Below are 126783 nucleotides of genomic sequence, written 5' to 3'. Positions count from 1 at the left end.
ATCCCCAGCCCATTTATTTTCTTTTTGATTCAAATCATGATCCCATGCAATTTTCAGTTTGCTATTGTTTATTAAAATTTCCTGAGTTGTATGTGAGCAATTAGAAGTTCTGCTCAGTGAGCAGAGCTCAGAACTACTATTGATATTCTTCATAAATATGAACAAAGACCTATTTGCTTCACAGAATCTGACTCACATGGAAAATTAGAGAATGCACCTGTTTGTTTACCATCAGGAAACAAATGGTTCAGAAAGGCAGCCCGTGGAGAGCATGGCCACTCTCTGGGCTCTCTGGCTGTCTGTGCTTGTGTTTTCCCAGCACCATCATCTCATCTCTACAGGCCGCAGTGCAAATCGGCAGTGTGCTCATGACCACTTATGTCGGTTTCCATGTGAGATGCTCCCCTGGAGGCGAGGTCACTCCTGGAGGCCAGTGTTGCTCTGTCGTCCAGATGACAGCCAGGCCTGGCTCAACTAATGTGCATGCGTTGCTTACCTCTGCTTCCTCATCTGACAGACAGACAGACATCTGACTCTGAGTTTCCATACAGATCACGATGTTTCTGGATCAAAGCTGAAAGGGTCAAAGTTAAAGTGTAGTGTGGGCACCATCGTGAAACTGAAAGCAGAGGCCGGATGCCCCTTTGGTGTCTAAAAGCGCAGGCTGGAGTACAGACAAAACAGAGACCCGTGTTTGCTGCAGTGCTTAGGGAGACGCAAGGCTTTCTGGTCTCTGGCTTCAACAGGTTTCTCTTCAGGCTTCTTGTCTCATAGAACCCAGAATTTTGTGACAGATTTGGCTTCTCTGGACTTTTACTTAGGTGAGAGGGCACCATGCACTTAGTCTCAGCAATGTGTGTGCCCATTGTACTTGGTTTCTATAAAGGAGGACACCTGGCTTCTGTCCTTAGTGAGGTCACCATACCTCATCCAAGGCCACACAGGAAGGAATTGAATGATGCATCAGTCCCACCTCTAATTGGGATCCACGTCCAGCCTCTGAGGCCTATTCTGTATGCTTTCATTCACATACACGGCTAGCTCTGTACCCACCACCCAGACCACAGGCACCCCAGCATCTAGCGCTTGACCTACGGCTTCTGGAATTGTCTGTATCTCATGTTATCTGCCCTAAAGCACACACTGCTTCCAGTCTAAGGCAGAGTTCCAGGTATTTCTAAAGCACCCATTCACCTATAAATCCTTAGAACTCTCCCCTACATTCCAGAAGAAATGTTTTATTCTTTCCCATAAGAGCTTCTTTATAATTCTAACTTTCCTGTCCCTGCCTAGAAAAAGTTTGGTGATATATAGGGCAGTGTACGCTTTGACGATGATTGAACAGATTGAGTCCCCCTCATAATACAAATATTGTTACTTATGTAAATTTTAGCAAGCGTGTTGAAGTGTTGAAAGAAGGGCTCTGTTTTATGCAAACTATAATCACAGTATTTCCTAGAAATGTTAATAAAAACAGCAATTAAATACTTTCAAACAGAGAGGATAAAGAGAAGAGCTCTACTGTGTGATTAGACATGCTATAAGCAAGAACCCCAAGAATGGTTCTAGGTGACTCTGGGGGGGGGGTGAAGAGTACAGACTCACATGGTGTGTTCTTTGCACACTCCCTGCTTCTCAAAATAAAAACCCAAACCAAAGCAACAAACCCCAAATGTGGCACGGAAATTTACCATTGTCGTTTGAAATTAAAAATTCTAATTTAGGCTAAAGAGAGATCGCTACTTTTCCTGCGGACCTGGGTTAGAGTCCCAACACCCATATGGCAGCACAGCCTGTCCATGATGTAAGTTTGGGGGATCTGACACTCTCTTCTGGTCTCCATAGGAACTGCACACTTACGGTGCTCCTATAACCATGCACACAAACACTCTCACACCCATAAAACAATACAAAAAGATTTTAGTTCCTGTGTTTGTTTGATACCGTCTACAGTATGTTTTTAAAGATAATTTTAAGAAGCTATAAAACTCAGTTCTCTGTGTGGAACTGGATATGACTTCTGTGACCGCAGCGTGAACTTCTGTGGGTTTGATAACAACTGGTTTCACCTGTTTCTGAGATCCCTAGCCTGTTAAAAACATGGTGTCCGCTGGAAACCCAAGAAGGCTGCTGTTGATTTGAAACAGACTTGTTGCCAAGGAATCGCTGGTATTTTTCTGAACTCCACATAATAGGGTATTTGTGTGTGTGTGTGTGTGTGTGTGTGTGTGTGTGTTTTCTTTTCTCTTGTTTTGATTGTTCTGGAATCTAGGGCTTAATGTGGAGTTAACAAGACCCAAGTAATGCCCTGAAAGACCTCTGCTGGCTTCCGGGGTTAAGCAGGACACTCCCCCTTTCTCCCACCCTCTCTCCCTCCTCTTCCTCCTTCCTTCCTCCTTTGACAAGATCAGGAGGGAAGTGATGTCTAAGTATGTGTGTGCAAGAAGCCAACCTCAGAAACTGCACCAGGAGGTCAAGCAGCCACTCACAACACGAGCTGGTGTGCAGATAACTCGGCACTCTGCAGCAGGCTTCAGAGCGTAGGTGATGTGCGCAGAGAGCCATCTTGAAGTGACGTGAATCATTGCTCCCACGGTTTGTGCTCTTTGGAATCCTTTCTCGCTGGACATGTGAAACCATGTAGGAACTGCCCACATGTTTGCCTCTGGTTTGTCTTAGTCATTTTTGCATTCTGATTCCTAACCTGCCATTGAGCACTTTTCCTGGAGTGGATAGGGCTTAATATTATGAAAATATTCAAGACGGCATTCTATCACGGGCTGCAGGAAGATACTCCAAAACTGTCTTCTGTTTAGAAAATCAATGCTTGGAACAGGTGCCCACTAAATATGGACTAGAAGGTACCCGATGAGTATCGAGGGACTTGTTCCTTGTAAGTAAATTGCTTTTGAAAAGGTTAGTTTTCATGGACAGAGAACCTTATAATTCCATTTTCATGAATTATCTCATGTAATTTTTTATAGTGTCCCCAGGAGGCAGCATTGTGTAACAAACTCTTTATGCCTTAGTAGCTAAAAATAACACATCTCAGGTCTTGGTTTGTCAGTTTCTGGGCTCACCTGGGTATTCTGTTGGGGGGGGGGTCTTATGAGATTACAATTAGACTGTGGCTGGGACTGTTCTTGTCTGAAGCAGAATGGGCTTGGCTGGCACTGGCTGCCACAGCACCCACACACAGCATCTCCAAGAGCATGAGTCTCTCAGCTTCATGGCTAGGTTACCAGAAAACCAACCAACATGGCTCACCTTGTTTGGAGATTCAAGAATACTATATTCGGTGCAGTGGCTGAACATAGCCCCGATGCAGGGGCAGTGTCTCTACCAATAGATGACTGGCACCATCCTTTCTGACAAGCAGCCAGTAGGGAGCAGAGTCCTAGAGAAGTGGGTCAGCCACAGGAAGCCATCATTAGTGTCTCATTTCACAGGTAAAGAAACTTTAGGATGAGTTATAATGACTCTTTGCCTAAAGTCAAGGAAATCTGTACTCCCTCTGGTCTTCAGACTGTTGTGATTTTGTGCAAGGAGGGGCTCTCAAACCTGAGGAGCCATTTTCTTCAGGGATGTGGTGTGCTCATAAAAACAGAAGAGATACATTAAAACAACTAAAAGTAGAGCTATGGGGCTGGAAGGATGGCTGTGATTAAGAATACTGACTGCTCTTCCGGAGGACCCAAGCTCCATTCCCAGCACCCACATGGCAGTTCACAACTTGATGACAATTTTGGAATTTTGGTTTCTTTAAAAAACATGGAAATATTATAAGAATATTTTTTATTTTAATGCCAAGTGTGGGATATGAGAGTGCTTCGGATTGTCCACAGCCTCGTGCTCTAGCAGGGCCGTGGTTCTGCCAGCTGTATATAGCTCCTGTGGTTGATATGTGGAATTCTGGGAACTTTTGAGAGGGCTTGTAAATGCTAGAGCCCGGGAGGACTGGGTGTTGTGGCTTGACTGATGTAGGTCAAAGTTTGTTAAGTAGTCATGTGCAAAGAAGAAGCAATAAGAAGAAATTAGATATCCTGACAGCAGAGATTATACTTCTGGCAAGTAACTCAACCTCCCTAATTAGCCAGAAGTAGTCTAATGGCCACATCACTCCCCTTTCCCCTGTATCCTTTTTCCTCTCCTATCTGGTGTTCAGGGGTTGAAATGGAAGAAGATGGGTGGAGGGTGGAAGAAAGAAAAGCCCACAAAGTAGCAAAATGACTCGCTACACAACCTTCTGTAATGTCATTTCCAGGGGGTCTGACACCCTCACACAGACATACATGGAGGCAGAACTACAATGTATATAACATTAAAAAACAAAAAAATAAAAATAAGTAGAGACAAGAACTGGAGTGGAACTCGCGGTGTGTTCACATCACAGGAAGCAGCACCGAGGCTTCGCTCCCTCGGTGCTGTGACCGCTTGCACTTGACACAGAAGTGCATCCTCACAGGGGCCCTTGTCTCCTGGTAGCAAATGAAATTTGGAAAGATGAAAAACTCGTTCTGAATCTCACAGCCCTAAGTCACCAAGCCGGCTTGAGTGTAAGCTTCGCAGGTAGGATTCCTGAGAACCACTTGGAAATGAGAAAAGAATTAATAGACGGTACTAGGAAGAAGTTCACAGAGGGCTCAGGGCCAAAGCCTTGGAAAGGGAAGGTCACAGGCTGGCGTGAAGGTGGGCTGTACCATTACCATAGAGAATTGAGCGGACTCCGAGGCTCCGATGCTGGGTCAGCCCTGACTCGTCTAAGCAGGATCAAGGGCCTGCACTGAGCACCAACCCTCTTTCCGGTACATAGTACAAGGGAAATGGCTGCAGTCAGTGAAGGTGCCACACCCTACCGGTGGGACATAGCTTATGTCTGGGCAGCAGTCACAGCCTTGGACCTCTGGGCAACAGTAGCCCCTGACTCTCAGACTGGCTCAAACAGAACACCAAGGCAAGTGGCTCTTACAACCTGCTCATGGATTCCTAGGGCAGGCTGGGGTGTTTTAATGACCCTGAACTGAATTTACTTACAGTATTGAATTTATGGTTGGGAGTCACTACAACATGAGGACCTGTATCAAAGGGCCGCAGCAGTAGGAAGAATGTTTAAACTGTCAATAATTCAGGGACAGCCCCTTATAGAGGGTGTTGGTGGGATGCTGTGGGCAAACAAGAAAGTCACAATGGAGTCACCTTCAAAGTCATCTTCAAAGCTGTGCAAATAAAGCAGAGGATGCAGGCCTTTCCCAGACCCATCCTCGAATCTGTGCCTGGTCCAGCCTCAGCTTCTTAAACTGCGGGGAGGCAGAGCAGCAGAACACACAGACTCAGAAGTCAGTGGGCAAGCAGAAAATACACAAAGAAAACACAGACTGTAGAGCTTTAATTAGAAGAACACACATTGGCTACTCGGTGCTCACTAAGGCCTGATAAGTCTCCGAGCTTCCAAACGCACAGAGGAGGAAATAGAGGGTTTGTGGGTGAGAAGAAGAAACAGGAAAGAGAAGGAAGGGAGGACAGGAGAGGGCACACTTATCAGGAAACTTTCTAAAATGCTTCCAGAACACCCTCTGTCTGCACCCGACTCCCTGGAGTGCTCTTTCGTTGGTTCCGGATCTACCTTCCCATCCTCTCTGACAGCCTGAGACCCAGAGGCTGGCACACTGTTCCTGGGAGTCACACTCTGGCCATGTGGCCCCTGCTCGCTCATGAAAAGAGTTGAAAAATAAGACACCACACCAGGCAGAAGCCTCCCTCAAAGAGAGGGGCTTGCACTACGTGACATCCTGACCGGGAAGAGGTCAGAGCCCAGGCTGTGGAGAATCTGGATAAACCTGAATGTGGCCACAAAGGGACATTGTTTTCCTTGAAGAGAAAAGATTGCAGGGCTTGGCTGCCTGACTCAAGACTGCCCCCAAATAATATTTGTCAAATTAGAGCCTGTAGAAAAAAAAAAAAAAGCCAGCAGCAGTATATTTTCCCAGGAGTGGCAGCTGATTGTTTAGAGACCTTCACACAGAGCGGGGACATGCACACCTGCAAATTCAGAGGCCAGAGATGAGGACTGACTGATCCTGACAGGCTGGCAGAGACAAGCACACCCAGGTGTGCTGCACCTGAGCAGGAGCTGCACAGGAGCAGTATTTGGTTCTGCAGCTGCAAAATACACACACACACACACACACACACACACACACACACACACACACACACACACACACACACACACATCTCCTTGGAAACTTGGAGATGCTTGAGTAACAAATCTCAGTTCGCAGAAGGCTGGACAGATCATCCCTGCTGGGAACTGCATACTAGTCTTTCTGGGTTGTTCCCTGCTGCTGGGGTCCCCTGAATACCCACAGGGCATTGCAGATGTAGGGCAAAGTGTTTGTGCCCAGCTGTGATTGAGCCGCCAGGCCTGGCTCTTTGTATGTCCTGGGAGGGCAAAGCTTGATGAATCCCAGTGTTCCCCCCTTTCCTCTCCCAACCTCTCCCCTCCCTTCCCCACTTCGTCTCCCCTTCCCAGCTCTTGAGACACTTGCTTGAGAGGCCAAGCAAGGCAGGTGGAACTTATTTTACTTTTCTTTGGATCAGAGCCTTGTAAAGGGAACTTCAGATCTCCCAGAAAAATAAACAAAAAAAAAAACAAAACAAAAAAACCAAACAAACAAACAAACAAAAAAACCCCTAAAACATGCAACCCTAGTTCTTCAAGATCCTTTGGGCTCCCAGATTCCAGCCTGGGGAATGCCACCAGTCTGGGTCCCGGGGTGCTCTCCTGCTCAGCCCAGTATATGTCTGCCTGCCTGGAAGGTCCTCACCTTGGGAGCCTAAGTGAGATGAGAGGGCTGGTGGTGAAAGCCAAGCCAGAGGCCTCTTGCAAGTTTGCAACTAGAAAGTGCTTCTAGGGGTCCACAGATCTGCCCAGTGGTAAGTGGTGGGAGAACAGAAGCTGAACCGAGTTAGGTGTGGGGAAGGTGCAGTTACATTTGTACATTTGTAGCAAAGGTTGAACAATGAGCAGTTTGACAGCCTGCTAATTTCTTTTAAGGTGGCCAGACAGCCCTTGGAATGCCACAGTGTTCTCTTTACTGTGGATTGTCTGAGCAATCCCAACCCCCTGAACACACACACACACACACACACACACACACACACACACACACACACACACAAGCACACGCCCTTGCTCTACACGGTTGCACAGAAAGTGCATTTCCTAGCTTTACCTGCAGAGGGCATGCTTGTTCCAAATGTCTAAGTATGCACTCCTCGCCTTGCACTGGCATCTTCCAGGTTAGTCTCTGTCTCTCTTTTCCGAGCGGTTTCTGTTTCCTGCCCCTCTCAGGGCAGCACGGGGTATCCTTCACTGGTCCTAACAGGTCAGACTCTCCAGAAGGAAGTTTCTGTCCTGGTCATAGCACAGCCTGTGCGGAGGAGACTGTTCTTCATCCCTTTTTACCTTTAAGAACTTAACATTTAACATTGCTGAAGTCTCAAACGTAAAGCAGAGGAACAGAGAGAGGCTGTGTGTGTGTGCGTGTGTGCGTGTGTGTGTGTGTGTGTGTGTGTGTGTGTGTGTAAGACCTCCTGTGTGCCTTTGCCCCATGCTGTGGTAAGAGCAGGGCTGTAGTAGGAAACTAAGAACTGAACAGCCTCTTGCTGTTCTTATGAGCCTCTCAGAATGGTTCTTGGCAATTAAAGGTTCATATACCGAGTGTCACACTGCTGGGAAGGAGCGGTTGGCTAGGATGTCACAGGCAGGGCGGACGGGAGGTGTGCGGTGTGAGCAGCAGAGAGCCTTGCTTGGATGTTTAAGGCACAGATGGAAATCGGGACACAGAGAGACAGAGGCAGAGAAACAGAGAGAGATCGTGTGCTAAACCATAAGAACAACGCTAGATGTAAAAGATCTCCTGTTCCATGACGACCGGTGTAGTGAGGATGACTTTGAGAAGGATGAAGTGGCCGTGACCAAGACTGAAAAACTGAAAAGGAGAGTAAAGGGCTTAATTTGGGAGATATCTGAAAAGCAACCAGAACACCGGATAAAGCCGTTCTCTGCCTGCAGAGGGCCAGGCTGGAAGTGGAAAGTGAGTTTGTTGGGATACTGCTGTGGGGCTGGAAGGACTTTCAAGACCACAGAGACTGACAGGGAACTTGAGGAACCCGGGCTCCAGTGCAGTGGTTCCCAGTCTGTGGCTCTCAACACTTTAGGAGTTTCGCTGGCTATCCTGCCTATCGGATGTTTACATTATAGTTCATAACAGCAGCAACATCACAATTCTGAAGTAGCATTCATGGTTGGGGTCACCACGACATAAGGAACCATGTTTACGGGTCCCAGCATTAGGCGGCTGGGAACCACTATGCTAGACAGTTGGTTTACACACCCACTATTTGTGGTTCAGAAGGAGCTGTTTGGATATAGTGTAAGCGTCACTCTTAAAACTGACATGGAGAAACATTAATGCAAGCAGAAGAGCAAATCCAAAACTGCCTTCTGTCTGGGGAGAGAGGCTGGGTAGTCTACCCCCAGAGCCATTAGCATGCAGAAAAACTGGAATTGTACAAGTCCAAGCCACGTGGGCCAAGGGGCTGTGCTGACAAAGTTGGTCTTCTCCCATCCTCTGCTCAAAATGAGCAGGCAGGCAGTAAGGGAGAGACATTACTTACCCAGCATGGATGAGGCAGGTAGCGTGGTAAACGCTCACATAGAGCCCATGGAAGGTGTGTGCACCAACTCTGACACGTCTTCTTGATGTGCTAACGGTAGTCATGGGGGAGGAGCACAAGTCCCTTGTCTAATTCCGGAGCTGCGTCTCTCTCTGTCTAGGGCTACTGTGGCCCGTGCCACAGCATCCCACCTCCTCCCCCACAGAGGACAGAGCCACCTCAGCGTTGTGCAGCTCTCAGCGCCTCTCCACTGGACGTCTCCCATGATCTATTCCTGTTTGTTAGCCATGCCCTACATGGGCAAGGCTGCCAGATTTGGCAAAAGGGGAAAATAGATGCTCCTTTAAATTAAGATTTTGGTAGGGGGAGTATTGTATGACCCATACTTACTTAAGTGTTGCCTCTGTAGCCGGAGCCAGAATCATGTAGGTAGCTAATGAAAGGTATGTGTGTAAGAGGGAAATGATGTGTGTTGGAAGGTATGGTAGACATAGAACATACATTTCTCCATCCCAGACGTTCATATGTAGATTTTAAAACTATATAATGAATCTCAATTGAGGCACACACACACACACACACACACACATACACACACACACACACACACACACACATACACACACACACACACCTGTCGACTTTCCCAGAAGAAGCCTGGATTAAGCCAAGTCACTTGGACTGTGCTTGGAGTCTCTTGTCTGGGCTCTTGGGTCTGTTCCTCTCACTACTGTCCGGCATGAACCAGCTTTAGCTTTTCTCTACCAGATGGCCATGTTCATTCCTACAGCCATCTTCCTCCCTGCACTTTCCCTTTGCATGGTCAAATCGCCCTGTGGAGGGGCAGCTTCCATGGTCCTTGAGTCTCTTTCTCCAGCAGTCCTAAGAGGAGCAGTCTCACGGGACTTGACCATGCCCCATGCCCTCTGTCTCCTACCTCCTTAGTGATGGACTTAGGTGAGGGTCTGAGCTTATCTTGTGCACTTTTAAGTGCCACTTGAGACATTGTTGCGGATGCATGCTGAGTGTATATTTACCAGGGTTCTGCATCAGCTGCAGAGTGCTTGTAAAGCACCAGACCAGGGATGCCTCCATCCCAACACTTCCTGGCCACAGCTGTCCCCTCCCAACTGTCCTGTCTTTCAAGCAGCTTCTAAGTCAGCTCTTTCAACGAAGGTTGGCTTGAATGATGCTTCAATGGGAAGCTGATTAGAACCTGACCCTGGAGGCTTTAAAAAGTAACACCCTCTGATTTGCTGACCCTCCTAGCGACATTCTGGCTGGTGTGAGCTGGGCAAGGCGGGCTGCCAGCTCCAGGACTGGTGTGCCGCCAGCTGTGCCTTCAAAGAACTCCCTCTTCAAGGCTTCTTCCTCTTCCAGATGTTACAGCTGCCTCTGGGAATTGTGTGGCCAGCCGGGGTCCCTCTGCAAGTATGGTGCTGTCTAACTCCTGCCCCCTTTCTTCTCCTTGCATAGGAAGGCAGCCTTTGTTGTAGCATTGGCCCCAGAGCTCTACAGGATAAACCTGGCAGTGGGATTCTCAACCAGACACAGTGGAAGTAGCTCTTTTAAAAGCCTACCTTCAAAGAACAATGCTAGGCCGGGTAGACAGGCCCCCAGTGAAGAGACTGGAAATCATGGTCAGAAAGGAGACTAGCATGTGGTGGGGAAAGGGTTCTCCTGGGCTAGAAGTTGTCTTTCAGTCCTCCTGCTTTAGTGCCTGGCAGGCAGGACCTGGCACATGTGCCAGGAGCCAGGAGCTGTGGGCGTGGCTAAAATAATGATCCCAGTGGGTGAGACAGTGCTGGACTTGGCAGCCTAGCACAGTGGCTCAGAGCACGTACTTGGTGTCAGAGGGCCTGGCGTGGCCAGTGCTGGGCTCCTGTGTTTTGTGCTCTCAGAGCCTGTTCTGGGGGGGCCCTGGTGCTTACTGCTGTTTATCATACACTCATGGGAGGTGGAGGAAGAGAGGGGTGCAGAGAAAAGAGCAGCTTCTTGGAGAAGGTGGAGTGCAGGGCCTTCAAAGAGGAGGTGGCATTTGCTTTGCACCCTGAGAGACGAGTGGGGGTTCAGTAGACAGGTTCAGGGGAAGCTGAGGAACTGGGTGTGTGGTCAGAGACAAGAAGACAGTGCAGCTGTTGGCGAGGACACATACTTGCAGGGGGGAGGAGTGGTGGTCGGCACTGGGTCCAAATGGGTGAGGAGGGCCTTGAACTCCTGGAATAGGCCATCCCTTCACCCTGTCACTTCATTGCTCCCATAAGCTGAAGAAGGAAGTAAAGAGCTTTAAGGACTTAAAACTATAAACGTAGTCCACCCAAGCTCAATGAACCAGTTGGCAGAGCTGGTATTTGAGGAGGGTCTCTGACTCTGGAGCTCTGTCACATTGCACAAGCCCACGTGCACAGTTAGATGGGACTGCAGAAATCAGAACCTACTCCCCAAGAGCTAAAGGGCAGCTGACACTGACCTCGCTGAACTGATATCAAGATTTAGTCTGGGGTTAGTTTCAGACAACAAACCCGTTTGGCTGTATCCAGATGGCTTGGGTCCCAGTAAGTATGACCGTCTGACCGCCTAATGCTCTGAGCATAAAAATCACCATGGCAACCACTGTTATCTTTGCTTTTGTGTTGGCTTGGCTAAGATACACCCCACACTGGCTGGGTAATTTTTGCTTTAGCCAAGGGCTTTGTTCCCTTAAGGGCCCATCATGTGCCACTTAGTGTGGGCTCCAGGCCTGGGGAAGAGTCCAAGTGCCAATAATCAGCAGGACGAGAGCTCTACCCTCTACCTGGGTGAGATCCAGGCTGAGCAAGGAGATGGTTGTTAAATGCTGGTCTGACAGGAGTGGTGGCAGTCAGCAGGGGAAGCATTAGGAGGTGGCACTCTCTATTGTTAACAGTCCCTCTGTCTCCTAGCAGGCCTCCGTATCCGAATCCTGGACTCCTGGCAGTGGTCAGTGCCCTCATGGCCGGCTCTCTGGAGCTCTGCCGGTGAACAAGGCCTGCAAGTTCTCCTATCTGGCTCCTCAGAGCCTCTTATTAGCTCTCTCTTGGTTGCTCTGGAATTGGTATTAGCAAGGCTGCCTGACCCCTTCTGTATCTGCTACCTGGATTAGCTGAGTGGCTGGCCTCCCCGGGACTGTGCCTGAGAGAAGGCACTTGTTACTCCTTGGGAGCTGGAACAGCCAGCTGACTGCTTAGGAACTGGGCATTAGCATCTGCTGCACCATCAGGTGGGATTCGTGCCAGCAGACAGGGTCACCAGTGGACAGGCAGGCTGCACAGCAGCAGAGCCACCTACTGCAGGAGTTTTAGCTGTCCAGCAGTGGCTACCAATGGATGTAAGCTAATGCGTTTGGAAGCACGGGGATGGGGATTAAAAACTGGGCAGTAATGGTCGCAGCTGCCAAGTTTACCTCTTTATAAGCCATCAAGTCAACAGTTGCTCTAGCTACTGTTTCTGCTACCAGCCCACCCTGCATAAGAAGGAAGGGGAAAGAGGTGAAGGGTGGAGGGAGGAGGGAGAGGGGTGCACCCACCCTTTACTGGGCCTCATGCTGTAAGCAGGTAGCAGGGAAGAAGGTCTTTCAAGGGGTGTCTGGACCAGTCACTGCCACCTATTTGGATCAACCATCCTCTTAGCACCAATCACAGCCATTAATGCTTCTGTTTTGGACCAATCACAGCCTTGCTTCTTAGCACCAATCGCCTCTGTCCCTTCACTCTGGGAAGTGCTGTCTCTTATGGCTCATCTAGGGCTGCAGTTATAGAAAGGCAGACACAAACTGAAACTGCCCTGGCAGGAGCTGCCTTCAGGAGCCAGGTGAGCTGCTGAAATCTTTATGATGGTTTGAAGAGGTCGTGGAGAACTCGTTAGCTGGTGTTGGTATAAGGTAGTAGCTCCGACCATTACACATTATGTTAATCCTTAAGTTGCTTAAGCCACCCCAGGAAAGACGTGAGAACCCAACACCTGCTGATAGACTGCAACTGTTGCTCTCCCAACACCACTGCTTACCAACAGGATCGTGAGCTGCACATACTTGCCCTATCAACGTAAGAACCACTGACAGCAGCTTCCAGACATTCTGAGTGGATTCTTCAGCTGTTCTGGAGTTTTTTGGGAGACACTTGCTGGCCAAGGCCGGTAGTCACTCTGTCCCTAGAGCATCCTGTAAAGTAGGTGAGGAGAGAAGACCTGGGGTGGGCAGGCAGACAACGGGCAGAGGGAATTCCTGCCTCCATCGCTTTTCTCAACACCAGGAGTTGCGACACCACCTCAGGACCTGTAGTACACATCACAGGGCACCTGCCCCTCACTAACATCCCAGCACCTCAACATTTACTCTTATTTCTTGTCTTTCCCTTTGCTCCAACATGTAGTTAGGTTGCTGATTGGCCTTGCCTTTCCTCCTCCATCCCTACCCCCTCCACCATGAGTAAGTCCCATGAAAGGACTACATCTGTTCCATTCCCCCTTGCAGCCAGCATGAGGATGGGGTAAGGGGCTTTTTCTCTCTGCATCGCTGGTCCTCCCTCTGTTCTTGGCTCTTTCCATTTGCCCTGGACCCCTGACCGTCCTTCACTCCGTTTCCCTCAGCCATCTCACCCATAGAGAGGTCCAGTTAGTCTACTTGCGATCTTTGCCTTCGTGTCTTAACGCCATCTCAGATCCCCAGGTGTCAAGACAAGTGGCATTTTATGGAATTTCCGTACTTTGAGTCATGTCAAATTCAAGAGATTCTGGTGACAGAGACATTTTCTGAGATGGACTTTCTCCCCACAGAATGGGAACCTTACAGTAGAAGTGTTAGCTTGATTTCTAACTTTATTATACAGAAGGAAAGGCCCTTCTTGAACAGAATGCAGCTGTCTGCAGTTTTTCTGAGTCCTGTAGTCCATATTCCTAGGAGAGAGTAGCCCAGTGAACCATTTTAGACACTATTGAATCCACTTTAGCACTAGGAAAACAACAACAACATCAAATTAGCCAAAAATTTTGTATTTTTGAGCACATACATACTTTTACATCTTAGTAGAGCATAATGCTTATTTATGGTGGAGGGAACAGCGATAGAGAAGCAAAAGCAAGACAGCCACAAAGCTACCGATTAGGGCAGCAGTCATTTGTATCTCTGATGAAGAAACCATGCTGAATTATGGCTAGTGGACTTCAGTTTAAAAATGTCAGAAAGTAGAGCTCAAGTCCCTGTATGCAAGTTATTGTGAAGACTGAATGCGCCTCTATTCAGGATGGGACAAAGCCTTCAGAGTGTGGACTGAGTTACAGATAACCCATTTCAGAAGGGCTGCTCTCAGTGGCCTGCCAGCCCATCCCCCAGAGGTTTCATATTACAGAAAAGACTGCAACTAGCAAGGAACCCTACTGTTAACCCTACTACAGTTGGCCTGTGGGGGCAAGGGGTGGGAAAGCCTTCAGGAGGATCCTGCATGCTGCTCTTCTCTGTGAGACTCACCACTACTCAACATAGCACTGTCATCTTCTCCCTACCCACCCTCCTTCTCTTTGCTTTCTTAACTACGCACACAAGTTCGCCTCTGAGCTAAGTATGTGAAGAAACCAGTGCACATCACCCAATTTGCCAAAAACATTTCAGATAGGTACTATCACATGGTGTGTGAAACTCAGAATCTACTGATTAGAAAGATACCAGAATATGACCAAAAAATGGGTTTGAAACTCAGTTCTGACTTTGTGCAGAATCCCTCCCCCATTCTAATGGTGATATTGGCAATAAGACACACCAATAACATAAACTTGCCTTTTCTGAGACCACCCTTTAAAAGTAACAGTTGCTCTACCTTCTGAACATCTAATACTGCTAAAGATGGAGAGAAAAGTAAGCATGGCTCAAAACTACCAGGGAAGATGGATTCCCATGACCCATCTCCCAGAGCACAAGTTTCAGTCGCCAGGCAGAGGCAAACTGTAGTGAGAATATTCTTCACTGTAAGTAAGGAAAGAAAGAAAGCAGGATCAGTTTTGCCAATTTTATTGAACCAATAAAATTCCTACTAATAACAATGAAATAAATTCTGCAGGTATAAACGTGATACAGTTTAACAAAACCCATTGTTCTGTACCTATAAATAGATTTTCAAAATGTCATAGAAAGTGCAGTTATGAATTGTTAACATGTTAATACACAGCTCCTTTATTTCAGGTGTGTTTGTCTTGATTTACTAACAGTTCCTTCTTTATCTGTTCAAATAATATTACCCATCCCTCAAAAAACAAAAGGACAGCCGCAGAACAAGAGAGGCATTAAACCACTAGAGTATTACACGAGCTGGCCCATTTGGGTCAGCTTTAGTCAAACTGCCAAACCAGCAATGTAACAAGAAAATCAAGCCTACTTATACATAGAAGAAGCTCTCATGGGTTCTGTCATCTCCATAACTGCTGATGCATGTGGAGGGCATTATGGGGAACCACCACAGCCTACATTTACAGCAGGGTCTGCTTCGATAGAACAAGGGTGAAGTGGCTGTTGATAAAGCTTGCTATTTTAAGAGTTGGATCTACAAAGAGGAGGCTGCCACCTGACAGTGAACTTGTGGACCCTAAACTGCATCAATAGTCTACTGGAGAAAAGCTTATCCTAACTTAACCCATACACAATAAGAGACTGGGGTGTGTGTGTGTGTGTGTGTGTGTGTGTGTGTGTGTGTGTGTGTGTGTGTGTAGCAGTCTTCAAGATCATCCACCTTACATGAATCCAAAGTCATGTGCTTCATAAGAAAATTTACAGCAAGAAAGCACGGGACTAGGAAGGGGATTCATCACAGCTTCTGATTACATTGGATAGAAAGTACCAAGGAACACAAGGGTAAGTCCGTATAATACTGATGAGTTAGGAACTAGAACAGGTGTTTCACAGCATGCTACATACATCACTCACAACTTAAGGAGACGATGTCTATATGGAAAGTCATGAAGTTGGTATCTGATTGGTGCAGTTCAGCTATAGTCTTCATGTGTACATTCATTATGCAGCTGCCCTGCACGATCAGGATTCAGAAGGGCTTTCAATTTCAAGTTCAACTCCTAGTTCATAAGTTAAAGGCTACATCCAGTTCTTCCATGACGAGGAACATCTCTTTCAGGTTTGCAGGAGCTAAGCCAAGTGGCAAGTCCATGTTTCCAAGGTGACCTGACAGGGCTCTCTCATTTACCTTGACCAGACTGTGTGAGTGCCTATTCAATTAGTATAAAGAAGATGCCCAAGTGGCCTGGGATTTGCTTTAAATGTCCATCTTGTTTTGGGTAAAAAGAATAAATGTGATGAGGAAGAAAAGATCCTGCTTCCTCTTTTGCAGAGACATCCAGTGCAAATGAAATGTCTGCACCAGCTGTAAAGTCATCCGGATCACCATCCTTGGTGGTCAGGGTACCATTAAACTCAGGCTCTATTCTGGGAAGCCAGTGAGAATCAGGAAAGGGATAGTCTCTGCTTTAAAACGGAAAAATCCTCGGCCCCCAGCTGATATACTTCCTTCCTTCTACCTTTTGTCCTGTTACAGACTGGGAGAGCCAGTTAAAGTTTGGAAAGATCAATTAAGAAATCAGTTTTTTTTCTGGATATAAAGTGTACATTTAACTCAGTGGTACCTGTGAGCAACATTTTAACACTAAAGACCATACACTCTCTCTAACATTCTTTCTGTTAAAAATGATACATTCATTTAAGAGGTTACTTTGAGTAAGAAATAGACAATTTTAGCAAATTTTTTACATACCAAAATTCTATTTATCATATTTCCATTTGTAACATTTGGGGTCCTATGAACTATAAAGTGGGGTGCTTGTTCTATAAGCTACTTTACAGCACAGGCTGGGTTATCTCAAGGCTTTCCATACGCATTCAGAGCAGACACTCCTCTATCCTTTGGATTATGGATGTCATGGTGGTGCAGTCCTAATTTAGTTAAAGCTAAATGAACACCTCATGATGTGTCCCTTTCAGTGGCCAAGTCACTGCCCAAGTAAGCCCCTGCTTCACTCTTGGGTCTGAAAAGGCATTAATTGGGCACTGCCAGGTTGGGGTGTTCCTGCTTGAGATGGACACATCTGAAGACCATCTGGGATCTCAGATCCACACTCCCAAACAGGGCAGGTCAGCCAACCAGCGACATGTGAACGTGTATCTCTTGTTGGGAGCCTGGCTGGAGGGGAGAAGCTGCATTCCTGCCTCTGTACACATTCTCTTCCTTAATGACACTATTTGGACATACGCAAGGCGGAACTGAGACTCACAGGTAAGCTTTCTCCCATTGGGAACAAGGAGGGTTGGCGTTAGAAGCTTAATCAAGTCAAATGTGGATGTACCCAGTCTTGTGGGATTTTTATTTACATTATACATCAAATAGGCTAATATGATCCAATCTGACCTTCTAAACACCTTATACTAGATGTCCTCTATGAAAAATATGTTTTAAGGCCCAAACACCACAATAAAACCGTTGTCTAAAACACTGCCCCACTTGTCTGCCAGGACTGTCCTGTCCCACTGAAGAATGACAGGTTAATCTGGACTGAGGGGGATTTAACTCTACATTCAAGCGACTGGGTCTATCACCAGCATTCACCATGTAACACAGACCAGGTTAGGCTAGCAATCCAATCATTCTGAGTTCCTTCTAAATGTTAAATTCTGCATGGTACAAATAGTTCGATTTCTGTATCATGTATAAATATAAAGGTTTCTACTTTAATAGAAGGCAAACATTTTATGATTTATTTAAAATATGGATAGCATTACTGAACAGCAGAGAATGAACCCATGAGAAGGCTGGGGGCTCTGAAGTTATAGGCTCTTTGGGGATGAGGTAGAGGACAGCAAGATATTTTGGCAGCCGGGAAGATGGTATGAATGGGTGTGGACAGGACACATCTGGTGCTGTGATATATCGGGAAAGGCAGCAGAGGTGGACGGTGGAGACTGGAGTGGAGGAAAGGCAGGCTTTCAGCGGTGGTGGGAAATGTACTCAGAAAAAGACACAGACTGATGATCGTTAGCAGGAGGCTGGTGATGTTCAATTGTGAAAGGCATTAAGACCCAGACAGACTTGGGGAGGGGAGAAGTGTGAGCGGTGGCTGAGGCACTTGGAGGAAGAGGAAGGCAGGAAAGGGTGGACACAGGCCAGTGGGAGCTTCCACCTTTATAGCAGATGCATTTGCCAAGGACAGCCAGAGCCTCAGCTCTGGGTTCCAAGTGTCCTTCCTCACACTCAGCCTGGACTCACACACTCAGTGTGATGCACACACTCAGCCTGGACTCAACACACTCAGCCTGATACACACACTCAGCCTGGACTCAACACACTCAGCCTGATACACACACTCAGCCTGGACTCAACACACTCAGCCTGATACACACACTCAGCCTGGACTCAACACACTCAGCCTGATACACACACTCAGCCTGGACTCAACACACTCAGCCTGATACACACACTCAGCCTGGACTCAACACTCAGTCTGATACACACACTCAGCCTGGACTCAACATACTCAGCCTGATACACACACTCAGCCTGGACTCAACACTCAGTCTGATACACACACTCAGCCTGGACTCACACACTCAGCCTGGACTCACACACTCAGCCTGATATACACACTCAGCCTGGACTCACACACTCAGCCTGATATACACACTCAGCCTGGACTCACACACTCAGCCTGATATACACACTCAGCCTGGACTCACACACTCAGCCTGGACTCACACACTCAGCCTCACACCTGCACTCCAGATCATTTCACGTCAGCCTTTTCTGTTCTTAGTCTTCCTAAGCAGGTGGTGTTCTGACAGGAGTAAGCTAGGAGTGAGATGGGCTGCAGATATGTACATGGGGTTAAAGCTCTGCGGCCTGACAGGATGCATTCATGCAGTGGCCTGCCCTCAGTCTGCATCTGAGTCTCCACAGAGAGGACAGAGTGACAGCCACTGAGAATTGGCTCCTGTTACATGTGCACATACAGAGCCCTCTCCACAGAGGAGTTGCCTTTATGCTCCCTGGGGAGTTACCATTAAGAATGCTTATTTGGATCATCTTGCAAGTTTTTTTTCATTCCATGCAAGACGGTCCTTTTCACAGAGAACTAGAGTGGTGATTTAGAGTTGTTCTTCAGACACAACACAAAGTAAGACCCTCATTTACCTGTCACATGCACCATTCTTATGGTACACATGGGATTTGTTCTTTTTTCTTACCTTTGAGTTTAAAGGAGCCTTTCTCATATACGCATGCACTAGCCATGGGAAATAATGACTTCTGAGTAATAATCTATAGCTGTTTGCTGATAAATTTACTTTGGTATGGCCTAAAGGTCTAGAATTTTTGGGTTAGCGAAACTTTCTGAGGTGGGGAGGAAGTACTTCCCTGGATGATATCCATTAGATCTTCAAGAGACATAACACAAACAAAATAGGGCTCTGGCTCAAATTTTACATGACATTTATATAAATCTTATTTGGTTTTTTTTCTCTTTTAAAAATAGCCCTGTACAGCTGTGCTATTATTGGGTTTAACACTGGGTCAAAAGGCCAAGGTTCTGTGTCAGCTGCCCTCTGAGTTACAGAGCATCCTAAGGGTGGCGAATTATTCCTTGGACTGAGATAAGGTACTTATTTTTAAAAGTAGTCTCATCTCAAATGCATTTCCTCCTCTGAGTATCAGAGTCTGCCTGAGGAAGCCTGGCCTGAGAAACCACGTCTCAGGTCGCCAGGGGCATTCCAACCACTCCCACAGATAAGTGGGCACACCCACTTTCACATGTAAGGGGAATTACATATTTCTCTCTTTCTCTCTTTTTTAAATAGCTTTTGAAACAGGGCATCACTATGTAGCTCAGGCTGGCCTTGAACTTATTATGTAGCCCAGGCTGGCCTCAAAACTACCATCTTCTTGCCTCAGGCTTCTAAGTACTGGGATTACAGGTATGTGCCTTTAAGCCTGACTTCCTTGATGTTTTTGATAGTGATCTGAGAAATTAAGGATTAGCATAGATGCTGGCAAATGTGAAGTTCCAAACCGAACTATCCAAATCAGGAACCATCGGGGTTTTCAGGCTGATTTTAACACAGGAGCAAGGAGTTAAGGGCTTCACAATCAGACGTGCTTTTCACACACACTTGCACGCTTATGTTTGGCACAGTGTGAGCCCGAGTGCAGCTCAGTTTATAATAGGCTCTGTTATACCGACTGAGTCAGGTAGCTCCTTTTAAAAATATTACATTTATGTATAAAAAGCTACACTATAAATTACTACATTGTAAATTCAATACTCTGAAAAAAAAATGCCACCCTGGAAAACCGCATTAGAATTTCAAGTTTACACTGGATAAAGAGGGTTGACAGCAAATTCTCACAAACAGCATACACACAGGGAACGCTGTGTCCGATGAAGCACGGAGGTGGGGCCACCTTCACACATCAACTTTTTGAGGCTGGTTCACTGAGGGTCATGAACATTGACCCTCAAAAACATTGCTGTGTTTTCATGCACTTAGTTTCCTGATTATTGACTGGTCCTGATGAACTAAAAGGAAGCTTTGCTAGGACAGAAACCTATTGAAGGCACTAACGATTTCCACAGCCCAATCTCTAACATTTCTGGGGCAACACAAAACCAAAACCAAGAAGTACGTGGTCACCGTACTTAACCCTTGTTTTCCCTTTTGGTCTAAAGCTTATTCAGGGTTCCGTGAGAATTCCTCCTCTTAGTACATAAAAACTATTTCTATCTGCCATTCAGTTCACCTGCACAAAAGATGGGGCTATGAAGTAAAACTGTTGTCTATTACTTATTTTTAAAAAGCATTAATAAACTCCATCCTAAATGAAAAGTCTTAGCATGGGACACCTCCCCTGGGCTTCAACAGTCTTCTAAATACTTCCTTGTAGTTCAGACAATCTGGAGAGGAAGGTGAACACAGTCCACGCACCCAACAGAACGCAAGAAAGCTGCCTGGCTCAGGTTCTCTGAGCCGTCTCTTTAAAGAAACCACCTTGTCTTCAAAACCCTTTTCTTCACATGGAGTATTTTAAAGATCCTGGAGTCTGAAACTACCCCTGATGACAGGTCCACAGCCATCTTTTTTCTCCTCTCTGGAACAACATCTCAAGGGAAGGGAGCTAACTCACATCCAGAAAACAGGTGGCAGACAGAAGGGGAACACGGCCTAACAGAACACTGGCCACGGGCCTTTCATCAGAGAAGTCACCCACATAACAAGGAGACCCCAAGTGAGCTCTGTGGGAGCTCCCTGGATGACTTACTATGACAGACAGGGTGGTCTGGATTAGCAGGGATGTGTGATCCAAGTCACCTTTCATCAAGCAAAGGTGCTTCCCGAGTCCTCAGTCGCTTGGGCAGCTCTCTAGGCACTTTGCTGGTTCATTAACATAATGCAAATTAAAGCTATAAATACATAAGGTTGTGCTCTCTGAAGATAGTCTAATCAAACAACATAAATTAATGAAAAAATGTGAGTTTTTGGCTGTTTTTTTTTTTCTCCCCTATGACAACGCTGTGTTTTTGTTTTGTTTTAACCTAGTCGCCCAAACAGATTTTTCTGGGGGAAAGAATGCTTTGGCATGGTGAAACCACTGTTCAGCCCCAGCATGGGGAAACTGAAAAACACCCAGCACAGTAAAGCACTGTGAAGGCCATTTCTTTCTGCCTGTTTAAAGGACACTTCTGCAGTGACATGATAGAGGAGCTGAGCTGACTTCTAAACAAGACTGTACTGTTTTCTTGGTGCTTGATCACATTAATGGCACAGAAACACAATTTTTACCTTTGAATAACCAATTACTTAAGCTATTATAAGAGAAAATCATGTGAAATTATTTTCAGAAGTGTAACAGAAAAAAAAAATGGGTTAACTAACCATCCTTAACTCTCAGAAAAGGAGAATGTGCACAGAAACATTTGGTCACGTGTGAGCTTGTCTGTGCCCGGTGTGGAGCAGGACAGTGGGCACCAGCCACGGAGGAGACGGAGAGCCACCGCCCTGGACTGGGACAGGGCTCCGTCCACTGCCACACAGACAGCCGTGTGGAAAAACGGGGCCTCTGTTTGAGAAGACAAAGTAGCTGAACTTGGCATTTCAGTAGCATGCTAGAGAATTCATCATAATTAATTTCACATTAAATTATGGATGATGTCTGTATCACATTTCACGTTATTGCCAACAGCAGTGTGAGAAAGTCAGATAAGTGAAAGAGAACAGTGCCGGATGCTCTCGTGGGGACACAGGCTGTGCCCGAGGAGCTTGGTTCAGCAGCATGTACTTTTCCCCAGACTCAGGGAGGACACCATTTCTTCGCTGAATGTTGCTATCTGAAAAACAACTGCTTGAACGGATTGTAAGTACTTTTCCTTATTTTTTTTTAAGTAAAGAAAAATAATACACATACATATGAACTTCAAAGTACTGAAGTGAAGTATTAACAAACCAGTTCATGATTTATGGTCAGATTCAAAAATCCAACTCTAACAACGTAAAGTAGTACTCGTCAGGGTTACTTTTGCAATCATTAGCAATGTTAAGCATCGAGAAATATAAAACACACCATTGCACATGACAGCCAGAAAAAAACCTAAAAAACAAACAAACAAACAAACAAAAAAAAAACCAAAACCAGAACAACCCTAACAACAGGAACAAAACAAAAGTAAAATCAAAAAGAAAAACAACAACCCTGACAGCTATACTTTGACACTAGAGAACTGAGTAACTGCTGAGGCGCGTCACAAACAAGTTCTGATGGGAGTCCCGGGTAGGAGGCCTTGGTGCGTGCTGACACCTTCCTGCTTCAGGTCAGATGCCGAGTAATGGCCCGCAGAGCGTAAAGCAGCTCAGCCTGCATCCGCGCTTCCATCAGAAGCAGATTCACGTGCACCTGAAAACCAAACAGTTTGGCTTAGTTACTATGCAACACAAGAGAAGTAACCAAGAAGGTTCTCAGGTACCACATTTAGACAGTATCCAGATATTGCACACAGATGTAATCACTCAAACCTGCAAACATCCTAGATCTAACAAGCTCCATTTGGTTCCTTGAGTCATCTGATCTCTCTAGACACCCACCATGTGCACAGACTCTCGTAAAATCATAGGGCGACTCTTTGGAAAATCACACCAGTGCACATTATAGTAGGAAAGCTGATGTACATACATTCACATTTTCTAACCTGACGACAAGGAAATGTATAGTGCTGAGTTATCTTGATATCTTCCTATACCTTGAACATGTCATTGGGCATATTCTCCTGATGAGAATATACAATCTCTAGAAAGAAAGGAAAATCTATTGAGAATAAAAGCAGCCCAAAGATGCATCAAGGCTAAAGATAAAGTGGGTAATCTGCCTGGTGTATGACTTACTCTATGACTAAAAATTATTAGAAATGGAGCCATAGAATACTTTGCCAAGACCATACAGATCATTGGGGACCATTAGGATCCCAGAATGATTTACCTCCAGCTTGGACAGTGGAGTAAAAAGGACTCTTAGATTTAATACTGAAGGCCTAAGACCTTAAGTCAGATTTGATGGTATAATGTTGATAAAGGCTCTTAACACTATATTTTAATTTAAGTAGTGATTTACATATAGTCCATCTACAGATATTCTTACGTAACGATGTATTTGCCTTACAGGTCTTCACAATAATGGCAAAATAATAAACTAAATGAGAAACATTTGTTCTAATAGTAACCTGGTAGCTAACAAGAGTTTCTATATGGCAGTGCATTCTAGGCTGGGCATGGTTCTCCAAAGCACCGTTTCTTAGTGGGCTTTTATAGTCAAAATGGTAGATTTACTGGTATTTAGATCCAATCTTCCAAAGGCTTATGCTGAAGTTAATGTTATACACTGTGCTGCCTATCTTTATGTCAGCTTAACATCTGGAAGGAAGGAATCTTGCAGGAGAACGTGTCTGTAGGGCATCTTGGTTGCCAACAGACGAGAGGCAGCACAGCATGCTGGGGGGGAGCCACCCTTGGGTGGATGGTCTTGGGTGCTCTAAGCAAGCAGGCTGAGTGAGCCAGTATGCAGGGCCTTCTGTGGCCTGAGTCAATTCTTTCTTCCGGGTTCCTGCCCTGTCCCTCCTCAGTGATGGAGTGTGATCTGAGAGGTGTAGGCTGAAAAAAGCTCCTCGTTCCCCAAGGTGCTTTTGGTCATGGTGTTTTATTACAGCAGTGGAAACCTTGACTAAGACATATGTCATGCTAGCTTGAGCACACATCTGAACTTTAGTCAACAGTCAATATCCTGAGATTAAGAAAACATGAAAAACAATAGCTAGTTCAGTTGTACCAACTTATTAACATGGCCTGCCCTGGTTCTTGATTTGAAGCTGTCATGTGTCTCTGAGGTCTGCTTGGTAATGACACTGACCTTCTCTGAGTGGGTGAACTGCCGCCAGTAGCTGTCATACATGCGCTTTGTGGTCCTCTCAGGGTAGCAGGTCACTGTCTTGATGTAAACCTTCAGGCTCCGTTCGAGTAACTGGTTAACTTCTCCGTAGTCATAGTCATCATACCTGTGAGTGACAGCACTGTGTAAAACCCAGGCTTCACTGCTCAGACCCTGCTCTTCAGTGGTGTCATAGCAAAGCTCATTACGTAAGCCATAGGAAGCATTTACCGGGTGCCTGGCATCTCATAAACCCTTCTCTGGGAGTCTGTAGTCAACAGGAGGGTTAAAAATCCACCCCTAGTCTCATAGAGCTTAAACTCTATTAAGGTATTAAAAAAAAAAAGTACAAAGCAAACTCATAGTTTGTAGGTGGTGATATTACTTAAAGAAAAATGTATTTGTAGCTGGGGAGGACAGGTCTGTGATTTTAAACAGGGTAGGCAGGCATTCTCAGAGAGAAGCACTTTAGAAAATACTAGAAGGTAGTGAATGAGCAAGAATAAGGCCAGTCTGTAGGGGTTCCAGTTGGGTGTTCCAGGCAGAGGGTGAGAACCTGAACCTAATACGTCAGTGCGCATCAGGTGAAACTTCAGACTGATGGAGCAGAAAAAATAGCCTTTATCTAAAACCAAAAATCAGAATACTCCAAAATTCAAAGCCATGTGATCACGTTCGAGGTTTAAGGGCATTTTTTTATTTTTCTTTTGCAACCACGGAGACCAAACCCAGGCCATGAACATAAAGGTTCCAGCTCCAACTTCCAGATGCTTTGTAGGTTAGGGATGCTAACTCTGTAGTGTTCTTTATATAATATGCTGCATTAGGAGCTGATTTGTCAGGAACTGTCTGTCTGCCTACCTGTCAACCTACCTACCTACCTACCATTCACTTTTGTGATCACGGACACATACAGTGTGTGCATGTGTCGAAGTCAGAGACCAGAACTCAGCACTGTTCTTCAGATTCTGGCCATCTTAGTTTGGACTTCTTGCTGGGACCTGGGGCCTGCCAATTAGGTAAGGCTTGCTAGCCAGTGAGCCCTAGGAATCCTGTCCCTACCCACCAAAGCTAGGGTTACAAGTGTGGACTTATGTATAGGTGCTGGGGACTGAACTCAGGCCCACTGTTCACACAGTGTTTACCAACTGAGCCATCTCCCTAAGCCCCAGATTCATAACACTTTAAATGAAGAAAATTAGTTCTTAAACCAGGTAGCATTTACCCCAGAAAGGTATAGTTCCCAAACAGGCTATAAATAAAACAGATGACTAAATACCTGATTCCAAACATACAGTGAACATAGTTAAACAGAGCTCTGCGCAGCGTGGTAGTGTCCACACCCTCGTGGGTGGCCATTGTGCTGTAGGTGAGATTGTAGACCATTCGAAACTTCTCATCCAGGAGATGGCCAATGTCAGAGTAAAGCCTGTTCACCAGTGAGAACCCGTGGTTTTCCCACGTGTAGTCCTGGATGCAGAAAAAGTGTCCACTTACAAAATGGGCATACTCTGTTAAACCCTATGTTTTTAATTTCTGAAATAAAATAAAACTATTGAAAGCAGTTTTCGGGAGGCATCTCTAGCTCAGTTCCAGGTCAGCAGCTTTACCAAGGATGCTTCTTGTCAAGTTGTATGTGCAGAGCCGGGAGCTGTCTCACACACGGTTCAAGTTTGGCATGTCTGTGATAAACTCTGGCCCGGCACTATGCACACCAGAAGTCCTTAACTATTCCTATGTCACCAAACTCACTCAGGCAAGAAGGAGTCTAAATTTAACTCCCCTCCCATAGACTGCTACACTACTACCAGCACAAACCACGGCTACAGTCACATCGCAAATGCACTAGTATGAATGTTATCGTATTGATCTCTTCCCTGCCCTCCAAAAACAGGCACATGTAACTATCCTGCATAATGCAGGCAAACTAAACTAAGCATCCAGGTTCCTTGTGACTTCCTGGGGGTAAACATGCTGAAATAATTATCTTCTATCAGGACATCAAATAGAATGAGTTGAAAAGTAGGTTAGATAAAACGTTTTGCAGACACTATCAAAATGCCTACTAGCTACTTTAGAAGACACTTTATTTATATTTTTAACAGTTCTTCCTTGAAAGGGCAGAACTTTCTAGTTTCTCTAAGTTGAAAGCACTGTGTACCTGGGCTCGGAATGTTGGCAAATGTTCTTCTCCTCGCCTGGCGAAGTCTTCATACCCAAAGCCTGGGTCTTCGATGTATCGAGAGACATCGGCTGTTACGATCATGTCATCTTCAAAATCTAGGGGACAATAAAGGCACTCAGGACATGTACAATGCCAAGACACGGAGCCTGAACTTCAGTGCTGACTACACGGCTCATACTCACAAAACGCCTATGCATGAAGTTCTACGTATAATTTCTTTACCCGATATTAGGTATTAAGATTTTAATTATAGTTATGAAGATGAAAACCCCAACCACACTGAAATATTTGAACAGTAGTAAAAAAGATCAATGTGTCAAATTTACTATTTTTGAAACAGAAGCTCAGGCTCGGGAATGTAAGATTTAAAGCTTGTTTGATCTCTCCAAGGGGAAATGAGGACATGGGGCAAGAGAAGGGACAAGAAAGATGAAGGCTACATTTGAAGATGCATCTTTTAAAATTACATCTGATTCTCAACAGCAAAAGTCCCTTCACTCTAGTTCACTGTCAGCCTCCAGGAGGCAAGCCAGTGGAGAGATGAGGCATGGCATCCTGAGAGGAGAGGCCTCCTGGGTGCCTGGCTAGTCGCTCAGTGCACACCTCAGCCTGAGCATGCCTGTGGGAGTGCTACTCCTGTGCTGTCAAGGGAGCTGATGAGACTGTCTTCTGAGCATCACCTGGGGGGCAAGGAATCCAAGGAGGCAATGCTGCCACAGCAGAGTCTCCATGCCCAAAGGCTTAAACCCTCAACCGAGAAACTGCAAATACTTAGTGCACATTATTTTAAGCTGAAGAAAATTTCCTTCTAGTTCCTTGTTTTTTTAGAGTAATGTGTCTTTGCTATTACTTCCGCCCACCTGATTTCAACTATAACAGTGACTAAACAAGCTTTGCCTCTATTCCATAAATGAGCATATCATTCTCAAAATAAAAAATTAGTTCCTATGTAAGAAATAGGTTCTTTGTAAATAACTTAATTAATATCAAATTAATTCAGTCTTTGATCAGTAATAGTAATTACTGGATAAAGTGAGCAGAAATACTATAGTATAATTTTAAAAAACTGTAATTTTAGCTGAGTAAAACGTTTAAAAGTTTGACAACTATTTAAGTTCTTCTGGAAGAGCATGTGTGAATATTCTAATAAGATGAAGTCCCCTTAAATCTTCAGGCTATAGCCACTGACTAGTGGGGACGCATAGAACAGCCAGGAAGAGGGAAGTCCTGCGCCACAGAATGTGAGCAGAAGCACTGAGCTCTCAGCCTGCACTGCTCAGGCAGAAAAGAACCTGACATCTGCTGAGTACTTCCTGTCTGCCAGGTGATGCTGTGCTCAGAACAGACACTTTTCTTTATTTCATCATAGGAAAAAGAAAAATTCACTTAAGAAATAAGTAACAGTCAGTCAGCCTTTATCAGAAGCTTTTCTTTTTCTTGTTCTTTTTTCCTTCTCAAGTGCGGGGCATCAGTCCCAGGGCCTTGTGCATACTAGGCAAGTATTCCACCCAGGAGCATGGTCCCCAGTGCCATGCAAAGCTTTTAAGTGGTTTTTCTCTGTGGGAAACTGTGGATTATCTGTAATCCAAGCTCACCGCAGTGCAGACTCCAATTAGGTCTCCATGAACATGCTAATGGCATTTATGAAGCATCAGCTCCTAACTTAGAGGTCAAGCTCTCTTTTATCCACCCCATCACACCATAACCAAAATGACAGAACGTTTAAAAATGAAATCACAGTCAGACAAGCCTCCTAGGAAAACTAGAGGTTTGTGAGTTGCAAAGTAAAAGCCAACTAAGAATGTCGGTGGCACTGAACTGTCGGTTTTCTGGCCCGTGTCCTGTGCTGCTGGGCTCACTCACAGACGCCGACAGTAGACGTGACTGTCACAGCGCTGCCTCTACCTTGGATTCCAGTTTTGTTTTGCTCACTTATAATTTTAAACTTTCAATTTCAGTAACTAACATATAAAAGCGGATCCCAGAAAAAAACCTTAAAACGTAGAAAGAACAGTTGGTAAGACCCGTTTTTTAAGTAATCTGTCCGTGAAAGGGATGTCTGACCGTCCCTCCACTCGTGTTTACCACACTGTGTTCCTCCGATGTCCATGTGGGAAAGCTGGGCTACAGGACCTGTAGGTGCTGGGGTTCCCTGAAAGTTACCGCAGGACCTTGCTGTGTCCTCCTGCATTTGTGCTGCCACAGGCCCAAAGCAATGGGGCCAGCAAGTCGTAGGCTGATGTCTCACAGGCCACCCATCACATGGCTAAAACCTAATACAGCTGTTCAGCATCAGCTGTGTCTCAGGATCTGTGAGACTCACAGGGAACTGACTGGCACTATTCTTTCTAGAGTTATCTTGAAGAGTTAAAATCACTACTCAGGTGATCAACAACTTCAAACATCAAATAAGCAAATATTTAAGTTTGTACTTAAAGAAAACAACATTTTAGACACAATTTACAACTTTCTGGGCTTTTGTTGTTGTTGTTTTGTTTTTTATGACAGGGTCTCTCTAAAAAAAAATATATAAATATTATATATATATGTGTGTGTGTGTGTGTGTGTGTGTGTGTGTGTGTGTGTATAGTTAGTAATGTGAGACATGAAACACTCCAGTGTAGTACTGGAGTAACCTTCTGGTAAAGATTATATAATACAATAAACACAAAAATAAAAATTTAAAAAAATCAAGTGTTTATTTTCTTCAGGATTAAAAGGTTCTTTAGAATTCTTTCTAAAAGAGTCTTTCCCTACGTGGAATCTGGGAGCTTTGTCATACTGATACTTTTTTTTTTAAATAGGAAAAAACTGATTTCTACTTCCATTTTAAAGTTGGCAAATCTAAATAAAAAAAAAAAAACCCAATTAACCACTGTACAGGGTCATTTTTCTATACTAACTTTCTACAGCTAGCAAACTTGGGACTGGGATGGTTAACTGGTTAATGGTAAAATACTTATAAAATGGAACGACTGATACACAACATATCTGTATTTATTTACATCCGATTATAGAGGTTGATAATAGTTGAGGGCACCTGTTGCTGTGTCAGAGGGCCAGGGTTCAATCCCAGCACCCACATGACAGCTCACAAGCACTCACACTCCAGTTCCTGGGGACCCAGTGTCTTCTGACATCCTCCAGGAGCAGGGACACATATTAGACATATAGACACCCAGACAAAACACTAAGACACATAAAATAAGTCTTAAAAATAGAGTTTCAAGAGCTATGTGACTTAAATGACATCTTTGAGGGGTTTACATGTGTTCACATGCTGCTTAAATAAGACTTACTACAAACTGCTTGGTGCCTTTAGAAGAAAACTAAAACATCACCTTACTATTCCAAAACTCCTTAAGAGTATAAGAAAATGCAATTTTACATTTATTTATATAACTGTTTTTGTGTGTATAGGTATATGCATGCCATGAAGTGTATGTGGAGGTAGCGGAAAACTTGTGAAAGTAAGTTCTTGCCTTTTACAATGTGGAGCTCAGGATCAAACTGTCTGGTCTAGTGGCAAGTAACATTCTGCTGACCTCAGCAATTAACGGCTGTAAATATGCATCCAGGACAGGGAAAGGACAAGCCTCAGGTCAGTCTCATAGAGATGGCCACGTGCTGTGTAACAACACTTCAGTCCAAGACTCTCAATGATCCTGGATCTAGGAAATTCCTACTGCCTGTGACACTAGGCCAACCCAGAGCAGTCTTGGGCATTTCACATTTTCTGACAGCCCGGTGGACAGACAGTGGGCACCGCCTGACAAACATACCACAATGCAACACAAAGACAGAGCCACTGGTCTATGTATGCGCTACGTATGCACAGCACTTACCAAACGTGCAACTGTAGAGCAGCAGGCCATGTGCTGCAGCCACAGACACACACTCTTGTTCAGAAGTTACACCACAGTCTATGTGGGTGCACTGCATAGTGTTTGCACAACGGCAGGTTTCTGAGAACAGAGCCCAGTGTTGGTGAAGCAGGAGTGCAAAGGATAGAGATGGCAGCACTCCCCCATGCGTGTGTCTGTGTGGGAAAGCTCAGGCCGGTCCTCATATCTGAACAACTGAGCAAGAGAAAGGGCAAACACACCTGAGTGAGGAAATGAATGGAAAGTCTCTCCAGGGACCACAAAGAGACTTTCTTTCTTTTCCTTCTCAAAACGCGTGCTCCTTTCTTCTCGAGTGGTCTCCTCATCTTCCCTGTCATCCTGAAGCCTTTTCATTCGTTCCATTAAGACTTCCAGCTCACCTAGAGAATCCACAATCTGGAGGAACAGAAAACAGCATTGGTGCTCTGACACTACACACGGCTCCCGGGAGCCCCTACCTCACAACTGCACTGAGCACACACAGAGGACACTGGTCAGACGACATGACTAACCAGCAGGGATATCTCAAATGTGGCTAGGGTGGACAAGACAGAGCTAGAAGGTAGGTGAGTGACTGAGGGCGAGGCGTGGGGGAAGAGGAGCTGGGATGGGAAGCTGTGGAGTTGCTTTTTATACTGTGGTAAGACCCTAAAATTTATTGTCAGTACCACACTCACAACTATTTGCTTAACCCATTTAATGGGCAAGTTGGGTCATGGATTATTTACATTTTATTGAAACGATTTTTAAAAATATCCTAAATTTTTATTAACTCACAGCAATTAGATAACATACTCAAATATTTTCAAATGTATTAGATTGCTTCAGTTATAAATATATATTTATAAACATAACACATGTGTATGTGTTAAAATATAGAATTCTAGTGTTTGGTATATAACAACTGTAATTTACTGAAAATTGAAGTCGTTTCAAACTTTCTCCTTTCCACCCCCCAAGATACGGCGTTTTCCTCAGTCACACAGTACCCTGCAGATCAATACACCATTTTGAGATCTGTTGCGTAAGGGCCTGGCATTACAGTCCTGTTTTTATTATTTCTAACAATATCACTTTGCTTAAGGTGCCAAGAAATGTATAGAAAATCCAAAGAAATCCAGCCAAATGTATACTAAGAAATTAAGACTACAAAGTTACCTGGGCAGCGAAGATACTTAAAGGGACATTTAGGAAGAAAAAAAAAGTTACTTTAATGATAAATTTCAGCATTATTTTCTTCACCATCAGTGGAAAAGTGAACTCTGTAAATACAGTATCTGTATTTGAAAAAGAAAGCTTAGAGTCTTCCTGGATATACTGTCTTTAACGTTCACATGGAGACTACAAGTAGGGATGCTAGGGACCCCAGGGTAATGACAACTTATAGGTTTGGAGTAGATGGCAAAGGTATTGTACAATAACACCCTAGAGTTTTTTTTTAAGTTGGAACTTTAGGTATTGATGAAACTTTTATAGTACTAAGGGAATCTTAAAAGTACATAATACCTATTTGGTCACAGTGAACTCTCTCTAGACAGTAACAGCCAGAAGATTACAAGAGAAACAGTTCAGAAAACAAACCCCAAAGTTGCTGCCCGCCAGGGAGGCATTTTCAATGCTGTTGTCATTGGCCAGGTCACACACACAGAAGCTGCTCACTGAGATCAGTCTGAACCCATTGGCGATTCCTGGGTCTCTCTCTGGATTGATGCCACTACCAAAAACAAAGCTGGCCAAAGCATGGTAGTGAGCCAACAGGACCACGGCGTGCACCAGCTCAGGCAGGGACCAATTATTTTCTCCAGTCTTCACAAGTTTCTGAAATGAGAACATGAGCCAAGGTCAACATGGAAGCCACAGTCTCACATGCTCACTTGTAGCAAAGCAAACTAAAATTCTTTGAAAATGCTGCACTCATTAAAGATAGACCTTTGATCACATAATGTAACATGCAAGCTACCAAAGCCTCACAACCTAATTCTGCTGTGGCATTGGCCATGACAAATACTGTATTATGCAATGATTCTTCTGCTTCTAGAGCACTTTTAAAACACTATTTTAGTGAGATGTTAAGAGAATCAGGAAACATCAAAGCTGGAGGATCTCAGATGGTCTCCAGTATAGCAATTCATCTTCAGGTGTTTTGGACACTGTCCCACAGTCACGTGAAAATCTGGTTTAACTGGGTAGTTGTTTGACTTCCCTCTAGATAGCATCTGGTAGAGACTGCTGCCTCCCCACGCTACAGGACCAAATATGACAGTTCCCTGGAATAAGAACATGGGACATGTCAGTGCACCTTTTCATATGCTATTTTATTTGGCAGATAGCTGAATAACACAGCCAGAATTAAGTCCATTAAAAACAACAAAGCTTTGTAATGCCCAGTCTTGGCTGTCAACTTGACTATATCTAAAGTCAACAATTAGAGAGATTCTCTTGATTGGACTACCTGAAGACTTATCTTAAAATTGGGCAGGTCCTGAATTATAGGAACATAGAAGAAAGCTAGCTGAAAAGGTCAAGTATATGCACATATATCCTCCCTCTGTCTGCTCTTGAAGTGTGGATATAGCAGCCGTTCAAGCTCTGTCTTGACTTCCTAGCAATCATTGATGGACTGCAACTTAGAATTGTAATTTACAATAAATCCTTTCTCCTGTAAATTGTTTTGTTGTAGGGTCACTTCCAAGGGTAAATTCCATAGACACGGAGACTCCTTCTCATCAGTTTAATGTTCATTCCTGCGGGTGATGCTGTTATTTTCTCTATTTAAAAAATAACCATCTTTATACAGCACAGCTGTAGACATATACTCTTCTACTCAAATCTGTTACTTTGGCATTTTCATATTTTATGAGGTTATACTGCTATACTAACTGTAAGACACAGGTAAAGTGTACACTGCACCTAACTGCTTCACTTCTGAACTGACCCGTTACTTGTTACAATGAGTAGCTTCTTCATGCTGTGGCTTCTTTTAAACTTTAAAGTAGGTCTTCATCATCACCACTTCCCTCTGACACGCTGGCTGGCCCTATCCTGAGCACAGACTCTTTCCTTAAGACTTAGGTGAATGATTTATTCTTTCAACTTGACTTTTGCTAATTTGTATTCCCTGGTTTCCTCCCTTTTTTCCAGTCCCCCACTCCACCTCCCATTAGGGCCTCATCATACAGCACAGGCTGGCCTGGCTTGGAATGTAGCCTAGGATGACTTGGAACTATTCACCCTCCTGACTTCAATTTCAACTGCTGGAATTAAGAAAGAGTACCATTGTGCCTGGCTTCTCAACTTAATGTTGGCTTTCCTCTTCACCCTGAGTGAGACCTCACCCCCCCAACTCACCCTGAGTGAGACCTCACCCCCCCAACTCACCCTGAGTGAGACACCTCTCCCCTCCTCTTCAACCTGAGTGAGACACCTCAGCCCCCCCAAAATCACCCTGAGTGAGACACCTCACCCCTCCTCTTCAACCTGAGTGAGACACCTCTCCCCTCCTCTTCAACCTGAGTGAGACACCTCAGCCCCCCAACACCCTGAGTGAGACACCTCAGCCCCCCCAAAATCACCCTGAGTGAGACACCTCTCCCCCTCCTCTTCACCCTGAGTGAGACACCTCTCCCCTCCTCTTCAACCTGAGTGAGACACCTCAGCCCCCCCAAAATCACCCTGAGTGAGACACCTCAGCCCCCCCAACTCACCCTGAGTGAGACACCTCACCCCTCCTCTTCACCCTGAGTGAGACACCTCTCCCTTCCTCTTCACCCTGAGTGAGACACCTCACCCCCCCAACACCCTGAGTGAGACACCTCTCCCCCTCCTCTTCACCCTGAGTGAGACACCTCAGCCCTTGGTAACTGGCACCACCATGTGTGCCAGAATCTTCTGTTTTGTGGCACTCATGCCAGAAGAGAAAACCAAACCCATTTGTCACCATCCTTATTCCCTTCTTAGTCTCACATGGTACAATCCCAAAGCATATACAGAGATCAGTTTTCAAATGCATGCTCTGACTGTCCTGCTGGGTAGCACCATTTGTAATCCACCCTGTGTGATGGAATATACTCATAGTAAGACTTGGCACAAGCCATCTTATGCCATATGTACTTCCAATAGTAACAGTTGGGCCATGTCTATAGCATGTGTTCATAAAGGCATTTATAAAATAAAATTTAAATTCAATATTCAGATACAGTAAATGCTAATAAGACATCCAGATACATAAACTTAAAACGATGAGAATACAAATGCTTTGAAGCTTATTTCATGTCTTCTGTGGGGTAGTGTAACTTAGGAGATCATGGCTTCCTAAGGGTAAATAATGATTCTATAATGGAGCCTTTACTGGCTCATACCAGATGACGTGATTCCCACCAACTGCCATCCATAAATCCCTACAATTTTGTTTCCTGAAGTTGACGGTTACTCTTTTAACATATGACTGCATGCTCTTCTCTGTGAAACTGCTCTGTGACAGGAAACAGCTCATCTCATTTTGAAAAATTCTCCTTATTCTTAGACCTAGCTTTTTAAACAGATCTTTAAAGAAAAAATCATATACCCCCTGTGTCTCCCCAGACTTTGCAAGAACCTGGGGTGCAATATGTCCATCTAGCCTGTGCAAATGTTTGCAATCGCATGCCCAGTGTGCCAGGGCAGTGAGGGCACTAGCCTTTAATCTCAGCATTTGGGAGGCAGAGGCAGGTGGATCCCAGATTCAAGGCCAGCCTGGTCTACAGAATGAGTTCTGGGTCAGCCAGGACTACACAGAGAAATTCTGTCTTGAAAAACAAACAACAACAAAACAAACAAACAAAAAAGCCCCTCAAACCAAGACTTGTGATCCCAGCCTGCTTATGCACAAACTCGTGTCTAACCAACTACATCCTGCTATGTCTCTCTGCCCCTGAAATCCAAGCATATTCAAGACTAGGTTTTCATCTTTTAGCCTATTAAAGATTCTGGTACAAAGTAATTATGATACGTCATAAGAATAATTATAAATTCTCTGATCTAACTAACACACCATGGACTCACAACACAGGCCTAGAACAGTGTGCTATGCTTCACAGAGTCTGAAAACTAATATTTAATTTTAATATTTAATATTAAATTTTAATTTAATACTTAAAAATAGACACAGGCTGCTTGGTTAAAAACTAGGTAAATCACAAAATGTGTGGTATAATAAGGTAATTTCAAAGGGCATTCCTATGAATTAACAATACATATGCATGTATACGTAGCTGTATGTGACGCAGAGCTGAGAGCCCCTGCTGGGACTGGGCTGTGCTGAGCATGGCTGGACAGCACCTGCGAACGTCCAAAGGGTCACATTCACAGCTCTATTCTCTATCTGGCCAGGAATTCCCACACTAGCTGGAAAACTGTTTTTTATTTGTAAAGCCATTTCTTTATGCATCTTAAATTATGAAGTGTTAAAACAAGCAAAGGAATCAGAAACTTTATGTATTTTATTAACAAAGGGCACATGTTGCTGACAACAGTGGCCAGAGCCAGGAATTCTTGGTTCTAGCAAACTTCATCTATCTACTCCTTGATAGTAGGAAACAACTTTCCTAGCAGCACAAGTTCAGGCCAACGGTGACTCCTTGTGGAGGGTCAGGTTTTATTTGCACTTAAATGAAACTTACCAAATTTCTAATTATTTTTTGTAAATGTAATATAGCATCTCTTATTTCTCAAGTTTCTATAGGTATGTATTTATTAAAATTGAGTGTGTGTGCACGCGTGCACATGCATGCATTTAATAACAATTAATGAAAAAAGATGCTATGAATTTGAAAGAGAGAAAGGAGGTATATGGGAGGGTTCAGATGGAAAGGGGGAAGGAAGAAAGGTTGAAATTACAATCTCAAAAAAAAAAAAAAAAATTAAAAGTATTATACAGTGTGTTCGCAGCCTTCGCCGCGCCGCCGTCGCTCTCTAACGGCAGCGCTGCCTCTCCCTTGCTGAGCTCCAGCGGAAGGAGAAGGAGGTAAGTGAGGTGCCCATACCATGGCTCGTACAAAGCCGACTGCCCGCAAATCCACCGGTGGTAAAGCACCCAGGAAACAACTGGCTACAAAAGCCGCTCGCAAGAGTGCGCCCTCTGCTGGAAGGGTGGAGAACCCTCATCCTTACAGGCCTGGCACTGTGGCACTCCATGAAATCAGGCGCTATCGGAAGTCCACTGAACTTCTGATTCGCAAGCTCCTCTTTCAGCGTCTGGTGCGAGAAGCTTCCAGAGCGCAGCTATTGGTGTTTTGCAGGAGGTAAGTGAGGCCTATGTGGTTGGCCTTTTTGAAGATACCAGCCTGTGTGCTATCCATGCCAAACGTGTAACAATTATGCCAAAAGATATCCAGCTAGCATGTCGCCTATGCAGGGAATGTGCTTAAGAGTCCACTATGAGGGGAAACATTTCATTCTCAAAAATTGTTTTTTCCTCTTCCAGTTATCAGTAGTTCTGAATGTTAGATATTTTTTTCCATGGGGTCAAAGGTACCTAAGTATATGATTGCGAGTGGAAACATAGGGGACAGAATCAGGTATTGGCTGTTTCTCCATGTTCATTTGCGTGTGAATTTTTAATATAAATGCAAGATGTAAAGCATTAATGCAAGCAAAATGTTTCAGTGAACACATTTCAACAGTTCAACTTTACAACAATTATAAATAAACCTGTTAAATTTTCTGGACAACGCCAGCATTTGGATTTTTTTTAAATAAGTAAATTTCTTATTGACGGCAACTAAATGGTGTTTGTAGTGTTTTTATCATCTGGTAGATTCCATCCATTCACTAGACTTTTCTAACTGAGTTGTCCTACACGCAAGTACATGTTTTTAATGTTGTCTGTCTTCTGTGCTGTTCCTGTAAGTTTGCTATTAAAATACATTAAACTAAAAAAAAAAGTATTATACTAAACAAAACCCCACGAACTCTCAACTTTCAAGCGCACCTCAGAACCTGGATAGGAGTCCCCAGTACCTGAATGTGCTCTTTTGTGATCAGCCAGGGCCGGTGTGCCAGCAGCTTGTTAATTTCATTAAGATTTCTCAGTCTTTGTGGTACATATTCCAAGCCATTGAGCCACTCAGCAATTCCTCCAGTCTTTAAAAATTCATCCACATGCATGTTTATTAGGTAGGAACACTGGTGTCTGGCTGCAGCCTGAAACACAGAAACAAGCTTCCTGAGAGCTGTCATGAGCAGGTGACAATTACAAGTGGGTAATTTAGATGGAGTCATTACTAGTAATCAGTAACTCCTTTCTCACAAGATTCTTCTTCAAAAATGTTTACCATATTGTTGTTACAGATTCTTCAATCAATGCATGAGGCTGATTTGCAGGTTTTTTTTTTTTTCATATACCATTTTATCCAATGATTTGAAGTTTTAAAAGCAAATAGTTATATAAAGCCAACAACTTCTCTTGAGCTTGTATATATAGACCTGGATATTTTTAGGAAATATACAGACACCATGTAAGCCTGCTATGGGGAAGACACAGTATGTTCTATCTAAAATCCAGGAGCTCCTAAGTAATGCATATCCTACAATTCAGAACTCATGTTTATGGAGGAGCCACAGTGACCTCAGAGACCTGCCCAGACACTGCCATCACCGACCTCTCCTTATGCAGTCACTGTCATCTGGGTGCTGTCAATGGAATCACCATGTTAAGTACTTCTGCCCTCTTTTCTGTGGCAACTTTCTGTAAAATAATCCTGTTTTATTCTCTCTCATCTCTGTCTCACTGCTGTTTTCAGCCTGCTATTGAAAATGTCTGCTAAAAATCATGGTTTTCATTAAGTTCATGTCAACCTGCCCTGAGTCCAGAGCAGCTCTACTGGCTTGGGCGACCAGGCTACCACTTTACCTCTCCAAACACAGCACCACGGGTTCATGCCCTCATCCTCTTCCCCAGTAGCTGTCTAAGTAGAACACAGCTCAGCTCTAGCACCTCCATCTCAGCTTCCTCCCTAGCCCTCTACTTGCAGCTAACTAATTAGCCACCCTGTAACAAGAGCTACACTAGCGCCAATATCCACTCAGTAGTTCTCTCATGGAGATCTGTCACTCCAGGAATCACGTTCATGGATACGGTGACTAAGAAAATGTAACAAGCAGTTCATGCAGAATACCCCAAGAACAACAGCAAAACTGGTAGGGGATTAGTCTGGACCCAATTACCATCTTTTTTTTTTCCAAAAATTTATTTATTAATTACATACAGTGTTCTACATATATATCTGCATGTCAGAAGAGGGCACCAAATCTTATTACAGATGGTTGCGAGTCACCATGTGGTTGCTGGGAATTGAACCCAGGACCTCTGGAAGAGCAGTCAGTGTTCTTAACCACTGAGCCATCTCTCCAGTCCCCCCAATTACCATCTTTAATCATAAGAAATTAAGTATGAAAAATGATTCTATTGAAGGTTAAAGGAGAAACACTCAGCATATTAAGTGGTTTAAATCACTCTGAATGTATCCAAGGGATACCAGAGGCTTCTTCACTTATGCTTCTTGTAATACACTCAGCTTTACACATATGCACACATACACATGAATACACACACACGTGTGTGAACATATACCATCCCTCTCTATACATATGCACACTCACACATGAATACACACACGTGTGTGTACATATAACATCCCTCTTTATACATATGCATTCACACACATATGCACAAACATATATACATGCACACATATACACTTCTCTCTATACACACACACACACACCCTATACACACTCATATTACACACACAACTCCACAAAACACATACATCTCCCATGCAAACACTTACTCAGACCCTCCCCCAAAGCCGCACCTTCAAAGGGACACAGACCACATGGAAGCTAGTTCCTGACAGTAGAGAAGAGTGGGAAGTAAGCACCTACCATGATGGCGATGTAGTGCCTGTCTGGGAGGGGAAGGGGGCCGTCCATACGCAGCATGTAGAACTGGCTCCGTAAAAAAGATTCCAGGTACTGAGTGTGCAAGCTCATCACCTGTGTGATGTTGTCCAGGCGACCAGATGTAGAGTACTCTTCCACAAGAAAGTTTGTTCGTTCATCCACTGTGTTTGCTTGGACAACCTTACAACCGAGAAGCACAGAATGCAGTGAGCGCTGTGATGTAAAGACAGCTTTGGCTTACATGGACTCTGCCTGTACTAAAGAAATACATTATTCATTTGATGCTAACAGATACAGCAATTATGCAGTTGCTCATACTAGAAGCAGACATTTAAAAAGAGAAAGTACTATTCAGTTTTGGCTTTGGTACCACAATTTATTAAACAACAAATGTTAAGTTATCAAACATTAAAGCACGCAGCTATGAAGCTGAGGAAAGAAGCCTCCACCATCTGTCATTACAGAAAGCATGCAGACTTCAAAGCTGGCTTGCCTGGACATTGTCACACAAGTGTGTAGTGACGCAAATCTAGCAGCATTGGGTCACATGCATTTAGTCTCATCAACTGACAAAGAACATTAATTGCATTATTTTGGACAAATATCTGATCCCTTGTTGTTTTTGCTCATCAACACTTTTAAGAAGTTTTATGAAATCTTTTTAGAGATACAAAAACATATAATGACTTGCGATGAAATTTATTAAAAGACAAGAGATCCGGCTGTTGCTAGTTTACGCCTATCACAGTAACTATTAAAAATAAGACATGAAAACAGGACTTACATTCTCCACCTAGGGACCAAAGAACTTTCTCAAAAATAGAATAGCATGCAGCCTTACACACGGTGCCAGCTCAGCATCACATGACAAGTTGGCTATGGTCGTGTGAGGCCATTGCTAACCCCGTGAGAAGACCAGGTCTGTGGGAATGGATGGACACGAAGCACGACTCCATTGCTGGCTCGTCTCACCTGCACTGTAGTTCTGGCTAAGATGAACATGCTCCTCCGTTAGAGAGGAAGAAGCAGATTCTGGACTTAACTCGCCTCTGTGCATCTAGTTAATAGCAAACTGGTTTTGATGAGATCTCTTGAAGTCCAAAGGTTTTATCCTTTAAAGACTGACACTGTAGTTAGGAGACTGTTCTCAGAGCTGGCTTCTCAGTTCCCATTACCCCCGGGGAAGTATAAATTATACAAAGGAACTAACTGTTTATGGAGAAAGACTTGATCTTAAATGGAGTATGTCTAAAAGTGAGAAATGGTAGCTACCCTGGCATAAACACAAAAGGAAACTTCTTCACCTCAGTTCATTATGGGACCCTGGGGACTTTCATTTGTCCATCTCCCTGTTCTGTCAACCACACAAAATGAGCAGATAGTTAAAAAACAACAAGGATCCAGACCCAAATATAGTTAGGTCTAGAACTCTTCCCTATGTTTAATTTGCTTTCTCCAGATGTTTCTTAGTTCTCAGGACATTCACAATATGTTACCAGATTCATATACTGCATCATATCCTAAAAAATAGATTATCTTCAAATACATGCTACAAAGATGCCTCAAGAGGCCATTCACAAGTGTTAGGCCATCATCCCGCAAGTGCGGTCCTGGGCCACAAGGCAGAGGCATGTGCAACGCAAGCCACTTCCACTTGAGATTTGGCTCAATAAGACGGCCACTAAGTCAGGGACAGGAAGGAGAAGCCAAGGCTCCTAGTTATTTAAAATAAAGATGTCTGTGCACATACTCTTATGAAACAACTGCATCCACATGTACTGGGCTCTCGTGGACAGGTAAGTAAGTCCCAAACAGTGGTTCTCTGTCTGGTGACTGCTAAGAGGCAACCAGAAATGCACAAAGACCCCACACCTCAAGATGTACACCAACAAAACCACGCAAAAACCTTACTGTGTCACTGCTAACTCATGCCTGGCATACAATCTTGTTATCAAACCCTTACCAAAGACACACAAATGTTGGAGTGTTTGTGGGATTCTGTCAATCAAATGTGTAAATGAGAAAATACCAGTAATTAAGGCATTGCCTGTCTACTGTCCTTCAAAGGTATAGCTGGAAATTCTTGTTTTATTTCAAAACTGTTTATCCCAATTATATGATAAAAGTTCTGTGAAATGCTGGTCTCTTTAAACCTTAAAAATCTTCAGACTTTCTTAGTGAGTCTGAAAAAAACAAGTCTGTTTTCTTGACATAAGTAACAATACACTAAAGAGCAAAACACACCTACTTTTACATGGGAAATGGATGTCGTTCTAGAGTTATTTTTTGACTAGACAATGTGTTGAAAACAAATGAACTTACTTCCTTCTCTGGAATAAAGGCACTTGGTCCTCTTGTCAGGGGCTGAGACACTCTGATTCTTTTGTCCTGTTTGTAAAAGAAAACACATCTTCAGTGTGTTAAATTGGTAGATATTTTCAGCCAATGTACTAGAATAAATAAGCCAATATAATTATGTAAAACCCAAAGAAGTCTGGGGTCCAGGTCAAAGAAAACGCAGAGCAGCACTGGCTATGTTTATGTGATAAAGGAATGGACTTCTCCCACAGTGCTGGGGAAACTGTTATCATGTGTCGCAGGGCCTTCGCTCACACTGTACATGAGGGAAGCCTGCTGCCTCCACAATAACTCTCACCTGCTGGACCCCACACTGCTACAGTAGAACAGCGTTGAGGAATATGAATACCTCTGTCCATACTTAAGTCTCTCTCATATAACACATTATGAAATTTTTAGTGAGACTGCTTCCTTCTCCATGGGTGAGGTTAGGTCAGAGACAGATCAAAGAGGTCTCTCAAATTCCTTATCCAGGAGAAGAGACGTGGGGAAATGGCCACTTGATTTTTCTCGTATAAAAGTAATACTCCGAGTTAAGAATTAGCCTTCTGATGCCACAAGATGACACTACGAATGACAGCATGGGCACAAAGACTCAGCAGGAATATGAGGATTCTGTAGAATAGTATAATGAGGAAAATATTAAAGGCCTTGTGGCTATTAAAAAAGCTTGCTTTAAAAGCTTTAGCTGCCTTAAAAAATCTCCTGAGGAAATGTGAGGTAAGAAGTAATTCAGGTGACAAAGTCTCTTCTATATGACCCACCCTGCTTATATCCCAACAATCAAACAGAAGCTGATTGGGAGCTCGTAGGAGGGATGGGCTCCCCAGTGGTATATCCACGGACAGCTGGGTTTATAAGCTCTGTCCAAACCAAATTAAGGCAAATTAACACACATCAATAATTGCTCAGGGCTATACAGTACAGTTACATGAACATGACACAATCAGAGAGCCAGGAGAAACAAAATGCTACTCAAATGCAGAGGCGAGAGGAAACAAAAGAAAAGCCCAGAGTGGGTGTCAACCAAGAAACCAGTGGCGTTGCTATGGATTCCTGGAAAAAGTAAAGCTTAAGCATGGCCATTTATATTCATTCTTTTCCTTCCTCTCTCCCCTTGTTAGTGGGTAACTTTAGTCGTTTTGTTCCTTACAAACCAAAGAGCCTACCAAACACAAAATAGTTATTTAAATCCTTTAAGTCCCGTACTTCATTAGAAGCAGTTTTACAACAAATTGGCAAAAGTAGGCAGTTGGGTATTCAACAATGACTTGCTTGAGAGCCTAATTGAATATTATAATAGACCAAGGAGAGGGTTAAGAAAACAGACATAGCCCCAACCCTTCTGAGCCTGGCACACACTCTCCATCAACTGTCGATGTTCTGGTGACATGTATACATCACATGACACATTAGACTGCTTAAGTTTCCAAACAAGTAACACATCTAGATTACAAAATGATGACAAGTCACCCTCAGTTGACAGCTCGAGCACACTGGAGGGCAGCATGTGAACTGGAGTCACTCAATTTCTCATACGTACATCAACTATAATCTGTCTAGAAAATGAATTATAAATAGAAGATCTATATTTCCTTAGTTCCATGTGTCGATGACAACAGATGAAATGCTAAGACAGTCGTGATAGTTCGTGCGCACCTGTAACCCCAGCAATAGGCAAGGTCTGGCAGGGGAATCATGAGTTTGAGACTAGACTGAGCTACATGGTCCTGTCTCTAAGTACACAAAAGTAAGAATGAAAAACAAACAAACAAACAGAACCAAAATGCACCCTACTGCCTTCATGAACTAGTTTCCCAGGAACAGCAGCTTCCTGGAAAACTAATCGTTTCAAATAAACAAAGCATCTAAGAAGCTGATTACAGAGGGAACATCAAGCTTGAAGAGAAACAAATGTAAGCAGGGAGACAAGTGAATGCTGTAAAATAAGGACATGCACAAAATGCAGAGAAACTGTAGGGGATGAAATGCACATTCTCTTACATGGAAGTAAACCAGGGGTTTCTGGAGACAGACTGAGGATTACTATTACACTTTATACAAATCCTGAGTTAATACATTAATCAACTTAATTCACCTTTACATTTGTGAAACTGTTACTTTCCTTACAGGATTAGATTCTGAAACAAGCAACATTTAAATATGAAACATCATAACAGAATTGCAGAATCCTGCATGCAGATAAACACAGCATCAACCCTTTAGTTTTAAGCAGCTACTAAGAAGGCACACATACGCACAGATAAGTACGTCATTTGCCCCACACGGGTGGGCACACACTCGCTGTGGCCAGGACAAGAGTGTTCACAGCCACCACCTACCTAGCTAGCTGTTCCATCTGTAGGGCTGTCACTTCAATCATGAATAATGCTGGGAGGAACACATGTATGACCAGAGGCCTGTGCCATAGTGAATGAGATTTAGCACAGTTTCTGCAGCAAGATGACTTCCTGGAGTTTGGATTCTAATTAGCCTTTCAAGAGTTGCATACTGCCACAGAAAAGCAAAAAATGCTCATTTTCATCTAATTTCAAAAGTATGTGCTTGGCTTCTTTTACTTTATGTTCACTTGAGTAAAGAGATGAGGACCATATCTGTGTTTGCAACATTATTCTGGGCTGACACTGCTTCTGGGCCAGAGAGGAAAATGGAAGAACTCTGGTGTGAGCCCAGGAGAAAGGTGGAACAGCCTGACCTGAGAGCACTGCTTTATCAATAAATTGAATCAAGAGCCAAGAGCTAACATCATTTTCTTTTGTCTTTTCTCAGACACACACACACACACACACACACACACACACACACACACACACACACACACTTACACTATATTGCTATTACACATATACAGTATGTAGTAATGTGTATATATACAAATATACTATGATGGTTTATATATGTTTAGTCCAGGGAGTTGTGGCCTTGTGGGAGTGTGTCACTGTGGGGGTGGACTTTAAGACCCTCTCATCCTAGCTGCCTGGAAGCCAGTTTTCTCCTGTTTGCCTTCAGATGAAGATGTAGAACTCTCAGCTTTTCCTGAACCATGCCTGCCTGGACACTGCCATGCTCCCACATTGATGATAATGGACTGAATCTCTGAACCTGTAAGCCAGCCCCAATTAAATGTCCTTATAAGAGTTGCTTTGGTTATGGTGTCTGTTGACAGCAGTAAAACCCTAAGGCATATGTATACATGTGTATTATACTGTATGTATATATGCATGGTTTTGTTTGAGACAGGTCTTTTTATGCTATGTAGCTCTGGTCAGCCTGGAACTCAATCATGCAGAACAAGCTGGATCTTTGGAACCTTCTAGCCTCTGCCTTCTCTTGGATTACAAGTGCGAGTCATCACATCCTCCCTCAACACCCTATCCTGCTTCTGCATAGGACAGTTCTTTCTGATATTTCTCTGTTACATTAAATGGCTGTTATGTACATTTCTAAAAAGCTGAAAACCAATTTAAAACTGGTCAAGGCAGATCTTCAATTTTACTATGAGCTCATTTCACTATGAAAAAAAAAACTGACCAGCTACTTTTTAATCACTTTATGTTTTAAGGCATTGGTTCTCAACCTGTGGATTGCAGACTCTTTCATGGGGGTTTCCTGAGACCATCGGAAAACACACATATGTACATTATGATTTATAACAGTAGCAAACTTACAGTTATGAAGTAGCAACAGAAATAATTTTGTAGCTGGGGTCACCACAACATGAGGAACTGTATTAAAGGGTTGCAACTTAGGAAGGTTGAGAACCACTGATATGAGAAAAATAAGAAGCCAAAATGTCCCAAGAGGTTTGCTTTAAACTACAAGGCAGAGTTCTACCCAAGCTGTAATACCTTCCACTTTCTTCAGCTTGTCCTTAGAAACCTGGAATACTTTAGGACCAAGCTTTTTGTCTCATTATTACTGATAACCGTTCTAAAAGCCTAGCCTCAGCTGCCCCAGATGAGAGATGCTGGTCATTTTTGACCAGCTCTAAATAATTTTAATCTTGGTGCAAAATGAGGCACTGTAGCTTCCTTCTGCTCTCTTCCCAGTGGGAGAAAAGGGCTACACAAACATGGAAACCCGGGTTATTTTATACTGAAGACAAAATAACCTGCATCTGTGCTAAATCCAGACTTGTTATTTTTAACTATTTATTTGCATCTATATGCCATGGAGTAGAGGTAGAGAGTAACACTTTGGAGTAGGTTCTCACCCACCATGAGTACTGAGGACAAACTTAGGTCGTTAGACTTCGGCAAGCACTCTCCATGTGAGTCATCTCATAGAGCCTGCTGTGCTAATTTTGAGGGGGGATGTCCTGGATCCTTCCTTAACTACATGTGATAAAGCTAATGATTTATTCTTGGGATTAAAAGCTTTTTATCAAACCAGTAAATTTTACTATGGCTTTTAGATCAAGAATCTGCTTTAGCTTTTGTAAAAGACACAGGAAGGAAACAGCCTGGAGTTTCTCTTAGCTGGGCCATCCTGCAGGCAGCCACTGGTCACACTGGCTGCTGGATTTCACTAATATTAAGTAACAGATTTAAAGACTCAACTGCCTACCTACATGTCCAGAATTCAAAACCATCATGGCAAGTTTCCAAGCCACATGATCCCAGACCATTCCGTTACCATTGGGGGCTCCGTACTGGCCTGCTTCTAGGACAAGGGAGAGGTTGAGAGTGTCTGTTTTTACAGGGTTTAACCCAGCACAACATGTTCAAGTAGAGAAATAAATAAACAAATATTTAGATGTAACTGTGGAGAAAGCATACAACTAAGAAATTAACCAGCTAGAAAAGAAGGAAGATGCTACTCCCTAGACTTTACTTGATAACTCTGCAAACATGAAATCTGAAGGGGATTATCTAATGCTGATTCCACTGTGGAAACAAAAGGGAGTGTAGGGTACAGTGCTCCAAACAGCAGGACTCTAACTTGTGGTTTGTTCTCAGATGTTTTAGACAACAGTTAACATGGGCTGTTTCACATTTCATTCATGAAAGACCATTGCTTCCAAGAAAATCAACTGGTCATTTCAATCAAGAAAGAACTGTCCACAAAACAGACACTTTGCTCCACACCTGCCAACTCGAGCTTTCGGGGCTTTCTCAGGTGTCCTCTCAGCAGCACTGCGAGGTATGGCCTCTTCTGCACAGTGCAGAGGCCTCCTGGACAGGACTCAGCTCGCAGCAGTCCCATTAAGCAATTATCTGCTGGCAAACAAAGCCCTGAAAGGATAGAGCTGAGATATATTTAGGAAATTAGTTGTTTTGACACTTAAGTGCTAAGTACTTCACTAGATCACTTTATATAAATTAATCCCAATAGAAAACCAAGACACTTGCATGTTAGAAACTCTGAAAATTATGTGTCTTTAAAATTAATCAGCAAGCTGATGGGATGGCCCAGAGGTTAAGAGCACTGACTGCTCTTCCAGAGGTCCTGAGTTCAATTCCCAGCACCCACATGGTGGCTCACAACCATCTGTAAGAGGATCTGATACTCTCTTCTGGCGTGAAGAAAATGACAGTGTACTTACATAAATAAATAAGTCTTAAATTCGTTAAACAAAAAGGACAGTAAAATTAATCAGCAAATTACTTGCCCCTAAAATGCTGACTGCCAATGAAAATTCATTGCTACATTCTAAGTTAATAAAAGCTTTAAATGACTAACTTGAATTTTTACCTATTTCTCTTCAGTTTGTGTCATTAGAAAATGCAAAAGCAAAAAATGTGTACTTCTGCCCACTCTGTAAAGTTGTTCCTGCATATACTCCACTGAGAATATGAATAGCAACATGGGTGATTGATTTTATAAAAACACACTATGTTTTTTAAGCACCATCTGCTTAATGTATCAAACCATACTAGCGAAGTGAAATCTAAGCCCACAGCATTTAAAGATATCCTCAGATGACAGTTCAGCAGTGTCAATGTACAACAAGAAAACATCTGAATGATAATGTGAACAGTATGTCTCAGTTTCTGTCTGTCCTTGCACTGACCACACATGCTCTGTTTCAGAGAATCACTGCAGAAAGGTCAGGGCTGGACCACTGGCACACTGCTCGGAAGACATGCAGATGCCTCTCCTTGGTTCCTTATTAGGTAATTTCAGCTATATGATTTTGGCAGATACTAGTTATATTGTATATTTCAAAAGGAAAGGTCAAATAGAGAGGAACATATAGGAACTGCTTTAAAAACCTCAACCCAGAGCTAGGGAGATGACTTAGTGTTAGTTAAAGCACTTGGCACAAAAATGCTATTGTCTATTTTCAGTGTGTAACTCATTCCCTACTCTCAGTGTGGAATTCTTCCTACTATTTTGAGAAGAAAATACAACGGACTTTCACAAAGTTATCCTTCTCCTGGGCTTGGTTAAGGTGTGTACTTGCATTTGCAATGTCCGAGATTCAGTCGCTTACTGAAGAAGATCTGGAATGAGAATGATAGTGTTTCAAGGAAGAACAGAGCACCGGGAGCTGGCCAGGGTGCTATGCTGGAAGTCCACAGATGCACTAAGGAGCACCCAAGCTCTCCTCCTTGTAAGAATGACATCTTGTTCTAGAAAACCTCAGAAGTGTACCACTTGCAACTGAGCTACAGAAGCTGTAATGGTTTGAATATGAATGACCCCATAGGCTCATCATTTGGATCAGGGCCACGTGTCTTTTTATAGCAATAGAACTTTGACTAAGATAGAAGTTGGTACCAGAGATCAGGGTATTGCTGTGGCAGGCTTGACCATACTGCTTGTTGGTAAAATGTGCACTTTGGGTTAGGAAAATTTAAATGCCTTAAATTGGGACTTAATGGGGCATGCTACCAGGGTATAGAAGACAATTTCAACTGTGTGAGCTCGTGAAGTTTCAGAAGGAAAGAATTTTAGAAAGTGGCCTACAGAGAAGTGATATTTTGGAGAAGAATCAGACTGCTTTCTGCTCTTGTCTGAAAAATCTGCCTGAGGCTAAACAGAGGATTTTTGGATTAATAACACTGGCAGAGGAGATTCTGAGGCAGCTTAGTACTGACTCTGTTGTGTGGTTATTAGTGGCCATCTTTATGCAGATCTGTAATAAAAACAGCAAGCTGAGTAAGGAAAAGTAGGAAGATACAGTTTGAGGAGAAAGGAGCACCAGGATGTGTACTGCAGGGAAGTCCAGTGCTCAAGGAGATAAAGTTTTAGAGGATAGAATTAAAGGAGTAATGGCTTCAGGGAGAGACCTCACCCAGCCAGGCTTCCAACTTGTGAAAAGGAATTAAAGAAAAGCTTAAGCAGTAACAGACATCAAAAAACCAGAAAGCTGACAAAAATGTATTTGAGCAAGGGGACAAGGTCCATCCAGCAAGCAGAAGAACTTGGCAGCTTCGGCCACATGGTTCTGGCCTTACAGTCAAGAATACAAGAAAGGAGTTTTGGAGTTTCCCTCCACAGCTAAAGCTGTTCTGGGCAGATATATTTCAGGAGAGTCCCTGCAGAGGCCCAGAAAGGTCACTGAATGAAGGTGTGAAGGTGAAGCCTGGATTTTTGTTGGAGATCCCAGAATGTTCAAGATTTCAGAATCATGGAATAGATACCTGCCAGGAGGAGCTGTTAACAGGGTGTAGAACCAGCCCAGGAGAGACAAGTGTTTTGCAGTCAACAAATTTGAAAGGGCTTGGAGATCTGAAAGTGCTTTACTAATAGACATAGAGACGGTGAGTTTAGAGTTTGCCTAGCTGGTTTTTGGTCATCTCGGTCCAGTATTTTCTCACTATGATCCTTTTTGCAATGGTAATATATATTTTGTGACACTGTATGTTTGAAACTTGTGATCTACTTTTTTATTCTGACTTTATAGGAGGTAACAAGTAAGACAGTGCCACAAGTCTCAGAAGAGACTTTGAACTTCTAGTCAGTGTTGAGACTGTTACAGACTATGGGGACCTGTGAAGTTGGACTGAATGCAGTTTTGCACTATGAGATGGCCACAAGCCTATGGGTGTGTGTGTGTGTGTGTGTGCGCGCGCGCAGGGAGTGGAATGTGATGGTTCACTAAGAATGGCTCCACTGGCTTGTGCATTTGAATGCTTAGTCATCAGGGAATGGCACTCCTTAGAAAGAAGAAGTGTGGCCATTTTGGAGGAAATGCATCATTGGGGTTGGCTTTGAGGTTTTAGAAGCCCAAACCAGACCCAGTGGTTCTATTTCTCTTCCTACTGCCTGTAGATTGGAATCCAGAACTCTCAGGTCCTTCTCTAGCACCGTGTCTGCCTGGGTGCCACCATGTTCTCCACCGTGCTGATAATGGACCAATCCTCTGAACTGTAAGCCAGCCCCAGTGAAATGCTTTCCTTTATCAGAGTTGCTGTGTCCATGGTGTGTCTTCACAGTAACAGACCACTAAGACAAATGCAAGTCTATTAAATATTTCCTGTCCATGTTCCAATTCTGGAGCCATGAAAGCATTATCATAAAGATCCTGTTACAGAGACAAAACTGAGCCTTCTTTAAGGGTACATACATATTTCAATTCTTAAGTGGAAATCTTAAAAAACAAACCAAAACCAACATACTATACTCAAAACAACAACAACAACAAAAACTATACTCAAGAACACTGCATTCATCACTGTATCACAACTTCTTTACCTCCTCCCTGAGCCCTGCTAGACCAAGACAGTACTCTGCTCATCTCTAAGCACTGGTATTGACAAAAATTAGGGGAACTCCTTGTAGTGAATTAGTTCTTAGATCCCTTGGCAGTTCTTATCCCAGGACTGAAAGGATAGTTGCATGAAGAATCAAAACATAGTCACAGACTAAGTTGAAGCTAATAAACTGTAGGCCCACTCAAGCAAGCTGTAGCTAAGTAAGTTCTCCCTCGCCTAGAAACAACAGCCCTTCTATCCCACTCATTACACAGTACAGAGCTGGGTTGTGGTGGTCAGACCTGTGATCCCATCTCTCTGATGTTGAGCAGGAGGACTGCTCTGAATTCAAGGCCAACACAGTCAGTCCCAGAGTGAGTTGGCGTTTCTAGTTACAGGATCATCCTAAACAATGGTTCTGCTTTAAAATGAAATGCAGTTAGTAGATACTGTACTTGAACTTAACTAATGGCAAATATCCATTGTTTTTATTAAAAACTACTCTGGTTTCCCACTTTCGCTATCCATACACTATTCACTAAGTGACACTAGATATTCAACACTTCTAAAAATATAGACTTTATATGACAGACTTTGACCAACTAGAGACTAACACTAAGTAGCTGTGCAAACTTGAGGTAGAGTGAGGCTAAGTAAGTTGAATCATCACACTTTTGATTTAAACTTTTTTTTTTTTTTGATTTTTAACTTACCATGGGCTTGTTGGAAGGTAACCTATTAAAGTCATGAAGTGCCTGGCCACAACTGTGGATCACAAGCTTCTACACTGATGGCACCTTTGGAGTAAGATAAACATCCAAAGGTAAAAATATTAAGTCAAACACTGGGTCAGATCACCTTTAAACTTCAGCATTTAGTTACTGACAGCAGAACTAAACCCAGAATCATGCTGAGAGTCGCAGGAGGTGACTTCCTTCCCACCCCCTGTGTGAGGCCAGGGTAGCACCAGTAAGCCTCATGCTCAGTACACTACTGAGCCAGTGGGCAGGTTTCAGAGGGTGTTTCTGGCCTCTACTTGAGACAGTATCTCCTGAGCCTCCGTGTCCCCTCCCTGTACTCTTTACTGTCCTCCCATTCTTTCTTTCAGACCCATCTAAACACTAGTGCTCTGGGTTTGCTCTCTTCTGCTTACTTTCAAGCTCTTCTAGGAATGCAAATCTATTCTTAAGATTCACAAGTGCACTGATTCCCTTCCCTACAGATACAAAGGCAAATCACAGTCTTGTCACTGCTTTCCAGCTGTACAGGATCAGCATCAGAAACCCCAGCATCGCAGCACAAGATGGAAGAACAAGCTGCTCGTATTACCGGTTTGAATTACAGAATGGGAGTTGGCCAGCCTGAGGTCTGTCCTGGCCTCTTCTCTTCCTTGTATTATAGTGTCAGAGCGAGCTGTTAACTCAAGGAAGTGGACATTCTGGGAACATCAGTAACTTAAACTAATAAATTGATGCAGGGCTGTGCATCAATCCATGTACCATTTGGATCCTCATTTACTTGTTTGCTTACATTGAAACAATCAGAACCTGCAGCCTGTCATAAACTACCCTAAGTTCACAGAGATCAGTAAAAGTCTGCATTCTATGACACCCATTTGGATAGAAAACTCTTCCTTTTAAGCCTTTAAGTATTCAGAGATGGAGGTTACAAAGATACTCTTTGAATATGCTGTTAAAGTTTTTGGCGAAAGCCCAAGAAAATAGGGAGAGAACTTGTAAGTCTTTGAACCTGTGGTAATGCAAGCTGACGGCAGCCACTTAACTCCATGATTCGCTCCTACTGCGCAGACAATGCTCTGTCCTGCTGCTAAGTATCAGTCCAGTTTCATAGAGTGTTAGGAACATTCAGGCTTCCGGACTGTACAAAAACAAAGCCTCACCTTCAATCTTAAAATGCTTTCCCTACTAAAGTCATATCCCAACTACATTAAGAGAACTTAAAACTGGGAGTTTGAGAAAATAAAATTCCCATAAGTGGTGATTACAGGTACAGAGCATTCCAGTATGCAGTACATGCTCAGGAGTAACTAGTCCTTCTGAGGAAACACACAAACAACAGTGGTAGCCTGGGCACAAGGGAGCTCGAGTTTAGCATCAAGTGTCTACAGAGCAGCCTGTGGGAACAAGACCATTTTCAGGGTTTTATTTTATTTATTTATTTTTAACAACACAGACCACTCAGCTTGAAGAAATCAGGGCACTATAGTAAGCACATTTGATCCCCACAGATTCACAAAATGTGTAAGCATTTACTTAATATAAACCACTCATCCTTTATAGACAGAATTGTCAGAGGCAGCAAGAATTCATCTTCACTTAAACTGAAAAAGTCATTTTGCGGTATCTTGGGAACACAATTACACAAGTTAATAAAATGCTTGAATTTACATCAAATCTTGTTGAACTTTGGTTTTATTATTATTGCTGTTGTTGTTATTATTACTAGCTGGAAGGAACCATCTCTTAATTTTTGCCTGGACAGAAATGGGTACAGTCCATATAGTAAATACCCATGGACTTCACCTCTGTTCAAGTTCTTCAATTCCTCCGATAGCAGATGACAAGACTGTGCCCTAATTTGATGTGAGTAAACTCACAATGGATTGTAATTTGAGTTAAACCTGAAACTGGCTCCAAGGAGATGATTTAGTGGGAAATGCTATGACCAACCTGACAACCGGAGTTCAAATTTCATCCCACAGGAGAACTGACTTCTGCAAACGGTCCTCTGACCACCACATGCACATATACTAAAATAAGCTCCTTTTAAAAACTGCACCATAACCTTTTAAATATCAGTCCTTCTTTATTTTATTAAAAAGCATAAATCTCAAACCTTTTGCTCATGGGTTATATTTATCAATAATTATATTAGAAATTAAAGAAAACTTGAAAACCACTTAATTCATTAATATCTGAAAAGTAAGAAGAAAGGCTAATGGTGCAGCTCTGTGATACAGGATGTGGTTAGAGTCTGCCGGGCTCTGGATTCAAGCCCCAGCAACTCTTACCCACCCAAAAAAAAAAAAAAGGAACAGTGAAAATAAGATTAATAGACCTATTACTGATTAACAAAAGGGGTTGTTTGAAAACTATAATTTAGAAAAAATGAGAACAGTTTTTCTTACATTTGTATAAATATTTAGCTTACTTAAACACAGCTGGATTTTCATGTATACTCTGGTATTCATCTGCTGCTATAGGTCATAGTGTCTGAAAATCACAAAGAGAATCTGAGTTCAGAAATCTGTAGCTGACAGTTAAGATTAGCCGTTACACTGTGAAGAACCAGCTCTGGGCAGTAGGCATTTTAAGTACTGTCTGACACCCTGAACTCATGTCTGTCTACTAGACTACAGAAAGTATAGAGGTACACAGAGTATAAACTTTCCTGAAAGGAGTTCACATCACTTGATGACAGGGATACAGAGAGTAAACAAGGGTAACAGTGCTTTGTGACTGAACAGCAGTGAAGGCTGCACTGTAGCAAGAGCGCCAAGGCCTGACCTCTTGCTCCTTTACACCACTAAAAGACCTAGCTACTGGAGGAGGCACGGGCCTTCCCATCTGGAAATGAGAGAGAAAACGATCCTAAGAGCCTGTTTGCATTAACATGGCATGGTTCTGCTATGATATTGTCTGAGTGCTGGTAGTGTTTCAGAAACAAAACAAGAAGAACACTGTAAACAATTTACCTGTTATTCTTGCTAATTTTAAATACGTTTTAGTGTTTTAAAAATAAATATTTTGTGATAGCTATATGGCTTAGTATATGAAGGTGCTTGCCCCAGGGTCCATTTGGAGAAAAGAGCTGAAGGAAAAAGCTGACTCTCCAAAGCTGTCCTCTGATCTCCATGGGACACCTATCATGAACACATGTAATAGAAGTCAACGGGAAACTAATGACATTCCTTAAACAATTAGCCGATAAACAATTAGGTTTCCGATTCTTTTGATAAAACGTTATAAAGCCAGGACTACAAACACAATTACATTCTGTATAATGTACCTTTTCACTATAGAATGCCAAATTTATATCTATATATAGATTATAATAGAACCTATAGAATCTATAGAATCACAATTTAAATATGATGAAGTCTTTTCATTCTACATTCAAGAATGACATCTTCTCAAACCATGAGTTTCTTTGATAGAAGATGAACTATGTGATCCTCAATGTGACAAACTCATTTATCACTTCATAGCACAGGGGTGGGCTGACATAGGTCAGGATGTTGCAAGCTAATGGGTGGCCCCCCAATGACTGCTGGCTCCGTGTTCTGCTTTACCCTATGGGGATGCTTCCACATTCTCTACCAGGTTTATTCCCCAAAGAAACATCCAAACAGGCAAAGGCTGAAGCTGCAGGGCCTCCTGAGCAGTTCCTGTTGTCTTCAAAGACCAATTCTCAATTCTACTCTCTAAAGCAAAACATTTGAGTTCCAAGGCGACCTAGGCTACCATTTTCCTACAGTGTATACACCACAGTGAGAATAGTTTTAAGGCGTCTTAGAACAGTTAATGAAGTGTCAGTTCTGCATTGACAAAGCACATTTCCAGATCATTCAGCACAGTACTAACTGACCACTCCAGTGGTGGCTTTACCTTGTGATTAAGAGCAGAAGTCCAATCACCAAATTACAATTGCCACTCACACACGATGTAAGTAAAATCATTTTAAATTATAGTTTGGACAGGCACATATGTTTAATAAGCAAAATTTAGTTGGCAAATGTTTTCAAAGACTTTAACACGCTAAGACATATGGACATCAAAGAGTACATGTAAAGGCAGACTTCTTCTACTGGGATTCGTTGGATTCCCCAGGGAAAGACATGCAAATGGCACATGAGAATGCTGTGGGGAACAAGGGTCAGTTCAATTCCATCAGCTCAGAATTAACAGGTTTTTTTCTCGACATATAAACTAGCAATTCACAAGGCCATATGGCAATGAGACTCTTGCACAAAAGCTGACAAGTATTTTCCTTAGAAAATATGAGTTTTTTCTAATTTAGAAAACAAGATAGCTGGGTTTTGTTAAGTAATAATTTAAAAATGAAATTGTTTCCCTAATCTACATTTTTCTAGAGAAAGTTGTGTGTTACCATAGTACTGATACTGTGTTGGTCCAGCAGGAAGATATTCTTTCATGAAGTGGGGATGGCATCTCAACTTCATGAAGTCCTTACACAGAATACACAGGATAAGCTGTGAAGACCCTCTAATACTGCCTCAAGGAATGATGACCTCAAAATTTCAATCAGATCATGTCTAACAAGAAATAATCATTTCTTTTGCTCTAGAGGACTAAGCTTTTTCTGGTAACCACATGCAAGAAGTTCACAAGAATTTCATATTTAACCACCCTTCTGTTTCATACAGTAATATATTTGAGTGTTTAGGTTTTTCTGTGTGATGACCATTGTTAATTGGAAATAACCTAATCATCTATAAAACCCAAAGGGAGATGCTGTAGCTCAGTTGAGTGCTTGCCACACATGTGCAGTAACAGCTTTTAATATGTTTATGAATACATGTATAGCAATAAAAACAAACTACAAACAAGAATAAAAAACATTATTAAAATAATCCGTAATCCCAGCAACTCCAAATAATCTCATCAGTTTGGATATTCCTTCTGTGTTTATCTTCTTAAAAATGGAAACATTACATACTTAAAAGGAACTAGCCTTTCCCATCCCAGAGTCTACTGTGAGTGCACCTTTATTGAACTTCACGGATGGTGAGGTGGCCCAGGAGCTAATTAAAGGGCTCTGTCTCTTACTTGGGTGTGGGCAGAAGCAGGAACAGGGTGGGGGAAGGACAGTTTACCAGCTGTCCTTTAAACAAGATAAGTGATCTGAAGATCACAAATTATAGGGACTAGAAAACACAATTTTTATTAAACTTCAAATATTGTTATTGCTTCCACTATTTCAGAGATAATTCTGTTTAAATATAATCATGAATAACCCATCATTTGGTCAGAATTTAATTCTTTGCAAGAATATATCCAGGGATAAATAACACTCAGTCCTAAGCCTGTAAGAGACTCTCAAGTTTACTGTCAATTTGGGTGGAATCACTCTCACCCCTTGACTAAGAGGTGGAGTTGTCCAGACTAAAAATGCTCAGATCAAATGTCACTCAACAAAGACACCTTATTCTGGTGAAGTCAACAGCACGGTGGCTGATGGGAAGCACTCACATGCCTTACTGACGCCATACTGCTATTTCAGACCATGAAGATACACTTTTAAATTTCCTTTTTTATGAGACTCCAAGTCAAAAGCTGACTGTCCATTGCCATGGAGACAGTTCTATTTAAGGCACTCTATTAGTCCTTTCTTCACAGAAGACAGAAAAATGGTCAATAGAAAAGCATCTCTCTTCAAGATTTTAAATTAAGTAGCTGCAATTTCTTCTTGAGCAGCCAACACCTAAGAGAATCTGCAGGTGGGGGAGGGACCATGTAATGAGCTTGCTAAGATCAACAGCGGGCTCAAGTTTAGTCCTAGATATAACATAAGGAAAACACCCATTATCACAAAATTAGAATCAACCCAACAGAATAAAATTAGTTGTATTGCTTCTGTAAATACAACTGTGACTGACTGAAGTACTCTGAGCTTTGCAAAGACTTAGCTTCCACTTAGTAACATTTGTGTGTGTATGCATGTGTGTGCACAAGTACACACATAAGAAGTAGGTGTGTAGCCCCCTGATGTCACTGTCTGATACTTATACAAGGCAAGTAAGTGACCAATAAGGATTCAAACAATAAAGAAAAAAAATCAGTCTTTGGTATATCTTTAGGATACATCTCCTATTTCCTCTTTAAGGAAAAAATTACTTTCCTTGTGAGTTGTCTGACTCAACAGTTTCTTGCTTATATAACCAGATATCCTTTGTAATTTACTCTAATTGTAAATAGCACTTGCTGCTCTTGCAGAGGAACCAGGATCTGATTCTGAGCACATACACAGTGGCTCACAACTCTACTTCCAAGAGATCTGACTCCCACTTCTGGATTCTGCCAGCAGGGCACTGGCATATACATACAGGCAAAACATTCATAAACTGGTCTAGGTTATTAACCATGTGCTTGTCTAAGAAGAATAGAACCAGTTTAGATCCACCTCATGTCTGACAAATATTGTTTGAAAAATATGCTTAAGAAAAGCACTACTACTCAGCTTTAAAGAAAAATGAAGCTAAGAAACCAGCAGGAAAGTGGATTGAACTCAGAACATACTGTATTAAGGTCACAATCTCAGAAACAAAGAAAGCACATCTCTCTCAGCTGCAGAATCTAGCCAATTAAGGTATGTACGTGAGAGCAAATGTGGACACAGTAAAACATGCAGAAACAAGAACAAGAAAAGCTACATATAAGGGGGTAAGGAAGGCCTCAGGAGTCGTGAAAGACGATATAAAGATAATTGTTTCTCTAGTGCTATTCTGTCATAGTTTTTGCTTTGGGGGTAGATAAAGCATTAAGTATGTAAAACTGAGTGTGAACTGTATAGTTTCTGTTCTGAACACGAAGTCTGACTGTCAAAGCTGAGAGAGGTATATGGACTTTGGGTCTGGCAACTTTTAGTATGTAAATAGTATTTATTTAAAAATTTTAAAAGGGACTAATCCAGACCACTGGTTCTTCACCTTACAATACACAGGGATCATATGGAAGATCTGTTAGGATCATCCATAAAAAACAGATGGTTTTACCCTCAAAAGTTCCAAGTCGGCCTATATGAGTTGTGACTATAGATCCAACCTCCAGACTGACGCCCATCTGGCTCCTCAGAGACTCCAAACCACTCTCCCAAGCATTTGTAACCTTGGGAATGGCTACTACCTGCTAATACCTGACTCTTTCCAAAAGAAAGTCTTAAAAGGAAAAACAAGTTGGGTGGGGGCATCTTTATCTGAGAACTTACATCTTTATTTGAGAACTCTGTCACCTTGAATTGATTGGTCTCTACACAGTATATCTTTGTTTTCAGGCATTCATAATTCTTGCCAAATAGTTAATTACCCATAATCACTAAGATGCATTAAATACTTATGAGGAAGAAAAGGAGGAAATGGGCTCCAGGCCTCTGCTATGAGGTATGTGTAACATACACCCACCACAGAAAGGTGTTCTGCAATACCTCTCCTAAAGGCAACAGTTAGCAAAGAAAGGAAAACATAACCACACAGATATTAGTGACTAACCAGTAAAGGAAGCAAGGTACAAATATATACATTTTATATGTGTGCTTGCCTTAAAAAGTTCAAAGCCAGCTAAACTGCAAAGTTTTTCCATTACATATGGATTTTTATATATATCATTAAGTTGTTTTTTTTAACCAACACATTGATAAGTATTTCATAAGAGTAAAGAGGCTAAAAAATGTCACTCATGCCAACACATGGGCTGTGTGTACTTTAGTTCTAGGTGAGCACTGTCAAACTGCTCCCTCCAGAACTAAGTGCAGGGTTGTCAACCCGCATTCAGTGAGAATTCTGTCTGACCAACGGTCTTGAACCACGCACACTGAATGCCTTTGTCACTGCTCCAAGTATCTGTAGATTTCTACCAAGAAAAGCTTCACATTCAGATGCACTTACATATACGCGACACAGATAAACAGTTCCATATTACAGTCACTGAGCAAATGCTTAGTGCCTCATTTTTAAAAGCTCACCCTAACTAGAAGTATTGAGAACACACCTTAGAAAGATTACCTTCTAGTGAATATCCCCCTCACAATATCCCTCAGGGCCAACACTCACGCAGCTCACATCATGTGGTACCCTGGTCAGCTCCGGCGAATACATGACATGCACACTCCATGGGAGCTCCGTCAAGACTGGCTAAGGAAGGCAGGCGGAAACTCATCCACGAACAGAAAAGAAGTACACTCTATACTATTTGCTGTGTCTGAAGACATGATGTTTGTGAAACAACACAAGCCTTTTGTGCCCTAAAATGTAAGGTCTGACCATAACCTTGACAACCTTCAAAAGACCCAAAGGCACAATGAAAAAATAACTGCTTAGGTAAAAATCATGGCCTTTCCATCTTCTCTCTCTCTCTTTTTTGTACCTACCAGGAAGGATATATGTATGAAGGAATAAAGAAATTAATGGAAGACATATAGTATTGAGCAGTTTGTAGATATTAACAGACTTAATATTTCTTGTCTAAGAATGTGAGAGCCATTTAAAATAAATAGTATATGACACAAAACATACTGATATTAAAATGGAAATTACAGTTTTACCAAAAAGTGTTTCTATTTACCTTAACATACACTCCCTCATTTTGAAGAGAGCCAACTACTAAATATTTTTCTAGTATAATCAAATAAAATTACTAGTTTATGTTAATTTCTTTTATGCATTATGAAGATTGAATCCAGAGCCTCAAACATGCTAGACAAGTAATCTGCTACTGACTCACACCCTGGCCATGCTAATTTCCAAGCATCAACAACTTAGCCTAAATAATATTAGAACCTACATCTTATAGCTATGTTTAATATACACATGGGATTATATAGTACTAATATAGTGTAAATATAGTGTATCTCAAACATAATGTATTTACACAAAAAATAGGTATCCTGTAGCCCAACTAAGACCCTACCAATTTTAAGTATTATACAGAAAAATTCTGATGAGAAGATAAATAATTTTTCTTGAGTGCTCATATCTGCACCCCACTGAGAAGCTAGTTAGGAAAGGCAGTTGGTAGAGAGGCAGGAGCAACTCTCCTCTGTGAACAGTGGTCAGATGTGCAGACTCATCAGCTAGCACCTCTGCAGACCAAGGAATCTGCAGTGCTCTGCCACAGAGCCTCCTAGGTCTCTCTGTGGAAACCCTTGCAATCCTCATCTACAACAGCAGACCTGCACAGGAAGCCCTCTCTCCGAGCAGAGCTAGCTAAAGGATAGAACTGTGCTGAGGACACAGCAAATGCAGGGTACCAGGGTAGGGACAGTAAGCAGGGACACTGCGGACACAGTGCTTCTTGCCACCTTTAACTGATGCTTGCTGACCTGGATGGTAGAAAGGACTTTCTCATTTATCTTCATAAAGCACTGCAAAAGAATTTACCAAAAAGTGAGGCTATCTCCTGGGGGTTTCATTCTTCTAGACCGGCTATAGCAGTCCTAGGTGATTCTGTGTGACTGAGTCATCACTGGCGGTTGGCAAGAAGAGGGCTCAAGTGTGAAGGGGGCAGTTAGAAAAAAGACATCCTGACATCAGGACAAACTGGTCTCATAACTGGGGATTTGAAAAGATAAATGTAAATAGATGAAAACTGCTATAAACACTTCAACTCTGTTTCCCATGTGCACAGCCCTGAGTTCTACTGCCATAAAAGAAACAACAACAACAACAATAAAAACCCTATATCTGTCTTAATTAATCCTGTGATTACTCATATTAAGAGAGTATGACCCAGACTGTTAATAACCTCATTTAAAATCATTAATAATGAAAAGGGTAGAATACATCTAAATTTGAGATCATACCTGTTAATCTCTTGAGGCTCTAGGTTCCTATTCAGTACATTCAAATTTGCTTTATAAGAGTTTTTCATATTAAAAAATGTGGAATATACAATCATGCAGTATTTATGTCTGTATGCTGTGCCACACTTTGGATCTCAAACTGGTCTCAGATCCTGTTTGCTTATTGGTACTATGACCCACAGCCAGTTCCAGAAGCCCTCTGAGTTCCAGTTCTTCATCATTAAAAATTGAGGGCTGGGCTCGGGGGTAGTGGTGTGCTATGCAAACATGAGGCTCTATATCTGTTCTCTAGCACCCATGCAAGACTGGCCATGGAAACAGCTGACTACAACCCCGTGCTAGGAGATGGCGGAGAGAAAGGAGGGTCTGGGGGCCTCGCAGGCCAGACACTCCAGCTGAATTGGGTCATGAAAGACCTGGTTTCAAGAAATAAGGTGGAAAGCAGGTGGGAAGATATTTAATGAATGTCAACCTCTGTCCTCCACACACATGCAGAGATAAGTGCAACCACACATATGTTTACATTCAAACACACACACACACACGGGGGGGGGGGGGAGTTTACTGTGACAACTGTGAACATACATAGAACTCAACAGCTAATGGAGACCGGCAACCCAGGGAGCACATAAACCAAAGCTGCTTTGTATTGATAGTACAAAATACACCTGAAACTGTGTATCGGTAATGCCTTCTCCTTGGTGACAACCAATATCTGGCTTAGCGAGCAATGGGTGAATAGTAAAGAAAAAGGCTAGCTGTGGGGTAGTCAGAGCTTACAAAACGCTGTTTCATGGTTGCAACAAGAGCACTTGGTGACCAAGGTGCCTGCAGCTGTGTAGGAGTTTTTGGAAGAAAAGGACTTGGAGGAGAAACAAAGGTCAAGCAGAACCCTTTACCCAAGGGGAATCTGCAGAGATACCAACAAAACATTTGGGAGTTGTTGTTGTCCTTAACTACTCTTCTAAACTAGCCACTCCTTGCAGAACATTGCCAGGTTCTAAGAGGCATTCACAGCTTGGGTTCACAATGCCGCAGTGGCCCTTTTCTATTTCTAAGCATAGCTAGGAGCAGAGGCTGGTGTCCTCACACTCTCTTAGTAGATGCTCTTTCTCTGACATCACTCTCCGAAGACTAGTAGGAATAATTAGTTAAAATAATCTCACAGCCACAAAATATATAAAATAGCAAACCAAACAATAAAACACAACAACCTACCTGGGCATCTGTACACTGTATTTCTCAAATCATCTTTGTCGCTGTACTTCAGAAAATGTTCCTTGTAAGACCAATCTAGAAACACACACACACACACACACACACACACACACACACACACCTGAGGATATAATTTGGAAATGGTGTGATTGTACTGTATCAGCTCTACTGTATTGCATCCAATATGAATATACTGCCAATACCGATGTGGTTAAATAAAAATCTCATCATTTAAGAGTTAAAAAAACAAAACAACTTCTTGAACCAGATCCCAAATAAGAGACTATCTGATAAGACACAAATCCAGGTAACCTGTTATCTCTTATGAATATGGGAAGGAAACCGATGCAGTAGCTGGATAGCCTGGTGTCCAGGCTATAGCAGAAAGTAAAGGCTGGGAAGATTAGTGGCAAAGTCTACTTCCTTCCTCATGCCTATCACAATGATATCTAACGATAGGCCAGATGCTGCTGCTACTTTCGAGTTTTAGTTAATCACAGAGAGTAAACAGATCCCTGTCCTGTACCCTGGAGACCACAGGGCCAGCAGCCTGCTGATGGCTGCTGAGCTTCCATGTACTTACACACCACATCTACATCCTCTCTCTCTCTCTCTCTCTCTCTCTCTCTCTCTCTCTCTCTCTCTCTCTCTCTCTCTCTCTCTCTCTCTCTCTCTCACACACACACACACACACACACACACACACAGCTGCCCGGTACCTGTGAAGAAAGCTGCCAGAAGCCTTGATTGCAGAACTGTGCTATTCTCATCCACACCAGTGCTCTTGCTTTCTTCCCTTTGTCACACAATGATGACATCAGAGCCCTGAGACTGAACTTCTCTTTGATCTGATTCTCCCTGGTTCCTCTCCTGCTTCTACCTCTGTTTCCACCCATCAACTAGAGTATGATGCACATAGCCTTGGACCACACATTTCATCAGTTGCCTCACATAACAGAATAGCCCCTTCAGAACCAAATTTCTATCTCATAACCAGAGAAAGATCATCTGTAGTTAATCAAGGTCTTCCCATGGTAAGAGAAAAGCTTCTAGAGTAGCAAGAAAAAGATGACAGGAAGTATCTCTAAGCATCTCCTCATAGAACAGAGGTGACTAGTTGGCCTTATTCATATTTTCTGCCAGTGCTATCAGGACTTTCTTTTTATTTTCTCCACGGAACTCCTCCCACTTATACTGTACTGTCTGCAACTCCAGCCTACAGTTTGCAGACATCCCACTCGTGGAAGCCTTTTATACTCAAAAAGTATTGCAAATGCCAGGCATTTGTATGTTATAACTGTCAATAGTTACAGTAAGAATTAAAGTTAGGGAAAGTTGAAATGTGTAATTTACCTAAAACAAAAGTCTATTACATGTTAACACAAATCATGCATCTTTATAAAAACTTTATTTTCCACCACAAAACAGTGATATTCATATTTACATTTTTGCAAATCTCCTTAGTTTCTGTTTATCATAAGACACCTGGATTTTCTGCATTCATTGGCTGATATTTTGACTGAAGAATATTTAAAGAAAATCACATATGTGGCTTTAAAAAGTAGACAATTGTGAATACTTTTCTTTGATATCACATCAAAACTTGTAAATAACTCCTTTGAAATCATAACTTAACATTTTGTACTATATTAAAAAAACCATCCTTGCAGTTTTGTATAGATATTTTATCTTTATGTAATCTTAATAAACACCTCAAAAATTAGTAACAGGATCCTAAAAAATCAAAAAAATAAAATAAAAAACAACAACAAAAAACCCCAAAGAACTCCCAATATTTGTTGTCAATGTAATGAGAATCAATAGCCAAACCCAAAGCTTATGCCCACTGTGATGTAATGAATGGCTTGGCTCTTGGCTGAAAGAAGGGAAGGGTAGCAGCTTTCACACACTAGTAGTTAGGAAAACACTAATTTACTGGGGTTTGTTGTATTATCAAAAAATCACACCCATTAATCCTTCACTTCAAGAGGAGAGACCTTTAAAAATGAAAAATTTACACCTAGAATAGTAGAACAAGCCTTTAATCCCAGCACTAAGGAAGCAGAGGCAGGCAGATCTCTGTGGAACTTGAGGACAGCTTGGTCTACATATTAAGTTCCAGGCTAGCCAGACTATATAATGAGCCCCTGTCTCAAAAACAAAGCACAAAATCAAACTAATTTAATGGAAGCAAACAGAATTTTATAAAAATTTGTTTGCACCTTAATATATATGTTTACTTAAGCACTTGAATCTGAGGAAGCAAAGTTTGTCTGTTTTCTTCTCAGTAAAGTAGGTTACATGAAAAACTGGCTGGTTCAGCTCAGTACTAAAACTACTACACATGTTTACACATGAGACAGGCGGCTTCCTACACAGAGGTGCTGTAAGCCTTCCCACTGCCTCACACATGTAAAAGGATGGAACTTCTCAAGTAAAGACTCAACAAAATGTAAAGCTTACACTTCTTCAACAGCAGTCTTAAATGCAACACACTGTTTTCCACAATGTTGAGTGGTGTTACTCCCTTGATACTGATGCTAACAGGTCAGCGCAATTACACCCTCACTACTTCTATACACAGCAAAAAAGGGTAAAAAAACGTTTTCAGGTTCTAGCACCTCTGAGTCCTAGGTGTAGTCCCAGAGTCCAAGGCCCAGAAAAAGGGGTGATGTGACTGCTAGCACCCAAGAGTTAGAGGGGCAGCTGGCTCCCTGGCATTCTTTCTCTTTTAGCTTTTGCAATCAAAGACTGACTTTCTTAGTCCTGGCTCTAGGTGTCCTTGGGGTACTCCTCGGAGACTGAGTATGGAATAGAGACAGTCCCTGGCAGCCTCACCACTGCAGGGGACAAGTCCATCACAGAGACAACGATGGCATACACGCTGTCACCTGAACCTCAGTTTTCAGAGAAAGCTGGGATGATGTAAAGGCACTATTTAAACGAGCAAGGTCACTGTCTGCAAAGGACAAATTGGGACAGTCAGCTGGAAAGATTGAGAGACTTCATAACTCTCCTCCTAAACTGAGTAACTAGATGCCCTTGCTTTATCCTGGGCACATCACCCTTATCAATGGTCTTCTCAAAACAAATACCAATCTTCCTTGTCAAAGGCAATTTAATTAAATTATCTGAAAATCCGAAGTGCTGTATCACATTACTCTTTAAAGGAGGATGTCTGTGAAGACAAGAGGAAACAAATGAACATGTGAAAACCAAAAACATGCATAAGGGTTCCTCTCAAGCAAAACACCATCATGACCTCTCTCTTACTAGCCATCATTAAAATTCCTTTAAGAAATGATAACTAGCCAAAATTCTCAGTGTGTGTTATTGGCTATAATCTTCTAACTTGTGTGTTAGAGGATTATACATAGACTGAGCTTTTCCATTCTTGTACAGTGACATTTGAGGGTTTGTATAATGCTTACATACACTCTAAGCCACAAAAGCCACCACAAGACAGGTAGAAACAATGTGTAGTCTACAGGAAAAAACTGCATCTCAAGGAAGTTAGCAACTTACCCCAAACTGAAACACCAGTGCCAAAGATTGAACTGAAATATCTTATAAATTAGGAAAAACAGCAGAAGCCACTTTACAAGTTAAACCTTATGTTGAACTATGAAGTATTAAATACAAAAAGTAACAAATTTAGTTAAGTATTTTGTCACAAAGTAACCGCTTTTTATATTACCAAACCTGTGGTCCAAGAAACAAATATATGATATGAGGAGCTATGTACAGAAAGGGATGTTCTTGTAAAGGCCAATGCCTTCACAATGGCAATTTTCAATGTAATAATCAATGTAATAAAAACTCTAATGCAAATATCCACATTGCCATCATTGCCCTCATATCATGATTACCATCTTGTAACGAGTTATTATAGATTCCAATGTGTTAAAATGATGGGTATATTTTCAAATATCTATATTTTAGATTAAAAATATTTGAACACATAATTAAATATTTAATCCAACAAAAGTATTTTAATACTCTGAAGCATCTTAGGGATCCATAGAGAGACTTTGAAGAACACTGCTTCTAGGTTTGCTATTACAAATTCACTGCTTGATCTCTGCTTAGGTTATTTATTTTAAAACCATCTCACAATCAAAAATATAAAACATAAGACAACTCACTAGCCAAAGGCAGACGATGGCTAGTGATGTAAGGAAATGCATTCCTTTGGTTGAACTATATTAAAATTTTAATGCTGACCATTTTGATTATAGTAAGCAAGGCTCATAAATGTCAAACTAACATTTTCCCTTTTATTCGATAGCCTCTCTAGTTATAAAAACATCAAAAAGTTATAAAATATCAAAATGTATAAGCGAAAAAATACTCTAGCCACAGCAAGATGCATCACTAGAACTACTTAGAAAGAAAGGAAGGAAGAAATTAAAATGTTAAGTTCTTTAATTTATATTTAATTCTATTTAGCTAACAGTAATACTAGTCCAACACTCACATGTGTACCATGCCACCTTACTTTGAAATGGCAGGTGAATGGGCTGACTGCTACCTTCTTTCCTTAATGTGCTTAGCCCTTTCATGTTTGAAATGAAAGATTAGATCCCTGCGGTCATCACTGGAATTTCCTCAAAAGTAAACAGCATGTCCTTTGTTAGACAGCGCATTACGCTGTACAGTGGGTGACAGACGTAGAGCTATGGATCTGATGTTCTTGCTTCCTTCTTTATTCTTCTATGACCCAAGTCAGATACTTTTAATACTTAACAATTCTCTTTATTTTGCAAGACACTGGACCAAAACTGTGAAAGTACTTCTAAGAAGAAGCAAGATTCCCATACAATACACAATTCACTGTTCGGGACATAGAGTTAAAACAAATTATTTCCTTTAAAGGTTAATTTAGTTCCTTTTAAAGTTTCTTCAGAAGCCATCGTATAGTACATGTATTACTCACAGCCAAAAAAGGGCTTCTGCCTTATGCAAAGGTAAAGGCCTTTGTTCCTCAGTGATGACAGTCCTAATAACCAAGGGCCATTGACATGGATGCAGAAGACATTCATTCTTCCACTGTGGTCCTGGCTCAGCTAAAAGCCAATGTGCTTGCTTATTACCGCACTCAATTAAACGGAGACAAGAAATATACAGATCAGGCTGTGAGGGCTGTACATTAACTTTAGTTAGCCATACCATATCCAAAAATAAAACATCATAGAGATAAACTTTATGTGGATTTTTTAGGATGATGAAGCCTTTAATGCTAGATACTGATTTCTTTCTAGAGTGTTTAAGAATGGCAATCTTAAAAAGCTTCCAATGTTGCCAGATGATGTCTTTTTTTTTATTTTTTTTAAGATTTATTTTTATGTATGTGAGTACACTGTCGCTGTCTTCAGACACACCAGAAGAAAGCATTGGATCCCATTACAGATGGTTGTGAGCCAAAATGTGGTTGCTGGGAATTGAACTCAGGACCTCTGGAAAAGCAGTCAGTGCTCTTAACAGCTGAGCCATCCCTCAAGCCTGCCAGATCATGTCTTAACTGGCACAAACAATTCTTTTCTCATCTAAACTTATTTCATGCCACTACATGAGTCAAAATTAAACACCTTGCAGTTACTGAAAACTGGGTGCTGGCAGAGGTGTGTACAATTATAAAACAGAAAACTGTGAATGCCCCCTCTGCACACACTTCTCCTCCTTATAGCTATGGTTAGAATGAGATGGTCTTCCCAGGTAAACAGATATATTAGTTTCTTTAAAAACTGAAAGAAAAACATAAATATGTCATTAGTGCTAGTATCATGAATTCAGAATCAAAGCTCGGTCAAAAGAAAAATAAAAAGGTACAAAGCCTAATCTCTATCTCAAGTACCCTATTAGCCAAACAAATTGCCATTAATTTTAATTTTTTGTTAAAAATCTAATGTGCTTTGAAATAGAGTTATATCACTTAAATAAGTCAATTATAGCACGGTTCCCCACATTAGCACACACACACACACACACACACACCATTTCCTTTCATTTTAACTAAGAGTAAGTCAAATTAAACAAGTTTCATTGGCACTGTTTTTCCTGGCAAAGATAGTTCTGACTTAAAAAAAATGAAGAAACAATAATTTTTAAAACTTCCATTCAGATGCCACCTGGTCCAGCAGTGAAAGAGTTAACACTCAACTGAGCTGAACTGAGCTTCTGATCCATTACATTTCTCACAAGCTGCCCTACAATGAGCTGAGCAAGTATCAACTGTAATTTGATCCAGGAGTTTATGGGAAAAAAATAACTGCACATACTCAACATGCACATTTAATAAAAATCTTTTTTAAGAGAAATATATCCAATAAACACAATTTAAGGTGTATTTAATTGTTCGATTAACTTCAAGCCTGCAATTCCTTTGCTTTCCTGACGCTCTCAAATAAAATAGGAATGGGGGGGGGGGAGCCAGCTCCACTGCAGGGAAAAGAGGCTTGAAAAACAACTTTGATTGGCACTTGGCCTGACCCACAGAGGAAGAAAAACAGTTTTTGGACAAAGAGCGCAAATATTTGAGCTTGCTTATTTATGGGCTTGCTTCTTTTTCTTAGTGCATAAAGAGCAATCCTAAATTGACTGTAGATAGGGAAATTGACAAAAACCGGCACCATATTCATCTTAGCTCTCGGATATGCACAGCTCAGCAATTTTAATTCATTGGTGCTGGATAAACAGAAACACTTCACCTAATGATTTCATTTCGTGCAATGTAAAAATAAGAGTGTGGAAAAGAGACAGATTACATTAGTCAAGGAGGCTGTTCATATCTGATTAAAAACTCTTCTGTGTCTACAGGGACATTTTGTCATCCTTTCTCTCCCTGAATCCCCATCCCCCACGGGGCGATTAAGCCAAGTAAGCTAAACAATACTGGAGTAAACTTTCTATCAGTCACTCTGGAAAGCAATAAGCCGATCCTAGGTCGGATTTTCTCGATCCACACCGCGGTGGGGAATAAGGAGGGCGAACCCAAGTCGTCTTCAGCCTCCACCTCCACCAACACAAGCTGAAAGCGCTGGATGATCGAACAGTGTTTCCCATGGGCATAAAGTTCAAGATGCCTTCATGGTGCCTTTCGGGACCGACCAAGAGAATGTCAAAAGGCTGTGCCAAGGCACCGTAGGCCTGGCAGAAACGACCCCGTCCAAGAAAACACCCCCCCCCCCCAGAGTCAGCCACCAGAGAGAGGCAGCCAGGCTCCTGCAGACCAAACCGGCTGCTGTGATTTCAGGCCAGCCTCCATCCCCAGCCGAGCCGGTTCCTCCCAGCATCCCAGCATCCCTTCAAGCCTCGGGGCAGACCCGGCTACAGCCCAGGGGCCGAGCGCGGGGATCCCGCGGGAGGACCCTTCGCGTCTCGTCCCCCGCAAGCGCCGCCCGGACCCCGACCGTGGGGAGCGCCTCGCTGCCGGACGCGGCCGCGCCGTACCTTCCGCAGCACTTTCCGGCAGTTGGTGCAGAGCAGGTAGTTGGCCGAGGCCGACGCGCTGCTGCCACCGCGGTTCATCGCGCCGAAGCCGGGCTGTCACCACGGCCGCTAGCGGAGGGCTGCTTCAACGTTCTCTTCTCAGGGGATCGGGCGGCAGCGACGGCGCAGCGGCTGCCCGCGCGAGCTCGGCGGGGACGGCGGCCGCGGCGCTCACCGGCCCGTTGTTCCTCCCGCCCCCATCGCCAGACCCCCGCCCCGCCAGCCAGGACGAGCAGCCGCGGCCGTCTCTGCTCCTCAGTGCAGCCCCGCCCCCGAGGCCGGCCGCCTTCAGGGCAGCCGCGGCTGGGCACCGCCCCCCGCCAATCAGACGGCTTCGACCACGCCCTTTTCCGTGCCCGCAGCCAATGAGTGGCGTCGGCCAATCGTGGGAGGCGAGAGCAGCACGAATCTCCGGGCAAGTTAAGTTTATCTCCGAGGCTCGAAGCTGAAGAGTGACCGTGGGTTAGTTAGGTAGTGGGGTGGGAGGGACTCCAGTCTGCCAATGATAAGCGGGGGTGTGGTGTATGCAAATTATTAGGGACTCTAGCGCCACCCTCAGGACAAGCCACGCCTCTCTGCAAGACGGCCGAAAGAAGAGAGTGAGATTAAATAGCTGGAAGCTAGAGCTCGCTAGAGGATCTGAGACCCAGCTAAACATTTCCTGAGAGGGCAGGGTGGACGCAAGAACGTTCCTTCCTCTGCGGCAGTGGTTCGGCTTTCTCTCGGTCGGCCTAAATCTAAGAAAAGCTGTGAGGAAGACTGCGGTCTTGCAGCACTTTGCACCCAGAGATCTCAAAGAACTTTATGCTCTTTAAGCACTCTGTAGGTCTTGTGCTAAAGACCAGCTACCTGCAGCTGTAGAGATAGAGGTCTGAAGTCTATACAGATATTGGAGTTAGAGACAAACAAACACATCTTTGGTTTAGGGGTTTTCCCCCCTCTCTCTGACGATCATTCTCACAGCAAAGAAAGTTCTTTTATCATGAGCAAGTCAGAGGTTAGCGCGCGCGCGCGCGTGCACAAACACACACACAAACACACACACACACACACTCATGCTCATACTGTCTCTGTCTCTCACTGTTTCTCTCTTTCAAATCCTGTGGGAAGCCTCTGCTTAGAGACCTGCAGAGCGCAATCCCTTCCTGGGATAGAAGGTTTTGAGTACCAACTGGCTCTTAAAACGAGTTAAAACTGACAACGGTGAGTCAGTGTCTAGCTTCTATGTTCTGTGACTTATTCACAGAGGAAAGCTCTGGCTGTCCAGATGTCCAACCCAGGAGAATGAGGGAGGCAGGTACCCCGGGACAAACAGCCCACGGACTGCAGACCAGACTCGGGCTGCCTGCTCCCCGGTGAGAACAAAGGCGGTGCAGAGCGAGCACCTGATTGGCGCAGGGTGCTCACCGGTGTTGCGGAAACCTGACGGGGTGCTTCTGCCGCTGGCGCAGAACACCGAGCTCCAGGAACTGCAGTTCCCCAGCCGGCCTTGGCAGTGACCATACCGCACTGCGTGCTATGACATCACCTGTTTTCGCTCTAGAGAACCTAATCTGTATTCTCGGCTTCTCGTTTTCTAAAGGTCTCAATGTGTCAGGATGTGTGAAGGCCTGCAGTTTGCAGAATGTATCTGTGGAGATGATTTTAAAGAACTGACCCACTGGTTTACATTTCTTGTATTATATTTATTTTAACATATATTTAATTCCTAACACTAACCTGTGTTAGGAATTTAGTGTCCTATGATGTAAAATCAGGAAGGCGCACTTGGAGAAGCCCGCACGGTTAGCATAACAAAGCCACTAGACCAAACTGTGGTTCAAACTGCCAATCTCTTCCATACTCAACATCTGTCTCCACTCCATCCTCTTTAGAGACCTACACCTTAAACAAGCCTACACAAAGAACAAAGGAAATGAAAATGTGCCTGCACCGGGTTCAAACAGGCTGTAAAAGCCCACGGGTCTAGTGATCTGGCTAGGTAAGTGTGAAGGTCCATTTAGCTAGTGATAGCTAGCAAAAAATGACCTGATGCTAGACTACATAGCCTAGAATAGCAGTGATTTGGGTAGGGTGCTAAACATTCAGTTAAAAGAAATGGTAAAAGCAAGAAAAGTCAATGAAGGAAGAAATTACTGTGAGCCTTTCATTGCAGAGAACCAAGAAATCTAGGCAAAAAGTCAGCAAGGCACAGGGTTTTTTTTTTTTTTTTTTTTTTTTTTCCTGAAAACTGAAACACATATGTGTTCCCATTTTTGCTGAGTTTCTTAATCTATATTCTTTTCTTGGCTGGGCCTCTCCGTCCTCCCACCCATCCCTCTCTCTTTCTCTGAAACAGGGTCTCCCTAAGTAACTCTGGCTGTCCTGGTACTCACTCTGTCCTGGACCTCACTGTGGCTGGCCTCACTCTTTAGAAAAGTCAACTACCTCTGCCTCCCAAGTTCTGGGATTAACATGTCCCTCTGCCATGCTCTGTGGGCTTGTGTTACAAAGCTGACTTTATGTGAGTCCATATGAAAATAAAGGAGAAACTGAAGGATGAAGGGAATTTAGTGCAGAGATTGAATTTCCCTCAAATAGTATTTTATTTCAAATTATTTTCTAATATTTTTATAACTTTTCCTCTTTTTCCCATCTAAGAGTAAATGTCTCTTTTGCAAAGAGGTCTTGTGCATTCTTGAATATACAAATCCTGAGAAATGATAGCCACAAGAGTCCATGTTGGCACAGCTAACAGCCTTTTCCTAGATTACTAAAGGGAGCTGTGTCTGGCCTGCCCTCCACTTTGATCAGCCTTGTCTTCAGTGCCATTTATTCAGCTATGAATCTTCTACTTCACAGTAACATTTCCTTTTGTTGTTCGGTTTTGGTTTTAGTTTTGTTTTTCAAGACAGGGTTTCTTTACATAGTCCTGGTTGTCCTGGAACTTGCCCTGTAGACCAGGCTGGCCTCAAACTCATGATTCAGGAGTGTTGGAATGGAAGGTGTGTGACACCAGGCTTGGGCTTTTTACTTCTTGGTGGCTTGGTAACATTTCTTAGATTGACCCAAGATGTGTGATTGCGTGGTCCTCCCTTGAAGTGCTGTTGAGTCATCCTCAGGCCTCAGCATTTTGGTCCTCACACTCTGGCTTTCTTCATACATGTTTTCTCTCCTGGCAGAATCCAGCTTTCTTGTTCCTTTTCTCTTTAGTTCTTCACCAGTTGAGGCCTTCCTTCCTGCACTCTTCCACTTGGCTAAAGAGAATGAGATCTACGGAGTGACTTACCAATTTAAGATTGTACTGATCACTGAGATGGCAAGATGAAAGCCAGTTGTTTGACTTTACTCAAAATGGGAAGAAACACCAATCTTCTGCTGTCTGGTCTGTCTAGAATAGGGAAGATGTTTAAAAAAATAGGATATGGGCAAAAGTTGCCACCAATGTGAAGAATTACTTTTTTTAAAACTTTGTGTATTAGTCAGGGTTCTCTAGAGTCACAGAACTTATGGGTAGTCTCTATATAGTAAGGAATTTGTTGGTGACTTAAAGTCTGTAGTCCAACTCCCTAAAAATGTGAAGTCCAAGGATCTAGTAGATGCTCAGTCCCACAAGGCAAACAGGCAAAGAGAGCAAGCCTTCCTTCTCCAATGTCTTTATGTAGGTCTCCAACAGAAGTAGTGTCTCAGATTAAAAGTGTGTACCACTACACCTGGATCTGGGACTTGCTTTGTCACAGATGACCTTGAGCTCAGAGTAGAGTCCTGGGATTCATAGCCATTATGCCTCAAGAGCAGGATCACAGGTGAGCCTCCCAATTTTGGATTGTGGGTCATTCCAGATGAGGTCAAGTTGACAACCAGGAAGAGCCACTACAGTCTGTTCATTTATTGTGTGTATACTCAGGAGCAAAGGCATGTAGGTCAAGTGTGAGAGGCTCCAGGACTCAAAGTCCTGTCGTGAGCCATCTTACTGCATCCAACTTTATTTTTTTCATTAAAAACTTAGGATAATGCTTTATGAAATATTTTACATGACCTGAAACTCATGTCAAAATCATTTGTTGCTTTTGAAATATTCTCAAAATGTGATTATTTTTAATAAGGTATGCATGAAGTTTTAGGGCTCGGAGACACCATAACTACTTTCCATTTCTCTGTGACTGAACTTTTACATTGTTTCTGGGTGTTCCAATGTTGTGATAAACATCCTCATATATAAGTTTTTGCTTAGCAGCTGTGATTGGTAGGTAGAGAATTTTAGAGTACAGGGGTATAGGTCTAGTTTAAGGCTTTTGAACACTTGCTGAGCATATTTTGTGGAAAGGTTTGAAAAAGCCCACAGTGAAAGCAGTCATTTGAATATAGAGCTCTGTTATCTTTAGTGTCAGCCCATTAATATTACACCCACCTGAAGTGCCCTCCTCTCCTGCTGAGTCATTGCCTTTCTTCTGTTAAAAGATTTCCTACTGAACTCAAATGCTTGTCCAAGCATCATGGTCCCTCTCTAGGCCTCTGCTCTACAATCAAGCTCTCTACTGGGGTGAAGATAAAAATACTTTCTCATTAGACTCCAAACCCCTGGAGGGCACAGGTGAAGCTCCCCACATTCCTAGGTCTTATCTGCTCCAGCTGAGTGCTCAGAACACCCTGGAGATCAGTGAATTTGCATTCTTACTTTCAAATGTTCTTTCAGGGCAGGTCTTTCCAATCTTTAATAGCACTGATGAGATCTTATAAAAGGATTCCAGTAAATATTTGTGAAAAGAATTGCCCATAAAAACTAATGCTCTGGATCAGAAAGATTGGGTCTAAGTCTGTCGTAATTCCTTATTTGGCTTTGAACATGATTTTTGCTTGGGGCTCCTTTTATAAAATTAATGCTCTTGACAAGTTAAGCATGTAGGGTGTGCTGAGGGAAATATGTTCAGCTCTTTTGAAAGAAGACACTTAGTTAATGACATGAGGTGAATTTTGGACTTCTCTAGAGACTCTCAATCTGTTGACCTAGCTATTATTTTCTATGTGGTTGCTAAGGAAGAATTCAATATCAAAAACCAACTAGTAAAGACATCTTTAGAATTATGTTCCCATCTACCTACCTACCTACCTACCTACCTACCTATCTATCTATCTATCTATCTATCTATCTATCTATCTATCTATCTATGTATCTATCTATCTATCTATCATCTCTCCTCTCTCTTTTCTCTCTCCCACTCCATTTTTTTTTACATTTTTTAATAACAAACAGTATCTACACATTTGTGATACCAAACAGTATCTACACATTTGTGAATTCTGTAATTTGTTTCTTGCAGAGGAATCTGCACTTCACAGGGTTGTAAATCGATTACTCCTCGGGAGCTGTTAGATTCTTGCTATTTTTTTTTTTTTTTTTTTTCTCCTGTGGCTCAAGACCAATATTACTTCCAAGGAGAAATAAACTCATCTCTGAACAGCCAAGGCTCAGTCCCATTCTGTCTCCTCAATAATCTACCAACATAACTACTGCTATGACTATTGGCTCATCTGCTGAGATACAGAGCCTGCTAGTCTGAGGCACACACTGGATTTGTATTCTACATCCCATTGAGAGACTGATTGCCAGTGGAAGTCCCACAAGTATGGTGTGTCAGTTTCTCTCACTGCCCAATGCCAGCTGACTTCATGTTTTTTTAAAAAAATGAACTTAGTTGTAAACATTTGTTATGCAGGGATTTCTTTCATAGCTGTGGAAGTCACCAGAGTGACAGGAGCAGTACAACAGGAGTAGCCGGGGAGCCATCTAAGGGTGCTTTGCCTTCCGTGGTCTGGATCTATAGACACTTCAGCATTATTACTAGCCTATAAGAAATGCTGTAATATTCCATCTTTATAACACTTTTAAAATTGCTTTTCATTGAAGACCTTTGAGTTATATGACATTTGACATCTGTAGAGTAAGATAATGTGGGGTAGAGATGATAGCCATGTATAGAAATGAGGAAATAAGTAGAGTACAGTACCACCATGAGCTGCATATTAAGCCTCATCTTTCCAATCTGACAGGAGTGAGTTGTCAGTGATTGTTCTAGTTTTGTAAAGACCTGAAACCTGTACTATAAGGGACTATCTTTAAGAAAAGCATAATGCTACAAATACAAAGTTAATAATAATGATGAATTATTATAGACGTTGCTACCATTAGCAGAAATGACTGTGACCTCCACAAAGGTTGCGCATCTTGTCCAGATTAGAGAATTATCATCATCAATCCCTCTTAGCCACACAGACAAAGCTACTCCTGCTACCCAGTGCCTCTAGCACATGGGAAAGTGGAAACGAATAAATTCGAACAAAGAAAGACCTTAGTCTCTGACAATAGTGGATAAAATACTTAGTTTTGAAATGTAATTAAGATAGAACTATGTTAATACATGGCTTGAAACTCTTAAGGCCGCAGAGGGTATAGTATTGGTGATAAACCTAAAGTCTGGATTTCGTTAGCTTCTCAAGCATACTTTGAGATTATGTTAGGTTTTGTTTTTGTTTTGTTTTGTATCCTGGGGACATTTCTTGTTATCCTGCTCATCTCCCTGTCTCTCCAAAGTCACTGCCCTAAAGTCTTTTTAGGAACAAATATAATATAGGTGACAGATTGCATCTGTAATGCCCATCTACAGCAAAAATAGTTTACATTTTTATATAAAGATAACCATGAAGCGCACTGGCTGTCTAAGTGTTAGAAAAGGAAGATGGGTGGGTAATTGGGACATGGGTAAAAGGGGAGAATAAGGCAGTTTATACGTAGGGCTTGTTAATAGAAACCCAGAACAGCTGCCATCTAAGACTTAGAGAGCCCAGAGTAGTGTTGCATTTTTAAGAATTTTCAGGAATTGTCACATCAGAGTAAAATTGGAGGGACCTCAGGAGGGCATAATGATCTACACATGCAGTTTTCAGAGCTTCTGAATATAGCTGTGATACACCTAGACTCTAGACATCCAGCTCCCATGCAAGTCTTACTCGGCTGAGTATTTATAGCACTTAAAAATATAAGAGCTATTCAAAAGCTCTTCAAATGGAAACAATGAAATGCACCAGAGTTTGCTAACTGAAATCTAGTAAACATTCCCAAATAGTCTTAAAATTGTAAATATCTTTTTATGCAAACATAAAGTTCACCAATTGGCCTTGTTAGAAAGGAGGTAATCTCCATTTCAGTGAATGATACAACCACACAGTACTTCAGAGGTAAAATGCTGATTTAAGACGATACATACAAACATGAATTGCAAACTTAGAACCACAGTAGTAATGTATAAGATGCTAGAAGCTTGCAAGTTTGAAGGAAGCGTGTGTTTCGAAGTATATATGGTCTAAATATCCCTCTATTCACACTTCTGTTTTCTCAACCCTTACCAAATAGTAAGTCCTGGTGATAAAACCGACAGAGGACAGCTTTATGACCTAACGATGCGGCTGAGGCATATCTCTAGCTTTCCCTGTATTGCTAGAGAAGAGAAATGGAAATGGGTGATTTTAGGGGAAGATTACTTGTAAAGAGCTCAGAGGGACCTTTGGACATTCATGCCTCTGACTAGATGCCCTTCAGCAGTAGCTTTGGGGACATTTGAGAAAGAATGCTTGTACATTCGTGCAACTGTATCAGCCAGAGGACAGGATTGATTTCCTCCAAGGACTAGAGAATGACGCACAGTAGTATCACAGTGGGCAGCCTCCTGCTTCCCTGTTCCTCACTTAACGCTTCCTCACATTTATGCACAGTGCTTCCATGTGCAGACACTTACTTTATTCTAGACCTAATATGAAGAACACAAGAGTCCTATTTAAAACAGAGCCAAGACTATTGAACCTTAAACAAGTAACACCACTGTGTAATTTATGACTGCGGTACTGGAGAGAACACAGGCAGGGAATAAACAGTTGGGTTTGGTCACCTGACCTAAGCCTCCTAGATAAAATGAAATGTAAGTAGTGGGCTGCCTTCTCCCATCTCCAAGAATGAGGTACCCCATCTGGGAAGCCCTTTCCACGTGCAGCTCTCATCTTAATGTTCCCAGTTTCTCTTTCCATATAATTCAAGCTCCATTTACAAAACTCCAACAAAGCATGGCTTTGCAGCAACCAGACTGCCACATCCTGTAAAATCCCCCAGTTATTTTCTGAAAGCACTGCCCCTTAACCATTCAATGGAATCGTTCCTCCTTTCCTGATGGAAGACTCTTAGTTAACTTTCTTATCTCACACTTACTCCATTACACTGTTCCACCCTCCTGTGCAAATTCCATGCATGCACCACGTCTAGTATGACCACATACACTAAGACTGTCATGTACTTGAAGATATAATCCTACCTCTGCTCTGTATTCTACAAATATTATACAATCTTATAATTATATATTATCTGTATAGTAATAAATACAACTATTACCATACACTAGGAACTTATGCCAATTATTCTGCAGTAATTTGCAAACAATATCTTATCCCGACTAATATTTGTAAACCCTCAATGAACTGGTTGTATTTCAATCATTTTGCATATGTCATATAGCAATAAAGGTCTACTGGGTATCACACAGTTGTTTCAAGAAAGAATTGTGGCTTGAACTTGTATTTAACTGTTATATGATCCAACCTTGGCATTATTGTGTCAGTCCTTATTGTCCCTATTACTTGAATGAATTGTTTGTGTCAGGCTGCCAGGTGGATTGGCTTAGATCTATAATACATTCACCAAATATATTTGGATGCTTCTGTGACATTCATTGAAATAAACACTGAGATTGGGCAAAGAAGTTCTCTCATTATTCTTAATTCTAATAACTTAAAAATTAATTTAAAATATTTTGACACTTATTTGTTTTTTGTAAATGTTTACAGCACATGCGTGCCACAGCACATCTGTGGAGGACAACTTATAGAAGTTGGTTTGCACCTTCTTCCACGTGGCTTCTGGGAATCAATCTATGTAACTGTGGCTGGTGACAGATGCTTTTTCCCACTGGCGTGTTGCTCTAAACTAAAGCAACTAGATATCCTCTGGGTAAAGAAAATACTCTGCTCACGTTAGGTTAAAATCCCAAAAGTTTGAGTGTTGGTGACTGATATGCACATGACTAGACATGGAGATGCAGAGATGAACATAAGATGACAGAGCTGAGGGAGGGGTGACATGGCTGTTCTCAGCAAGGCAAGCCTGTAGTTTTTTCAGTGAGTAGGATTGGATGCCAGTATGAATGATCTGTTTGCATATAGTCTGCCAGCAACATGAGGCTTCCATACCAATTTGCTCCATCCATACATCCATAACCTCCTATATGGTCTTTTATTTTTTTTTCCTGGTGGCCTCATTCTATACAGTTGTGCTCAGTGCTCTGCTATGTGGGCATTTGTCTGAAATCAGTATCATAGAATAGACTTTTGACTCAAAGACAGACTATAATTTGGCTGTCCATCTTTCTAAATTCTTTTTAAATGACCATCTCAGCCAATCAGATTCCTTACTTAGAAATTTGGCATTAGGAAACTAAGATGTAATATTATTTGCTAGATTCTGAGAGGATGTCATACACCATATGCAAACTAGCAATGCTGGCTGGGGAGGGAGGGTGGGCCCTGCATGGATAGAAAGTGACCTAGTCTTGGAGCAGACCTCCTCTTGTCTCCAGTGCTGGGCCCTGTTTATTTCTGCAGCAATTTCCTTTACCCAGTCTTTGCCACTGCTGACTCTGAGTAACTGTACTTGTGTTTCTTTTGAGCAAACAAGATTATCTGGAACAGGCTTCCCTCTCTTCTCTGTCAACTATCCCTACATGGGCACTGCACTCTTAGTTTTCACTAGTAAAAGAATGTAAAAGTAAGATATTCCAAAAGAAAGAACTAGAACTTACTGGACCAGAAAACCCCCAGTAGTTTTTATATACTGAAAACTTCTTATGGTCTCAGTAAGAAAGTGTATAATGTATGAAACCTTCAAGCTCCTCTTTTTTGTGCCTTGATGAGCACGTATCAGTAATCTATTACTCACACTGCCTTTCTCCAGACACAGTGTTAAAGTGGTTCTCATGTATCTTCTTTGTCAAGTGCCTGAAAAGGCAGATCTTGAGACAAAAGCTTTTACTCTTTCTACTCATCCTTCATTCAGACTTAATGCCCGTGGATCCAGCCCAATGATTTCCAAGAGTTTATGAGTCAGAAGATTAAAACTAGATGTAAAACCAAATAAAAATCACAGTTAAATTTCTCCAAAGTTTTACTAGTCAAGAACAACGACAAAGGGATGAGGGTACTATTGTGTCAGGCTTCAGTTAACTATCACTGTGATACTCCCACGGGATGCCAAGGGGTTCAGGACCCATTCTGCATTGCAAGTACAAATGTGTAGAGATGTTTTTATTAGACTCAATTTTCCTGAGTGGAATGTGCTTGAACAGCTATATTCTGTTACTATAGAACTGATCACTAGCTACCATGGAGTGGTTTAAAATGATAATCAGAGCCAATAAGATTTATTTCTTGGAACCTTAGCCTTAGTACACTGAGACACTAAGATGGTTGGTTGGCAGTGAAGTCCAAGTGTAAGAGGAGGTCATAAACAATATACAAACTAGGGACTGCATCGGAGCATGTAGAGATAAAGGGCAAATGTGTTGATCTGGAAATGAAAGGAGGCCCTCTGTGGAAGTAAAGCCAGTCACAGAGAGCCAGGAGTTCTGGTTCTCTTCCTGTGCACACTCACCATCCCTCCTGGAGAGGCTCAGTCCTCCTCTCCTCATTTCTACTGGGCTCACTCTAGGTTCACCGACCCTCAGACCCTTCTCACTGTCTTTTGTTAAATAGTTCTCAAGCTTTCTTAAGCCTTTGGAAAATAAAGGAAATCCTTCATTCATTGCCTTAGTCATGGTGTCTTTTCACAGCAATGGAAACCCTAACTAACACAGAAGTTGGTACCAGGACTAGGGTATTGCTGTGATAGGCCTGACCATGCTTTTGTTTGGAGGAATGTGGGCTTTGGGACTTCGGATTTGGAAAACTATGGGATACTTCAAGTGGTACTAAATGGGCCATCCTAGTATGAATATGGAAGACATTGGTGCTAAAGAAAATTTAAACTCTGGAGACCATTCTTAGGTTTGGTGTTTCTGCTTTTTGGCTTGTCTGCGGAATCTGCCTGAGGCTAAGGTGATAAGACTCCGATTAATTGCATTGACAAAGGAAGTCTCAAAAATACCCAGCATAGACTTTGTTCTCTGGTTAAGTATCATGGGGAGTATTTTGGTCAAACATTGCAAGCTTAGAAAGAAAGAAAGAAAAAAAAAAAATAGACCAAGAACAAGACACAAAATGTATTAAAGAGGCACCAGGAAATAGAAGAGCTAAATCCTATATTCAAGGAGATAATCAGATTAAGGGGGTGGTGACTTCCAGGGCAAGATCCCACCCAGCTAAGCTTACTGTTTATGCCTTTGAAGTAAAACAGGTATAGTTATATATAGGTGTTATTATTACCTGGTTAGTGTTTTCATTTGGACTTTTAATCCAAAATGAACTTCAGTCCATAAATGGAGGGAACAGGCTTTTAATATGGATCTTGAAGCATAGTGGCCATGAAAAACTTAGGTCTAGGCATGGTGGAACACATCCTTAATCCCAAGACACAACGGCAAGCAGTTCTCTGAAGTCAAGGCCAGCCTAGTACAGAGCAAGTTCCAGGTAAAGAAAACCTTAAGTCTAGGTGTAGTGGAATATGCCTTTAAATCCAGCATTCAGGAGACAGAGCTATGCAGATTTCTGAGTTCAAAGTAAATCTACAGAGCAAGTTCCAGAATAACGAAACTTAGGCAGTGAAAGAGTTGGAAAACAGAAATCTGGTTATAATATAATAGAAGAAGGGAGTGTCATATTTCAGCAAGCAGCAAAACTAGGCAGCTTCAGCCATGTGGCTCTTGCTTTAGAGTCCAGAACAGAAAGGACTACTGGGACAATTGATGCAAATTAGCTGGAGCTAAGAAATTAGTGGTGATTAAGAAAAGACCAGCATTATTGAGGTGAAATCTGGACAGTATTTACTGAGTACACAAAAAGGCTATGTTCCAGAGATAGCCAAGATTATACTTTATGCTGCAACTGAACTTGGTAATGTGTAAGAGTTATTCAGATGGTACTGGTTTTGAAGACATACATGAAGGGGTCATGAAGAACAGATGAGGCTCAGCATTGTGAGAGGCCAGGTTGAGGTATAGCCTCAGTTGCAGTTGATTGCTCAGGACTGAAGGGGTCATGCAAAGAAGTTAGGGCTTGGCACCATGAAGTGAGCCTATGAGAGGCTATTGGTAAAGTTTAGTTGTAGTGGAACACTCCAGTGTATTGAGAAGCCAATACCATGGGCCGACCACTAAGAACAGCAGCAGTAGTGTCATGGAGTCAACCAGAGCCTAGGCTACTCCAGAGGACAGAGCTTGAGAAATGATGTAAGCCCTTTGGATGAGCCCAGAAGGTCATGTGTGGATCCCAGCCACTGGAACAAGAAGCTGTAAAGTTGAAATTGCCTTGGATAACCCAAGATGTCAGAGCCATGAGATACCTGCAGAGGAAAGCTGCTAACAGGGCAGAAACAACCCAAGAGAACAAAATTTGTTTCTGCTGAATGTAAGATCTGTCTACAGCAGTGAACAAAGATGGAAGGAGTTGAAGATCTGAAGAGAGCTCTTTGACATGGAGATGTGGAGTTTAGAGTTTGCCCAGCTCATTTTTGGTCTTGCTTTGGTCCAATATTTCCTTGATATGACATTTTGGAATGGTAATGTATATCCTCTGCCACGACATGTTGGAAGTATATGATCTGCTTTTTGATTTTGGCTTTTTAGGGGATTATGTTAAGAGATTGCATTAATCTCAGAAGATCTTTGAACTCCATACTTTGAAACTTTGATGAGACTTGGATAGACTATGGGGATATTTGAAGATGGACTAAATTCATTTTGCCTTATGCTATGTCTAGGTATAGCCCCCCCCCCCCCAGGCTCAGGTGTTTAAACAAGCCTATGGGGGTTTAATGGAATGGAATATGGTAGCTTCAATATGATTGGTCCAGGAAATGGCACTATTAGGAGATATGGCCTTGTTGGAGGAAGTGTGTCGAGGTGGAGGTGATCTTTGAGACTTTCCTCCTAGTCATGTGGGAACAGTCTTTTCTTGTTTGCCATCAGAACAAGATGTAGAACTCTCAGCTCCTTCAGTATTATGTCTGCCTGGATGCTGCTATGCTTCCTGTCATGATAATAGACTGAACCTCTGAAACTGTAAGCCTTTCCCAATTAAGGGTTGCCTTTCTAAGACTTGCCTTGGTCATGGTGTCTCTCACAGCAATAAATCCTAACAAGACAGGGGGTTATTTTTAAAAACATGGTGTGAAGGTGGGAGGGAGAAGAGTGGCACAGGAGGGAAGACTTTAGGTTGGATAGATTCAAGATACATTATATACACATATGTAGTTGTCAATAAGGTCAGGCAAATATATAATTTTAAAAAAGGTTGAAGGGGAAATGTCTCCTGTATAATGATATATACATTATCTTTTCACTAGCAACTGAAATGTTCTTGAACTTTAATGCTTGGGCCTCCCATACAGTTTACTAGGACATTTTGTTTTGGCTTAAAGGGTCTTAGTGCTTTTGGTGATAAATATGCAGAGATTATTACTAAATGTTGTTATTGCATCTGTATTTGCAAAGCACATATTTTTATTTCTGTCAGGCTACCCAGTCACAATCTAAGTCATTTCAGTTTCTGTGGAGAAAGAAAGACAATGCCTGCAATTTGGATTTGCATGTGTTTTCAGGTTAGTGTATTTGTGTGTACATTTATGTATCCTGCTCTCAACAGAGTCTTCTCTAAGCTGGAGATAACAATAATTTTTAAGCTTTTAGCTGAAGAACATAGTTTTCCAGTTAATGGAGATGGATTATTAGACCCGCTGAGGAGCCAGAAACCTAGCCTAGAATGCTTTGGGGTAATTCAAGCATACTGGCTACTAGTTATAACCAATGATTCCAGCTCTACTCTTCAGGAGACAACTACCTTTTGTGACATGAACAGAATCACAAAAGGTAATGTGACCGATATGTTCCCTGTGACTCAGGTAGGAACCTAACCATATTATAAACAGGTCTGGGTTGAAAGAGACCTTTGAGTTGTACACTGGACACAGCATGAACAGGTCATACCTAGTACACCAGCCTTTTATGACTGTATTCTGCTTAGAGAGGTTGATCATCAGTCTGAACTGGCCATCAGACAAATAACTTATTTGTTTCCTGGTTGTTTGCAAATCTAAGAAACAAGACTTTTGGATATTTACTCTGTTGCCTATGACAGCATTCTCTGGAAAAGTAGGTAACAAGTCACTTGTCCATCAAAACTCCAGTGGCCCTTTAGTTATGAGTGTCTGGAATAAGATTACTGCATCACTGGGTGGCTCAAAAGTAAATGACTGTTCTTGTAAGTTAATAATTTAACTCAATTAGCCTGCTTTCTCTTTGCTTAGATATAGGAGCATCACCCAGCCCCCATCCTTTGCTTTTATGTAGTGGCCTCTCAACATCCCTGAGCGATGCTTGGGCAGGGTCACTCTGCCCAATTCTGAAGTGAGAGATGAATCTCCCAGAGCCTGTGGGTTGCAGTGACAAACCAGCTGTCCCAATGGTGTCAAGCGGCTTTTGGTTTCCATGAGCACTGTCAGCAGCACATGATCACCAGGCGATTAGTGTCTTTTGCCTTTCACCTTGTCACTTTTCTGATCTGCCTCCTATTTTTCATGTTTCACTCTCCCTTCATTGTATTAATCTATGGCATTTGACGTCAGCTGCCATGTTTCCTGCTAATGTCTTACTATAGAAAACCACCAAACCCGAGTAGCTTTCCTCTATTGTTCAGTGTTTTCTCAAAGCCACCCACATTACCCTGCTAGCAAAATAGCAGAACTTAAAGAGAATTTTTTCTGTGTAACATTTAGAAATGCCTTACTTGGACAAAATTATTGACTAACCAAACCCGCCACAGCTCCCAGGAACTAAAACACCATTCAATGAATTGGCACAGAGAGACCTTTTGTCCCAGCCAGCAGTGTCTGGCTTCAATGGGAGGAGAGGCCTTTGGTCCAGCAAAGGCTTGGGTTTTTTTTCCCAGTGTAGGGGAACACCAAGGTGCTAAGGTGGGAGAGGGTCGTTGGGAGAGGGAGCACTTTCATGGAGGCAATGGGAGGGGGAGGGGAGATGGGATTGAGGAAAGGCAATAACATCTGAAATGTAAATATAGAGAATATGTCCCCCCCCCAAAAAAAAAGACTTCAAAAAAACCCAAAACAAAACAAACAAACAAACAAAAGAAATGCCTTACTTATTTTCGTGGCCTGCTCTCCATATATATAGTTTCTGTTCTTCCAGAGGGGACAGATAGTGGGAACCTGTCGATTCCATGTCATATGCTAACAGTGCTGTGTCAGCTATGTTTAACAAATAAGTGCAAGTGTCCATGCAGTGTGGCAGTGTGGACACTGGTGACATTCTGTGGCTTGCTGCTTGCAGGTTACCTGAGGCCTCTATGTGAATTGATTCAACCCTGGCCAAGTTGATCTGAAAGAGGACCATTTCCACCTTTGACTGCTAACATGAGGCTTCCCACTTTGTCCAGGTGCTTTTCTTTCATATAAGCCATATGCTGTGGTCCGGAGCCTCTTCTAGATATGCAAATCAGTCTGTTAATTGGAACATTGAACAGATGATGTCATTATAGGTGCTAGAGAGGATTTATATTAGGGAAACAAAATTTTTATCAAATTAAATATGTCATGAGGTTATGATAGTAAATAATCAAAATTATAGACAATCAATAAAACCACAGATTGTAGTCTTCCTCTTTAGAATTGGACCAACCCTACACCAAAGATTCTGAACCTGAAGTCTGTAGTTGTGCCTCTGATCTTTAACCTGTGCAAATACTTGGATATGAGTTCTTTTTCCACTGAGCAAGGATCCAGTTTTTGATTTCTAAGAGAGTAGAAACCCCCAAACTTTACTTATAATTTTTTTTATTGAGACAGAATACTTGCTCTTTATGTCAGGCCTTCTGCTAAACATCTAACTTTTTAGTTTCTTCATCCCTAGGTTCACAACACCACTGCTTTTCTGAGGGGTAAGATTTCTCAGTCACATAATTGAGTGTTGGAGCTGAAAAACAAACCTGGCAGAACCAGTGTACCTTATGCTTTGGGTTGTTCTGTTCTCTTCTCTATGCAGGACTCCCTTTGGCAGGACAGCCTTTTTAGTTACACTATCATTGCCCTTTGAAGCATCTTCCCTGCACAGTAACTGCTTCCTAAGCATCCTGCCTTCTCCATACTCCAGCAACCTTCCCAGACTAAAACCTAGACGCAACCTCTGCAGACCGCTCACTCAGGGTTTTCCCATTGCACAGCTGGCTGTGGGAAGCAGACCTTTATTGTAACTGTCTATTCTAGACAGCACAAATGGACAAGTCTTGCATCTGGACCATCTCCAGGAAATCCATCCCAAGCCCTGAATGGTCCTGGCCCTGCTCCAAAACTGTACTAACCTCCCACAAATTGTGATTCCAGACACGTTTATACCTTGGCCCCCAGGATAATGGAAGCCACAAAAGAGGCAGAAATTAAAATGTCAGTCCAGCTGGGCCCACAATGTGGGCCAGCAATTACAATGGAACAACTGTCTCTTGGGGCACCTGAGGGTAGCACGCCTGTGCTTTGCATAGTAGGAAAGTCATCCGGAGACGTTCCCTACATGCTTAGCTACTGTAATTGTGTTGTGCTACTCATCAACCAATATTTTAATGAGCGATTGGAAAAAATAAACCAAGTACAAAACAATTACCCAATTTCTGGTGATCTTTGTCACACATCTCCCATTGCCATTTTATGAAAACTAAACAACCCAAATTATTGTTTGATGAGGGCTGTAAGAGAAGATAGAGCATCATGATTCTCTACCAAGAAGAGTGAGGACCACTCCTATCTGCACAGTGACCTCAGGTCCTGAAAGGCAACTATTATATGATGCCATTGCAGATGAAAAGGATATACACAGCAAAGGTGACAGGTCTTAGAATAAGGGAAACCGAGGACATAGGGTGACATAAGGTTCAAGTTACGTGGACGTCTGGACATTGCCCATTTTATTTCCCTTTCATTTCTTAACAGCCCCTGCCATTGGCAGAAGGCACTCATTTTATCTGAAACTGTCTGATGTTCTTTGTGTCTCTGAAGGTGCACAGTTAAGTGCATGCTGTGGCACATTTGAGAGTCTTTCCTATGTCTGGAAAGCAAGCACTCCACTTCTGATGTGCAGAGAAGTAAGTCCCCTCAAACAGCTATTCAGCTAATGTGCATAGAGAGACAGTGGCCCGTGAACAAAGAAAACCTGACACCTCTCCCAGCAGCTTGCCTGTCCCCTTGTTTCTTCATGCAGGACGGGCACCCAGTGTTGTGACACACCTGCTGCATACAGTTTTGTGTTTTTTGTTTTAGGACTTCCTTCCTCTAGACTAGATGCTTTGTGAGGACGTTCGGTCTTCAATGTGAAACTTTTGGGGCAGAATAACTGACTGAGTGAGTTTCTAGTTTATGTCACAGCAACAGTGAATTCTTCGAGGAAAGTGGATTTGTTACTTGGGTTTGTTTGTTTGATATTTGGTGGGTTTTGTTTTGTTCTGTTTTGAGATATGGTTTCTCTTTGTAGCCCTGGCTGTCCTGGAATTCACTTTGTAGATCAGGCTGGCCTCAAACCTAGTGCCTGCCTCTGCCTCCCAAGTGTTGTGATTAAAGGTGTGTGTGTGCCACTACTACCCAACATGCCTGGGTATTTTTAACACTCATGGTGGCACACTGCACCTCAGTGTGTGTGACCTCAGTGTTGAATAGAACTGGAAAGATATGTGAGTGGTAAGTGTGGTGTGCAGTAAATATGACAGACACCCTCTCGAGCCTGACTCTGTCTGCTGCAGGGGCCTCTAATATAGCAGTTCTCAACCTTCCTAATGCTGTAACCCTTAATACAGTTCTTCATATTGTGGTGACACTCAGCTGTAAAATTATTGTCCTTTCTACTTCAGAACTGTAATTTTACTACTGCCATAGATCATAATGTAAATATCTGTGTTTTCTGATGGTCTTAGGTGATCCCTATGAAAATATCACTTGACCCCCAAAGGGGTCACAAGCCACAGGTGACCTTGGCTGCTCTAGGACCCTTCTCCAGCACAGTGGGTCCAGCAGCGCAAATCCTTCTGTTTCTCCAGAGAATCATTTTCCTCGGGGCGCAGAGGCTTGATTCAGCCATAGTCCCAGCTGGGGTTACCAAAGGAGAACTGCAGCGGGAAGCTTACTGGCTTTGATTGGGAAAAAAGTATCTTGGCCCTGTGGGACCTTTACACTGAAGTCACACAGGAGGAGGAAGGTGTTGAGGGCAAGGAGAGAAAAGGGATAGGGCTCCTTTAGACACCAGGGGAGCTGAAAAATCTTCCATGGCTTTATGTTTCTATAATGTTAGTTGCTACAATAATAAAGCATATGGCTTTATTCTCTTCTAGGAAAGAGATCATTTAGAAGACTCATGAAGGAACTAAATTTGGTTAGTCATAGTCTTACTAGGAATTCATCATTTTACTGGAGTGAAATCTACTGGAGCTACAGGAAACTTGCATCGTGTAATACCGCTGCAATATGACAGCTACGCATGGAGACCGTTAGGACACATTTGTTCTTTCTGTCCTTCAATAAATACTCACTGAGTGCTCGCTAGGTATAAGTATCTCTTTTCTCCAGTTACAGAGGAGACTTTCCTTTGAGCTGTTCCTGGCATCAAAGGGGTTCCGGACCACTCCTTCCATAGAGGGACTCCACTGTGCACAGTGCTCCTCTTAACTGCACACAGAGCACGGTGCACAGTGACAATGACACTGACTCACTTGTGTCACACTTCTTAAGTGTCAGTCATATATTAGGCCTGAAGGTGACAAGGATGGAAGACACCATGTTGTGCTCAGAGTTCTCTGGACCCACAGGAACAGTTGCTGTGGGAGTAAGTTAGTGGCACACAAGTAGAGCAGAACCCAAGTGGCCTTGGAGAGGGGACACGTGGGAGGGGAGTCAGGATAGGAGTGTGGGCTTTTGACAAGTGTCTGCAGCATGGAACGGGTACTCCATGGAGGGTCTGACGTAAAGCTGAGGAGGAAAAAGAGCAGTGGGGGTCCAGAACCCAAAACATTTTCACCAAACCAGGAGTGGACAAGGTGAAGGAGGGTCAAGAAGGCACCAGACAAAGCTCATGAGAGCCCGAAATGCTGTACTAGAAAGTTCCCAAAAGAGGTGGGGTTGGTGCTTGACTTTACATTTGGGGAAGCCAGTTTGATAGTATTAAACCTGTAGAAACCAAGGCTTGAGACCAGCCGGGAGACTTAACGGTTTGGGTGAAGGGTTTTGTGGAACCTACTAGGGTAGTAGCTGACTGTAGGAAGAAGAACATAGTCATGTGGAGACATGTAAAAGGCTGGGTACAGGCCTTTGCTGCTCAAAGTGCATCAGATGGCCCATGGAAGAGTGCAAGAAAGTGAAAGTCTCCAGCCCTGCCTCAGACCCTCTGAATCAAAGCATTGTAGTATCCGGGGCCCCAGATTTCCCCAGGGGCCATTAAAGCTTAAGGAACACTCAGGCCTCAGTGTAGGACTGAGCCATCTGGAACTCACACCCTCACAGAGGTCTTTCTAGCACAGAAGTAGTGAAACAGTTCATTGTTGGCATTGAGTGATGGCTGGGATTAGGGCCGAGAACCCAGCAGACATCCAGTACAGAGGCTCTGCCTGGACTCTGAGGTCTGAGGTGACTTCCCTGATATGTTAAGTAGATGAGCAGCAGTGAGCTAGGTAAAGCAGGTAGGAAGAGAATGTGTGTAATTTTCCATGCAGAGAGCCCAGTGTGGAAGACATTGGAGCCTAGGAGTAACAGCAAGAGCTGAAGCATGCATGTGTCAGGGAGAAAGCATGAAAAGTTAGGTGGGCCCTGTGGAGATATCAAATCCAGCCCATTGGTCTTTACATTTAGAGGAAAATGGGAAGGCCTGAGCAATATGGAAAGACTACAAGCAAGAAGAGAAGTAACCTAGGCCCCTTTGATAGCTCTGAGCACAGCTTCTTCTTCATCGTTGGGGCCATTGCTTTAGGTGCCTTTACTCTGACTGCTTTCAGAAAGATTTATGGCTCATTCTTCATATGTGGCCTTGTCCTAGACAAAGCAGAGGAATTGAAATGCTGTAACGTGATCCTTGTGATGTGAGGTATCCCAGGTGACACCTCATTGTGAAGCTTATCCACAGAGCAGAGGTTTTTTCATGCCCCTGCTGTCTCGTGTGGTTTCTTCAGCTCCACCTTCCAACCCCACTTTCCAAGGCAGTTGTTTGAGGTTGTCGTACAAACTTCGACATTTTTCCAGTATTGGGTGCTGTCCTAGCTAGTGTCAGAGTCTTTCTAAACCAGCCTCCACTTTACTAGTTCTCTCTCCCACCTTTACCACATACAGGTCTGCTGCATCCTCTTGGTGTTGCTCTAGGACCCTCCTTAATCACTGATGACAGGTTTCGGGGGCCTTAAACGTGCCCTTTGGCATAGCAAGAGTAGATGTTGGTCAGTATATGGCATTCTTCCTGAGCCACATCTTAACTTGTAGCTAGAGACGGATGCTCTATTTAGGGTGCCTGTGAGTTCCCATCCAACAGTAGTTGTGACATTGCATTTTAATTTTGTTACAGACCTAACAATCCATAACGGGCTGCTGTTTAACTCACTGCCACATTGTTAATTGGAGCAGAATGCATGGCGTGTGATGGACATTTAATAAACATTTTCTCAGGAACTTAACCCATATTGTTTTTAGACTTGCAGGAAATATGCAAAACCAGCCAGGGTGTTGGCTGTATTTTGAGGGTGCAAATGTAAAGCCCTGGCAGATAGTTTGCAGAGCTGGGGCCGTTCAGTGGGTCCACTGCTCTGTGAGCTATGCTTTCCAGAAACGCTGTCTCCTTCGTAGACTCAGAGACTCCCCTGCTGGTGACATGACCAAGCCTGTAAAGTGCTTGGGCTACACACGTGGTGATCCAGGTTCAATTCCCAGACCTTCGTAAAGGTGTGAGGAGAGGACTGACTCCTGAAAGTTGTCCTGTGAACTCCACACATGCACCTTGACACATGCACATCCACAAACAAACAACTTAAATTATTTTTAAATCTGGAGAAAAGAGGCAGAACTCATACACCACCAATTTTTCACTTTCTAGGCAGGATGCAGTTTGAAGATGGAACCACCAGTAACTGGTGCAGAACGTGGGAACTTCACTGTGTCACAATGGAAAGCCAGTTACTAAATCAAAAAACTCTTTTTACTTGGAATCGCTTCACTGTTGGTATATTTTCACTGTCTCCTGGCACGTTTCACTGTTCCCCAGGTTCCTACACTGAGTTCTCTCTGCCTGAGTTTTTTCTGTCAACATTTGAGTTTCTGTGTTTGCCAAAAGCACTAGAATGCTTGGTAACCTTTACTGAGTCTTTGTTATTTCTGCTGCTAAGATGTCTCACTAAGTAACCCAAGCTGTCCTTAATCTCAGTGTATCTCAGGCTGGTCTCATCTTCATGGCAATCCTCCTGCCTCATCCTCTGGAGTGCCTGGCTTTCCTGAGACTTCTCTGTACTTTGCATACCAGTTCTGTGATGTGGATGCCCTAATGTTGGTTTATTCAGATTCACCAACAAACTCGCCCTTACTTATTTTCAAAATAAATCAGCAGAAAAATCATTGTCACATTGAATTTTGTTGTCCTCCCGATCTTGCTGTGCAAGTATGTTACAGGAGTGAAGAGTGAACGAGGCCTGATTCTAGGTCCTGAACTCTGACCCCAGCACGCTAAGGTCTCCAAAGACCCAAAGACAACAAGCTATGCTGGGTGGGCTCTCAGAGGTCACCTGGCTCTGAACATAAAGGGTGCTTGTGGATTTCATCAACTAGCTTACTTTCTGGGCAAAATGGACCTTTCACAGGAGAGCAATTGTCAGGGGAAGGTGGGGCAGGGTGGGCTGGTTGGTTTGACTTGTGTTTCTAGCAGTCTGGAACCTCATGGATAGTGTATGAACTTAAAATCTGCACGTGGTTCGTCATCAATAAAATATTAATAATTCAGTGAGGTTTCCAGCTAGCATATAGTTACATGACAAGGGAACTTTCCTTTGGACCTCTGTGGGATGCTAACTTGCTGTCATCTTTAAAGAGTTGCAAAAGCATCCGCAAGTGCACGGGTATGCTGGGTCTACAGTGAGGGCAGAGAGTCGAGACAAAGAGTCCACAGCAATTGCAACTGCTTGTCACCTCAAAGTAACACAGGGAAACAGTAAAAGTCTGCAAATGTGGGCAGTGTGACAAGAGCTAGTTTCAGGGAGCACAGTGGCTGAAACCGAGAGTGGGGTGCTTGCTACAAACTTGGCAGGAAGACCTGAGCATCGAAGCTCACAGGGCCCGCTGTGTCCCACAGAGCCATCACTGGGAACACGACCGGAGCGTGAGTTCATCTGACTGGCTTGGAGATCCCACCTCCTTCCCAGAAGAGGGGGCTGGGTATGTGGGGGTTATAGCCCAAGGTCAAGAAAGGAAAGCAAAGAGCCCAAACCACCCACTTCTGTGATCCTCCTTTCCCGCTCTCCTCTGCCAACCTTTCAGTCTCATACCTTGGCTGAAGTGCCCTCTTCGCCTCTCTCTAGTTTCAAACTAAGGCAGCCTTGCTCTCAACTGAGAGCCAGATGTGGCCGTTTCCATGGAGTTAATCCGTGGTGTTTATGTGTGGTTTGCTGTTCCCTACATAAAGATAACCTAGGAAAGCTCAACTGTTTCAAATGGGCATTACAGGTTGAAAAGGAGGCTGGAAGAGACAGTCAAAAGGCGGGCAGGTCACTATCCCATCTAGAGGCACACAAGAGCAGCCCAGGAAGAGCCTGCTACCCACTGCTCTGACTGTAGATTTACTGAGCTGGTTACGAAGCCTGCTATTTCTGCTCTGTCAAATTCATCCCATTAAGACTTAAAATAAGCCTGTAACTGGATAATCTTATCCTTATAGAAAGAAGCCTTATGTAATACATGCAAATGTGTATTGAAATTATTAGGCTTTTATTTCCTCCTCCTCAGAGCAGCACTTAAGTAAGAGATTTCTAAAATAAATGTGTGTCTAAGAGCATCTCCTGAGATTGTGTGGAGAGCTATCCAAAAGTTTGGAAGCAAAGACTCTGTGTGGGGAGGGACAGGACTGAGGCCTGATGCCTCTCAGGATACCTAGTTACTTGAGACTGCTCAATGCAAATTGCCTTGCTGTGGTCCTGAAAGTGGTTCGGTCCACCAAAAAAGCGATCAGAATTTGGGTCAGAAAGCCAGGGGTGGAGTCCCAGTCTTGCAATCTGTGAGCTCTGTGTCATAGCTACTGAATTCCTTTCTTACCCATACAGTGGGAGAAGTAACAGTTCTTGTTTCTTGGGGCTGCTGGGGAGATCTGGGAGACACCCATCTATGGAGTGCGCTGTCACAAAGGGCAGGGAGGTGGCCAGCACTTGCACTTACTCTGCCTTACAGAACGCTGGATGGCTGCATGAGGACTAGAAAACCACTGATTACGAAAAGCCCTCCTTCATAATTACCGTAGCAAATGACATCCTTGAATTCTGTCCAGAAAGGCAGATATAAAGAAATCAGAAAGCTAGCTCACTCTTGGAGATGTGAAAATACCTTTCATCTATAAAGAAAAAAAAAGTTTCTTTGGAGAGTCTCGAGGGGTCAGGTGACCTGAAGAAGTGCCACATAAAAGCATTTGTTAAATTGTGGGGTGGAGGGCTGTAAGACGACTGAAGCAATCACACAAAAAGATTTTCTAATTCCATTTGAGCTATAATCTGATTTCGCTGTGGAGTACAATGTACCTTTTAAGAGAATCTGAAGTCAATATGGAGGACTGTGGTGCAGAAGTTTTCCACCCAGCAACAGGATGACGTCAGCGGCCATGGAAAGCAACCAATCAGTAAGCAGAATGAATCAGCGTGCTGGGATTTCGCTCACCAGTCTCCTAGAGCAAGCTCAGCTCTAAAGTGCAGGGGTTATTTGCAGTTCCACGGCACTTGAAGCCTAGACTGAGCGGCTCCATAGCTGAAAGAGCACCGCGCTCAGGCATTGTTGAGACCATTTGCATCCAGAGCCGGTCCGGCAGCTCCTAAGAGTCACCTTGATGTGTTTCTGCAAGAATTGGGGGGAGGGGTGGGAATAGGGGGGAGAAGGGGCATAAAAAAGTGAGGATTAGTAAATATTTTAAAGGCTTGATTTATATGCTGCGTCTTGTAGTTGTTTGAAGCCTGTTGTTTCATGCATTAGATGCTGCTGGGAGGCCATTATATGAAGTTCAGTGCATGCTCTATAAACCTCAGAGAGGTTGAACTTGCCTGTGATGTTTCAGGCCTTGTAATGATAAGCAGTCTGAAAACGAACAGCTGTTTTATCTCTGGGTCAAACGTCTGACTTTTACTAAACTGTTCTCTGTATGCACTACGAACATGTCTCAATGGGGAGTTCTGGTGTGGCTTGCACACTGCCTCCCCGGTGAGGAAGGTGCGCAGAATTTCAGAAAACATTAAGTTTGTCTCCAAACATTTTGCCAGTCAGTCTTCAAGGTCTTGGTAGACGGTGGCAGCGGTATCAGGAAGGGTGCACATGAAGGGTTAAATCTGCCCACCCAGCCTCACGCCTGTCACACTTCCCAGGCACACACCTTGTCTGCAGGAGCCACTCCCCGTGAGTGGTGAAAGCTCTTCTTTCCAAAGGAAAGAAGTATCTGGCAAGGAGACGGTGATTTTCCATCTTTCTTCTTCATAGATGTAGTTATTGGTCTTCATCTGACACAACCTTTCTCTTTTGATGGTTTGTGTCTTGGCTGACAGCCTCCTTTTATTTTCATTAGTGAAATGAAAACAAGATTTATTAAAACGAGTTAATTTGAGCTAATTAGGGATATAGCATTCTGAACTAGTCTGAGGACTGAATTGGAGAATCTAGAGCAAAGCAGAGCGTGTGGCCAGAGAGCATACTTTTGGATGCAGGTGCCCACCAGTGCTTGTGGACCAGTCTCCCCCAGGTGCAGACCAGGGCAATGCAGATCCAACGAAGGCTATGAAGATAAACAGCCTTTCACACAGAGGTTCACTTGCTCAACACACAGTATCTGAGTGAATGGCTGCTCAATAATTCATAGCCCTCTCTCCCCTTTACCCTGGAAATAAACAACTTGTTGGCATATAGACATCCCAGAGAGATCCACAGATACTGTGGGATTTGTAATTAGCATGTAAAAGGATTGCTTCCAAGGCTGTAAGCCTGTTGTGCCCCACAGGTTCCTGGGAAGACAGGGAAGGCCTTGTTTACACTGTGGCATTCATTGGCTTAGCAAATCCTCACTGTAAAGACAAGTTAAATTCCAGGGTTTTTTTTTTTTTTTTTTGTTTTGTTTTTTGTTTTTTTTTTTGTTTGTTTGTTTTGTTTTGGTTTGGTTTGGTTTGGTTTTTTTGTTTGTTTGTTTTTTGTTTTATTTATTTTTTGTTTTGTTTTGTTTTGTTTCTGTTTGACTGACCTCAGATACCAAATGAAGATGTGATCTAAGTTTCACTGCTCTGGAAGTCTTGAGAGTAATACAAGGGAGCTCCTAAAAGTTCTATAGCGCCTTTGTGGGTCTTTACTAGAGAGATGGAGCAGGTGAAAGAAACACCAGAGGCAATGTCAGCTTTCCCTGTCTCTATCTCGGTGTTCTCAAGGACACAAGCTCTGTGTGTGTGTGTGTGTGTGTGTGTGTGTGTGTGTGTAGAGGAGCTATTACTGGGGTGGGCCAGGAGCCTGTCAGAGGGTGAAAATCCCAGAGGCAGATTAGAGGCCACAGCCACTACAGTGCAGAAGTCAGAGGAAGTGGAGTGTGGGTTTACTTCCTGGGTGAGCTCACCAGCTATTTCGGACTCTGGTTCCTCATCAGTCCGTAGTCAAGGAGACCACGGGAAATGGCAACATCTTACTATTTTCACCCAGCCCTTTTCTTAGAGATGTGCACTTGCTGACTAAGATAATGCACTGGGCCTGGGGACCAGCTTTCCCACTAGACAGAGACAGACTGGACATGCTCAGAGATTTATGGCCAAGTACCCCCTGATGGCAGAACAGGAAAGCTGAGATTTTCCTGTGGCCCTGTCAAGCATTTTATCTCGACTGCACCACTGAAGCTCATATAGAGGTGGCATCAATAAAAAGACTGTACTACCGCTCTGACTGGGGGTGGAGATTGACCTGGTTTTCAATCAAGGGGCCATTCATTCCCTTATAGGCCGGATCAGATCTTGGCCAGTACTTGAGCAAGGGGAAGCCAGTTTATTCTGGGAGGGTGTCATTTCGTATGGGGACATATGGTTGTGATGTCATGGGTTACAATGACATGGTTAAGGTCAGCTCCTTATTTGCAATGATGCATGTGAAGGGGAAAGTGGAGTTAGGCAGGTTTCTTATCCAGTGCAACTGAGGAACACTTCAGAGAGATTGCTGCAGTTTAGCCACTAAGCCTGGGACTTCAAAACTTCTTAGCTAACTAGTACAGAAGAACCAAGCAGAGTTCCCCTGGAGTGTTCAGGGTGAGCTGGCCATGCCTAGACCTTAATTTTGGGTGTCTATTCTCCTAAAGTACATTTAGGTTGTTTTAAGTTGTGTAGCTAGTGGTTCTTTGTTAAACAGCCTTAGCAAATTAACACATGGTAACAACCAAAATGACTGGTGTCACCCCACTGCCACCCCTCTTAGGCCCCATTGTAGGAAGTTGTGTCAGCCACTTTACCTTTTGGGAAGAACATTTTCTTACCTGTTCTGAATGGGTAGAAGAAATAGGTCAGAAGGAGCCCTGGAATATTGAGTTGCTCCCAGCATTCCTTTGGTTTTCCTCCTCTGACCTCACTTTAGAATTTCTGAGGAGACAAAGTAAGAGAAAAGGGGGTGGGCACAGAAACACCCTGCTGGTACATGGTTCTGCCCAGACCCTGGCTGTCTCTGGATTGGATGGCTATCTTCTGTGAACTCTTTTTGCTTCTCCATGACTCACTTTGCTGAACAAGGGTTGGGGTAGGTGGAAAGGTTGTGCTGCATGTGGCCCTGGGCAGACAGGCCTTCAGATTGAATGGGTTGTCCCAGGGCAGGGCATCAGCTGTTCTGGGCAGAATTCTCTACTGAATTATACTGAGAACTTTGTGTATTGAGCACTTGGTGTGCATCAAGTCTCTCTCTCTCTCTCTTCTTTCATGTTTCTGTCATTTAAATAGATTCAAGCTAATCCTTCAATATGGAAGCTGAAGGAGAAAACCAGTGTGTGATGTGTCCAAAGCCACAACAGGTAAAGATGGAACTCTACCTCAAGTCTGCTGAACTTGACTGATTTTGCTTGATTATAGTGCAAGACAATGCTTTTCCAGGCCATTTCATCCTAGTGAGCAGCTACATAAGCAGACAGCATTTATTTAGTGCCAAATGTATGACAGATACACTCAGGGTTCTGGGGACACGGTAGCACAGGGCAGACAAAATCCCTGCCCCCATGAAGAAGGGGGGTAGAAAGTAAAATCAGAGACAAGTAATTTGGGTGATAGGAAGTATGTAGCAAGAAAAACAGGAAGGGACAGAGAGTGTGATTGGCAGGTTCCAAGAAGACAGTCCTCAATCTCTGTCTCTTGATAGTCATGTCCTTCTAGAACCACTGAAATGTGACCTGAACCAAGGGGCATCATTTGTAAGAAACCCAATGCAGCAAAGATAGATGAAGTGGCAGTTTCTAAGAATAAGTAACAGAAACTGTACACCTAGGAAATAGTTTATGCTCACAGAACTCAGTGAGATTCACACGCTACAGTGACACTGGTATTCTTTCCTATTTAGTTACAGGAAATAACAAACTGCCTTAGAAAGACAAACTTAGATCTTCACAGTGTTTTCTGCCAGGAGCTCCTCCATCCACTGCTGATAGTGCACTGAGTTCCTTTGTATCAGGACGCCAGCAGAATACTTCCTGCTTAATTGTGTTTAATGTCCCTTCCCAGGTCACCCAGGCTATCCGAGCAGATGTTGAGCCCATTTTGATTCTCTGTAACAACTCAGAGTTCTGAGAGCTTAAAGAGCTGAAAGCCTGACCTTGGCTTCTGTGGGAACCAAAAGGCAACATTAAGGCTTTCAGGGAATACTTTAGATACTGGTTTTTTCAAGCTATAAAGAAATAGGAGATGAGAGAAATTTCTTCAAGCAGAAGAAGTCTTAAATACGAGTTTAAAAGTTAAACATTTATGCATAATAAATATAGATTAAATGTCTGACCTCAGCAGAAATCGAAAGCAATGGACAGTTAGGACATTTTTTTGTCTTTCAAACTGGGGAAAATGGTCCTTAGTTCATGTGAGATTCAGCGAGACACAGTGTTAAGATTCTTGGTGGGTGTACTGATGGACAGCCCTCCAAGCGAATCCCACCCACAGTTGTGCAGCTCTTTAATCATCTCAGTGCCTTGTATAGAGGCCACGCGAGTGTCTTGAACCCTTCCACAGAGTTAGGTACTTCTGTGTTTAGCACTTATGGATCGATTCACTAACCAAAGCTGATACAAACCTAACAAAGTTCCAGGAAACAAGTCAATAAAAAACACTTTTATTGTTCATTGTAGTATTGGGACAACATGAACAAACATCTAAATATTATACCAACTGTATCAAGATCCCCAGTACGTATGTGGAAGAGGCTAACACAGAACTACTCATAGTAGAACTGAATTACCCAGGAAATATATACATAAATATATAGATACAGATTTGGATATGGATATTGATTTATAATTGCCATTTCATAAGTGACCTTAGACTGACTTCAAAGTAGTTTTAGAGTGATCATCATTTATGCTTATAGTCAGAAAATTAACAATGCATGCAGTGTAGCAGTATGGTGGGTTTTTATTTAATCTAAGTCCAAAAATTTTGGACCATTATATTTATGACTGTATATTGATCCAAATATTTATAATAAATAAAACCACTTTTGCCTTGCCTCAAGTTTTAGAGTCACGTTATCCCTCCTCCCTTTTTGCTGTTTTTAAGGTAACAAACAAATCAGTTTAGGTAACAAGCTTGTGGAAGACTGGCAAGACGAATACTCCCTGCAACTGTGTTAGTGTAAAACTGGGCTGTGAGGCTTAACAGCTGTGTGACCACAGGAACATGTTCAACCCCACTGGCAACTCAGCTTTTCCATCTATTAGGCTTAAGACCAACAGCATCAGAGGTTGGATTGCTGAATTTGTTACATAACAGTTTGAGTAAGAAGCCCTGAGCCTTGTCTGACGCACAGTGAAAGCCACCTACATTTTCTAAATAGGCATCACTTTGGAAGCCAAACTCTCTGTCCATTCTCTGTTAATGAGGAGAAAAGAAAGGTGTCTGAATTGTTTGGCTATCTGTGTGTGGGTCTGACTTACAGAAGCAATGTACAAGGAGGAAGTGAATTCTCACTAGACTTCAAATAGCATAGCTTTTCAATCGTTTCCTTGTTCTGAGAGGATGGGTTTTTATGGGCACATGGCATCTTTCTGTCTTTAAATAATAATACCAGGTTATGTTTATCCAGGAGCTCTCTCAACCTAAATAGACAAGCTGGAAGAGCATGGGCGCCATGCTGTTTGTAAAATAAGTGTCACTGAGCACTCGTAAACATTTGAGGTCTAGGTCACACTCCTTATCTTCTAAGAAGTGGCCTTAGCCCTGCTCTGCTGGAACCCCTGGTAACTCTCCTTACTCCTCCTACCTTATGATTATAGTGTATGAGAATAAACCTTGAATTTCATTCTCATAGTTACCATAGCTGAATTTGAATAACTGAATTAATCAGTACAATTAATTATTAGAACTAGATCTAGAACTTGAAATATTTTTGAGCATCAATTTTTAAAAGGAGTTAAAGGGAAGGGAGACAGAGCTTAAAAACAGGTTTCACAGGTGAAGATCTAATGTAGTAAAAATGAATCTGCAAAGACACCTGTGTGTTTAATCAGTCACAGACTGTGGTCACGGTCAACTGTCTAACTTCTCCATAATCATTGCACTTCTGTAGGTGGAAGGCAGCAGAATCTGTCTCACAGAACTAAAAAGAATAGAAAAGGTGCTAACTCTTGGGTGCCTGTCCCTCAAGAGCACCAGTGAGAGGCTTTCCTTGAGATGGTTTTCATCACACTCTCTTTTGTCTTTGTTGATTAATGTTGAAGTTTTGCCTAAAGAAGGTGCCGTGTTACAGTGGACTCTCACAGGAGGAGATTCAGTTGTTGATAATCTTCTGTGGGCCTGACAACAGAACAGAGGCTATGCCAAAGGCTTTGGAGTTTCCCTTGGTGGCATCTTCTATGGGCATGAATGTCAAATAGAAAGATCTGGCATTAACTTCTCACATTTTGAGGAATGTCCTTCTCAGGTCCTGGGATCTCACTCACTTTCTCTACTCAGAATTCAACAAGAGCACCCCGTGACATAGCACAGATTGCAGTGCTGAAAGCCTTGGGAGTTTGGAAGAACATCCACTTGCTTGCAGCCTGGTGTTTCTGGGCCTCTGAACACTCCATTGGGAAGCTCAAGCCAAGGGTCTGGGTGCACTTACAGATGCTGGGTGGGTGCTGCAGAAGACACCTCCGAAAGCACAGGAAGTGCTCAGTGAGAGACACCATAGCCCAGCCCCTTCCAGAGCCCAACTACAGGAACTGGCAAAGGAGGCTAAGAGTGTTCCCCAGGCATGGCCTACTTTTTCTAAGCAATGGTTTATAAACCAACAACAACAAACAAATCATTTTTAGTGGACTTAGTGGTAAGGGGCCACCCTGAACCAACCCTCTTCTGCATGCTGCACGATATGCACCATTCCCTTATGATGGTCAAATAGCACAGCCCCATTTTACTGAAGAAACTCTGTATATGCTGTGGCTTGCCACCCACTCACCTCAGAGTGGAATCAGGAATCAAATTTATTTCTAACATAAAGTCAATTTTCTTATGACCATACTTTATAGTTCCTCTTAGGTGTTTTCAAAGTGATTTTTAAAACTTACCCATTTACTTTATTTAGCGAACATTTACTGTATGAGGGGTATGTTTCAGATGTGTGGTACTCAGGGAAATACAGCGTAATCCCAGCTCTCTGCATGTCTTCTTTTATAGACTAGCCTGTCTGCTTATAGTTGCTCCATAGATGATCTTGGATAAAAGTCACATCAAATTCTACTAAGGTTGCCTTATCCCGAGAGCATGACTTTGAAAGGATACTTTACAAGCTAACCAGTGATGCAGAAACGGGGGGGGGGGGGGGCTCTGAGAATACTAGGTCCTATTATGAGTCTGAGGTGTAATGACCCTATCAAAGGCAGCTCTATACCTGCAGGTGATCTATATTACTACTAGTCTTGTAACATTCTGTAGACAAATGGGCACCTGGTGATGCTTCTGAAAGAGCTTGTTGAAATGTATGGCACAAATATTTTCAGTTGAAAATATGTCAAGTGCAGCAGATGCTGGCAAGGATTCAGAGAAAGAGGAACACTCCTCCACTGTTGGTGGGATTGCAAGCTGGTGCAACCACTCTGGAAATCAGTCTGGAGGTTCCTCAGAAAATTGGACCCAGCTATACCACTCCTGGGCATATACCCAAAAGATGCTCCAACATCTAACAAGGACACATGCTCCACCATGTTCATAGCAGCCTTATTTATAATAGCTAGAAGCTGGAAAGAACCCAGATATCCCTCAACAGTGGAATGGATACAGAAAGTGTGGTACATTTACACAATGTGGTACTACTCACCTATTAAAAACAATGACTACATGAAATTCTTAGGCAAATGGGTAGATCTAGAAAATATCATCCTGAGTAAGGTAACCTAGTCACAAAAATCCCACCCATGATATGCACTCACTAATAAGTGAATATTAGCTCAAAAGCTCAGAATACCCAAGATGCAATTCACAGACACATGAAGCTCAAGAAGAAGGAAGACCTAAGTACAGATGCTTCAGTTCTTCTTAGAAAGGGGAACAAAAATATCCACAGGAAGAAATACCAAGACAAAGTTTGGAGCAGAGACTGAAGGAAGGTCATCCAGAGACAGCTCCACCTGGGGATCCAGCCCATATGCAGCCACCAAACCCAGACAATATTGCTAATGCCAAGGAGTGCTTGCTGACAGGAGCCTGATACAGCTGTCTCCTGAGAGGCTCTGCCAGAACATGACAAATATAGAGGCAGATACTTGCAGCCAACCATTGAACTGAAAGCGGAGTCCTTAGTGGAGGAGTTAGAAAAAGGATTGAATGAGATGAAGAGGTTTCAACCCCATAAGAACAACAATACCAACCAACCAGAGCTTCCAGAGACTAAGCCACTATCTAAAGAGTACATGTTAGATGGATTCATGGGTCCAGCTGTACTTGTCGCAGGGGATGGCCTTGTTGGGCATCAGTGGGAAGAGAAGCCCTTGGTCCTGACAAGGCTCGATGCTCCAGTCAAGGTGGGAAAGGCAAGATGGGGTGGGTGGGTGAACACTCTCATAGAAGCAGGGAGAGAAGAGATGGGATAAAGGGATGGAGGGGAAACCAGGAAAGGGGATAACATTTGAGAGGTAAATAAAATATATCCAGTTAAAAAGAAAAAAGAAAAAAAATGTGCCATGAAGACTGAGTTCTGAGAAACTTCCAAGTGGAAAGCCAGAAGATGTACCTGATGGGTCATGTGGCTTGTGTCAGTACAGAGACTCTCGGGTGACACGGTGGCTGGTGGATAGAACTTCTCAGAGTAAAGCAGACTCTGGCTTGGATAGAGTATTGGCCTTCACTAAAAACCATCGTTTCCTCATATGTAGCAACAGTTCTGACTTCTTAGCATTGTTTTCAGGATCAAAATGCAATGACATCTGTTCAAGCAAACACTGGATGGTGGGAACTTAATTAGGCATCACTTTACCAGAATAACAAAGGGGCACCAGTCTGGAATGCACTCTCCTACCACAGATGGAACATTGTCCACCTCAGTTTTTAAAATACTTCTAGAATCTATTTGTATAAAACATAGGGTCTTCAAGAACAAAGATTCTGTGTGTTCCTGGCACCCAGACACTATGTTTCCTCCCCGTGGTGGCTAGTTGGTAACTCAATTGACCCATGGGTAACTTGCTTGGAACAGCTATTCAGCCTTTAGTCATTCCCAAGATGTTTTGTAGGACCTTGGACTGAGTATCAGAGAAGTGGTTCCCCCGCATGATATACTGAACTGGAGGAAGAAATGCGTAGTTTGAAAATGACACTCCAAGTGAACTTTCCTAGAGATAAGTTGAGACTCAGAGGAGGAAGGGGGGGGGGGACAAGAGCAAAGCTCAAAGAGAGGGCACGTTTGATCTGAATTTAAGAAGATGGAAGAATACTGACAAGATGAGGTAATGGGGATCAGCAGGGGCAAGGTAAAGAACGGAGTAAACAAAGAGAGCAAAGGTAGAGAGGCAGGAAATTAAGAAACCAGTGCAGTTAGGGATAGGGAGGTCAGTCCCACTAAGGAATGGGCGACTTGGGAAGTAGGCACAGGTCTGTGTTATTAGGACATCGCACAAACCCCATGGACGTAGTAACCAAGGTGGAGTCACTGCCCTGGTGGTCTAGGCATGAGCACCTGAAAGCTATGTGAGAAGATTGCATATTGGCAAGAATGGAGAGGATTTGGGTATGGGGACAGGCAATGACAGATGAATATTTGTTCAGGGAATGCATATCTTGTTGCCTCCAAACTTGTGGAAAAATCACAGCAGGTTTTAAGAAATGGGGACTCTGGTGCTGGGCTATCGTTGCCTTGGAAATACCCTGGATCTGCATTTGACTCTAAAGACAGCTATTGCTAGTTCAGTACAAGTTCGGAAGAACAGGAACACGGCACCGCAGAGCTTAATGAATGGCCTTCACCTCATCCCCAGCATCCAACCTTGGTGTGTAAAGTCAGTGAGCCCCAGAGCTGTGCACCTGCAAACAGCATGAAGCTCAGCTGCAGTGGGCTCAGTACAACACACACATGCTGGGTCATTGAGTCTCTAAGATTTTTATTTGTCATCAACTGTTCTCAGGCTAGTGAAGGACAATGACAAAGGGAAGCTTGCCATGTGTAAGACACTGGGCATTATCTAATTACATTCAATTTTCATGACCACAGCCAGGACAGTTCTTGTAGGCTACTACACAAAAGGCTTTGTAGAGCTAATTGCTTATGAGGTAAAACAGAAGCTGGACTCTAAGCTGACCTATTACATGTGTTAATTACATGTCATCACAATAGGAGAAAGAGTTGTTTTTAATTTAAGGGTTTTAATCTCCCAGGTACAAGGAGCTAGAAGAGGCAAATGCTCCTCTAAAGGGCTGATTTAAAGGACTGGAAGTGGAAGTTCTTCAGAGTGGACAAAGCACAGAAGTCAAAGGTCAACAAGTGGAGAGGAAGTAAGATAACCTTAATTCCCTCCTCTTTCCCTCCTAAGATGTAACAGCTTTCCTCTCCCATAAGCAAGTGACAGGGTGGCAGCTTCAGGGTGGCTTCCTGGTCTCCCTGGTAAAGGGCTGGTTATCCATCAGCTTCATGTCCCAGACTTCCTGGGTCTCTAACCACACTGAGAGATGCAGCCATTCTTCAATAGCCATTACCCATCTTGCACAGGTCTCTGTTGTCATTCCAATTAATCATTAAACCTGCAGATTTGCACTTAGCAAGCACAAGACGAATTCCAGATGCATGAGCTAAGAGCTTACACTTCTTTTGCCGCTCCCAGCAGGGTACATTTCCTAGAGTCAGCTCTGCCTACTAGCTCAGTCTGCAGTCACCTTTGGAACTGAGGAAGGGAAGGGAGGGGTCATGTGGATGCTGAGGCTCCTTAGGACTGGGAGTAGGGTGGGAAACCGAGGGTAAACAGAGTGAGTTCTTGTCAGACTTCTGGTTTATGAGGAAGTCTGCAGAGCAGAGCTGATGCCAGGAAACCCTAGCATTTGAACAAAGAGATGTCTTCACACTCCTCTGTTCTGATGTTGAAACCTACTGTGCCATCCAAAGCCCTTGGTAGGTGCAAGGTTAGGTCTGTTACAGGAATTCCAGCTTCTCCAGCTTTTTGGCCATGTAAATTACCATTTGGCTCCAAGGTTGAGTGACTGGATAGAGACAAATGACTAAAGTGCTTTGTGAGGATGGTGGGGAAAGGGCTCCAGATGCAGGCCATGTTTATCAATGCTTACATCTGGACAAGAGCCATCAAAGCCTCACGGAAACACACCTCTGACTTAAAAAAAAAAAAAAAAAAACAAAAAAACACCGAGACACCTGGGTTTGATAAATAATTGACTACACACTCAGACATCAGTCATGGTGTCCGTCTGTCACCACTCTGACTAAAAGAGAAGAGAGATGCATGTTTTCCACGTGTCTACAACCCGACACACTCTAGTCCAGTTCTTCCCGTGACAAGACTGAAACCATATTCACTTTTAGTTCAAGGAACAAGGTGGCTCCAGGCTCCAAGTTACATACTTGTACTACTCCTACATGCTTCTTTTTACATCATCTCTCCATCACTAAGACAGAGGAGGGGGAGGGGGAGGGGAAGGAGGAGGTAGGGGAGAGGGAGGAAGAAGGGTTGAGAGATGGGGGAGGGGGAAGGGAATATAACAAAATTGTCTCTTGTCTCCCTTTCTCCTCAGAAGTGAATGCTAGCAACTTTGAATGCAGACACGATGTCCCTGTGCTGGAACAACATCTGTCACATGGTCACTGCCCAATAAATATTTGTCAGATAAATGATAGAAGCCACATTGTTTCCAACCTTACAGTGGCATGGTATGGGAGTGATCTGTTGGACTAACAGTATAAACACAAAGGGAGGCTACTGGCATGCCTCTACAATATATGGCAAACAGATGTTTGTCAGTAAACAATTTGTACCTATAGAGTGCTGAAGGCCCTGCTTGGTGGTGTCATCATTTTCTGAGTTAAAAACAAAACAAAACAACAAAACCTTAATAAAAACGGAAGAAGATATGTATCTACTTGGGAGAATGTAAGGAAAATGCTTGTGTCTGTTCTGTCAGAGGTGTGTAGGGGGTGGGTGAGGGAGCAGAAATTGAAAGGAGCTGTGTGGCATTGTCAGTTCATGCCACAGAGGAGCCCAGAGAATGGTGTCTTTTGTTTCAGTCTGTACTCAGTAACTATGGGTTGGTTTTGCTGAAAGAATACCAAACGAAACTGGCAGGCAGATGGAACAGCATCAGCGTTGCAGAACTACCTTCTTCGTGTAAAGCAAACACTGGCTTAAACAGGCCTGGATGGCAGCAGGCACGTCTGTGTTCTTGATCGGCATCCTTTTCTGATGTCAGTGGCTCTTCTGGATGCCCCTCCCGGTCCCTGCCTCTCTTCTTGACTCTATTCTCTGAATACTTAGCACATGGCCTCATCTGTGTCTACCCATGCGCACCTACAGTCTCAGTGGCTTTGACTTCCTGCCTGGACCTGGGTATTTGTTTTCATCTCTTCTTAATTTTTACCTCTTGTCTGACCTTAGGAATTGAAGTGTCTTTATACCCACTGGGTCTTTGTGGGTCAGTGGGTCAGTGTATCATGAAATCAAACTGGAAGATATGCATTTGTCAGTGAAATAAACCAGTAGAGAAAATAATATTCAGGAGTCAGGATATGTACTGAATTTGAATAGTCTCTTGCAATTTGTTGACATATAACACAGTTTATGCATATTCCTGTGTGCTTGTGCTGGGTCTCCAGTCTGATGTTCTACAATGGACATGGTTAGAGTGGACTAGGAACTCACCCTGCCCCAGCATCCTCTCTGCTCTTTCCATTTTCAGCTTTGCCTTGACCATCTCCACAGATTTCATTTCTAGTCATTCTTTAGCTGCCCTCTGATTTTTAGCTTAGAAACATCTCTTGGTTGTCTGCGGCTGTCTTCAGCTCACTCCTTTACTTGGCATAGCAGAAGCCAAGTGCAGCTCTCTTCGCTGCTCCGTGACTCCCACACCACTGAGTGCACTTCAGGAAAATTTGCAAACCACTTCATGTCATTAAATGGAATGCATATTCATTTGAGGCCATTTTTGTTGTTTTGGCTGAATGCTTAAAACTATCAACATTCTGGATTTTTTTGTCATCTTTAGCAATCATTTTACTGTGGCCATTTTCTCCTGCCCTTTAAGTCTGGGTGTTCCATAGGGGGTAAATCATACCATAGGTTATTTCCTCTGACTGCCAGATTTACATCCCTAACTCCTAACTGTCCCCTGAGATCCAGATTTGTTTATAGCAGATTCCCATGAGGCTTACTCCATCCTTACACAGAAAATACATCCCATGATGAGGTCATCATTGTCACTAAAGATAAGGGGCCTCCTGTGACTTAGGTCAGGCTGGTCCTTGTATCTGAAATGCTTTCCCTTGTCTTTATTTTTCAAACATAAACATACACACACACACACACACACACACACACACACACACACACACACTTTCTCTTTCTCTCTCTCTTTCATTTTTCTCTTGTAGGTAATGTTTTTTTTTTCCAGCCAAAGTCTTTTTTGTGTAGCTCAAGCTAGCCTTGAACTCACAATCCTTATGCCTCAGCTTCTAGAATAATACAGCTTCAGGAATACACCACAGTTGGCCTCCTGTGTATCTTTAAAACTAGTTTTTTATGTGCCTTCAAAATCTAGTGTTGGTACCCTCAGAGATGCCATGGCATTTTCTCCCATACCACATCTCTGTGGGGTTTGTACCTGTCTCACTATACTGCAAGCACATAAAGATACGTTAACAGATTTTGTGTGTGAGTACCTGGTGCCTAACACCTAAGTGCCTGGCACATTATAAGGGTTAATAAATATTTCTTAACACTGTTACAATGAACTAACAAGGAATATTTGGTGAGTTCCCAAAAATGGGCCCTGAAAATCAAGTGATCTACAAGCAGATCTGGAGTCTGGCCCAGCCTGTTGGCCAGCCTTTCCATGTTTCCTGAAGTATGCTCTGCTGTGCTGTGGAGAAGAGAGAGAGATGCAAAAGGGAAATTTTGATATAAAAAACTAGGATTCAACTGGCTCTTAACTAGAATAGATGGTGTGTTTTTCCCAAAAGAGAAGACTCAAGGCAGATCTAATTTGTCTAGCCTAAGGAGAGACACTCTAGTCACACCAGCCACCTTTCTGACTGCCAACTAGACAGCTTGTTTTCTCTCATGGCAGGCCTGGGATAGAGCTATAACCTGTGTGGAGGTCTGTCCTGCTTCACCATGAGGAGACTCTGAGCGGCTACTCAGAGCGTCTTTCTGGTTGTCTTTCTTTCGATATCTTTGTATCTTGGTGCTGGGCTCCAGGTTCTCAGCCCGTTGTTCTAATCCAACTGGGAAACTGGTATTTCGAAGAGTGGGGAACGTGGTCTAGAGACTGGAGCTGAGCTACCCTCTGTGAGTAGAGCCACAGCGTGCTGAGCAAACACTTGATTGGTGACTGCACACTCTGCTGATTTCATTAGTGCAATAAAGCTCAGGGAGACAAAGTTAATTCCCTCACATGAGTTGATGTGTAGAGTCCAGGGCTAGTGACATCTTGAACATGCCATTGTGCTCTGGTTTGGACGGAGACTTACGTTTCCTCTGGAGTCCTATCAGGATTGCATGAGGGCTCAAAATGAAAGAGAAAACACTGGTCAAAAGTAATAACAATTGCTTGTATTAGACTAGCATATGTTTCAGAAGCTTTATGCACGTTACATTATTTAACTCTTAAAGCAACCCTTCTAATTATTCCTGATTTACAGTACTACGTTAAACTCAATGTAATCACATTTGACTGTAATTATAGTGCCCGGAAGGATGGGGCAAAGGAGGATTGCCAAGATTTCTAGGACAGCCTATAAATGTAATGAGTTCCAGGAAAGTCTGGGCTACACAGTGAGATTATTAATAAAATCAATAAGTGAAATAAATAGAAAAATAAATATGAAAAAAAATTCTCATGGCTGAAACATAGTGATTATAGTCTACAGATTATTACTTATCTAACAACAGGATTTGTGCCGGGGCAATAAGATTTTGGGAACAAGAGCTCAACAAGGGTCTTTCACACGTTTCTTAGAGCCAGTGTGACCAGTCAGTCACTAGGTCCAGGGTGAGCTGCCATTCCCTGAGGCAGTTCAGTCTTCCTGGTTTCTGGTTCTCATGGAAGTCTGTGGTTTCTTCCTCCCTTGGCCCTTCTGTTTTTTCCGACTCCATTGTTGGTGTGCACTCTTTCTGAGGTTTAACTCTTTCTGAGAAGCTGAAGCAAATGAGAGCATTGAGCTCCCTCCTTCCCAGTACACTAGCTTCATAATAAAGTAAGAGCCTCACTCACATGTCTCCCAGCCCCTCAGACTGCCAGAACACTGTCCGATGATGCAAGAGAGCCTTCCTGTCCTAACAATCAAGACACTCCTCGCTCTTTTCTGGAGGACATTTCCAAAGCATTCTGTTGAGCAGGATTAGAGACTACGCTGAGCTCGGTGGAGGCAGGAGCTGTAATGGATGAGCGCTGACAGCCATTGCTAATCTCAGGCTCCTTGGTAGCAATTCTTTCAGCGCCATTTATCTTCAACCCATCAGCGACGGCCATGAGCTTCATCTCCTCTGCTTCCTAAGTCTGGCTGCTCCTTCCCCCAGTTTGTTCCAACCACACTGTTCTTTAAAAAATAATTCACCCTGTGCTTTAAACACCACACATTTGCTCTGCTCAGGCCACGCCAGTTCCATTGTACGCATCAAGAACTCCACTCCAGATTAGCTCCTCACTGAAAGGGTTCTACAGTGTGGACTGTCACCAGGCCAGGTCCTGGTGACTCAGAAGGATACAGACAGTCTCACCTCACATCAGCACTGGTCAGAAAAGAGCCATGTTATTTCTGTTTACAGACTCCAGATGAGGACTAATCCATGGTGCCACTCAATTCCAAATTAGTCCACGTGCCTGCATAACCAATAGAATCGTAAGGGACTACCACCACTCCCATGGTTTCCTCAGAAGTACTCCAGCTAGGTTCTTTGCTACTGATGTTCATTTTCCCATATGACAATGAGAGAATGCATTACGAATATGAGTCCGAATATCTAATAAATAGAGAGAATGTCTTTCCCAGAGCTTCTATATTGCTGTTTCTCTGTGTTAACGAATTTGGTGAGTCTTTGAAGGACAGACAGCATCAAAGAATCTCCTCACAGAACCCGATGGGACTGAATGAGAAGGTCCTCAGAATGAGAAGGTCCAGCATTCTGGGTGGCTCTCTTTGGGAAGGAGGCGAGGGCTGTGCCAGCAAGTCTGTTAAGTTCTCTGTGGGGGCAAGGGTCATGGCCATGCCTTTTCTCACTTTCTGTCCCTCGATGCCAGCTTGGCATGGGAGCAGAAGCGGTTTGTTTCCTCTCCACACGCAGCCAGACTGAAATGAGTGCCTCAGAGCAAACAAGGGCTGCCATCTCCTCCTCTTCTGTCAGCTGGAATTCTCCCTAATGTCACAATATGCCTTGGTGGACAGCAAGCTTCAAAGGCCAGTAGCTTTGCTGGGACAGCAATTTAGGTTATCAACTTTACTTTTAGAGGCATAGGTACACCCTGCCTGAAAAAAACCACCACCACCACCAACAACCACAATAACAAGCACCTCATCCTTTTGTCACTTCTGTATGTAAGCCACCACCACTGCAGACTGAGTTCTCTCCACTGGGGCTTAAGTATGTCCCCAGCTTCCTGTGCTGGCCGAGTTACTGGGACCTGACGTTCGACCTTGTGGCCTGCACATTCTCCATTACAAGATGGCGCTGACACCCAGCTGGAGTTAGCAGTAAACAAGTCATTGCGCATGCGCTGGGTAACTTTCCACTCCTTGAGCTCTGCCTCTCCCGTGGCGTCATAGGGCCTGATGAGTTTCAACCAATCAGGGGGCTCCACGTCCAAGGCGAGGACTGATCCCTTTATAAGGGGATGGGCTAGATAGTTCGGGGTCTTCATTTTCACGTGTTGCAAGCTTATGCTCTGCCTCTCAAGAGCATTAAAGCTTTACCGCAGAAGAATCCTATTTCGTGTGCCGCGTCGTTCTTGCTGGCGAGACGGTTGCGCGGGACACGACCTGTCAGATTTCTGTTGTCTATCCAACCATGTCAGTCTTTAGTTCTTCTCCAGAATCATTTCCCAGGTGTTCTATTTCTTACATAATTTAATTTCACTGTGTCAACTATAATTTCTTTGATCAGATATGGGGCTTAACCATTTAAAAATAATACCAGTATATTTTGTACAAGCATGTCTCAACGTGATATGGCTTTTTCTGTTTTTTTTAGCTTATTATTTTAATTATTAAATAATTTATATTTTATTATTTTATTTATTGTTTCATTTTTGCTTTTGGAAATTGAACACGTTAGGCAAATGCTCTACCACTGAGCTGTGTTCTCAGCCTTCAGCATGATATATATTTCAGAGGAAAAAGTTATGTTTCATCACACCACAAAATTCTAGAAAGAAATTATCTGAGAAATATTTATTATGGGATCTCTGAGATCTTTCTCCAAAGCATTTACAATCATTTTCATAAATGTGAATTACAGAGCTAGAAGAAACATTAGGACTTATTTGGTTCTAGTCTCTCAATATACAATTCTAAGGATACTGAAGCCAAGAAATAACAGATAAAATGTGTAATATTCAGTCCGTCTGTTTGTGAGTTGGTCTCTCCACTACACACCACTACACAGTCTTTGAGTTCCACATTTGAACCATTACTCAAGGATATGCTTAGCAGGCACAAGGCCCTGGGCTCCACTCCCAGCATTACTGTAGAAAATGTTCAAGGCATTAATAGTCAAGTGTTATCTACTATAATGAAAATACTTGAAAAATCTTTGCTTTGTGATGTTCTGCTTTTAGAGCACAGAACTATCCAAAGTAGTGGTTTTCATTTTGTGGGTCACAGTTCCTTTGACAAACCTCTATCTGCAAAAATATTTATATTATGGTTCCTATCACTAGAGAAATTTCAGTTATGGGTTACAACAAAAAATAATTTGATGGTTGGAGGTCACCACAACATGAGGAGCTATAGTAAAGGGTTGTAGCATTAGGAAGGTTGAGATCCACTGGTCCAAAATAAACAAGACGATATAGATATCTATACACTGCAGTTATAGCATTCTTTTTTTTTTTTTTTTAAATAATCAGGTGGTCATGTAACAAATTTTCTTTTTTTATTCTGCTGACCTAATGAAATATCCTTTTCCCATTTTCTTCTTTGGTGCATATTCCACTGTTTCCACATGTAAATAAAGTCTAGATAGGGCCTGAAAATTTGGTGCATTGTTTTGACAGAAACAAAACATACTGGTGTCAGAAAGAATATAGCAGTCAAAAATCTCCCCTGTATGCTTTGTTGCTAAATCCTTTGCAAGAACTAGCAGTCCCTTACCGTAGAGAGTCCCAGCATTCTTTTCTTGCCATGGGCACTGGTGAGGTACTGCCTGTCAGCCATGCTTGCTCTCTCATCTCCCTACTGCTAGCTTCTGCTTACTCAGACCAGGAAAAGTGTTTGTTGAAACCCAAACCTCCCCTGTGATGAGATAACACCCCCCCCCCCAAAGAAACGAGCAGTCCATCCCTATCAGTTTTAGACACTTTATAGATTTCAACTCCACGTATCACTAATCCGAGTTCCACTGGGACATGGTTAATAAGGCTGTGGGTGTTACCACAGGAGAAGGGAACCCTTTTCCAGTCAATGGGTTTTGTTTGTTTGTTGGGTGTTTTGTTTGGGTTTGTCCCATTCTTGACCAATAGAATCAGACTCAGATGGAGGAACTAAAGTCAAACTGCTTTCTATTGGTGGCCCTCTGCTCTCAGTGAAAGATGTGGATTTGTACAAGACAACAGGACTCAGGCACGGCCTAGGAATCTGACATGCCCGAGTCTGATGGGAAAGTGTTCGGAGGCCTTGGGATATCACTTAACATCTCTGGATGGCTTCATCAATCAGCAGCTAGATCTGCCCATCTACCTGTTGTCCTGAGAATTTACTGAGGGCCAGCTGACAGTGGAGAGCCCCAGACCTCATCCCCACATGAACTGGGGAGCCAGAGTCTCTTCATAGAGCACAGGGAGAGCCAGTTGGCGAAGGAAAATGACTTGATTACTTTTCAATTTAGGGATTAGTGCTTGGGACTTACTTGCGTGCCTTGTCTAACTGGGGCCAGCCACAAAACATGTTTTTGCCATTAAGATATTTCTAAATATGTTAGTTATTTTGGTATTGCCGTGGACAAGATACATAAGAGAACTATGTCAAGGGAGGAAAGATTTACATCGGCTCATGGTTTCAGAGACGTTTCAGCCGTGCCAGCAAGGAAGGTATGGTGGCAGAAGGAAGGTATGGTGGCAGAAGGAAGGTATGGTGGCAGAAGATGCCCACTGAGGGAAATTCTCAGAAGACGGAGCAACTTCAGGTCTCTGACAGCCAGCAGGCAAACCAGCGCTGGGATGAAAGCATGGCCCTGTTGTGAAGGATCTGGGCAGGACAACCAAGGAGTCTTACAGGCTTGAGACAGAGGTGTTCAATGCACAGGGTAGAAGTGTGTCCCCTGAGCATTGCCATTCCCAGTCCTTCCTCCTTCAGTCACTCCTCCAGTGGTTGCTAGGCGATGGTACATCACTTCTGTGCTGAGCACTCTTCAGGAGCATGGGGTGCCTCTGCCAGTGAGAGGAAGGGTACTCCCTATATTCTCACAGAGAGGAAGGCAACAGATGCATGCCTTGTGGTGAAAGCACAGTGTAAGCCAATAACAGGAGCTTCTTGGTTCACTGATGACACGTGGCATGGGGAGACTTGATTAGCAGTGTCCCAGAGGAGCATGAGATATAGTATATGATATATATATTCAACACAATCACACAGGCATTTCAGTTAGAGAATTGAAAAGGACACTGCTCTTGAGACATGTGAGTTAGATCTGAGGTGATCTAATGTCTCTGCTTGTCACTATTCCTCCACAATTTCAGTGTTGATATTTTTAAGTTATGCTCTCGAGTAATTGGATCTAATCTGCCTATTCATTAATTTTATTTTTTACATTTACTTATGTTGTGAGGGGACACACACACAAGTCACAGTGTGCCTATAGAGGTCAGAGGACAACTTGTGGGAGTCCTTTCTCTCCTGCCATGTGCGCTCCAGGAGTCAAACTCAGGGCTCCAGGCTTGGCAAACTGTTACCTGCTGAGCTGCCTCTCTAGCTCTATAAGTGAGTTTTCAGTATCTTTTGTTTTCTAAGGTTGGCTGATGTTTGAGGATGATAAGACGAAAGTCTTTCCCCTTGGAGCATAGTCTATTCTGACAGGTGAGCTGTTTACACTAATAGATCTTCCACGAGGGAGAAAGTACAGGTGTGGACTGAGACCAGTGCTGCTGAAGCCAGGAAGAAAAGGCAGAAAGGATCTGCAGCCACCGAGTCACCGAAGCCATCTGAAGGAAGCACCACAGGAACCACAGGCTGGCTGGAACCAACATGGAGACAATTAGGCAGTGAATCTTTGGGGTATAAAGAGCTTACAGCAAAGAAATGGAAGCTGCAACAGAGACCAACATGCCTGGAGTTTTTCTAGTGTCTTTGCCTGGGTCTGATGGCTGAGGTGAAAATAATGGGTTATGAGGACAACTTTGTGACTTTGTGGTGGTCAAGAAGGATCTAGAAGCATTTTAACCAAAGATCTGTCTTCAGGAAACCCACCCGAGTACATCTAAAATGATTTAGTTAGAACAGGGGACTCCAAAGAGAAAAGGTATGTGTTCCTCCTGAACTTGAAGGCTGGCAGAGTATTTGTCCCCCACGCTGTGAGTGCTCATCTCTGCTGCTTGTCTGCCTGCCTCCTTCTTCTCTTTCCTCCTTTGGATGTCCAGGGTTTCCTGACTTTCTCATGACTCAACCCAGGAGAGCTACCAGCTTGTGGTGATGAGCAAGGCTTCTGCAAGCCTTCTAGCGTAGCATCCTGCGGGAGAGATTCTAGTTGTCCCTGGACAATGTGTCCCTACCTCAATCAGCTCACCTGGGGGCTGGAAGGTGAGCACTGGGAACGTGCTGTCCTGGGTGGGGGATAAGGCAGGCTGTGTGAAGGGGTGCAGCACAGATGGCCTGGCCCGAGTAGTTTGGCTCTTCCAGAGAGAAGGAGGCCTGGAAAACATTCCGAGTAGGAGGTTCTAACTGACTGACTCAGTAACTGATTAGCTGACTGATGATTGTTTTATTTGCTAGGGTTTGCCTGTTTTTCAGTTTCACAAACATGTAGAAACACCATTACCCACTTAACCTGTACCTGTCCAAACTGAACTAGCTGTAAACAGTGCTTCACCGACACCAGAGTCTCTCCAAAGTTGAACTGTATTAAGTGCCTATGGTGTGCACGGGTTCACAGGCCTCTCACTGGACTCATGAAATTCCAGGAATCTATGTTCCCAAAAGTCTTCCTCCCTATGAAGCTGTGGGTGCCTCAGAGACAAGTGTTACATGCCAGAGTCCCGTGTAGAGCCTAGCATGTTACAGATCTCAGCAGACACTTGTTTCTAAAGGTGGACTTATACCTTGCTGTGTATCCAATGCACAAAGTTGCGTACGTGTAGATAAATGACATCCTGCTAATCACTGTCAAATATGCAATTCCCTCTTTGGGCATTTCTCCTAAGAAAACAGTAAGAAAAAAATTGAAACGGCCTTTGAGAATATTTTGAACTTTGAAATTAACAGCTTTTGGTCTGAATTCCAGTTTCCCATAGACTGGCTGATGAGCCAGAGACCGTTTCTTACTGTCAAAGTTTACCCTATGTCTTTTCATTTGTAAGATGGCATTACAAACTGCAATGCTGTTATATAAACAGTAGAAGAATTCCGTTTTGAATGTTCAAATATCTGCATGTGTACAGTGAAGTGAAGGAAACCCGACAGTCACCTGTTTCCTTATGCCTTACAGAGCCTAAAGGTAGAGTTTTAAAATTTTATGATTGTCTTGGCTTTCCATTCCCTTCACTTCTTTCTCCCTCACTCCTTCCCTCCCTTTCTCTCTTGTGTAGCCCTGTTGGTGTTGAACTTGGGATTCTTTTTGCAAGTGCTACCATGATCAGCCCAATATACAACAATATTTTCAGTGTGCCCTTCTTCCTTTCTTTTACTGTATTCTGTTTCATGGTTAGATGTGGAATTTTCCACTTATGCCAGTATTTCAGCCAGCAGAGTTTGGGATGCTCAAGCCGATCTGTTGTTTATGAGCATATAGGTTTGTGTGAGGTAACATGTAAGAAGTTCCAAGCATAATGTCTGATATGTAACATTTTCAGTAACTACGGCCATTATCACTGTGGTCTCAGGACTTGTTGTTATGAAGAACAGTGATCGATTATCGTCTTCTAGACCAGAGCTCTGAGAATGACCTGGAGCCCACATGCCCACGGTTAGCATTACCCCATGACTAAGCGCCGGTTCTTTTTCATGAGAATCGTGTCTAACAAAATTACGTAAATTAGGCTTCACTTTTCTCTGCAAAATGGAGCTAGTAAGAATACTTCTCTTTGTAAATGTTGGAGAGAATCAGAGGATTAGATAGAGACTTTATGTAAAGTACTTCGGAGTATGCATAATACATACAAACGTCTCAACAAATGCTTGTTAGAAGCATTCTCCTCATCACTGCCACCACAGTTGCCACCAACATAATCGCCAGTGCCACCAAATGTCTCAAATGTTTGTTTTAGCTGATTCTTCCTCCACATGCATCTATGTGGTTCCACAATCATTTGTAAGTGTTTCCAAGGTGGGCAAAGAGAAACAGAGGAGGGTGTGTTTATATACAGGAGTAAGGGAAGCATTTAACACCATCTCAAGAATCACAATAACTGTTTCAAGACCCTGAGTAAAGGCACTGGAGAAATCAAAGCAGCTAATTTCCCCTGACCCCTAGCCAGGTGTTTCCTCCCCAGCGGGACAAAGCTGCAGGAGAAGAATCTGCAGAACAAAAGCAGAGACTTGGAGAGGAACTCAGAGAGGCATTGCAGGAAGCGGTATAGAACCTGCCCTTCCAATCCCAGAGCTGCTGAAGTTATAGAAAAGCCAGTGGAAATTAACTGTTGGTGCCACAGGCAGAGCACCATATGCCACTTGCTTTCCCTGGAGAAAGAATAGCAAGAGATTGCTTCTCACTCCCTAGTGAGCCACAGAGCTCAGCTGGCACTTCCCTGGGACTCTAATGAAATGCAGTTCAACAAGCCAGGCCCCAGCATGCTTAACCTTTGGACCACAGATGCCAGTGTTTCTCCGGAGAAAGAGTCAGTTGTGCTTGTCTTGGTAGCTGTGAGCAACCACCAAGGGGAAAAAGGCTCATACCCACTGTGATTTTGCAATGCCTCTAACAAAGGGCTTAAAGGATTTCAGATGCATTTGGAAATTGAACGGTGCTGTCTCTCCTGAGCCAGCATCTCTGAATACCAGAGGGACAGACTGTTAGAATCCAGGCCTGACTGCTGATGCTGATATTTGATGCTGACTGGTGATATTTGGGTTGTCTAGTCATGACAAAGCAAAAATGAGTCCCTGTGCTATTGTTCGAATGGGAGTAAATGGTACCTCATTCAGCTGCATTTTACCCAGCTCCTTGGCTAGTCCCCAACCTTCTCTACCTTACTTCTGCAAGCAAGACTTAGGAGACTGACCCTGAACACACAGCAAGGAACTTTTAAAAGAGGATTAATGTTCTCACTCTTTATCTGCTTCTACAGATATTTCTAATCCAAGGTGGACTGCAGGGAGGGGATTCAGGACAGCAGGACACAGGACAGCAGGACACAGGCCAGCTCTTGCCTGCATCAGTTGAAAGAGGGCAGATCTTAGAGGATGTGTCTGCCTTAGGAGGAAGTAAAAAGTGGTCTTTTGCTACAAAGATAAGTCTCTTTTCTAAACCCCAAAATAAAAACAATAACAACACCCCACCCCCATTTCTTAACATATCAGTGTCTTTGGAAATGTGCTCTGTATATTGTAAGACAGGAATCAGAGACAGGTGGTGAATATGTGGCAGGGTCCTAGGATAAAGCAGTACTGGTGTTTCTGACCATTCACAGAGGCACTAAAGCCTGTACAAGAAGAGACTGGCCTCTGCTTCCTTTTGCTCTACTCCAAATTCGGTAGTCGGAGATGCTAGACTTGGTACTTTCCCATCACAATGACAAAACACCCAGCACAAGCAATTTAGGGAGGGAGGAGGAGGAGCGTTTACTTTGGCAGAGGTGACAGAGAAGGTCTGGTGGCAGGAAGACAAGGCAGATGCTCACATTGCATCTAGGAAGAGGAAGCAGAGGGAGATGGATGCTGATACTCCTCTGGTCTCCATTTCATTCGGCGTGGGATCCAAGTGCAGGGAATGGTAACACCCATAGTGGGACTTCCCACCTTAGTTTAAACATGGGAAAGCTCTCCACAGGAACGCCCACAGCCTTGTCTTCTTTCTGATTCTCAATTCTGTCAAGTCGATGCTAACTGGCACAAGTAGGAATTGTAAATGGTCTTAAAATGTTTTCATGGGGCAAGAGCAACTTTGTATGTTGAGCTTAGATATTTTCCTGGTATATTGCTCTCTTGGGTGGTGGCAGCCACCTGATGTCACATCCCCTCCTACATACACACTCTGCTATGGTTAATTGTTTGTTTGTTAGTTAGTTTGTTTGTTTCAACTTGACATAAGCTGGAATTATCTCAAGAGATGACCCCCAACTGAGAAAATGTCTCCATCAGATTGACCTGAAGGCAAGTTGATGGGGCGTTTTCTTAATTAATGATTGTCATGAGAAGGCTCCGCCCACTAGGCAGTGGTGCTACAACTGTGCATGCTGTCCTGGGCGCTATAAAAAAAGCAGGCTGAGCAAGCTATGGGGACCAAACCAGTAAGCAGCATTCCTCCATGACCTCTGCATCAGTTCCTGACTCGGGGTCCCTACTTCAGTTTCGAACCTGACTTCCCTTCATGGTGGATTACAACTGTAAGCTGAAATAAACTCTGCCCAAGTTGCCTTTGGTTTTAGTGTTTATCACAGCAATGGGAAGCAGATTAAGAAATGTCCCCAGTTACCAAGGGAAATCATCAGCCCTCTGCTGTGTAGTGTCACCAAACTATACAGAACTGTGGTGTTCTATAGGTTAGGCTCACCAAATGCATTTTCAACTTACTGCTCGACTGCTGGGCTGTAAACATGTAGTAAGTCAGCGACCATGTTAATTGCACAAGAAATACCTGTTGAGTTGATTGGTCAGGTTTCCATACTAACATTTTGTTCTTGTTACTGTGATTTTATAATGTGAAACAGTCTCATAGTGACATGACTCACCTACATGCAGAATCAATACTGCAGGGCACCCACCACTTCAGTACAATACTGCACATGGACAAAACCTCCAAGGAAGGTGCGGGCTGCCTCCCAGCTCCACCTGCACACAGGCCCTCCTCCACATCCCCAGTGGGAAGGAGAGTTGAGTCATGCCTGTGTCATACAAGAAACTACACAGCCAGTTCCTAGCAGACCCAAAGGCCCCAGCAAACTACTAGAAAATGCTAGCAAACTGACCTGCAGGTGAGAGACTGACTTGATTTCTGTCTCCTTATCTTTAATAAAGAAAATGTTATTTATTCTTTCTGTGTATTCAACTTAGTTAGAATTTGCCTTGGAACACACAACTGGATTGTATGGTAGGAAGGAAACAGAGATAAGGGAAGGAAATGAGGCGGGAGATGTCTGCAGAGGAGAAGGAAGAGAAAGGAGCGGAAACAGCATAGAAAGGAGGGAAAGCAGTCTCACAAAGTCAGCTCACGGCAAAGCTCCACATTCACAGAGCAGAGCCTTTTCCAAGACCACATGTAAATGAGCAAGAATAGTATGTTCTCTGTGTGTACTTGTGCGTGTGCTGGGGATGGATACACATCTGGTAGACCCTTCCACCTACAATGAGAACCCCAGCCATTTCAGAAGTTTCCCCGTTCTTTGACCCCATGTGAATTACCAGGTTCTTTGATTGCTGATTACTGCCTTAACCTGATCTCTACCCAAAAAGCCTGAGACAAGTCCCACGGATACGAGATGATTTGATAGTATGAGGGAACCATGGCAGGGTTGGGGGTGGTAAGCAGAAAACGTGGAGCTAAGGTGGTCTTGTGCTGCCCCTGCAGGTTCTGGCTCCTATAGTCTCTTCTGGGGAGTTTTATGAAGTGCACAGAACTCCTGGCCACCACTGTTGTCTTTATCCCACGAGCATCCCCACACGTTCTGGGTGTGCATAAAAAAAAATACAGCACCCCACACAGAGGCACTCTGGTCAAGAATTTAATTTTTTCAAAATTAAATGTATTTATTCAGTTATTAAGCAGTCCCCCCACCCCGAAAGGCCCAATTTTGCAGCCTCAGCTATCAGAGACTGATGGCTAGGGGTTGTTCTTTTTGGCTGTCTTGTTCTCAAGGTTCTCACAAAGACCTCTCAATTTTCAGTCTTGTGACAGCTTTTCATTCCCTACCTTGATCTCCCCTGCCCTAATTTTTCCTTGAATATCTTTCCTATAGTCTCTCTGTCTCATCACCTATCCCTCTTTTGGTAAGATTTCTTCTAGGGGTGAGGTGGGATGGTTGATTTCCAGGTCTCCCTGCACGGAACATGTTACATCTATCACTTAACACTGCATCATTCTGAGTTATTAGACATTTTCTTGTGGAGATAATTTGGTATATTATTATCCAAGAGACACGTTCCTCAGTTAAAATACCATGGAAGGAGCTGGAATATTGAAAGGAGCTGGAATATGGCTTAATGGTTAGAAGCACATACTGCTTTTGAGGGGGTCAGAGTTTGATTCCTGTTACCCACACAGACAAGACACTGCACCTGGAGAAGTAAGTGCATTTGTTTCACAATGACAAAAACCTCATGGCCGCCCAGGTGCTCCCTGTGAGTTCCCTCTCTCTCTCTCTCTCTCTCTCTCTCTCTCTCTCTCTCTCTCTCTCTCTCTCTCTCTCTCTCTCTCTCTCTTCCTTTCCTCCCTCCCTTTCATTTTCCTTCCTTCACTTTCTCACTTCCTCCCTTCCTCCCTTTCTCCCTCCTTCCCTCCCTCCCCCCTCTCTCTTTCTTCCCCCCTTTCATAGCAAAGACTTCTACCATCATCTTTAAATGAATCTTGTGTGTGATGAAGATTTGGAGGAGATAGAACTGGTGTTTCAGTTCTGCCAATGGATCATTTTTTAAGGATGGCCTTGTGGAAAAAATATTAGAAGAAATAAGAAGGCTTTTCTCCCCCAAGGGAAACAGGACATCACAGAAGAAATCCATTCCATCGGCAGACTGTGATTTTAGGTTTCTTGGTGAGCGTGCATTCTACAGAATACATTCTTACTTCTCTTTCTTCCTATCACCACCTGAAAAGAATTGTTAACTCCTTGCAATGGAAGATCAGAAAATGAAAGGCCACGTGCACCACTTTCTCCTTGTCTCCTAATCTCTCTGTATGATTTCTCTGTACCTGTACAGAGCCTTGGATTGAAGAGCCATTTGTAGGCTTTTTATATGTTGACCTCCAGAGAGTGGCTTGGGGACCTACAACCACTTTACTTTGGTGAGAGGGCTTTTTCTTCACTTCCAGGCAGGGCTGCTTTTCTTTTGAGCTCAGTTCCCACCTCATGACCCACGACTGCTCACCTATGTGAGGCTCCAGAACTACCCAAGGTCTAGTCCTCGTACCCACCTCAGAACTTGCTGGGAAGAGTCTCTGATTTTCTTAGGAAACTGTTCTCTATTTCTGTTCTAATGGAGCACTTTAAGGAATAGGGGGTTTGTGTGACTTTTCAGTGTGATATCATGTACTACTTACTGATCTAACTGTAAATGTAGTCGTCTATAAAATGTGTTCACTACAGTGACAGAGATGTCATCTTTCCATACTGTCATGATCACCTGACCTGACTCTTGACCTTCATGCTACTGCTACTAACTGGAAGAACCATCTAACCCATTGACTGGAAAATCCTACCATTCTGAAGGATGAGCTTGGCGATTGACTGTTTTCCTCCATCTGAACGGATGGGATTAATTGCTCCATTTTCATTAGTCCCTGAACACTGTTCATCTCTTCATGGGAATGGCAAATTGCTTTTATCCTCTTTCTATACTCTATCTGGACTAATCTTTTTATTTTTTAAATCTAAAGTATCTTACCCTTATACTGAGTTGCACAGACTTTGGTCTTGTGATTTGTAATGGTTGTCGCGGGCTGAACAAATAAAGGGTCTGCAAGAAGGTTGCCTCTAGTCTCCTTTCTGTGGATCCTTCTAGACATAGACCAGACATGTGAATCACCATTTCTAGCTCTTTATCTCTCCCTCTCTCTCTCCTCCCCCTCCCGCATGTGTGTGTGTGTGTGTGTGTGTGTGTGTGTGTGTCTGTGTGTGTGTCTGTGTGTCTGTGTTACAAACATATTCAAGAGAGAGCTCCTTGCTTATGTATCTCACCCAAGGTTATTTGGTATTTATCACAAATGCTACCTGAAGAAAGCAGTGTGTCTTTTTAAAGACCTTTAATAAGGAAAGAAGACAGGGGTTGGGGAGATGAGAACAGCTGAGAATTTCCATTTCCTTCACATCTTGCAGTTCCTTGAGGACAGGACTTAGAATTGCCATCATCATTGTCTTACCCGTCCATCCATTTACCCACCCAGTCTTCACTGGGTAAATGTTTATGGAGTGTCTATGATTGTCTTTGTTGTCCCAGGCCTTGAGAAGTGATGAACATTCAAGACAGTGTTTAAAATCTCAGGGCATTCCACTATGCCATTAAATGACTCATGTGGAAGTTACCCAAGAGGCGTTAGTCAATGATAAGTTTTCCATTTTTCCTTTGTATTTATGCAAGTCTTTATAAACAGTTTCTAAAGCAGAAAATGGGCATGGAGGCACAGCCCCACGATTTCAGCATTTGGGAGGCTGAGGCAGGAGAATAACAAGACCAAGGCTGGCCTAAGTTACATAAGGCCTATCTCAGAAAAAAAGAAGGAAGAAAAGGAAGAGAAAAAAGGGAGGAGGAACTACTACCATATCTTCTCTGCAAGAAATTTAGAGTAAAACCCATTCGAATACTATACATAGTGACATAAGAATTAGTAATTGAATGGTTTATAAACAAGTGATTTTATCAGGGTAGAGTGGGCCCCAGAAGTCCATTTGTTTGGCAGTAGTTATAGACAGGGACACTGTAGATCCTTCATGATCCCTTAGAATCCTTTACTACTTTTCCCTCTAACCTAGTGTCTTGCCTAAAGATGTTTGCATAGTTGGAAACCCATGCAACTGTTTGTGAGTCAGGACCAATACCCTGATTTTATAAGATATTGCAATGAATTTGGAGTGTGAAGGAAAAGAAATGACTGGCTTGTGATGGGGCAGATCATTCCAGGTTGAGAGAGAACATTTGTAGGAGCTGGGGTTGGAGAGGTGTGGAGCATGTACTACCTGGACTTCACTGTGTCTACGTGGCAGAATTTCAGAGAAGGCAGTGGGAAGTCACACTGGATGAGGCTGGGACAACAGTAGACAGCTAAGTCACATAGGTTTCATTACCTAGAGCATTATGTAACAGAGAAGCCAGCCAAAGATCTGCCTGTCTAATACCCAGTCACAGCTGGCCCCTGCCTGAAAGGGATGTGTTCTAAACTCCGTTTTGATTTTAGGCTTCACTAACACACTTGTACACACCCACACATTCACTAACACACTTACACACACCCACACAAATAGACAGGGTTGCATGAGAGAGCACTTGACACGACTGCTTTTGTGTGGGTTGCAGAGTCCTCAAAGACAAGAAGTTGGCGGTGCAGAGATAGGTGGTTACTTTCGCTTTAGCTTTGCAATGGCGACAAAAGGGAAGGCAACTGTGTCTCCAGACGAGTCTTCTGGAGAGGACAGATGGCCAAGCATGAAGACAAAGCTCAAGGACAGATATGTGTGGAAAATTAGAAACAGTACTCAGTCCCAAAACACCCTTCATGGACTCAGTTCAGGGTATAGTATGTATTATTCTGGTTCTATTATATGAAGCATCTAGAAGGGGCCTCATCCCTCCCCAGCCTGCTTCCACGTTTACAAAAGGAGCTGAGCTATTACCCTCACTACAGACTTGCAGAACTGGCCAGGGAGAGTCTATGAACCAGCCAGTTACAAGTGCACACATACGTGTACACACAGCACTCAGTGACTGCAAGGGCGAGCAAGGAAGATAAGAGAAATCCCAGCAGCAGACACTCCACAGGTTGTTGAATCTTGGCTCCTGAATGAACTGTATTGTTTCCTGGAAGCAGATTTGTGTTCCTAATTATGCCTTGCTGAAGCTAATATTAAACTGAGTTTTCATCTTCAGAGAAAGCACACAGCAGCTGGGCAGAGAAAGCAGAGGGCCTCCCGGGAACTTACTGCATGGTGGGGGTGGTCAGAGGAAAGCGGCCTGTGACTGAATATTTCAGCCACCACAGAGAATGGCTGCACCAGCCACTCCCAGCCTCTGCATGCATGTCGTAGGCACTCAGAAATATGCTCAGCTTTGTTACTTAGACTCACAGCAGGCACAAAATAATTTGTTTCCTATCATCCTGTGTTGTAAAATCCAAACCACCATTTTTTGTTTTAATCATATGAAAAGGCTCACAGCTGAGGTCACAGTGAGCTCCAGTCAGTTACACAGTGAGACCCTGTCTCAAAACATAAACAAACAAACAAACGTTAATTATCACTTAGGCAATGAAAGCTCTTCGAATCCTCTAGAGTAAGATACTTGAGGTCTATAGTGAAATTTTCTGTCTGAGTGAAGAGGGCCAGATTCATTATGCAGTGGCAGAGTGCTTACCAGCTAGGTTCCAGGCCGTAGGTAAGGGCCCCATTGAACGCACGCACGCACGCACGCACGCACGCACGCACGCACGCACGCACGCACGCACGCACGTGCTCAAGGGTTAGGACTGTGCATTTGCTTCGGGTTCTTGCCTTTTTGTCCCTCCCCCTCTTAGAGGTCATAACTCAGATTTCTGAGTTAAAATTTTTGCCACCAGCTCTGATACAGAGGCAAGGCCAAGAGGAGACAGGCGTCCAGTTCCTCTGAGTCTCCATCGGAGCCTTTCTGTTTCTCAGCTGGAAGTGCTTGTTGGCTGTGGTTGTTCCCATAGGAAAGCTTTAAAGCAAATCAGGTCCTTGTACTGAGTGTGCTGGAAGTTGACCAGCTTTAGACACTGCCCTGCTTTTGAATACTGGCCTGCCATTTCTATGAGCTCGCACGCCTCGGTGGCTGTCTAGGACTAAGTTCCGCTGGCTGCACTAATGTGTCCCTTGGTGTACTAATTTCGCCAGGCTCCCCTTGTTGCAGGTCCCTGGAGTAGCCTCTGGTCTTTCTGCTTTTCCAGTCTCAGCTTCAACCTTGGCTCCTAGAGGAGTCCTGGTGCCTTGCTGAGTCAACCCCTCATGATACTATTACCCATCCTGGTGGCTTTTACTCTGCCCACAGCTCACTAGTCACCTGTGCACTCTGTGAAAACTGCAAGGACCAAGAAAGCCATCTCCTATTCATGTCGGGATTTCTAGTGCAAAGCCCTGAAAGATATTTCCGGGTTATCACATGGGCGACCCCATCCTGCACAGACACCAAGCATTAGGAATTGTGCTGGGTGACATGCTGACAAGGCATCCTGCCGGTTGTGACAACACAGAACTGGATAAATGTGAATTCCAACCGTGTGCACCTTCTCTCTGGGGCAGCACCCCTGGAAGCTGCTGAAACTACTGAAACAGTTTATGCCTTTGGACTCCATTTTCCCACTGAGTGTATGTATGTCCATGAACTGAACTTGACGACAGGGCATCAGAGACCCCAGAAAGACAGAAGTTTCCACTGGGGCAGACTGCCTGGGATGCCCCACACAGCACAGCTGTATACAGTGGGGCTCTGACTCTAATACTCACCCTCTTCCTAACACCCACCCTTTAGCACCATTTCTTGCCCTTGCCCCCTGTTGCTTGTGACCCTGACAAGACCCTGTGGGTAGGAGTGAGAAGGTGCAGAGTCAACAGCACAGACTCTGTGAGTCAGGCAGGTGGCAAAAGCAGACTCTTTATTGAAAGAACTGGACAAACCTTTATATCCCATCCCAGCGTCTCACTGGCTCCCAAACACCCAGATGTGCTGCTTGCGGTCTCTTTCTCATTGGCTTACTCCATCACTTGATCTTGCTGCCGGCAGATTCTCGGTTGGCTGGGGAGGAAGTATCAGTGCAGAACGTGTCAGCATTGCAGCTGACCTGCTTGGCTAAGGTCCTCCTACAGACCCCTAATGACGATCCCGAATGTTGTTTAGAGGGGTTCAGAGGATGTTTTAACTGGGCACCTTCTTATTAGTTGTTTTAATGGTTTGTAACAACATACCTGACAAAAAGCCTTAGGATGAAAGAAGGAAGGGGCATATTTTGGGCTGGAGAGTTCATGACGTCAAGGAAGATGAAACAGTGAACCAGGGGTCACACTGGTGGGTAGTGAGGCAGCAGAAAGGGATGACTGTTGGGGAGAACCTTCCTTACCCCCTTTTTCTTAGGCTAGAATCCTAGTCCATGAACGGTGTTGCCCAAATTCAGAGTGGGTCTTTCTTCCTCAGTTTGAACACCTCTGGAAACACCCTCACAGACATCTGCAGAACAGCGTCTCCTGGGGAATTTTGGGTTGAGGATTAAGATCAAACCATCACATCTCCTGTGTGCCAAGCCTGAGCCAGAGATTGGAATAGAGGGAGAGTGAGACAGAGAAGGAAGGGAAGTGATGAGGAAGGACGGAAGGACAGATGAAGAGGTGGAGAGCTCACAATATAGTCATCCACACTAGTCACCATAGTCATCGTGAAGGCTCAGCAGAAAACTCCCCAAGAAAAACGTTTTAGCTTTGGAAAGCCATTGAGACAATGCCAAGATTTATTTTCAAAAACACTCAGCTCTGATCCCCTCCCAGTCTGCCTAGTCCATTATAAAATCAGCACCGGCTCC

General features: G+C 43.2%; 1 protein-coding gene across 1 annotated transcript; it reads right to left on the bottom strand.

The window, feature by feature from the left end:
* Positions 1–22296: 22296 nt before the first annotated feature.
* Positions 22297–69548, bottom strand: SESN3 (sestrin 3). Its single transcript, XM_080929824.1, has 10 exons — positions 69401–69548; positions 41478–41543; positions 39138–39335; positions 37212–37394; positions 31797–32033; positions 30437–30611; positions 26308–26426; positions 25426–25616; positions 24129–24273; positions 22297–22625 (listed from the first exon to the last, which is right to left on the bottom strand). Exons 1-10 carry the CDS (start codon positions 69476–69478, stop codon positions 22539–22541), a joined length of 1479 nt encoding a protein of 492 aa, XP_080785950.1. The 5' UTR covers positions 69479–69548; the 3' UTR covers positions 22297–22538.
* Positions 69549–126783: the final 57235 nt, after the last annotated feature.

This window comes from Micromys minutus (assembly GCF_963924665.1).
Source record: "Micromys minutus genome assembly, chromosome: 16".
In the NCBI taxonomy this organism is placed as follows: Eukaryota; Metazoa; Chordata; class Mammalia; order Rodentia; family Muridae; genus Micromys; species Micromys minutus.
The sequence above is the reverse complement of the archived record's forward strand: the minus strand, read 5'-3'. Positions and strand labels throughout refer to the sequence as shown.

Bases quoted from the DNA above. Each gene is read 5' to 3' on its own strand.
- SESN3 (XM_080929824.1), bottom strand. From the start codon at position 69,478: ATGAACCGCGGTGGCAGCAGCGCGTCGGCCTCGGCCAACTACCTGCTC. The intron at 32,034-37,211 runs GTACTGGGGACT...TTCTCATTTCAG, and splicing joins TCACAAAAGAGCACATTCAG to AAACTTGTGAAGACTGGAGA. The intron at 26,427-30,436 runs GTGTGTTTGCCC...ATTGTCCCCTAG, and splicing joins CCATTCATTTCCTCACTCAG to ATTTTGAAGATGACATGATC.